At 43.1% G+C, this 139367-nt stretch overlaps 11 protein-coding genes and 1 non-coding gene across 26 annotated transcripts; 5 read left to right on the plus strand and 7 right to left on the minus strand.

Moving 5' to 3' along the window:
- Positions 1–214: 214 nt before the first annotated feature.
- Positions 215–28004, plus strand: LOC114428507 (intersectin-2-like). 3 transcript variants are annotated; one of them, XM_028396968.1, is made up of 39 exons: positions 215–317; positions 5143–5214; positions 9598–9690; positions 9773–9836; positions 10171–10346; positions 10424–10636; positions 11709–11802; positions 13965–14107; positions 14369–14432; positions 15053–15190; positions 15274–15380; positions 15455–15717; positions 15788–15937; positions 16017–16157; positions 16244–16331; positions 16402–16541; positions 18182–18321; positions 18436–18847; positions 19018–19193; positions 19380–19440; positions 20087–20310; positions 20382–20422; positions 20496–20665; positions 20747–20780; positions 20884–21005; positions 21577–21673; positions 22324–22515; positions 22632–22670; positions 24720–24841; positions 24921–25027; positions 25197–25380; positions 25468–25566; positions 25647–25814; positions 25909–26121; positions 26228–26349; positions 26433–26515; positions 27123–27206; positions 27292–27465; positions 27580–28004. In XM_028396968.1, exons 2-39 carry the CDS (start codon positions 5208–5210, stop codon positions 27729–27731), a joined length of 5097 nt encoding a protein of 1698 aa, XP_028252769.1. In that variant the 5' UTR covers positions 215–317; positions 5143–5207; the 3' UTR covers positions 27732–28004. The 3 variants fall into 3 exon arrangements, with proteins under 3 accessions (XP_028252769.1, XP_028252770.1, XP_028252772.1); XM_028396969.1 differs by having other exon boundaries at positions 20499–20665; XM_028396971.1 differs by lacking the exon at positions 22632–22670 and having other exon boundaries at positions 20499–20665.
- Positions 28005–28052: 48 nt separating this feature from the next.
- On the minus strand, positions 28053–29241 carry fam228a (family with sequence similarity 228 member A). Its single transcript, XM_028397924.1, has 7 exons — positions 29184–29241; positions 29017–29094; positions 28750–28944; positions 28592–28666; positions 28445–28511; positions 28257–28349; positions 28053–28192 (listed from the first exon to the last, which is right to left on the minus strand). The coding sequence occupies exons 2-7, from the start codon at positions 29089–29091 to the stop codon at positions 28053–28055; spliced, it is 645 nt and encodes a 214-aa protein (XP_028253725.1). The 5' UTR covers positions 29092–29094; positions 29184–29241.
- A 3311-nt stretch (positions 29242–32552) lies between these two features.
- On the minus strand, positions 32553–38642 carry gnpat2 (glyceronephosphate O-acyltransferase 2). Its single transcript, XM_028396984.1, has 16 exons — positions 38481–38642; positions 37340–37543; positions 37073–37249; positions 36855–36984; positions 36616–36743; positions 36462–36537; positions 36161–36312; positions 35933–36063; positions 35603–35844; positions 34656–34913; positions 34509–34588; positions 34276–34416; positions 33584–33683; positions 33393–33486; positions 33204–33265; positions 32553–33092 (listed from the first exon to the last, which is right to left on the minus strand). Exons 1-16 carry the CDS (start codon positions 38490–38492, stop codon positions 33040–33042), a joined length of 2040 nt encoding a protein of 679 aa, XP_028252785.1. The 5' UTR covers positions 38493–38642; the 3' UTR covers positions 32553–33039.
- Positions 38643–39375: 733 nt separating this feature from the next.
- On the minus strand, positions 39376–52758 carry LOC114428510 (phosphatidate phosphatase LPIN1-like). 2 transcript variants are annotated; one of them, XM_028396982.1, is made up of 20 exons: positions 52617–52758; positions 47222–47425; positions 47037–47132; positions 45493–45782; positions 44609–44719; positions 44400–44523; positions 43985–44318; positions 43639–43732; positions 43357–43541; positions 43184–43277; positions 43016–43085; positions 42198–42290; positions 42059–42120; positions 41751–41886; positions 41498–41646; positions 41242–41328; positions 41013–41165; positions 40824–40938; positions 40625–40728; positions 39376–40539 (listed from the first exon to the last, which is right to left on the minus strand). In XM_028396982.1, the coding sequence occupies exons 1-20, from the start codon at positions 52680–52682 to the stop codon at positions 40365–40367; spliced, it is 2742 nt and encodes a 913-aa protein (XP_028252783.1). In that variant the 5' UTR covers positions 52683–52758; the 3' UTR covers positions 39376–40364. The 2 variants fall into 2 exon arrangements, with proteins under 2 accessions (XP_028252783.1, XP_028252784.1); XM_028396983.1 differs by lacking the exon at positions 52617–52758 and adding an exon at positions 49006–49191.
- On the plus strand, positions 42785–42857 carry trnak-uuu (transfer RNA lysine (anticodon UUU)). The gene has a single exon. It is a non-coding gene; the product is annotated as a tRNA-Lys (tRNA).
- An 840-nt stretch (positions 52759–53598) lies between the features above and the next one.
- Positions 53599–60436, plus strand: gpatch2 (G patch domain containing 2). 2 transcript variants are annotated; one of them, XM_028397887.1, is made up of 10 exons: positions 53599–53806; positions 54557–54800; positions 55217–55764; positions 56015–56079; positions 56159–56356; positions 56764–56884; positions 57187–57226; positions 57322–57386; positions 57548–57636; positions 58534–60436. In XM_028397887.1, the coding sequence occupies exons 1-10, from the start codon at positions 53757–53759 to the stop codon at positions 58701–58703; spliced, it is 1590 nt and encodes a 529-aa protein (XP_028253688.1). In that variant the 5' UTR covers positions 53599–53756; the 3' UTR covers positions 58704–60436. The 2 variants fall into 2 exon arrangements, with proteins under 2 accessions (XP_028253688.1, XP_028253689.1); XM_028397888.1 differs by having other exon boundaries at positions 55217–55761.
- Positions 60437–67931: 7495 nt separating this feature from the next.
- Positions 67932–85326, plus strand: LOC114428956 (estrogen-related receptor gamma-like). 2 transcript variants are annotated; one of them, XM_028397767.1, is made up of 8 exons: positions 67932–68299; positions 72028–72273; positions 72365–72522; positions 73974–74090; positions 78160–78270; positions 79202–79384; positions 83339–83608; positions 83689–85326. In XM_028397767.1, the coding sequence occupies exons 1-8, from the start codon at positions 68244–68246 to the stop codon at positions 83931–83933; spliced, it is 1386 nt and encodes a 461-aa protein (XP_028253568.1). In that variant the 5' UTR covers positions 67932–68243; the 3' UTR covers positions 83934–85326. The 2 variants fall into 2 exon arrangements, with proteins under 2 accessions (XP_028253568.1, XP_028253569.1); XM_028397768.1 differs by having other exon boundaries at positions 79211–79384.
- Positions 85327–90637: 5311 nt separating this feature from the next.
- Positions 90638–102002, minus strand: fez2b (fasciculation and elongation protein zeta 2b). 6 transcript variants are annotated; one of them, XM_028397705.1, is made up of 11 exons: positions 101592–102002; positions 98465–98588; positions 98219–98335; positions 97316–97457; positions 96667–96794; positions 96060–96209; positions 95739–95819; positions 95249–95324; positions 95096–95161; positions 94648–94675; positions 91404–94279 (listed from the first exon to the last, which is right to left on the minus strand). In XM_028397705.1, the coding sequence occupies exons 1-10, from the start codon at positions 101894–101896 to the stop codon at positions 94665–94667; spliced, it is 1200 nt and encodes a 399-aa protein (XP_028253506.1). In that variant the 5' UTR covers positions 101897–102002; the 3' UTR covers positions 91404–94279; positions 94648–94664. The 6 variants fall into 6 exon arrangements, with proteins under 6 accessions (XP_028253502.1, XP_028253503.1, XP_028253507.1 ...); XM_028397701.1 differs by lacking the exons at positions 91404–94279; positions 94648–94675 and adding an exon at positions 90638–91084; XM_028397702.1 differs by lacking the exons at positions 91404–94279; positions 94648–94675 and adding an exon at positions 90640–91084 and having other exon boundaries at positions 98480–98588.
- A 1901-nt stretch (positions 102003–103903) lies between these two features.
- LOC114428337 (WD repeat-containing protein 26) lies at positions 103904–115262 on the minus strand. Of its 2 annotated transcripts, none has more exons than XM_028396661.1 (14): positions 114537–115262; positions 112334–112433; positions 111442–111498; positions 110365–110501; positions 109348–109445; positions 109078–109234; positions 108615–108753; positions 108029–108169; positions 107570–107689; positions 107146–107291; positions 106989–107067; positions 106779–106908; positions 106432–106626; positions 103904–106327 (listed from the first exon to the last, which is right to left on the minus strand). In XM_028396661.1, the coding sequence occupies exons 1-14, from the start codon at positions 114839–114841 to the stop codon at positions 106302–106304; spliced, it is 1830 nt and encodes a 609-aa protein (XP_028252462.1). In that variant the 5' UTR covers positions 114842–115262; the 3' UTR covers positions 103904–106301. The 2 variants fall into 2 exon arrangements, with proteins under 2 accessions (XP_028252462.1, XP_028252461.1); XM_028396660.1 differs by having other exon boundaries at positions 103904–106330.
- An 846-nt stretch (positions 115263–116108) lies between these two features.
- LOC114428336 (adenylate cyclase type 3-like) lies at positions 116109–124100 on the minus strand. 2 transcript variants are annotated; one of them, XM_028396658.1, is made up of 20 exons: positions 123406–124100; positions 122784–122933; positions 121945–122084; positions 121757–121868; positions 121546–121673; positions 121272–121430; positions 121043–121202; positions 120695–120820; positions 120510–120586; positions 120234–120395; positions 120049–120136; positions 119853–119969; positions 119179–119450; positions 118302–118383; positions 118029–118187; positions 117682–117828; positions 117121–117237; positions 116905–117031; positions 116703–116827; positions 116109–116627 (listed from the first exon to the last, which is right to left on the minus strand). In XM_028396658.1, the coding sequence occupies exons 1-20, from the start codon at positions 124078–124080 to the stop codon at positions 116445–116447; spliced, it is 3306 nt and encodes a 1101-aa protein (XP_028252459.1). In that variant the 5' UTR covers positions 124081–124100; the 3' UTR covers positions 116109–116444. The 2 variants fall into 2 exon arrangements, with proteins under 2 accessions (XP_028252459.1, XP_028252460.1); XM_028396659.1 differs by having other exon boundaries at positions 116445–116627; positions 120713–120820; positions 123406–124080.
- Positions 124101–124667: 567 nt separating this feature from the next.
- LOC114428766 (uncharacterized) lies at positions 124668–126955 on the minus strand. Its single transcript, XM_028397444.1, has 2 exons — positions 126921–126955; positions 124668–126228 (listed from the first exon to the last, which is right to left on the minus strand). Exons 1-2 carry the CDS (start codon positions 126946–126948, stop codon positions 124826–124828), a joined length of 1431 nt encoding a protein of 476 aa, XP_028253245.1. The 5' UTR covers positions 126949–126955; the 3' UTR covers positions 124668–124825.
- Positions 126956–128514: 1559 nt separating this feature from the next.
- On the plus strand, positions 128515–132288 carry LOC114428622 (alpha-N-acetylgalactosaminidase-like). Of its 3 annotated transcripts, none has more exons than XM_028397199.1 (9): positions 128515–128666; positions 129133–129289; positions 129365–129505; positions 129732–129943; positions 130022–130116; positions 130196–130357; positions 130502–130699; positions 130780–130920; positions 131621–132288. In XM_028397199.1, exons 2-9 carry the CDS (start codon positions 129135–129137, stop codon positions 131825–131827), a joined length of 1311 nt encoding a protein of 436 aa, XP_028253000.1. In that variant the 5' UTR covers positions 128515–128666; positions 129133–129134; the 3' UTR covers positions 131828–132288. The 3 variants fall into 3 exon arrangements, with proteins under 3 accessions (XP_028253000.1, XP_028253001.1, XP_028253002.1); XM_028397200.1 differs by lacking the exon at positions 128515–128666 and adding an exon at positions 128731–129031; XM_028397201.1 differs by lacking the exon at positions 128515–128666 and adding an exon at positions 128731–129006.
- Positions 132289–139367: the final 7079 nt, after the last annotated feature.

The raw sequence follows: 139367 nt of genomic DNA on the forward strand, positions 1-139367 counted from the left end.
TTGATGATGTTACTAGATGTAAGCAGGTGTGATTTTATTAAAGTATGTTTTCGATTTTCGCTCATCTTTCAAGTTTATACATATGTATTGTATGGGGTGAACTTTTATTAGATCAATATTAAACATACTTTAGGTAGGAGTTTTATTTTTGAAAGATGAAGCCGGAAGTGCTTTGCTTGGAGCCGGACTGTGCAGCTGGAGACGCCCATTTCCAGTCCACACCCGCCCCGGCTGCCGGATCGGTTCCTCCCCTCTTCAAGGAGTCAAGATTGTCCGCCTGGATGTCGATCACCGCCACCGCTATTCCACCGCAACAGGTAAAATGAACTGAAACGTTAATCAGGTTTTAGAAGGCAGAGCTTAAATGTAGCACGATGCTGGACACTGTCGCCGTGAAGCCCATTTTTTCTGTACCCCTGCACTTTCAGGGTAAGTGAAATGTCCCACTTTAATGAATACAGCATTTAAAAGGTGAGGCTGTGTAGCATATCAGCGCCACGGTTTCATGACCTGCAGTGGAGATAGAGATTTTAATGTTTATTTATTTATATTTTATTTTAACCCTGAAATGTGCGGATTTCTGAAAGCTGCCTTGAGTGATCGCCTTTTGTCTGCATTTAGGATGAGGAGCAGTCGGTTATATGGCTGAATAAAAACGGTTCAGATTGTAGGTTCACGGCCCTAATACAATATCTAAAACCATTAAAACAACCAAAAAAAAACTCTTACATTTCAATAGAAATGTATTTTAAGTTTCCAAAATGTAGATTTTCAGCTGTCAGCCACACAACACAATGTGAGTGGCTGACAGAAGCCTCTTGATGGAGCCTGTTCATAAAAATATCAGCAGACTGACACAGATCAACAGGCAGTGACACAATGATTCAGGGAGAAATGTGAAAGTGACAGTGTGTTCACTGACTGTAACAGGCAGAATATTCACACAGTATACTTGTGAAGTCCATAGAGACCTGCTGGGTGTCTGTGGTAACCTCACTATGCACAATGTCTTTGTCTGTATAGTAAATTTAGAACCATATCTATAACTTTATATGATTCCTTGTTTAAAGACTGTCAGGTGTATTTATTGCCCTTGACATGGCCTGATATGGGAAGGTACAAGACAATATTAAGTGCAGTTTTTCATCGTGTATAAGGCACCTTTAGACATTTACTTACGTTCATTCACTGCAGTATAGACTAATTATAGAGATTGCTTAGTGTGTGTGTGTGTGTGTGTGTGTGTGTGTGTTTGTTCTGCTGTTCTCAGTGAAAACAGAAAGAGGAGGTTTTCTCTGCTGAAGTGGCAAAGTCCATTGAAACTGCACATCCTATGACATCTGGCCTTATCCCAGCAGGGACTGTTGCATATTCACCTGCCAACACGCACAGCATTACCTAACACACGCACACACACACATGCACATATACATTGTTGTGTTGAAATGTCTGTTCTCTGTAGTAGCGTGTATACAAAAGCAGTATTGAGGTCAAAAAAGTGCCCAAGGTATAGCATAGGTAAGAGAGAGAGAGAGAGTGTGTGTACACTTTGGTGAATTATTGTGTTGAGCTGACCTGCAAATATATCAGAAAGATACAAATGATTGTTCTGGTGGAAGAAGTGTCCTCAATTTTCACCTGCACAACAACAGAGAAAGGTGTGTTGTATCTGTGCACCTCTGTGCTCAAAACACAAGCCTACACACACACACACACGGGACAAACGCATACACACAGGCTTCTTTCTTCCTCAGTCTCAGCAAAGCTTCCTGGGCTGTGTGTGCTTGAACAGGGTCCCCCTCTGTGTGCGGAGTGTGTGTGTGTTAGACACGCTCATGCACACAGGCCGACGCATTGATATGCATACACATCCAGCCAGTCCAGTGTGGCGCACACAGGTGTCAATCAGCATGCTGCGCAGAGTCAAAGGTTCTTTGATTCATTTTCCTCCACTCATTGCAGTGGGTCAGCAAACTGCTGAACGTGTCTACCCCAATCAAAAGTTTAAAAATGCTCCATGCTGCATATTTTTCTTATACATCAAGAGGGAGAATATCTGGGACACTTTTGCTCAGGAGTAATGAGCAAATGATTCTGTGAGCCTGTGACAGTGCAGCCACTGTTTTTGTAAAGTCTTTCCATGTCCTCTGTTGATCCAGGATACGTTCTGTTTGAACAGTGAATGCTCCAGCCAATAGGAGATAGTAGCTTTATATTTGAAACCACACACACACCTCAGGGTACTGCAGTGTTCATGTGTAAGGAGGATGGAATAGAGTTCACTTAATACCCTCAAACAAAGTGTTTGAATAAGGGAGTGTGAGGTGTACACAAACATGGACATCAACGCCCTCACAGCTTACGGCTATTAAACTTATGTGTACAGTACATACAACACATTTAAGAAATAACTCTCACTGCACGTTCGTTGTACTCTTGTGTCAGCTGAAACTCTGATGAGACCAAATCTACAATGATTTCGCCCAATTTAGCCATTAGGATGTCACATCTGTTTCAGAACGATGACACTAAAGATGCATTATCACAAACTAGGGGACCAGAAGACTTTGATTGGTCAGCATCCTCCTCCCTGGGCTAAAAGTGATGTCTTAATGCTGAGCCCTTAATAGTAGTCAATTAATTAATTAATTTGTTTAAACATTTGTAGGTGTTTTCTAATGGTTGGATGAGGCATGAGAAATCCACTCTGTGAAGCTGTTTTTATGAAGCATGGATATAACAGGTGTGAAGGAGATGCTACTTTTCTTAGAATTACACAATCCTGGCTTTAAATTCTTGAAATTTCATGTTCCCATGACATGACATGGCATTTTCCAGCAACAGTTCCAATTCTATCTAAAGTGTGTTGCAGTGTTTTTTTTTATTTATCTATTCTACATCATTATTTATTGACAATCCTCATTCACTCTCGAAAATTGGAGACGAGAGCTCAAATAAATAACCAATAGCGCCATAAGATTTGTTAGCATTAGCATCTAATTTATGCCAAGAATCTACCAGAGAATTGGGGTGAAAGTCCTCAGCCAGGACTGGAAGGAAAAAGTAGTGATGGCATAGTTCAATTCAGTTCAGTTCAGACATATAAACATGATGCATTCAGGTAGCAGGTAGTAGAGGGTGATTTTGAACTCAGCCCCTGTCTCCTCCTAACGTCAGGCTAATCCGAATGCAGGCAAAGGCATCAGTAATAAATGTAATATATTTAACACATTATGTTAACATAATTCAGCTAGCAGCATTACTAAGCGTGTGTGTGTGTGGGTATTAAAAGCTTACCCGAAAGATCATTTGTAAATTCTTACCATCTTGATTTAGGGGTTTGACTACTTCTGTAAATGAAATCATTTAAATCATGCAATGAATGAAGTGTAGCGGTGTGACTATTTTATGAATGAATACACTGTTAATGTGAAAAGATGTTGTTGCTGTGTAATCGCTTCTTTCCTCAATTAATTTATTATGGTGGCGGATCCTGAATGTCATTATTGTTCGCTTGTGTGGGAGGTGTTTATTAGTCATGCTATGCATGAATTTTCACAATAGTCACCATTGCAAACGATGGAGAGCGCGCAGAGGCTTACGCCACAGTGTGCGGTTCATTGCTCTTAAGTAATTGGCAGTGCAGTGAATGATTTATACTACTACAACAACAGCCGCAGTGTCCCCTCCAGGAATTCATACAAAAAACAGGGAAACAAGTGTTGGAGCAACAGTGTAATAAGAGCAGAAGGAGGGGAAAGGGATGAAAGGGAAACATGCGGAGGGCATATAAGATGGGATGCACGTATGAATGATGGATGAATAAAAAGATGGAGGTGTTGAAATGGGAAAGATTGGAGTGGAGAGTGAAGCGAGGGATAAAGGTGTGAGAGGGAACGGTTCGGTGAAAGCAGGGAGGAGATTGCTTAGACCTGACAGGAATCACAACCAGTGAGGAGAAGCCACGCTTGTTAGCTATAGGCTGGAAGAGAAGAAGAGAGAGAGAGAGAGAGAGAGAGAGAGAGAGATACAGTAGTAGGCCGGAGTAGAGGGAATAATGGAATCTGAAGAACAGAGTTGCTAGAAATTGAGCTTTGGGTTGAAAAAGAAGATTAATGATTCAGGTGGGGAGTATATTGGAAAACGGAAAAATCAAGAAACAACACTACAACGAAGGATTTATACACAGACAACACAGAAGGCAACACAGAACAGCACCTATAGAGGGTTTTTATCCCAGGCTTGGTGTTAAAAATGAATCTCCATACATATTGCGCTCAGAATCATCTGTCCCCTCCTGCGTGTCTGCCAGAAATCCCACAGAGGAATCTCATCAGGTGGGCCATGCTTCATGCTTCATGGCCACAGAGCAGTGTGGATGCAGCCTGCACTCACACATCTTAATTTGTGTGGGTTATTTGTATGATGCAGACACTACACATGTAGGATATCTACAAATAATAATTGTAGCCGTCTTACATATAATACTGTTCTCCTGGGTGATAGTCTGCTGTTTCCATTCATTTACATTGTTTTAATCTACTGCACATGTTGAATCACTGACCTTCTACTATATTCTGTTGTGTATTTGTTCTTTGTCATCACTGTGTGTGCCTTGTAAGATATTTATTTATATTGATATCACAACGTTAATTCCCGATGACATATAAATGGCATTTGAAGTGATGCCACAGAGGAAATAGCAGCAGATTAGCCACAGACTGCTACCTTAAGCCTCCATCTGTGATGTGAGTGCAGGCAAGGATAAATGCTGCCCCTCTCTCTCTCTCTCTCTCTCCCAGACCACCATCATTTCTCCCCCTCTGCTCCATCTCTCATCTGCTTCCTCCTTCGTGTTGGCATTGTCTGTCTTTTCTGCCATCTCCTCCCTCCCTCTGTCATTCTGACCCCCCTCCTCTCTCTCCGATCGTTCTATCATCCCTCGCAGTGTCCGCCGTTCACTAAGCCTTCCTTGTATTGTTAACAAGAAGATGAGATTTTTTTATTTTATTTTTTTATGTCCTTTCCTCCTCGTTCACACACACACACACACATGCTTCCATTTCTTCTAACTTCTAACTCCTGCTTCACACAATCAGACTCTCTCTCTCTCTCTCTCTCTCTCTCTCGCTCTCTCTGCAGATGTCTGAGAGCTAGCCGGCTGAGTGGAGGACTTCCCTCTCTGCCTGTGCACTACACCTGCAGCCATGAATGGTAAGAACACTTTGTTGCTGTCTTCGTTGTGCGTGTGTCGTACCATAAAAGGTAAATGAATGAACAAAAAAAACGGACGAGGAAGAAAGCGTCTTCTGAACATCTCAGAACATCCGTTTCTGTCTGAACTCCCATTCTGTTGTGTGTAAGGTCATGTTAATGAGATATTGATCCCACTTTTAGAGTGACGTGTTTGCTGTCATGTGTCTTATGTGATTGTCTCTGTTGTACTCAGCTTTAAAGCTGATGCGTCTTCTTTGTCTTTGCTCTGAACCAAAGTGCTCAGTAGTGCAAGCGTCTAGCCTCCATCCTTTGATTGTAGAACATCAGAACCCTCAATGGAAACGGCCTCAAAGTAAATGTGTGTGTGTGTGTGCCAAAAAATGCCAAACCACACAACTACACTCTCTTTTGTGTCATCCAGTGGAATGACACTGGGAAAACAGCATTTACTCTGCGGTATGTGTGAAGCAAGCTATTTAGCAGACACTATCATTAACAGTAAATCCACAGTGAGACATTTATTAAGTAATTAGTGTGTGAATATCCAAACAAGGTGGATAACATCCAACAGTCTAACAGAAGAAGAGGAGATGAGTGAGTGTTTCTGCACAGACTTCATTCAGTGCAGCTGTCTTTCCCAGGTGAAGTGTTTGATGTGTAAATACTTGATGAAAGCACTGGTGAGGGTTCCCCCGGAAGGCCGCGGCAGGGCGTTTTGGGACATTGACTTGAGTGTCTCCTAAGAACCGTGCGACACCTAGACAACAGCTCACAGGCTGACAAAGAAGTTGGAAGAGACTCAGTGTGCTGCAGCGCTGTAGATGGTTTGAGGTGATGCTGATGTTGAGGCAGCATCACCTCTGTATTCATATTCATATAAAACACTGAAGTATCTGTGTGAGTTAAGGGTGTTTAGTGTGTACAACATATAAGCTGTCACTGAATTTTTCTCACTATCTGCTGAGTGGTGCACATTTATTTATGCTGCACCAATGTCTGCAACTGGAGAGGTAGAGTATAATGAGGTACTGTTGTGTGATTCTGATCTCGATGGAAGGCAAATACTCGGCTTATGGCTTAAGTCCCATTTGCTCATACAGCCCATCCCTTACCAGAACGAAGCATGAGGTTGATATTTCACTTGTTGAAAATGGAACATGTGCTTATTTCTGAAAGCCCATCAAGACCTTTATATCATACCTCCACTTGCTGAAGTCGAGCTAAGTGAGAAACTGTCAGAGTTTAAGAGATTATGTTATAGTGGTAATAGCCAAAATGTTTTTTTTTCATGCACCCTCAGTGTCTTAGAGCTGTTTTTACAGCTAGCTTCTTTTGGCTGATTCTTTTCCATTAACCTGCATTGGAAGTTTGAGTGGATCCTGTCACACAGTGGTCTTTAACACAAATGAATAGAGATGTACCGCTGCACCCCTGCGATGGACCGGTAACCTATCCAGGGTGTACCCTGCCTCTCACCCAAAGCTTGCTGGGATAGCCCCTCGTGACCCTGCACTGCAGGACGAAGCGGGTTAATAGATGATGTATGGATGGATATTGATATCTGCCCTGATATTGACTAAATTGGCCCAATCTATTCACCTCAACTCTATGCTACACGTAAAAAGTACGTCACACGCAGCATGGCTCACAATAAACACACTGACCAACAATATAGAGCGAGCTAAACAAGTAGCCACCAACTATTCAACTGTTGCTCTACAGACTAATCCATTAGATCCACAGTAGCACCAACGCTGACATTATGTATGAGATAGCAGCCATGATGTGGCCTACCTACATTAGGAACAGAGACATGAAACATGTTCAAGGTTTAAATCTGGGGTAGTGTTGGAAATGATGCCATAAATTGAGGCATATGTGTGTGTGAGACATTTGGCACCTTTATGTCTTTCTCGCTCACATTAAGTGTGAAGCCGTAGATGACCCTCATGGTTCGCGGTGCCCCACTTACTCACAGAGCATTCAGCCTTCACTGATCCACCTGCTGAATCGACTGACAGGCCCATGGATGTGGCCATGCTACCTACATGTCCCAGTGGCGCTGTGCTAAATATCACCTCCCTTTCTCACTTACAATAGCTTCTAAATGAGGCCCGTCAAAGCTAAAGCAGACAGCGTGAAGAGTACTCACATCTCTGTGAGAGATTAATTACTTTCTGCTTTTTTTATGGCAGCATTTTGCTGACAATGCCAAAAGTAGGTCAGGCACTGCGAGCCGCTGACGTTGGCTTTGTCAAGGGGAGGGGAGTATATATACCTACACAGGTGTTGCCTCTGTGCTTTGTGGCAGTTTGTTTAGACACTGAAACCAGCTGAAGGCAATCAGCCAGAGTGTTTGCTGACAAACCAACATTTCTCAGTGAGGCGGCCAGCTGGAACTTTAAGGTTGTATCATCGGGGAAAAAAAATGGAGCTATCCTCCATTTAACTCCTGCTCATTTCGCCTGCACGCCGTGCTTTTACTGAAGCTCGGCAGTCCATTGAATCAGTTCTCAGATTTGTTTGTGAATGATGTGAATCAGTGTGCAGTCGGGTGCATTGTTTGGGTTTGTGACGGGTGGAAGTTCCATCAGGGGCAGGGTGGTATTTCCTGAAGCTGGTACATGTTTGCAAAGGCAAAAACGCACAATTGTAGAAGAATCAGAGTCTGAATCACTGTGAGATGACAATCATTGATGACGGCAATATAAAAAAATCACATTTGTGTGTATGTGTTAGATGATGTGACAAACTGTGTTGTTTACCATGTGACAAGAGTCTGTTTGTAATAATCCAGCAGGGTCCTTTGCAGTCTTTGGAACCATGAGGTGTCCTTTAGTGGACATTTTTATTCAGAGAAAAGACAACTCTGACCTTGTCCTCATTGCAGTTTAGTATAACAGTGGTGAGCGAAGTCTGTGCTCTCAGGAGGCACCAGAATATACATATATGAATTTACATTCAAGACAAGGGACTGATGATTTTTTGTTTTTTTAATTTTAAAAATGTTCTGTTTATTTTTATTATATCCTGAGTTTTACATTTAAATCCTGATACCCCAGAGAAGGAAAGAGAAGAAGGAAAATTGTCAGTAAGGACAAATGCTGCATAAATACATAACAAATAGACTCAAGGATTGTTTTTTGAAGACGTTTCGCCACTCCCCCTGGTGGCTTCTTCAGTTCTGCTACTATTCTGGTTGGGAATCTGAGTCCTGCACATGGCCCAGACACAGTTTCTGGTCATTAACTGACCATTAATCAACTAGATGGATCTTAGTCATCCACCAACAGAGGTCCTGAACACATAAAACTCAGATTCCCAACCAGAACAGCAGCAGAACTGAAGAAGCCACCTGGGGGAGTGGCAAAACATCTTCAAAAAACAATCCTTGAATCCAGTTGCCTCGATTTAAATTCATTCTATGACCTGGATGAATGAGAGCCTCTACAGTACAGTACTTATTTTCACAGTTACACGTATTTGCTGTGTGTATTACATGCACCCCCCCACCCCCGGTTCTTTCAAGACCAAAGCCACATCCTTGTGTTCACCATCATCCCAGCATTGACACGTGTACACGACACAAACTCTACACAAACCTTCCTCTGTCTTTATTGGCAGATCTCTTTACACAATTGTTGTTTTTCGAGGTCGCTGTCCCTGTGGTTGCCGCGGCAACAGACGCTGACATCAGGGAAGCCCGTCTGTTGCTGGTCATGTACAGAGAGAATCTGTTGTCAGAGTCTGTAACGGAGTCTATAATCTGTTAAAGTAACCCATCCTTCAGCTACTCACTAATGTCCATACATCCTTCCTGCATCACTGCTTATCTCCTCATTCCTCCTCATCTGTATCTTACTGCCATACAGGAAGGTCCACGTGTGCACGATGTGCAAGCTCAGATGAAGCTACATTCATGATTAATTGACTCGCTTAATTGATTATCTGCCACGATTATTATGGTCTTTCATCCCTTCTTCTATTAAAACCGAGTTTCCTACCCCCTCGCATAGAGTGTTTTTAATTCATGGCCAACCCAGAACTTACCTTGAGATATGCGAGAGCGGCACCGCGTGAGAAAAGCTGACTGGACAGTTTTATGCATTAATCATTGCAGAGGAAGAGGGAGGATCTCATTTGGGAGCGATGTTATGCACATATTTGAATGGTGAAATGAAAAAAAAGACGGGATTAGTGTTCCCGCTTTGAGGATCTGTTGCTCGCTCTCAGTCTGTGTGTACTATAAATAATAGCGATACATTTGCTTCATTTTCAAACCCCTGGAGCTTAAAACTTTAGCTTTAATGTTGTTTCAGTTTGTTTTATGCTCAGTTTGCATTACCGACAAAATGTCTTGTCGTGTTTCTTTTCGCCCAGGTGGAAGCAGTGTGTGGGCCATCACTCCAGAGGAGAGGGGGAAACATGACAAACAGTTCGACAGCCTGGCCCCCGTCCTCGGCTACGTCTCAGGTAGGATGCTGCCAAAGCAAACAGAAGACTCAGAAAGCTTCAGATTAACATCAGTAACGTCCGTTTCTTTGAACCCCTGCAGGAGAACAAGCGAGGAAATTCTTCCTCCAGTCTGGCCTGCCTGCTTCTGTCCTGGCTGAGATTTGGTAAGAAGCAGCTTTGCTTTATAAAGTCATTTCTAGTTAAAACATGAGCATGTGGGTCAGTAGGTCCACGCTTTGGGGTTTTTCCCCAGAGTTAGTTTGGTACATCGGCCAGCTTTCAACTTCCTGTTGAGCTCTCATTTCCTTCTCCAGCCTGCCACACCTAGTAAACTATTTGTGTAAGAGCGAGGGGGAAAGTGTGTGTGTGTGTGTGTGCATGCTACAATTAGAGCAGTGTGTGTGTATGAAAAATGCTGCTGGAATTCAACCCCACCACAGCCGTGTCCCTTGTGTATCTATTGTCTGAATACAGATTTCCCTCCTTTCCTTTTGATAGGAACCTTGCAGACATGGACAGTGATGGGAAGATGGACAGGCTGGAATTCTCCATTGCTATGAAGCTCATTAAACTTAAGCTTCAGGGTCGAAACCTGCCCTCCTCCTTGCCAGTCATCATGAAGCAGCCTCCTGTCTCCAACTGTGGTTCAAACATCCCCTCAGCCGCGCGATTCGGTACTCAGATTATCTCACCGTTTAACCCCCGAGACGTGTTCTCCGTCTTACCTCGTGTGTTTCCTTCCTCCTCATAGGAATGGGCTCTATGCCAAACCTGTCAGTTGGTCTGTCAGCCATGTCAGCCATGACCATCCTAACACCCATCCCACTAAACCCTCCCGTGCCCACCGTGCAACCCCTGGTGCCCACGCCGATGACTCTGCCCCTCATCACCTCGCTCGGAAACTCCGGGCTTCACAACGGAAACATCAGCCTCCTCACGTCACCACTCACTCCCAACAATGGAGGTTGGTTCCGAAGTAGATCAAAACAGAGAAGAAGAAGCGTTGTGGCCTGGTTGCTCCTACTGGGAGAGATTTAGAGACATTTTACAAAAATAGCTGTGTCTTAAATCATATAATGTTCTTGTGGAGCCATTTTGGAGCTGAACCTTTTGTACTTTTTAAGATGCTGCCTAAAGCCCTGTCCTGAACATTACACATTAGTCCAGGCCAGTGTGCACAGCACTGATAGGAACAGATGAATTAAAAACATCTGACTGCAGAAGGCAGGATGATTTCCTGTAGGTCAGCAGTCTGATCCCGAAGCTGCTTCTCAGATGTTAAATGACCAGATAGTGTCGGCTATGCATTAATTAGCAATTGTAAAGTCACTCTCAGACACAGATGTCTCAATGTTTGTAGCTAAAAATAAAACCTACATTTTGTTTGTCAGTCTCTAACTCCTCCACTAATGGCACAACCTCATTTATTAAATCACTCACTAGATATTGCTGCAACATAATGATGCATTACGTGGCCCAGTCCTTGATGTCTTACTGCTTATATGAAAGGGTTGCACCATATCGCTCTGCTCTCTGAGGTTTTATATTTATCTTGTGGCATGCTCTTGCATTGTTTGTGTCAGACGCAGTACAACAGCGTTTCATCTTAGAGGAGATAAGTCGCCACAAAGAGCTGAAGTCACTGTGCTTTTTATAACATATGTGGTTTTAGTAATGGAGTCCCTCTCTTATCTCGCTCCTGTTGGCCTTTCTCTTTAATCCCACTATGTTCAAGTTGTTCTTTTTTTCTTTGAAGCGCAGGCCTGCAGACGACCGCCACAATCTTTGTTTTCAGCTAGTTGTCAATAACCTTGCTGCTGCTGCTGGAGTGTGTGTGCTGCGACTGTAAAGTGCCAGGAGATAAGATTAGATGTACACACGTTCAAGGGCAGCTGTACTCTGCACCACTACACCATGTCGCCGATTAATTTGTTTAAGAAGGCTGCATGCACACACCACACTCTGTATATATATATATATTAAACTATATATGTGGAAACATTGTTTAACCAGCATGTCTCTGATCCTATTCACAGCACTTCCTCTCTCTGGCTTCTCCTCTCCTATGGCGTACTCTCCATCCACAGGCATGTCAAAGGCCAACTCACTGCTCGACCTTGGCTCAAGCAGGTAAGAGTACTCCACGCATCCTCAGAGCACATGCAGGGTCTGGTTGAGGCGTATATATAAAATAAAAAAAGTTCAAACACAGATGAATATAGGTTCTGCTGTTTATTATGCAGAGATGCGAGTGTAAACACTGGTGTCTGTCAAATGGAGCCAAGCTGTTATCTGTGTGTCTACAAAGAAGCAGGAGAAGGGTCGAGAACCAGACTGCAGGCAAAGATGGAAAAACAGAGATAGCAGAGAGAGCAGGAAGCACGCCTTGAAATCTGATGTTCTCATTAGAGTCAGATTGTTAAGAGTCACAAACATGAGACGGTTATTTTCTTCAATTATTAACCCAATATTATTAGACTTTAATATTTCTGAAATCATCCATGATTGGCTGTGATACACTTAGATTTCTGTCCAATGTTCCGTGGTGTATGAAAGCATCATAGGTCGTATCAGAAGGATGATTACTAACTGACTGATGGTACACATCACTAACTGTGCACGCAGGAATGTCTCCAAAGACACTCAGTCCTTTAATCTGCAAATAGAATCACTTTAAAGTATTTTTTTTGGTTCAAACACCATTTGAAACCTAATTTAGCAATATATCATGGCTTTGAAAAGATCCATCCTAGAGGCTGTCCACCAGTAAAGCTTTTTCCACATTTTTTTGTGCATATACATTAGTATTAAAGGAATCGAGACAATCTAGAGTATTCTCAGAATAACCTCCATGCTCGTGTGTAGAAGAAAACTTTTGCAGGAGACAGACAGGACAGAGGGAATGACAGAGAGACAGAGAGAGAGAGAGAGAGGAGAAGATGCAGCATGTATCATATGTTACAGAGGACAAACATGGCAGGTTACAAATCACTGTTGTTAGACGAGTTAGAAAGGACATGCCGGACTGGTCAGAGGGGCAGACTGCAGGTCGACATTGCAGCACAAGAGGCTGAAAGAGAGAGACTAGAAGGGAGGATTGATGGTGCATAGTAATATAAAATACATTAGTAAAAGCAAGGATTGCAAATTAGACTTTCATGCCCGGTTTCTGTGCGTGTGCGGCAAAAAAAAACTTGCATTCATGTATTATTCATGCATTAACTTTGATAGTCCTAATTTGTTTAAATAAATGTCGATGTGAATGTAGCAGCCAGCGGGGCCGCAGACTGTTCATGTGTTCAGGACTAAAGACTAAATAAACTGTCTAATGTAGAAAAAGTAGATACACTCAGTGTTAAACGCATATTATGTAACCAAGGGGAATTGGAAATGTGAGATAGAGACTGGAGGCGTTTGTCGTTCGACATCTTTGCCCGTCAAACTTTTGTTTGTGTTCTTGCTCTTCATCTCTGCCTGGAGTAGTCACAATAGTGGGAGGTAATGAGGGGTAAAGAAAGACGAAAGCTGGGTTTGGGAGGTTCTGTGCAGTTTCAGTAACAGCCAGATTCCCTTGGGTATCTAATATCCTTCATGCTCGCTCCTTCTGTGTTGTGTGGCTTTTGGAAAAGGATAGGTATTGGATCTTATTTCATTGATTTGAATGAAGCCTCACAAAAAGTCTTGACCTCAGGTGTAGGTGGTAAGGCTAGCGTCAATAAGGGCGTCGGAGTGAATGCAGGTCGGCCCAGAGCGGTGCATCACTTTAAACCCTCCTACTCTGCATCTGTTTCTGTTTCCAACTCCTTATAAATGTTGTAGCACTACTTAAAACACGATAAAAAGCCTGTAGGCACAGGGAGAAACCCACACGCCATCTCTTATTGTCTTCCTGAAACCTTTTCTTTTATTTCAGATGAGCTTTGTAAGCCAGCTGTAACAATGCAGAAAATACATCCTCCTCAAATACACACCATCCACAGTTCATACTTATGCTATTTTTACAGAGGCATTGTTTATAATAAAAACAGAATGGCTGATTAGCATAGCCTGTGAGTGCGTCGCTGTGTTGTTTCAGGGAGTCTACGTGGTCGTTTGCAGCAGCTTCCTCTTCAGCTAATTAAAAGCTGAGAAATAACACCAGGGAGTCTCGGAGCAATTAGTGGTTTTAAGTCGGGGGCTTGAATGCAGGAGTAAAAGGAAAATGCTGACCACAGAATATTGTGTCATTTCCCTTTAGGTACTATCTTGGTATATCAACATGTGCCTTTTTTTTTGTCTCTCTCTTTTCATAGCTCGAATTCTTCCTCCACCACGTCATTGGCCAGTAACTCTCCAAAAATGGGTGCAAGCGACTGGGCTGTCCCACAGGCCTCCAGACTCAAGTACAGGCAGCAGTTCAACACGCTAGACAAGCTCATGAGTGGCTACTTGTCAGGTTGGTTTCTCTCTCACCTACACACACAGGTATACATACACAGACTCCAACCTTAAATAAATACACAGTTCTCAGGACCACTTGCTGCTCATGAGTGCTTGTGTCAAAGTTTGAGGGAGCACACTCTGGATCACTTTCACTTTTTACACTCATGTGATTGCTCTTAACCCCACTTGACAGACACACAAACACACAAACACTTTCACCTCCATGAGAATTCACGCTTCTGTTATTCCTGCTGTCGTTTTTTTAATTCAACAGGACCTCAAGTTAGAAACGCACTGATGGCATCAAACCTGACACAGACACAGCTCGCTACCATCTGGTGAGTAAAAGTGCATCTGTGTGTGTGATCCATCCAATAATCACTCCCATTCATAGAAACTTAAAATCTTGTTTTGTGCCATTTTATTCAAACTTGTCATATAGCAGCCAGCAGGACTTTTAATAAATGCTTTAAAAAAAAAAAAAAAAAGTGTGAATTTGTTGGCATAATTTAAAAAAAAAATCCCTGGGTGCATAAAGCAGAGATGCATGCAATTAAAAATATTGAAAATACTAAATAAACATAATAAAATACAATAAATAAATACATTTGGAGAAATAAAGTAAATAAAAAAGAAATAAGAATTAAATAAAAATATAAAAAAATAAGGAAATATATACACAATTATTATACAAATATAATTTAAAAGCAAAATATTAAAGAAAATTATTATTTAAACTGTATATATAGGTTAATTCTTATATACGCTAAGACTCTAAAGTTTAACATGGAAGTCTATGAGGCTGCGGGGTGAACTGCAGTCTCACGCCTCCACATGGGCTTCATGTCACCGTTCTAGCGGTTGCTGCTCAGACCTGACCAGTTTCTGATCTATAAGATAAAAGTAAACATAAGCAATTAATACTGCTGTAGAATTATGATGTGTAATTTGTTTTTAGGACCCTGGCAGACGTGGACAAGGATGGCCAGCTGCGGGCTGATGAGTTCATTCTGGCCATGCACCTGGTGGACATGGCCAAAACTGGACGCCCTCTACCGCTCACACTGCCTCAAGACCTGATTCCTCCCTCTCTCAGGTAACACACACTTATCAGCACTTTAGAATTGTAAAAAAAAATGATATAATAAAATCACAAACAGCTTTTCTTTCTTGTTTCAGAGGAGGATTTAAGTCCACCGAGCTTGTTAATGGAACCGGGCCCTATTTAACTCCATCTTTAATTGACACAGCAGAGATTGAACCACCACTAAAGAGCAAGAGCAGTGGTATGTTATTCATATAATTGTGACTGTTGTGTGTTTTCTCCTGTCTCATACCTCTGTCCTTCTCCTCTTCATAGTGTCCTTTGAGGACAAGCTGAAGGAGAACTTTGCACGAGGCAGCGCCGAGCTGGAGAAACGACGGCTCGCTCTGGAGGAAGAACAGAAGAAAGAGAGGGAGAGGAGAGAGAGGGAGGAGAGGGAGTCCCAGGAACGGAGAGAGAGGGAAGCCAGGGACATGGAGAACCGAAGGAGGCTGGAGGAGGAGAGGAGGTTGGAGAGGCAGAAGGAGATGGAGAGACAAAGAGAAGAAGAGAGGCTGAGAGAGCTGGAGAGGAAGGAGGTGTGTCAAAGCATCTGTGAAATACAAACTGTCCAGATCAACTTGTGACAATGTTTTTTGGTACTTTTAGGCAGCAAAGCAGGAGATGGAACGTCAGCGCAGGGAGGAGTGGGAGCATGGGAAGAGAGAGGAGCTGGCCCGGAGGAAAGAGGGGGAGCAGGAGGAGATCTCTAGACTCAGGGCGAAAAAGAAAAGTCTGGAGTTGGAGCTAGAGGCTGTGGTGAGGCTATAATCAATACCATTTTACAGTGTCCGTCAATAATGAGGCACCACCTTATATGAATTTCCTGCTCTCACAGGGCAACAAGCACAAACAGATCTCAGACCGCCTCCGCGACGCTCAGAGCAAGCGGAGGATTCAGAAGGCAGAGGTGGACATGGTCAATCAGAGGAGGGATGCACGCATCACTGAGATCAACAGGCTGCAGCTGGAGCTTGAGGTGAGAAGAAATTCTCTTTCTCAGACTTTCTAAATATCAATGTTTACAATATGTTTTCATTCCGTGTGCGTCTTTGTGTGGCGCAGGACTGGCAGAGGAAGCTGTCACAGCTGGTTCCAGAACAGCAAAAGCTGACGGAGAAGCTGCGAAACATCGGCCTCAACAAACTCTCCTGTGGGTGACAGAATATTATCAGCAGAATGATTTTGATTTCGATTGATTGATTGATTTCTTTGATCTGTAGCGGCGACCTTGACCTCTCTAAACGGGAGCGTGACAGAGAAAGGTGTGAACTGCCGGAGACTGAAGGACCAGCTGGACATCCTGGAAAGAGAAACGACAGACAAACTGGCACAGATGGAGCAGTACAACAAGGAGCTAAAGGTTAGTGATGAGGCCAAGATGCAGAGCGGGTATATATATATGTGTGTGTGTGAATGCAACACATCCCAAATAGTCCAGGTCTGGCAGGTCAGGCAATTATAGCAGTCATTTGGAAGGACTCTGTGCTCCGGTGGTGGATGGACACTGCAGTGATGCCAGATGTAGTTCAGGAGAAAATAGTTCCAACATCCCACCGTTCATTTAAATGAACAGCCCTATAGTCTTTCAGCATAGTGTAAACCTTACATTTCTTAACAGTAATATCACTAAATGTAAAAACACTAGAAATAATATGCTTGGCTATGCATGCACAGGAGTTCTTTCCAGCCTTTTTATGCTCAGGTCAAACATGCCGAGGACATTTTCCTGCTACTGAAGCTGCTGGGGGATGTTTTGTTAGACACATAGTGATATGATGGCACCCAAGAACTTCTGTTCATACATTTGAATCCTTGTGATCGTTTAAATGGGTAAATTGTAAATATAAAAAAAAATTCCCATGAACTGTTGTCATTTTTTCAAGTGATCAAAAAAGTCTGAAAGTGTCCTTTGTAACAGGCTGCTAAATGTGGTTATTCCTGCTGTAAAGTTGGTTGTTTTTACATGGAGGGCTGTGGAGGTCGACTCACTTTTGGAGGCAGCCTCGAGTGGCCATTTGGGGAACTGCAGTGTTCAACACCTTATTTGTTTCTAGAAGTTTGTTTTATTTGATAAAAGTAGAGCTTTTATTCATTAGGAACCTTTTTGTCCTTCTGCGGGGGTCATATTAAGTCTAGAATTTCACCCTTCAGGCAAAGACAACCTTGTTACCGAACCGTTTGTGCACACACGCAGACTCAAATGTACACATGTGACAGAAATCCGGATAATTCAATACCTGAGGAATGAAGTCATGCCCTCTCACAATCCATCACCGGGCTAATAGTCGCAGCAACACAAAGCCTGCTTGTTCTCCTTTGCTCTTGTTCTCTGTTATAAACTGCTTTTAAAGCTTTTAACCCCTGTATTTCTCTCCTTCTCTTCCTCTCTGCTAAACCCGGATGTGTTTTTTTCCTTTTGTCTTCTCACCGCCTCCTCCCTCTTTTCTTTTCTCGTCCTTTTCTGAATTAATATTTTATTTCCTCTCATTCGATCTGTCCTTTTATTTTTTTTAACCACCATGCTGTTTTTTTCATAGCTTGGGGATATGGATGACTGTGTCCTGCGAGGCCTTCTGTCTCTGCTGGCCTGCCTCAGCCAGCTCTTCCTTCTCATCAAGGTTAACCTTCTTTCTCTCTGTCTTCACCTCCCATGATGTAATCCTTTTTACACTCCCATCTTTCTTCATTTGTCCCCTTAAGCCTCAATCTTCCGTTCCTTTTTTTTTTTACCCTGTGATGGTTCGATCTGTTTGCTTGCTGTTTTGTCTTTTTGAGTCATTATTAAATGGAGCTTTTTTGTTGTTTTTACTCTGTGGGATTCGTTCTTGCTTGTGTTTTCTGTGTAAACGGATTGCACCCTGAGGGTAAAACACACACACACACATTTTCATGTTACAAAGAGTATCGGTTGATCTTACACATGTTTCTGTGAATGAACATATACATGTGCATCAGTGATGGGGCTGTCAGATGTCTCATGTTTTTGTATGTCTGCATCAGGAGTTGAGGGAGAAGCAGGTGAAGCAGCAGGCTGTCCTGGATGACCTGCACAGAGTCAAGGAGGAGAAACTGAGGGAGCTGCAGAGGCGCAGAGAAGAAGAGAGAGAAAGGAAGAGGAGGGAGGAGGAAGAGGCGGCCAGGTGAATCTGAGGGAGCACGTGACCGCTTGCTGAATGCAGCAGATTATTTCCAGTGATCCATAAAGCAAATGTTCTCTGTGTTTAATAACATTTTCGCTTTTTTTTTACCCACAGACAGGCAAAGCTAGAGCAAGAGAGGAGAGAGCAGGAGCGGAGGGAACAGGAGAGGAGGGAGAGGGAGGAAGAGGAGGCAAGGCAAAGGAGACTCCTGGAGGAGCAGAGGGCCAGGCAGAGGGAGGAAGAGGAGAGAGAGGCACAGGCTCGCCTCCGTGCGGCCCAGGAGAAAGCACAGGAGGAGGAGAGAAGGAGAGAGGAGGAGGAGGGGGAGGAAAAGAGGAAGAGGGAGCTGGAAGAAGAGAGGAAACAGAGAGAGCAGCAGGAGGAGGAGGAGGAGAAGAGGAGGAAAGAAGAGCAGGAACGAGGAGGACAGCAGGCGGCATCCACGCTAACGACGTACAGAGCTCTGTACTCCTTTGTAGCACGCAATGCAGATGAGCTGACGATAGACGCAGACTGTCTGATAGAGGTACAACACACACACACACTATAAATTGATGTGGACATTAGTATAAGGAGCATCTGCATTTATAATCACATGCTAATGTGACGAGTGTCTACATAAATACACTGATTAGTGCCATATGTTAATCCTCATCACCTTGTTATGTGTGATCAAACTGTTTTTCCATGATGCAGGTGGATGAGCACACCGTCGGTGAGCCTGGCTGGTTGTGTGGCAGTTACCGTGGAAACAGGGGCTGGTTTCCTCAGAGTTACGCAGAGAGATGTCCTCCCCTCGCCTCCTCCTCTACTGGGACTGCCCCCTTTTCACCTGGAAAAATGTCCCGTCTGCCTCCACCGCTAAACACAAAGTAGGAGGAACACAATGATGTTCATTTATGATGATTTTTTTTTTTTTTGGCTGTCCTGCACTAAAAATAGACAAGTTTTGTGCTGACTGCAGCTCTGTAGCAGTCACCTTGTGCATTATATATATGTATATATATATTTTTCCATTCTTTCTTCCCTAATGATTTGTCCCTATTTGTTTTACACAGAGAACCAGATGTAACGGAAACAGGGGACAGCGCTCTTCCTGCACAGTCAGATGCTTCACAGGTAAGAAGAGCTTGACAGATGTTAACCTTTAATTTTGATGGATAGACTACTGACCTACTTAGCCCGTTTGGGTGTTAGCTTTTTATTCTGTGGAGCTAAGTGGCACATTATACATCACTGTGTTATATTAATGTTGTTGTGCAGCTCCACAGGCATTTTAAATTATGGTGAAAGGGGCATTAATGTCTCACCCATATTCCCCAGGATATCCATTAACCACTGCATGTGCTGATAGCTAAACCCGTACTTTTATTATGTCAAAAGGTTTTTAGAGCATTTAGTGTAGAGACTGGAGTCTTGAAATGTTCAAGCTGACAGTGTTGTAGTACATTCGGGAAATAAAGTGGCTTTGGCAGGGACAGAACTGGGTCTGGCTGCTGCTGACACTGACACATCCTTAGCAGCAGCATGGCTACATATTTATAGCTTTTCCCTATTGGGAGTCCTCTCTGTGGGTCACAGAGACGTTTACAGATGTCCGTCTCCCATTAGGTAACATTAGTGTTAGTAGGTCTTGTGTTTGTAGGTTAGGCCTTGTGGTCCAAAAGACCCGATGAAGATGTGATATTTTTTAGTCCTTCTATATGTAGATGAGACACCTGGTCCTGGTCCTTTAGTTGAATCTTCTAATCTTTTTCCCCCTCAGTCCTCCGTCGCCCTGCTGGCCCGAGCCGTCACTTCATGGTCGGCCTCTTCAGGCGCTCTCCTCAACCTTTCTCCTGACGACGGCATCACTGCGCTGCTAAGCTTCTCACAGGGCGACATCATCACCGTGCTGCAGCAGAGGGACGACTGGTGGTTGGGGCAGCTCAACGGGACGCAGGGGTGGTTCCCCAAAAGTTACGTCACCTTGGAGACCGGCAACACAGAGTACGTGCATAAGAGCAGACGTGTTACATTTTAGTACAATGTAATTTGACTATGACTTGTCCCCATTATAGTGTGGAGGCGTTTGACACATCTGACTTCGTTCAGCTAGAAGGTGAGTATACTTGATCTTCTACTCGCACACACCCCGTAAGTTGTTCCTGACGTTCTCCTGTTGTACTTCTAAGCAGAGTTTGTGGCCTTGTACACATATGAGAGCCCAGAGATGGGGGACCTGACGTTTGTTGAGGGCGACGTTGTCCTGGTGACGGAAAGAGAAGGGGAATGGTGGCGAGGATGCATCGGGGACCAGACAGGAGTGTTTCCCTCCAACTATGTCCGACCTGTTGAGCCAGAGGTGCGTTTGATTAGCAAAGATTATATCGCTAATTAAATGATTATATTTACCTGTATGAATGTGCTACTACTACTAATTTAGGTTTCAAGACCTGGAGGCCCTGCTAAGAAACCTGGTGCGTACGACCATACAGACACACACCGATCAGAGCCTGCTGCTGTTGTCTCAACATGTATCTGATAGAAATTCTTTGTTGTATATTTATGACTCGTCCACAGAGATTGCCCAAGCTGTCACCGCCACCACAGCTCCCACCGTGCATCAGCTGCGCCTGTCTCCAGGGCAACTCATTGTGGTCCTGGCCAAGAACTCCACCGGCTGGTGGCTCGGGGAACTGCAGGCAAGTCACCAAAGCCTTGGGGCCTCCATGGCAGTCCTTCTGTTTCTCTGTTTTTCCAAGAAAGAGTGATTAAAGAATAACTTTAGCTGAAAAAGGTTTCAGTAAGAATAATTAATTTGGTTCTAAGTTGGGATGTGAAGGACATTTTTTATTCTTATTTATCTGGGGATTCTTTCATTTCTTCTTCTTTAGTTAAATGATGATGTAGATGAGGTGAAGATGAGGTCTGTAAGGTCAGTCATTTCCAGCAGTGTGTAGTGCTGAGGCTGCAGCTCTGAACAAGACAAGTCGAAATGAAAGTACCAACATTTGGTTACTACCACAGCTTTGTCAAACTCTACAACAAACAACTGTACACACTGAAGGGACCATAGCTCTGCTTCACTTTGATGTATGAGGACACTGAACATAAATTTTCATTGAAAACCCATCACAATTCAGCATAAATTGCCTTTTTTTTGCACTGCAGGATACTCTGCTCTGACCGTCACAATCAATTCATCTTGATTTAGAATTCAGAACTGTACCAGCAGCAGATTAATTGACTCTCGCTGCCTGTTTTTCCCTCCAGGCTCGAGGTAAGAAGCGGCAGAGAGGCTGGTTTCATTCCTCTCACGTCAAGCTCCTGGGTCCATCCAGCAGCAAGCCCTCCCCCTCCCCTCTGCCAGGTAATGGTACTCTGAACACAACATCCTATTTATGATCGGTAGGTGTTCAATGTTGGACGTCCAACATGGACGACTTGAAGGAAGCAGTGCTTACAGTGTACATGGTGATATGTTTTTATTAAAATATATTAAAATACAGTAAAGCTGAAAGATGCATGTTTGGTGCAGAAGAACACTATGGCGACACCGAGCCACCACATGTGTTTGCTGTCCTCCATTTCTCATTTCCTGTGCAGCCCGTGCACCATTTATAAAGGCAGATGAAGAGTGATGATGTCAGGCATCAAGTGGCCCTGAGGTCAGGATCAACATGATTCTACCACAGCAAACTGTGAAGATCATTTCTAAACACTCATGTGCTTTAAGATTGAAACAATCAAACAACAAGTCAATAAATGGACGTTTGGTGCTGTTTTCATCCAGTTTCTCTATAAAATGTAAGAAAACATTGATCGATCAATCATGGACAATCAATCAATGATGCAAAGCATCATCCGCTGCAGACTTAGTAGCGTTATGATTTCCCACCTTTAGACGTAAAAACAGTATGCTAAACTAGCACATAGTGTCCATTTACTTTTGGCCGAGCCAAACAAATGTGTGCTAATGTGTCTTTAATATTTGTAATATGTCCTCTCCTGACTCCGCAGTGTGCCAAGTTATCGCCATGTACGACTACACCGCTGCCAATCAGGATGAACTGAGCTTCTCCAAGGGTCAGCTGATCAATATCCTGGACAAGACCAACCCGGACTGGTGGAAAGGAGAAGCCAGCGGGGTCACAGGCCTGCTGCCCACCAATTACGTCAAGATGACAACAGAGTCAGACCCCAGCCAGCAATGTGAGTAAACGTTATGATTGTTTGTTTTTGTTTCCTCAGATGAGGTATTATGTTTTTTTTTTTTGTCAGTAATTTAGACCGCAGACACACAAACCTTTCTCTCATTGGTTCCGCAGTAGATTCCTTATCCACGTCAGAGCATGGAGGCACTGACGGTAAGCTTCAAGTAGTTGGTTCTGTCAATCACTGAGGTGATCACTGGTGAACGTTGCACTTAAAAGGCACGATCCTCCTATTATTCCCTGCAAATTCAAACAAACAACAGGGGATCAGGCCTCTTAAGGTGTCATTAAAGACAAAAAAAACAACATCAACAAATCATTTAGGTGAGACTTCCATCGTCTTATGTTTGATTATTTATTTAAATGCCTGATTATGACAACAAACTGGAACAATCACTGATAAGTTACAGATTAAATTTGCATCCTAATCAGCCTCCCTTCTGTAACTGAAAGCTTCAATGCGGCAGCGTACACCGGGGGAAACGGGGTGGGTCTTGTTCACACGTTGCTGGTCTGAAATTTTAAAAAGGTCTGGTTTTTTATAATGGGACCTGCGTGTTTGAATTAGTATTCACAGCTTGCTGTTCTCCTCACGGCAGCAGAGATCCGTGTTAACACGAGTGAACACAGCGGACCATTAATTACGCACAAACACAGTCAGATTTTAATTCTGCAAAATGCTTACACACACACACCCCAGTGATCACACAAAGGTCGGTGCTTCATTACAGAAACGCGGCGTCAGAAGTTACCATCATTGCTTCAGCTGCTGTGATTAGTAATAACATTTACATTTCTGGAAATGCACTATTAATGCACCTGCATGTAAGAGTCCAGCATTAATATTAAAGCTATATTAACTTCTGCTGTCTCTCCTTCATCTCACTCACCCTCCCCCCTCTCCTCCTCCACCTCCTCCTCTTCCTCTTCATCTGTTTTTTTCTTCCCCTTTTTCTCCTGTAGGACAGTAACACTGGCTTTCCCCTCTCCTCCTTCTCCTCTTCTTCCTCTTCTTCTTCTTCTTCTTCCTCTTCTTCTTCTTCTCCTCTCTCACCCCTGTTGCAACAGGAAGCCCAGCCGCCAGCGAGATCTGCCCTCCTCTGCACTTTCCACCTCACTCGTTTAGGACTTTGGTGCTCTGTGCTCCTCTTGTTTTTGTTTTTTTTTATCATTTTGCCTCTTTAAATTTACTCCTCTGTCTTTTCCTCTGAAGGCATTAATTTCTCACCCTGGTCCCCCTCGCTCTCTTTCCCTCTCCTCTCCTGTGTTTCCCTTGATGTTTCTTTAACTAACTAATTCACCAAGAGAGCGAGGCGGAGGCAGCTAGATATGAGGGTTTCTTCTCTCTGATTTAAAAAAAAAAAAAAAAAGAAGCATGGAAAGTGTAGTTTTACTAAAGATAAAGGGACGTATAGATCATTTGGGTACAAGATATGAAATATAATGTATGTATGCAGCATCAGATTGAAGTCATTTAGTTTTCTAAATTAAGGCTATGAATTAATAAAGAGTATTTTAACAGGGTCACTCATTGTTGCACTAACAACATTGCTAAAAATGGACCAATGCGAAGACTCACTGTTGCTTAAATCACCGCTGACCTCGGTTTGTGCTTGGTAACACGTTGCTTGATTAAAACAGATTGTGATTTATTATCATTATTATGCACCCCTCCATTTATTAATGCTTCCGAGTAATTTAACTCATCCTGTACTAACTGACTGTGATATCACCAGCACACACACACACAAGCAAACACGCAGACATTCAGACAAAACAACAACACCACACTGCTGATCTGCATCCTGCCAAGTTTGAACCTCAAAGACTTGAACTACCAGCTGAGTCTTCCGCTGCTCGTTCGCTCAAGTTCCTTTATCCATCCACACCTATGCAATCATTTGGAGTGAGCACTTCACCGTGAAAGGTGCTTTCACTTTCCTTTTAAATCTCAGCAGCAGCAGCGTCGTTAGCATCGCTTCATGTACTGCAACTACGATGTGCCTCACTATGTGCATAACGTGTAAATAAAACATCATAAAACTGATAATAAAGGGAGATTTTAACACGTTTGCTTGGCTGGATTTTCCTCACACACATACACATACACACATACACACACATGATTAAATGTATGTGTTTGCCGCCATGCACATGCTCGTGCATGCGTGCCTGCATGTGTGTTCGCATGTTCGCTGGCAGGGTGTGCGGACCTGATGACGCTGGACACGATGACCCCTCAGGAGAGGAAGAGGCAGGGTTACATCCATGAGCTCATTCAGACCGAGGAGACCTACGTGGAGGATCTGGAGCTCGTGCTGGAGGTACGGACAGAAATGTTGAGAAAAATATTAGAGGTTTTGAAGTGCGTATGTTTGATATTTTTCCTTGCTTGGCTCTTAGGTGTTCTACAAACCCATGTTCGATTCAGGGCGTCTCACAGAGGCGGAGATGGCAGTCATCTTTGTTAACTGGAGGGAGCTGATAATGTGTAACACCAAACTGCTGAAGTAGGTGCAGATAAAGGATTATTATTAATTATGGATGGAAGTCTGCTCAGCCTCCTGCTCCACTAGAACATAATTAAAAGAATATGCTGTGTAAAACTGCACACTCATCACTACCTACAGGCACACGGAGATGTAACATAATTGTATTGTTGCACCCTCTGTGTCTCAGAGCCTTGCGTGTGCGTAAGAAAACAGGAGGAGATAACATGCCGGTTCAGCTTATAGGAGACCTGCTGGCATCCGAACTTGCACACATGCAGCCGTACATTCGCTTCTGCTCCTGCCAGCTCAACGCTGCTGCCCTGCTGCAGAGCAAAACCCACAGCCAGCCTGACTTTAAAGACTTCCTCAAGGTCCGAGCTGCAGATATGTACACATTGTGGATATATATATATATTTTAAAGAGAAGCCACTGAACATCTGTCTTTCTCTCTGAGCAGAAAATAGCCACTAACTATCGCTGCAAAGGAATGCCACTGTCCAGCTTCCTCCTTAAGCCCATGCAGAGGATCACCCGCTACCCTCTGCTCATAAAGAATGTACGTGCCTCGCTTATATGTCTCATGATCACCCCTTTGTTTTATGATATTCATCATTGTGTGACTCCATGTCTGCTCAGATCTTGGAGCACACACAGGATGGCCATGCAGATCGAGGCCCCCTGCGAGAAGCCCTGGATCGAGCAGAGGAGCTGTGTTCTCAGGTCAACGAGGGCGTCAGGGAGAAGGAGAACTCGGACCGACTTGAATGGATACAGGGCCACGTCCAGTGTGAGGGGCCTATAGAGGTAAAGTCAGGCTGCTTGTTGTTAAATTGTTTTTACAGTAGCAACATCTGGGAGTGTTTTCTTCTCTGTACTTGACTCCTTGTCTTTCCTGCAGCATTTGGTCTTCAACTCTCTGACTAACTGCCTCGGGCCCCGCAAGCTGCTCCACAGCGGCCGACTCTACAAAACCAAAAGCAGCAGAGAGCTGTGGGCTTTCCTCTTCAATGATTTCCTCCTCCTCACACACAGTGCCAAACCCTTCTCCTCCTCAGGATCAGACAAGCTATTCAGCCCCAAAACCAGCATCCAGCTTAAGATGTACAAAACGGTAAGCTGCAAGGCTGCCACTTCTTCTTCTTCTTCTTCTTCAGTGGGCACAGATATGCTGACATTGTTCCTCCTCCTCCTCTCTGAATCGCTCTGTCCTGCTCCAGCCGTTGTTTCTGAATGAGGTTTTGGTGAAAATGCCGCCCGACCCCTCCAGTGACGAGCCCGTCTTCCATGTCTCGCACATCGACCGTGTCTACACACTCAGAACTGAGACCTTGAATGAGAGGTATGCTTGCACACATACAGCCCTCTGTGTGACCACTACATAATCTGATCATGTCTGTGTTTACATGTCTTTTTTTTTTGTAGGACAGCGTGGGTCCAGAAAATTAAAGCGGCATCTGAGCATTTCATAGAGACAGAGAAGAAGAAGAGAGAGAAGGCTTACCAAGGTAAACCAGGATGGACTGTGAATCTGTTAAAACAACATTTATCTATCTATCTATGAGAAGTGCGTCCATCCATCCTCTTCTGGTCATCCGGGGTCGGGTAGCAGGTGCAGAAGCTTAAGCAGGGTACCCCAGACCTCCCTCTCCCAGGTCACCTCCTCTAGCTCCTCCCACCATTTGTCACCTTAGAGATATAATCCCTCCACCACCTTGGCTCTGCCCCGGGGCCTCCTCCTGGACATGCTCAGAACTCCTCACCAGGGAGGTGTCCAGGGGGCATCCAAACAAGATCCCTGACCCACCTGACTGGCTCCTCTCAACACGTAAGAGCAGTGACTCTACACTGAGCTCCTCCTGGATAACACCACCCTGTGGAGGAAGCTCATCACAGTCTGAGGGAAGGAACGTAGAAAATTGAGTGCCTCACCTTTTGGATCACTGTGATTATCCATTAGCTTTTACCCTCACTCGTGAACAACACCCCAAGATACTTGAACTCCTCTACCTGAGGCAGTAACTTGTCCCCAGCCCGAAGAATTTGACACAAAATACAGGGATAGATGGTTGCAGAACAACAAGTAATCACACCTAACCGCTCTGTGTGTTTCAGCACGTTCTCTAAAGACCAGCGGAATCGGCCGACTGCTGGTTACTGTCATTGAAGCCCAGGAACTCAAGGCCTGTAAGCCCAACGGTAAGACCAGGAACCATACAAATAGTTGTTGCATTACTCCATTAAAAAAACAAAAACAAAACAAATCCTCATGTTTCCTCTTCAGGTAAGAGTAATCCCTACTGTGAGCTGACGATGGGGGCTCAGTGCTACACTTCTCGGCCCATCAGTGACACTCTGAGCCCCAAGTGGAACTTCAACTGCCAGTTTTTCATCAAAGATCTCTACCAGGACGTTTTGTGCATCACCGTGTTCGAGAAGGATCAGTTCTCACCTGATGGTCAGTGGATCACACAACACAGAAGATACATTATTAAGCTTTGTCTTCAGGTTGTCTTGCTTAAGGAGAATGAATGGAACACACACACATGGTGTGTGGTTTCTTCCTCTTTAGATTTCCTGGGTCGGACTGAGGTTCCCGTGGCGACCATAAAGAAAGAGATGGAGAGCAAAGGAGCTGCAAACCGTCGCCTGCTGCTGCACGAAGTCCCTACTGGAGAAGTTTGGGTCAAACTCGACCTGCAGCTTTACGAGCCAACCAAATGAGGAAACAACATGCAGCGAAATACTCCCATCAGGCACACACATTTCCACATGCCTGAAGTGCCTGTGTATTCCAGATTATAGTACAGAATAGTCTGGATCTTGGTGCCTTTTCTGCCAGATGTGTTTTTTTAATCACCTTCAACCACAACGTAATTGCAAATATTTGCTTACTCAGCACTTGATTTACAAAAATCACATTTACTGTACACTCCTGTCATGGTTTAACCCTGTGATATGACCTGATCAATCATCAATAAAAATGTACATACAGTAGATATTTTTCTGTGTTCTTACTTTCATGTTTGACAGCTCTGAGGTAGTTCAAAGAGAAAATAAAGAAACCCTGCATGATGAAGGTTTGTTTGGGTGTTGGCAGTTGGCTTTGGCGAGATCCGGTCCCACAGCACCACCATCCATCTGGCAAGGCAGATGCACTGATGCGGCGTGGCGCAGTGTCGAGCCTGGAAGAGACATTTAAGGGCACTGTGTAAAAGCAATCTTCGCTTTTAATGTTTCATTTTATACCTGCTGGACTTCTATCGTTTAGTCTGATCCTCCAGTGTGGCGGATGCCGAGATGAGGGTTGTGGGAGCTTGTCTGCATTTCTTGATGTGTCTACTTATTTGAGAAAGAATGACATTTTAATAGCGTAGCTGATACTTTTGTCTTTTGTCTCCTAAATGAATGATATTTGTCTAAAAGGGTTCAGATACCTGTCACAGAAGCAGGAGATGCTCTTTTTTCGTATAAGTGAAGATCCTGCGAGTCAGCTGACATGAGCTACACACAGAGTAGTAAAAGAATTAGCAGCAGTACACACACACATCTGCATATGTCACAATATATATTTAGAGAATCACCTTGTGTGGCATTTTAAAATTGAGAAGAAAAGGATTGTACTCCCTCAGGTTGTAGGTGTCTAGATATGCACAACCCTGAAGATAAAGAGACATTTCTAGTGATTAAACTGTATCTAGTTGGTGCACAGTTCACAGCAGACTGCAGGCTAGAGCTTCACCTTGCTGTTACAGTGATGGAGGTAGTGGCTGTATAAGCTCTGTCGCCTCCTGGCATCCACTGGTCCGCAGCTGGACGCTCTTTCCTCCACCTGCTTCTGGAGGGGAAACCACACACGCTCAGTCCAGCGCTTGTGGAGCAGCTCCTTCCTCCTCAGCTCCGTCACATCCCGCTGGCTCAGAAAACGATCTAAGTCCTCAAGGAAAACAACAAAGCTTTTAACATTTTAGGTGCTACTATAAAAGTGAAAAATATGGAAGGATCTTACCATCATTAAATCTTTTTCTGTTTTCAATATCGGCTGGATCAGTTCTTGCAGCTGCTGATTTTCAGCCTCCATCATTGCCTTTCACAAAGTTAGAAAATCCACCATCACTTTTGCTGCTTGAAAACTTCTACAAGGGGTCACTGTGAGAGTTCAGTTGCATGCAGTACCTGCACTTGTCTGAAGGAGGGGTGAGAGAGCCGATCCTGTCTGAGGCCTTGCCTTGACCTGGAAGGTGAAGCCTCATTCTTCTTCCCTGATCTCACACTCCTACAGGTCCTCGTCCTAACACTCTGCCGGCTCTTTCTGTTCTCTGCGGCATCTTTCACATCTGCACGACTCTCCTGAAACACAAGTGGTTCCCAGGAACGTGTGCTAAAGGTGTGTGCTGTACAGATCCTCACACAAACAAAAATAAATAAATAAATAAATCACATGGCAGCAGCACAACAGGCGGCGACAGGATCTGTCACTGCCTGGAAATATGAGCAGCTTCTCTCATGATTTTGCAACCCTGCAAAGATGGCTGCCATCTATAGTGCTCATTCAGAACATGATCCAGGTCTGCTCTGTTGTCCTCATTTAAGTGGGGATGACAGTGGCTACCTGTCAGCAACCTGAAACCTCTCTCTCATTCAACTTTACTTCGACCCTGAGATTCAGGCATTGTGTGTTCAGATGTACAGACACAGGAGACAGAGAGGCAGCCGTGCATTCACATTAAGCACTGTTGAAATACCTGAGCCGGCCAGACTCCACACACACCTCAGCCCTCCCTGACATTAACTCATAAATTATTAGTTGGTCTCTTGCAAGTAGTCAACGTAATCAACAGGCACGATTTTGCACATAATTAAAAACTTCATTGAGAGAAAGTTTAAGGTGCAGTCCATCATATTACTGCTCTGATGGAGGCATGTTTGTGAGCATTTACCTCAAACAGGCTGACAGGAAAAGGCGTGTGGACGATGATCACACCACTGTTTGTCTTCATGTGGCTCCTGCCTGCATTATAAAAAGCATTCATTAATTATAGCAGCAAAAACATGACATCACACTTTGTACAGTACAGTAGCTACCAAGGATAGGTCGCCGTAGCAACACTGTTGTGTCTTACCTGTGTTAATTTGAGGTGCAATAAAAATCCTCCCAAAATAAATGAACAAATTTCTTTTTTAATTAACACTCTAAAGTTAAAAAAAAATTCCCTCTGAAACTGACTTCAGCTTGAGTCAAAGAGAGGAAGAAGGAGAAAGAATGGAGGAGGAGGAGGAGGAGGAGGAGGAGGTGTCCTTCTGGAGCCTTTCCGTTGCCATGACACCAGCACACAAGGGAACGCGCCCAGCAAAGGTGTCCTGAGGGGCGTGCACGCTGCGAGAGACAAATGAAAGTTTGTGACGCGGAAATTGAATGTTCCATTAACATGATTACACCAAATGTATAATTAAAAATAATGACATGATTAATTAGACCATTTGATAAATGCTTTTGTTTCTATTATTTAGTTGTTTTTTCTTAATTTGTTAAAAAAAATAATACGTCTTTGGTGGGTTTGATGGTACTTGATATAATGATATCGTGATAATTCAGTTCGATTTTACTAAACAGAAATTAGATAATATTACAAGATATTTGATAAATTCTTTTGGTATTTGCTTCTTTATTTTTTCTGTTGTTTTATTTTTATTCTTACTTAAAGGAAGAAAAAAACAGGTAAAAAAAGGGCAAGAAAAAAAAGAATTCTGACTTTTTTTTGTCTCAGATTTTTTTATAATTTTTTTTCTGTCATGACAATTTTTTTATTATTTCAGTGGCTCTAATTCTAATAAGCAGATTATATTATATATTTTTTTCTTCATTTGCATGTGAATTTTTTAAAGAAAGAAAAAAAAAACCCAGGAGTTCAGGGAGGTCTGTGGAGCAGCATGTCTGAGGAGCTTGTGTTACAGTGGGTTAAAGAGTTGTATGTATGTGCAGGTCTTAATGCGCCTGTTGACACTCTGATACTGTGCAGATACTGTCACACTCCGACACCTGCGGAGCAACTGCTTAATTAGCTGCGTAAAGACAGGGCAGGGCTTGGCCAGATCATACTCTGACTTTTCACTGCTTCCCTTCTTTTCGGTGTCGGGTCCAGGACAGGGGGAGCCTACATGGATTGGTGGACTTCGCTGGCAGCGAGTATTGCCCTGCTTTGGATTTTCTGCTTTATAGACGGTAGGACCCAACTGTTTGGAGGATTTGGGAGCTTTATCAGGAACTTTGTGGCTCCTGTCAGCTAAACCTAATGCACAATACATGGTCTAAGGCTGTTTAACTCTGTCTGTAAGATTACTGCATGTATGTTGTCATATTTACATGAACAATAGTCTCCTGAGTTTCATTGCTACAAATTGATTATGTTGCCTAAAATAGTTTTACGCACGGATGCCAAATTAGACTCTGATGCAACATGTCACACACTAAACCTTTGGGATTGGTTGGCTGCATCTCAAAACCTAAAAATATGCCATTATAAGTCTTCTTATGCCTAAAATATTTACCTTTTTATGGTGATATGATGGTGGAATCAACATTTTATTATGACAAAATATACAATAAATTAAAAGCTGTTTTTTTAGTTTTTATAACTTACTGTATGATTTGTGATGTTGGGCATTTGGTGCTTGGTGGCACGCGTAAAATTACGCAGCGCAGCAGATCGCTTTGCGTGCTCAGGTGACCGGGCGCCGCCCGCCTGGCCGGTGAGCAGACTTTAATCCAGTGGCAGACGCTGTTTGTAATAGTTACTGACATTAGTCACAGTGTTAAATTAGTCTCCAGCTGACCCCGTTACCCTCTTATCTCCAGGCAACGCCGTGCTTGAGCTACGGCTGCTCTTCCATGCTCTGACCAAAGCTGCTTGTCACCTGTATCTGGCCCTTCTCCCGCTGCGCAGAGCCGCCACCCACTTCGCGGATTGCGCGAGATACCTGGTCAACCATGCGCAACAGACCCCTTCACCTCACGGATACCTCCACCAGGGTCAACCCCTGGCTAAGAAAGGCACTCTGCACTTCCTGGAGGGCATGTGCGTGGTGTGCGAGACCGTGCCCAACCTGATGGGCGCAGCGCTCAGTGTGGGCGCCGCCTTCTGCCACATGATGCAGGGGGGCTTTTACATCCTGGCAGCCACGCTGCGCACCATCCAGATCAACCTGTTCTCCCAAATGAACGGCGAGAAGGAGAGATGGGACAAAGAGCGACACAGAGCCAAAGAGAACGAGAAGAAGCTGAATTCCAAAGTGCTGGAATACATCTCAGTTTTTTGTCAAGACCCCGTCAGCGCTTTACGCATCAAGGTGGACGTGCCACCTGTGTATAGATAAATCTTTACGCATGTAAAGCAATATGCTGGCTAATTGGCACATAAGGGGCCTTCTTCTAACTGTGAGGGGTTACAGGTACAGCTGATTGGTTGAACTTTGTCCTCAGGTTTTCACTCTCAGATGAGGGAATCAAAGATATTTAAGAGTGGACAAAAAAATGGTGCATTTTGTTACATTTGTTTTACATTTATTGTAAAGAAGTGAAAATAAACAAACAAATGAAACCTCACATCTTTGATGGGTTATGGTATATTTCATATTTTTTCTAACAATCAAGCATCATAATTCAAGTTAATTTCACTAACTAGAAGTTTAAAGTGCCTCCATGTTCATTCACATTAATAAGTCTAAACAAAATATTAACACCTAATAACACCTAATAAAATTAAGGCTCCACAGATATTTCTGATCCTTATATAAAAAAAACAGCACTACTACCACTGGGTCATCATGTCAGGGCTCTTTAGCTTTATCTTAGCCCTGTCAGATCTGGGAGGGATGAGAGCAAGGACACGATGGTAGCCAACTTTCAAGAGTGGCCAGATTAAGTCTGACTACTGACGGTCATTTGTGCAGGCAGCACAGCAGAGGAAGGCGAAGACGAGGAGAGAACAGGACTTTGAGCTAATACTGATGATAAGACCTGTTCCGACTCAGACTAAAGTCTGGCGTCAGGTGTAGCCTGGAGCATCTGTGGAGGGATTTTTCCACCTAGAAGGAGAGAGGGTAAAAAAAATCCCTCAGGATGCTGTTTGTTGCTGTGGTAACACAAAAAAAATCACAAATAACCTGCCATATCTTCCTTAAAGCACCCCAACTTACATAGGATGTCTCCAGTTCTTCTGACCACTGCTTTGTTCACGTTGTATTCATTCTGCTCCGACCTGTGACGGGACCAGAAAATCCCCAAATCTTAACTCTGGCATCAGAAATACAGACAGCTTCTCAACCACCAAAGAAAATGAGCTTAAATCCAAACAGATATATGCAGGGACTAATCTCATTACTCACGCCCTCGACTTGGTCAGAGCCTCCAGCCGCCGCAGTGCAGACAGAACGTTTTTCTGTGTGTCGGACGACAGCGCTTCATAGGTCTGAAGCTCACCTGTGCAACAAACACACACAAAAGAACGTCGTGAAAGGTTTTTTAGCTGGAGATGATCGTAGAGGTCAGAGGTCAAATCTCACACTTTCTGTTTTACCTGAGAGGATGAGCTTTGTAGCCAGGCTTCGCACAGCAGGTAGGAGCTGCTTCTCCGTGAACACATGGACGCCTTCTTTACAGAGGAACCTGAATATCAGCTAGACACAAAATACACAAATGGGGCTTAGTGAAAGTTCAATCAGGAAGCGTCCTGGTTCACTCACTCCTCCCTCTTCTCCTATGCTCTCTCCTCTTTCTATCGCTCTACTATAGAAGCAGCTCCTTCTCCTATCAGAGACCACGTCCTTGCTCATGCAGCCAATCACATTCTAGCGCAAAATTTAAAACTTGTCCTCTCTGCTGTCAGCGTTCTTTTCAGATCTAACCCTCAGCCCTCCTCCACCCCAGGCACCAGCAGTCAGAAGCCCAGGCCAGGTCTCTTTCGTCAGCTTAACCTCCCTTTCTTCCCCCTTTTCAGATGATGTCACCTCGGGGTCTAAGCGCCAAAACACATTCTATTTTTACTGAACTGTATTTGAACTGTAACTAGGACTGTGGACAAATGTCCTTGTATGCTTATGTCACCACAGAGTGGCCTCTGACTGATGGCTACCAGTAGGTGTGTGTCTTCAGCCTGAATGAATGAATGAATAAATAATCATCTTAATTTCCAACATACTGGATTTAGCCTAGAATGTATCTGCTGTGCTTTGGTTTTAACAATAACATGTATGTTTCATGATGCTAAACCTGATATGAGTCTATGAAGGGTTGCAGGAGCTTCTGCAGGAATTCCAGGACTTCCAGCCCGCCATCTGACACCGTCACTTCCTGCTGACTGATGCGGACCGCTCCACACTTCTTCAGGAGAAAACAAGCCTCCTCAAAGTCCTAATTTGAAGAGAAACAGATAAAATAAGTACAAAACAGCACATAAAATATGGAAAAAAGCATAATCTACAACTAAAAAAAGAGGGTGCTACCTGAGATGAGCTGCCGGGGATGAAGATGAATTCAGTAGAGAAGACATTCTGAAGGAAACTGAAGAAGGTCAAGAGCTCGTCTGTGGACAGAGCAGTTCATGTAATCATACGTTTATATCAGGGGGCAGACAGTGTCAAATCACTCACCTCTCTGTGTGCTCTTCGTGATGAGGATAGCCGTCGCGAGCATGGCTGGACGCACAAAAACGTGCATCGACTGATTCCTGTAGGAGGCCAGCATCAACACGGCCGCCGCTGTCCTCATCACGCCTTCCTCCGGGCCGATTGGATGTTTCCTCACAGGCTTTTCCTCCTGAACCAGGTAGACACGCCCGGCTTTACGCTGAACAATGGAGCGGTGAAGGGTCAACGTGGATGACATCACATCGGAGTCCGGGACGTCTCCTGCAAAAACATAAACCTTCACATTGGGGTCGTTCGGAGTTTCGGTGTCGTTGGGTGCATGTGTGTGTTTATACGCCCACACGTGCCTGCCTGTGTGTACACTGAGGGTAAGTTACTTAAAGTGCATTAATCCACTGAACATCTCCTAAGTGAATCTGAACACTTGTGCCAACTCACATTCATCTAATCTGTCTGATCTACTGCAGACCAGGTCAAAGCAGCCTTCACCTGCTCCATCCTGAGGTGAGACACTGACAGACTGACAAAACACTCGGTTACCTCTCTGAACTAACTCGTCTGGATTCCAGTTCAATATGCAAATGCCCCCTGCTGGTCATTTAAGGGAGCTAAAATTGAGGGCTTACTGTATTATCTGATCTTAGGATAATTCCAATATTTTCATTTCTTCTAAATATCTTTTTTTATTTGATGCCATGTATTGGAATTTAATTTAATTTAATTTAATTTAATTTAATTTAATTTAATTTAATTTAATTTAATTTAATATTGAAATTATATATTTTCAAAAATAAGTATTCCATATAATTATAGTATTATTATTATTATTATTATTATTATTTTGTTTTTAATTTTTTATTAAATTTTCATTAATATGTAACTCAACTACGTAGTCACAATCTTATAACAAGCTCTCAGAAGTGTGTTTTGCAAAAATATTTTGTACCCACCAGGCCAGTTGAGTCGAGCCCCGAAGCCCAGCGCCAGCTTCCTGAGCCAGAGGGTTTTCTCTGTGAGCTGATGCCACAGCAGACCCTCTTCTGTTAAACCTCTGGTTGGAGTCTGGAGCATCACGCAGGCCATCAGAGACCAGGGGCTGATCAGAAAGCCTTCCTCTTGGATCCGTACCATCAAATGAGCCAGCCAGCTTACGCAGGCCTGGGCCTCTGCTGTGGGCTTCTGAGGAAGATCTCTGAGAACAGATAAAAAGGAGCAAATAACTAATTTACTAGATGTTGTTTTAACAAGTTAAAGAGGACTTAAAGACACCTAATCTCTACCTTGGTATGAGGTTGTACTGGCAGCGATTCATTTTGCCTTCACACAGCTGTCGGACTGACAGTGGGCGGCCAAAGCTGACGTGCATGCAGCCGTAGTCTTCCTGCAAAACACTGCTTGCCTTCAGGAGACCCTACAGGAACAGGGTGAGACCAGGAGGAATAAATATCAGCTTTGTTCATACATGACCTCTCTCTACTTTTAATCTAAACCATGTGACCAGCGCTCACCTTGGTGCTTTCTCTGGGCTTGGGGACACCAAGTAACTCGTGTGCAAGCAACGACTCCTCCAGTACTCTGTCATAGCTGATACTGATAGGCACCAGTGTGATGTCAAACACCTCACCTTTAAAGAAGGGCTCGAGCACCATGTGCATCATACCTGCAGACATACCCAGACAGTGCAGAGTGAACATACTCTGTACGCAGACAGTAGACACAAGGGACCATATTTGGAAGACATGGTGGCAGTGAGTTGCCAGCCTGGAGTTGCATGTTCATACATCTTCTGGACCAAACCCTGACACTCACCTAACTTTGGCGTCAAAGACTTCAGCGTGCGACTCCTCAAGCCTTCCACATAAAACTCCACAGGAGCAAATCCTTTCTGTAAAGCAACACATAAACCTGTTGGAAACCATCTTTACTGATGGTCCTGAGGAAGCCCACTTGACCTGTGTCTTACCCTGACAATGGTTCGGACGTATTCTGACAGCACTGCCCAGTACAGCTTGTCGGAACCGATGGCTCTCCGGATAAAGAACGCTCCAGATCGACGAAGGATCTCCCCCACGATCTTCATCCCTGCAAGAGCTTTACAGTGGAGGAGGAGAGCAGAGGAAATAGTCAGTGTCTGCATCTATGCTTGGATGCTACTCTGTGAGTTACACTAACAACAACACTTCAATTCAAATAGATACTTGCGGATTCCTGCAGCAATAACAGGCACTGGGATGTCATAAGTGAAAAGGACATAGGAGATGATCAAGAAGTCCAAATAACTTCTATGATTGGGCATCAGGATGACTGGACTCTCCTGAACAGCCTGTTGAAGCTACAGAGAATGGGAGTGTTTAAGCACGTCTGACAAATGTGACACCACCCATCACTATTTACAGTAGGTTCTAATCCTGATTTCTGACCATGTTGAGTCCCTCCATGTTGACATAGATACTCCTGAAGAGCCTCTTGAACACCTTGGTGAGTGTGTAGCCCATCAGCCTGATAAAGCCCAGCTGCAGGTTTTGAGACATTTCCTCCAAAATCGCACCGGCCTCCTTTCTCACGTTCTCCTCCGATGAACCCGTCTCCATTGCAATCTGAGAAGGAATGTGGAGAATCGATTGATAGCATGATTTTTTTGCGGTTACTATGCTTTTTGTTTTAATTTTAAAGTGAATCAATCGCACCTCTTTGGCCACGTAGCGCAGATACTGGGATTCCAGTACGGCTTTGTTGAGTTCGGCGATGGAGGAGGGCGGAGCTCCTTTGTACGGCTGAGGGTTAAAGGTCCTGAAGGCATGGCCAAGGTCACTGCTGCGCCTCCTCTCCTCTAATATATCAACAAAGTCCTCCTCCTCTGCCGGGCGGCCCACTCTGCCTGAATCCCTGTACTGAAGGTGGGTCGGAAATGTTAGTTTGATGCTTAAGACCTTTGTGTGTTGCTACCAATAAAGCACAGAAAGGGACTAAAATCATCAGCATGCTAAGGTGTTTTCATGAACCACACCAGACTGTAGTGAGTCAAACTCACATCTGGGTGCTGTCCAGGGTCTAACTCATGTGATTCAGACAGGTCTTTAGAAAGTAAAACATAAACTACAACAATGGCTTCTTACAACACACAATACCTGTGTTGTAGCAAACCACATGTAACTTTACAAAACAAATTCATATGATTGACAATAATAAAAAATGTCAATATGTGTTTAAAAAATAAGCATCACAGCTCATAAAATCATTAAAAAACAACAGGAACGCTGTAGAACCTGTACTCCAAAATGTGTGTGTGTGTTACTTTGTGAGCTCAGATTGTGTGCATAGTTTGATATTAAGCTTCCACATTAATGGTCTGGAGGGGGGAACATTCCTGTCCTTAGCACAGGCTTAACCTAACAGCAGTGTGTGCTGTAATGTAGACAGTAAACACACTCTTCACACTTCATTTTTGCATATTTACATTGAAAATATGAACTTTTTTTCCATCTGTTTTTTAAAAAAAAACCCACTGAAGGCAGCTGAACAAACATTAAACATGGAGCTATGTTAATCACCTCCCCTCTTTCTCTTTTGTACTATGACCCTCCAACACTGACCTATTAAGCAACAACTGCTTAGAAACTCTGAACAAGTAGGCCAAAGTTTCAGCAGCTTAAGCTCTGTGTGCAGCACAGCAGCGTCCTCAGCATGAAGACAGCAAATACACAATGTCTTTGTCTCCGTACACACACACTTTGTACACAAAATGTGTTCTAAAGCTTGTAGTTGTTGAAGAATCGGCGGATGCAAACAAACGCGTGTGTCAAAGGCGCAGACCAACAGCTGTCTTACCGTGCCTGTCATTCTGTACAGGAACAACTTCACAAGTCCTCACTCTCTCTCTGACACAAACTCACACACACGCTTTCGTTTTCCGTGGCCGAAGGCTTCCGTCCCTACACACAGTGCGCACTGAGCAGCGCCATGAGACCGCCGGGCCAATGGAGGCGCAGGGTTTAGGAGACTCCTCCTGCGTATTGTAATGCGCAGTCCCGTGCGCTCTGGTAACCCGAGACGGGAGTGCACGACAGCAGCAGAGACACAAATACTGAATGGAACAGGGGCACCTCTACCCCCTCCCCCACTAAACAACAGTCAAAATATTTGTATTTTTTTTAACAAATTTAATTTATAGTCTCAACACATTGGTGCATATTTAAATTAAAAATAATCCTCCACTCCTGTACTGTGGTTTCTTACTCATTGTTCTGTAAAATGATATATTATATAATATATTCCTATATACTGTAATATATGTAATATTGCAATGATTTCCTGACTTGCTCACTGCCTGACCAAACATTCATCATTGTGACTGGAAAAAAACCTTCACCTGGTCCATCCATTCAAGAGGCACACACACACACACACACACACACACTCTGAGGCTATCAGTTTCTTAGACAGTGAGCAGGCAGAATAATCACCATGGCAACTGTTGTTGACAAACAGCGGAGGAAAGTACACATTCCATCACATTGGTGTGATGTATTCCATTTTACTGTTGAAAAAGATGAGGTATACTAATATATAAATAAGAATAAAAGCATCTCTCTATCTGCAGACTTTATCTTTATTTAAGAAATGTCAGTGTTCGTATGTTGTCCGGGTGGATGTGAAGACGGTAAGAGGAGGAGCAGTCATTGCTCTGAAAGGCCTTACAAAAGACAGTAACACACACACACTGTGATAACAAAGTAGTTTTAAATTATTGATTGCATCCATAGGCCAAAAAAACAAAAACAAGATGATTTCAGGCTATGTTGGCTCTTTCATGGAAAGAATAATAGCATTGTGTTAATGAACTAGTTTTATCATGATAGTATTGTTCAGCTTCTCATATGGTCACTGTATGTGACCCCATTTTATCTGCAGTATTAAAGCTACATTTTCACACAGTCTTCAGTCAGTAGCTAATCCCTCACATGGACTGGAGGTTTATTCTGCAAACAAATACATTGAAGCCCACCACAGACATGACTGCAACACTTACACACTGAGGTTTGCATAGAAAAATAAATTCATCTCATAGACACAGGAGGTTATATTGTGCTTTTTTTTCTTTCAGCAAAAGCTGACTTTACTCTGTATTATACCTCTGCTTACTACTAAAGCTACATAGATGCTCCTAATACATGTGAATATAATTAACATCTAATACTGACTTTAAACAGAATCATCAATTACATGCACATATGTTGCTATATAATAGAATAAGTCTGTAGAGCTGCATCTTCAAACGGATTTGAGTGTAAAAGTTCAGAGTATGAAAATAAATGCTGTATTTGGCACATCTCGCTGTCTGTTCAGCGCACACACACCATGAATATAGAGTCTTGAATACAGACTAGATAAATAAAAGGTGTAACTACAGAGATGTCAGCCAAAATTATATCTGTGCTAAGCTGCCTAAATAAATTACTATAATTTCTCATATACATACATTTAGTCACATGACCACGAAGCCATCTTTTCATAAAAGTGCACTTGCGTTAAGACTGTTCACAGCAGGTGCTACACTCTGCTGTGCACTAAAAAAGTGCTCCATCTGCTATAAAAATCTACATAAATATATCACACATACACACACACATAACCACAACTGCTACAGGCACACTGGAGTCAGTCAGTGCCTGTCCTGCCTGCCTGGAGAGAGGCTCAGCAGGCCACAGGTAGTCAGCTGCCAGGGATGGGAGTGTGTGGAGGTGTAGTTCCCTGAGAGTCCACCTGGGGGAGCTGCTGTCGCCAGTAGGTGAAGTGGCTGAAGGTGTCTGAGCAGGGGAAGTCTGAGGAGGAGGCTCGGGCCTTCAGAGGAAAGACGTGGTCAACCACCTCGCCCAGACGTGCGTACCTGAGGAGCAAAGAGGAGGTTATTGTAGAGAGATTGACTGATACCCCTCACCCCTCCAATCATGTAACTATGAAGCAGGACTTACGATGAGATGTTGGTCTTGGCGTGTTCCTGCACCAGCTCACCTTTAGGATTAACTGTAAAAATCCTGTTTAGCGGCACTCCAACTTCTTTATAGGAAAAAACATCCTACAAATATTAAAAAAAGGCGATGAATCACTCACACTTGTGCAACAACCTACAGCATAACTGCCATTGATTCTTCATCGTGTGTGTGTGCATACTGTTGGTCTGTTGCCAAATGCTGCATAGAAAGGTTGTGTGTTGGGGTAGAAGAGGTTCTTAATATCCGTGAGACACTCCACCTTGAACTTCTCTGGCTTCTTCTCAATCACCTCTCTATCAAACATAGGAAAACACAATCAGAAATACAATGGTGAATTCATATAGATGTTTGTGGGTATAAATAATACCTGTGCAGTGCTGAGAAGAGGCTGCTCGGGCTCAGGAGGACGGGGCCCATTGGTAGCATGGTGCCTCTCTCATTGACCCAGTTGAGGTAGCCTCTGGTCATATCAGCCATGCCGATCGCTCGAGCTGAACAATACAGGAACTTGTAGCCATTTCTGAGAGAAAGAAAGACAGAGAGAGGTTTGAAATATGCGAAGATTGTGGGTGATTTGTTGATTGAGTGGTACTTACTGGCTGACTTTGTGGTAGAGGTGAGCAATTCCCTGATGTGTCCAGTCTTTTCCAAGTGTAGGCAGGATATGGCCCAATGTGTCTGACCTGGTAGTTACATTAGAAAATATGGGTTTTTAGATCAAAATTACTCTTACTATTAGCATGTAAAGTGCAAAATTGTGTTTTTTGAAACCAGAGAACATTAAAACTTGAATTTATTGGAATGACGGGCCGCCTGCTCATTGTGTTAGCTGCTTCTGCCTGTCTCACACACCTAGTAATGGTTCCATCTATGTCAGAGATGATGATCTTATCATCCCAGTTCCAGAGGTAGATGGTGCCCTGACAGCGACAGGTTCCCTGGTACTGAGTGGTCACACTGAACACAACATCGTTAGGACCATCCTGCAGCTGTAGCGATAGCTGTGTGTGTGAGAGTGAGAGAGTGAAGCGGAAAGAAAATGAGATACACTGCTTTAGACACTAATAGTGTGAGGGGTTGTTGCATTGCTGTATCCAAAGCTCACCAGCTGCTCTGATGTGAGTCGAAGTGTTTTCTTGTAAGACACGCCTCCTGAAGTGAGTCCAGGCTCTGATTGGATGGTTGAGGAGGTCTGATTGGATGTCCTGAGGTCTTCATCACTAGAGGAAGACTCTTCTTGCCTGCCAATGCACAAGTTAACAAAGCATTAAATGTTGACATTACACTGTACATAAAAAAAAAAAAAACGTTTTCCTCTCACTGGCGACCCCTATGGAGATAATTGAGAACTGCAGGTGTTCAATACTGATTTACATTTATTCATTAATGAGGGAACATGGAAGGATTTCTTACCTGCTAGTAATTTTTCCAACCTGCTCAGCTGAGCCGCAGGCCCCACGTTCAGAGACTGAATCCTGAGAGAAGAGTTTCATACTTAATTTACTAAATAAAAGAAAAGAGCCCTAACACTGCAGAAAATTTCAAAAATTACCGCTTTGGTGCTGTTGCTTCTGCCTCTCCAGGAGAACCACCATCTCCCTCCTTTCTTGGGCATCTTCTCCTTCATAATGTTTTCCACTGCAGCCTATAGCAGAGCACGCACAAGCCAAACAACCACAACACAAAAACACACTTAAAAAACTGAAGCCAAATCAGACTGTAAATCAAGAAACAGTGACACAAAACCAAGAATGTGTCTGCCGCTGTGGAATGGAAACAAAAATAAGGCGGCAAGAGACGGGAGATTGAAAGGGGATGAAGAAGGAGGCCGGTGCAAGAGATAAGGGGTGTAAGATGAGAAAACAGGATAGTGGGTTGGAAGGACTGTTATGTCTGACATACTGAGCTGTAGCCCAAGACACCAGTCAGACAACAGAGAAGGAACTCCAGGGTGGATTGAATATAACTGAGGCATGAGAACTAAGGATGGAGGAGGAGGAGGGAGTAATGAAATAAGAGGAGAGAACACAGAAGAAGACAACATGTTATAGGATGTGTGTGGAGAAGTTAAATCCCCCTCCTTCCATAGCATCACACACTCTGGGACCTTGCTTTGTAAAACTCCACTTCTCCTTTAGAGCCCGGATAGCTCAGTCGGTAGAGCATCAGACTTTTAATCTGAGGGTCCAGGGTTCAAGTCCCTGTTCGGGCGTTAGCCTTTATGCATTTTCCCCATTGTGGGACTAATAAAGGTTTCTTAATCTTAATCTTACAGACACAGGATGCAGTACCACTTTCTGTCAGAAGGGGGGACACTAACACAACAACCCTACAGAGTGCATCTGTGCTGTGTGTGCTATCAGTGTTTACCTTTGGCAGGGGTTTCTGAAAGGCTTGCATAGCCAGCACAAGTGGTGCCGCAGTGCTCCAGTTATAGTACCTGAGGGAGAGACACACATTTATTTTTACAAATGCAGCGAAACACAGTCTGTAAACCCTTTTCTGCAGCATGGATTTCTTTATTCTTGCAGGTCTTACTTTGAGCCAATTTTCACAACTAAATTGGGGTCGTCGATGATGGACGGGTTCTCTGTGAACTGCTGATAGGAGATGATCTTCTCATGAAACATTTCTGTAGAGGCGAAAACACACACACAGCTTACTACACAGTGTATGATGTGTTGTACAGTTGTGTCATGTCGTAAATGTACCTTTAGTGATCTCCCTGTTGTCAGTCAGTCCTCCACACAGAGAGATGGCAATGGATGGCAGGTCAGACATGGGGTCACAGTAGCTGTCCACTCCGCTGTCTCCTCCTGAGCTCATGGACTGAGGCGACAGACTGCTGCTGTGGAGGCCTGGATCAGAGATGCTCCTTACAGTGGCACCACTGTCACTGCAGAAGAGGAGGAGAAAGAGGAGGTATTGTGTCTAACTGTGGACTCCCAGGTTACAGAGCTTTCACAGAAGCAATGATGTGTCTGTCTTTATACCTCTTAGGGAAATAAAGCGCGGCTACTTCAGGCTCAAGCTCTGTGATGTCATCCAGGTATATTCCATCAGAGCCAAGATGGCGGCTCCTTTTGTCTGACAAAGGGGAAACGACTCAGATGAAATCAAATCTTTGCTTTTTACAGGGATAATTATGGAGGCTGCTACAGAGTTTGGCAAAAAAGTGAAGTTTTGGGGCCTCTTAATACAATGCAAGGAATGATATTTGGTCTGTGGTGCACCAAAAAAGTGTCATTTCTTGTGGCTTTAACATCACAAATTAAATGTGTGTCAGCTCTGATGGGGAAAACACATTTTTATAAACTGCCTTTTCAAAACAGTTTTTACCTTTTCTCTTAGATGGAGAGTCTGTTTTGCTTAATTGACGTGTCATCGGCTCCTCCATGTCGGCCATACAAGCTGCGGCGCCTCCCCCTGTTGTAACATGCATCTCTGACATCGCTGTATGTGGCTCCATCCTCATAGGTTCTGACTCCATCCCCTCTGTGGCTGCTGTATCCTCTGTTTCCTCTGGCATTAGCAGCCGCAATGCTGATATCTCAGAGCAGGGTCCACACTGATCCGAAGACATCTCATGACTGATGACACGGAAGTGCGTGCTCTCAGACACAGGGATGGATACAGGACACACCGGGCCGGACTTCTTTTGAAGAAAGGATGGCTTGAAAGTAGAGGAGGAGGAGGACATGAGCACCAGAACTACCAGTGACATTTGATATGTGCATTATGGGCACTTTTGTACCGTGGCAGCCTGTGGTAGCTCTCCCCATGCCCAGTGCATGGCTGGATTCTGATTGTCTAAATCTGAAGGCTTAGTGATGAGTTCAGAGTCACTCTTTGGAGAGGTTGGGCGAGAGTTTCCAGGGCTAAGAGAGGAAGAGGTAATAAAAATACATGATACATCTGCCGTAAAGTATGTAGCTGTGTGCAGATTTTGTGTCAGTTGAGCACCTCTGAATGGGACTCCACTCCCCGTCCGAACGAGTGTACATGCCAGCAGCCTGAGCAAAAGAAGCGCTGGCCGAAGCAACTCCTGCCTCTTCTCTCATGGCATCCCGAGACCTGCAACATGCACAGACAGGCACACCTAAAATAAGTGGTGTGTCTTTTATGTTGTAATGGCCTATGAGTTACCTTTTACCTTTCACCCATTCCCATAACGACTTTCATGACCCACAAAATGACAGATCGTGCCTTAACTTGTTGCTTCACTCTGCCTGCACTCAAGCGCATAGCATGTGTTCTGTCTCTTATTACACTGCCAAGTGGTGACTGATACATTTAGTACGAGTCATAAATGCAAATACAAGGTTTAATGTTTTATAATAATACACACTGTTTACACTACATATACTAGATGAATAACTGCACCACTCGGTTTGTGAATGTAAGCTCCTGGTGTTGTTTTACAGCAGAGTTGAGACAGAATTGAGATGTAATCTATCCAACACATAAACCTGTCAGCTGCAACTGTATTCATTCATATGCAGAGTTCAACGTCGACTACATACAGCTGCGTGTGTTTTACAGGCACGTGTGTAAACAGAGGCACATGGAATAACAGTGCAGACACACAGCGATGTTTTCCATATGGTCTTGAGCTTCTTATCATTGTGTGCATACAACTGCAGCTGGATCCTCTACACATGCTGTTTATTCTTGCCTGTCAGACCCCTGCCAAACTCATTTCGGTGATGTATTGCACTGTTTATCACCACAGCCCTCTCTCTCTCTCTCTGTGTCTCCTCCCTCACAGTCACGTGAATCCTCATCCTCTGTGCTTGCACCACATTTTCCTGCGCTTCTTTTTCCTTCTCTCCGTTGTTTTTCCTCACCTGCTGTTCTCCCTTTCCGTCCCCTCATCTGAGCTGATATCTATGGTGAACATGTCTTCGTCTGCGGAGTAGTCACCACTCTCCTCCCTCCTCACGCTGTCCGCCCGAGCCTTTCTCCTCCTCTTCCTCCTCTTCTTCATCAGCCCGTTGCTGCTCTCTCCGCTGCCCCCCATGGAGCCCAGGGTTTGTATGGGCGGCCCCCCAGAGCTTTTTCCCATCAGGGAGGGGCTCTTCAGAGCGACCCCGTCGGACAAGATGGGAGAGGTGGCCAGGTAGGAGGGAACGACTTCCTGTTAGGAGCAGAATCATAGGGTGGGGTCATTTTGGTGGAGGAAACATGAACCAAAACATCTAAAGTATGATTTTTGAGTAGACACAAAGAACCATTGTCCTGTTGTTTACAGCTTTGGATGTGGGGCTGTAGAACCAGCTCAGATATTTCCAGTTAATAACAAAGCACTGCATCATAAAACATTAATCCTGCCTGAACAATAATCTGTGACTCCACTGTTGGCTTATTGCATGATTTTAGTCACTGCCAAACTGTTCGCAACATTCTCTGCTGAGCAAAACAGCCAATCCATAACAGAATCTGACTTGTGAAGCTAGTTTTTATAGCCCCTTTCTTTCTAGGAAACAAACACACTTTCCAGGAGGGTCCCTTGCTATGGAGGATAAAAGTGTGTGTATGTGAGTTTGTGTGTCTCCAGACATGCACAGAGAAATGGAAGAAAAACTGATGTGTAACCATATGATTTGTGGTCTGGAAATACTGCCTCACATTTTTGCTTCCCAAGAAAATGGGTTCCAAAACACAATTCTCTTCCTCCTCCCTTCCTCGCTCAGAGAATCTGACACCACCCTGGGGAACATAAATCACCCCCTTCTACTGCTGGAGCCAGGCCGCAGCCTCAGTAACTTCATTGCCTTTTTATGTCCGTCTGTTACACACATCTTCATGTGCATACAAAGCATTTTATGACATCACACGTGACTTTAAACCTGCAACTACCAAAACCAGTGAAAACACAGGAATTAAATGAAACCTTCCAAATACAGAGAAAAAAAACGGCTTTCCAAAAGATTTGCTCAAGCGTATTTTTTTTTTGCAGGGAGACTCCTTCGTCCTGGTTTACCCTTGGTCTTAAGGCCACGGTATTTAATATAGGTCAGAGAGTCTGGGTCGGTGAGGACTCCAACTCATTGACTAACAGAAGGAGGCTGTTCAAAAAGCAAAGGAAAACATTCCTGGCTGCGGTGCCAAATCTGCACACAGCATGACCTTGTTCAAACTACTGTGACGGTGTGTAAGGAGGAAGATAAGTTTCGAATAATGCTTCTCGGTTGTAAACATGGGCATGTCCGTGATTCAACTCGTTACGGTGGGGTTGAAGACTAATGTGTTTTTAGTCGAAGCAGTGAGGTCATTTAAAGGACTAAAATCCATTAGCCAGCATTTTACTGCTTTGTCGCCTTTTGCCAGAGACACTCATTCCATTTTGAATAAAGACAGTTTGCACAGTTAGAAAGCTTCCATCCCTTACCTGATCATTTGCCGTTTCTATCACAAAGAATGCCTCTCCATTGTCCCCAAGCTTCATGTGTAAATCCACTGGCTCTCCATTGATTTCCATGTCCACCTAAAGAGAAAAAAAGAGGACAGAAGATGAGGGCAGAGGACAAACTTTCCCTTATACATACAGCAGATGAATTGTTTTTATCTCCTTACCACTTTCTCCCGCGACCGGAGGACACCCATCTTGCCGAAGCGAACGTGAAAAGGCGAGCAATGCAGGGAGCCATTGGGCTGTCTCACTACGATGACATCAATGCAGCCGGAGAGGGTGGCGGGATTCAGGCCTCGGTAGAGTTCTTTGACCTGGACAAACACCTGGCCTGCCAACTGGCCCACGTAGTTCATGGTCTGACGTGTCTGGACGAATAAACAGAAAGAGCAAATAAGAGTTTATGATCATTCTTCAGCCGATCAGTCAAAACAGTGAGAGGTGAGTTCTTCTACAACTCTGATGTGGCACGTTTTCGAGAGACACAAAGGAAACTGTGGTTCCTGTTTATTAGTACTTTTACGATCACTTCTCATACCACTCTGTGACCTACATACTGGAGAATGAACCCTCTAGCACTGTGACCTTCCCTCCCTGTCCTACCCTCCGTCATACGTCTGGAAATCCAATCCACCTGTTTTCCATTCAGCAAGCACCGGACGGCAGAGGTCAAAGGACAGAAAGAGTATAAAGTAGATACAGTATGTACCATAACCATCAGCCAATAACCTGGTGTTTATTGGCTGGGAGCCATGAGGTTTAGAGAGAAATGTGTTGAAGGTAAAGGTGACAGTTACACAACATCATAAAAAATCACTGAATTCATCATCTGTGAATTGCTGGGAAACAGCTACAGACCACTTAGGCAATCATTACTTAATGCCTAAAAATGTCTGCTTCGATCCTTTCAAATCAGTTCAGCCCTTAAAAACCACTGAAATGTGCTCTCATGTTCTGTGAGATTACCCATCCAGCTCCTAAACAGGCTGTTAAAGTATCTACTAAAACAAAACAGATAGCTGTCAGCATCGTAAACATTTGTATTTGTTTTGCATATTATATTTAGCTCAAAGCAAAGTAAAGAAATAAACTAAATCAAGAGCTAAGCTCGTCTTTTACTGACTGAACTCCTTTGTGATGCAAACACAGAACAGCAGCTGACTATCAACAACACAGAGAAAAAGGGGGACCCGACCTTGGCAGCAGTGGGGCCCCTAAATGGTTGCAGCACCAAAAAAAGATAAGGTTGGAACAATGCCAACATACCCCCCTTCCCCTTACCCTCCTCATCCTTTAAGTACATGTGACCAGGAGAAGAGGCCCTCACTAAAGAACAAGGGGCCCTAATTTTAGTAACAGCAGATGAATCTGAGAAGCCGTGTTGACAGAAGTCTCGTCAATGACCTTCACTGTATTAAATTATTAACTGAAGCATCCAGTTACAGTGTCGGCAGGCAGGCGAATCCACTGATCAATTCAAACAGAGGACTTGCTGTGTGTGTGTGTGAGTGTGTGAAAGAAATGCTGCTAGCGGCTTGGTCTAAAAATAGACCGTCTCAGGTCAGAGATGAGACAAAAAGAGGAACAAAGTTTCAAAACAGTGAGATACAGACAGTTAAATCACATGAAAGCAGTCTCAGAATGATCATTTACAAGACTCCTTTACATGAAAATACTGCTGCAAATATACCCTGACAAGTAATGATAACTAATCAAATGAATCATTATAATCATAATACAAAAAAAATACATGACAACATAGGGCCAACTCTGAACAGCCAATCAGCTTTCACATATTTAAATAGCCAAAAAAAGAAACAAATAATTGTAGGTACAGTAAGAAGTTGACTCATGTGAATGTAAAAGGAAAATATTACAGTTATACAATACAATAATACAGAAATACCGAGCAGGTGCATTCAAATCTACGTGAAAATAGTCACGTTACCTTGTAAAGATGAAAATTCTGGCACAACAAGGAGACAAGCGCGTCCTCAGCGGTGAATGACAGCGCCACACGACATTATAACACTTCCTGTGTCTGGATATCTGAGCCTGCGACCCGCTGTCACGGAAAACCGAGTATTTAAGTTAAAGCGATACAACTCATCATGATCATCACCGTCGTCTCCTTCCTCCTCCTCCTCCTCCTCCTCCTCCCAGGACGGACTGCCTGCCTCTCTTTTTCACTCTCGCGCTCGCGCAGCATTCTCATTGGACGATATCATACGCAGTGAAGCGGAAAACAGACCGCTGGCCAATCAGCGTCCAGCTGTTGAGTTGCTAAACGCAGCGCTTTAGCTGCCACAGTGGCAAAAAAAATTACACCTTTCTACGCTGTTGTGTTGCCTCGAATTAGTATTCTGACGAGATTTATTCGCTTTTATTGGCATTAAACAAACAAATAGTTAATATACAAAAACAAAAATAATATGATTTTAAAGCTACATCACGTGTATATAATATGTGAGTAAATAATGCATTTTTGTGTTGCGCAGTCATCACCTCCATTCACTGTAGTGTTTTTTTTTTTTTACGGTAGTGATTTATAGACGGCGGGAAGGATGGATGCTACGTCAGCGTTTAAAGCTTGGTCCGTATGTTTAAAAGTCACCCACTCAGCCTGACGCAGTGAGGTGATCTTTCTAACCAATCACAGCGCCGCACAGGAGCACATGCGATATTAGCTGTTTTAACACGAGACACATTTGTAGTAAGACTGTGTGTGTGTGTGAGTGTGTGTGTGTGTGTGTGTATACGTTGAGAGGATGTGGGTTCTAAACAGAAGTGAAACAAGTTCAGTGTGGGTGTTTTTATAAAGCATTTCTGTTGTACAAACACACACAGTGCACCTTATTCAGAAACATGAGCTTTGTTATTGCACACGCTGTGTCTGGCTCTGTGTGTGTGTGTGTGAAGGATGTGAAAATGCAGCCAAAATCCTGACAGCTACATACGCCTCTTTCCATGCACACTAACCCAAATACTGGAGACTCACGTGCATCTTCTACAACCAGATCGAGCCACTTCAGTGTGTGTGTGTGTGTGTGTGTGCAGGCTGTAATTGCTTTTCCAGATTGTTAAACAGTGTACAGCCATGTTCAAATGACATGTTTATGTTAGTACTCTGTATTTCAATTCAATGTTTTTGTATAAAAACATAACAGCTATAAACTCATCTTTAGATAAACATACTTTTTTCATCATGCCTTTGTTTATTTAGCTAAAATGAGCCCAAATATGGGAAAACATGTGGGCAATACTAACAGCTTGGCAATAATAAGTTGAAGTGATGGTTTCCTGTATGACTTTTCCAGTCTCTCATACTGTCTGAGGGAAGTTGGGTCCATTCTTCTTCATTGCTTCAGTTTATTGAGGTTTATGCAGAGCTCGCCACAGCATTTTAAACTATAGGCTGAGGTCTGGACTATGACTAGGCTGTCATACAGCAGGACAATGATCCAAAGCACAGCAGCAAACCTACAACAGAATGGCTGGAAAAATAAAAAGACAAGCCCAAATCATCAGCTTGTGTGTGTGTCTGTGAGTGAGGTTTTTCTGCTGATATGCTGTGTTTGGTTTTCACCATACATGTCAATGGACATTAAGGCCAAACAACTTGTCTCACAGGACATTGTTCCAGAAGTGTTGTGGTTTGTACAGATGGGGCAACTCTTTCAAACAAGTGCTGTCAAGGACATTAACACTGAGCATGCTCGGTGAGGCCTGTAGGCCCTGAGATATAGCTCTGTTTTTGTATTTCTCTGAGCATTGCACGGTCTGAATTTGCTGGAACGTCCACTCCTGGGAAGACATTTAAAATGGTTTTCTTATAAGTCTTTCCAAATGGATGTGCAGCAACAATTAATTCTCTAACACCATTGTTGTTGTCTTTCCCTCTCAGCATTGTGTTAACACACACACTTGGAGCCTCCAGCGTCTGCTTCTATAGAGGTCAGCACACCTGCTGATAATCTATTCATCAAGGACCGATGATTTTTTTTTGCTAAATAAATAACAGCGCGTTGAGAAAAGTCATATGATGTCGTTCATCTGAGAGTGTATTCCCCTAATACTAAGGCCTACTACAGTTAAAAACTGAGTGATAAAGTGGTGACTACTTAGCACTGTGCTGTGCTGACAGGTTCTGACCGTCACAGTTTGTTTCCTGAGAACTTTGCCTCGTCAAACTGCTGACGCTGAGGTAACCTGACTTTTTATGAATGGATGGATGTGTGGGATGGTTGCTCCCTTTACTGCATAACAGGTTATGTAAATACCAATCATGTGGTTTCCATTTCCATGTCAGGCAACCTCGCTAAAGCTGATGTGATGAGCTGATTGGGGGGGGGGGGGGGGGGGGGGGGTTTCTCCAAAGGTTCTATAAAATGATGTTTATTATTAATATTTTCATTGCAAATATCACATTAAAGCTACAGTTTGCACTCCACCAAAGCTATGGTAGCTATAGCTAGCTAGCATCGTCTGGAGTTCCCAAAAAATATGCACACATATGCATGTGTGTGAAGACATATGAGCCCTGCAGCTGTCCTTTTTTTTTTTTGACGTGTTTCTAAGAACAAGCTGTGCCAGGAAGATCTGAACCCATCCAACACACTGCAGACACAAAAACAGCACAGTTTTCATTTATAACATGTACAGTCAGTCAGTGTGGTGTGACTATAGTGTTGGGCTACAAGGTGACATTTGAAAGTCTCTCAGCAACATTTTATCAGCAGAGCCAAAACAAAACGTTCTGTTGTTTTTCAGGTCACAGAACAGAATCACCAACACTTGCAGCTTTAGTACACAGAGCATGCAATGATTTTTAAATAACTGACTTTGCACATTTTGCCTCAAGTCATCAGATACAACACATAACATACAAGTACTGGTCATTCTGCCATGCTGTGTCGTTTCAGCTGACTAAACAGGGGCATGCACTGTTTTAACAAATGCATTGCATAAGCCTTTGACACACTTGGTCCATGTCAGAGCTGCTGATTGGCTCAGGCTGTTCTGGCCTGAGAGTCATTAGACTTTACAGAAACTTTGACTGGAACTTGGATTTGGGGATTAACAGGATTTAATCACTCTTTTGGCCAAAACTATGCAGATTTATAGTAATAGGTTACAAAAAGTAGGGGGAAAATGGAAATGTTTTTATTAGTTTGCATGAACTATAGCCCAGATTTTCACCCACATAATGTGCCTCCGAGCTGACATCTTGTATGACGAATGTGCTGTTTTTTCTTCCAGATAATCTATATCTAAAATCTAAATGTTAAAACCACAGTGAGGTGGTGAAATGATCGCTTGATTCATCAGGATAATACTCCACCCAGCTCACTCACCTCTTTTTCTTTCCCCTCTTTCCCATGTTTCAGTTGGATCGTCTTACACCGCAGATTATTTAAACTCACCCCGGCTCACCCCGGCACACAATGTCTCTTATCTGCAAGAACTCCTTAAGGGCTTCTTTTTAATTGGAGGGGACGCAGATTTTTTTTTATATACTTTTATAGTTCTTCCACACATGCAGATAAATTATCACTTTACCCAGCTCCAGGTGGTATCACTGGCATCAGCCTCCTCTAGCTCTTCTTCATCCACAGCTGATATCATGATTCCATAATGTGTCTGATCCCAGCAGCAGATTTGTATTAATGTTGAAACTCCGAGTCAAGAACACTCTTAGGCTCTCGTGTCTTCACTCTGCGAGCACGTCAAGTGTCTGACTGCAGAGTGCAAGTGGACAGTGTCTTACTAAATTTACCTGGGCCCCCCCCCTGGTCAGAAACCCGAGACACCCCTGCAGTGGTCATCCTCCACCAGACCCCCTGACTTCTTAGGCATTTGGGGAAGGGGACACCAGCTAGGATTGTTTGTCAGACTGTAAAGAGTGTGTGCACACACTGATCTCACACACACACACACACACACACTGGCAACAAAATGCTTTGGCACGGGGACCCCCCCCCCCCATGCCTCATCCTTGCTAACACACACTGACAGCTTTTTTAATGTGCAAATTTCTTATTAGTTATCAAATGACACCTGTTGTTGGTGTTGACCATGATGGTGCTGTTGCTGACATTCAGAAGAGACCAGCTGTCACTTGGGGTGAAGTCCAAAGTCTCCCCTGGTAGCCAATGGCTCTTCTTCCAGGGAGCACTGTAATTAATCTAACACTATTATCACTAATGTGTTTGAACTGGTGACCTTTAGTGTCTGATTGTCCAGCTGGCATCTGATTTATTAACTTTTGGACAACACTGCCCCCTAGTGTTCATGAACGGTAACGCGTGAAGTCTTAGAATTAAGGGCATGGAGTAACAGTCACTTCTTGCATTTAATCTGATTTATAAACACATAAACATTTTGTACATTTCATGTTTAGAAACAAAATGTTTCATCAACTTAAAAAAAACGTATTTAAAGTTTGGGTTGTTTTAAATTTAAAAAACAATACTTGTTGTTGGCTGTTTTGTTGTTTATTCAGTATTAAATATAAATCTTCGAATTTCCTGCAGCACCTGAAGGCAACGTAGTACCTCTAGCTGTTTCTCGGTGTCCTTCTCTTGTCGCATATTGATCCAAGCTAGCTGATCGTTAGCTTTTGTGTCAGTATGGTGTCTGTGGTGTGTCAGTGTTTGTCCGTTGTTTCTGGCTGAGTGTATCTGGCATTTCGTGGCTTTAATGTTCCGTGCAGCTAATTTAAAAACCATCGGCAAAGCGGGAACTGGCTGGTAGGTGGTCTATGAAATCACTGAGACGTAACATATTGTTCACGTCCACTCCACTCTTGTGAATCAGCCGGCTATTACAGAGCGAAGGCTAGCTATGCTAACAGGCTAGCAGCTAAGCTCTTTTGAATAACAAAGGGTGTGTTTGTTGTTTATGTTTTTCAGAGTCAGTTATTGGAAGTTACTACACATCACTGCTACGATTGTTGTTACTTAGCGGACGTTAACGAGCGTTCAAAATGCCACAGTTTGTCGTAGTGGACTTGGCTAACTAGCAAGAAAATGTTAGCAAGCGATGCTAGTAACTACAATCGCTGTATCGCAGAGAAGCTTTATTGTCAGTTTTCAGGGAAGCTCTTACACTAAATCACAGAGTTTTAGAGTAGAACACCGGAGAATTTAACAGCGTAAGTATTCAGGAACTAACTCAGTTTATTGGCTCCAAGTTTGCTAGATAAAAAATATGCTTAGTATGTGTTATGTGAATTGTCATCTGGCTGCAGTGTCACAGTTAGCTCAATCTTCACGTCAGTTGGCCATCTTAACAGTTATTGTTATGGGGGGGTTATATTCAGGTGTCTTTGCTCAGTGGTGGTTGTTTCACCCATCTGCAGATAGTGCCTACATATGCACAGACTGCTCTGGTACACCATGCTGTGTCCAAATATGTCATGGTTTACATAAACATTAGGTGTACATAGTTGTTTATCATCAACATCAAATAGTAGTATTAACTTTTTACCTTCATCTCAGGCACTTTCGCCGGACGATGGACGAGCTGGTCCATGACCTGGTGTCAGCACTTGAGGAGAGCTCAGAACAAGCTGCACGTGGAGGCTTTGGTGATGGAGGAGACCATGCATTGGCGGTGGGCTGTCTGTTGAAGAGACAGGCTCGGAAGCGGAGGGGTAGAAAACGACGCTCGGACAACCCACATCCACCGTGGGAGACGGGCCACCTCAGTGAGGGCTCAGAGTCCAGTGGGGAAGAACATAAGGTGAGGAGAGGATGAATAGATGGAGAGCTGAAAGGATTTATTGACACAGATTCAAACCATGTGTCACCAAATCTGAAGACAGCCGAGACTGTAATCATCTGGCTCATTGTATTTTTGTGGTGGCTTCACCCTGACAGTTGTAGAAATAGCAACATTTTCTCTGTTTGACAGTTATCACTAGTATTTCCTTTGCTAATAACTATGGAACTCTCACTGTAGATATGCTGATGAAGATTCTCAGCCATCCAGGTCACTGTACATGCTCCTCTCCCCAATTGCGTGCTGTTAGAATTGGTCAGTGTTGTATGAATTCAGGCTTTGCTTTCATCCTAACTGAGATGCTGGAGTTTATTCGAGTTTCTTAATATAGCATCCGCATCACAGCCTGGTATTCATCACTGTGACATTTGTTGCAGGACTATCGTACCAGCACAGGAGGTGTCTCTGCTGCCAACAGCCATGCCCGTGATAACAGCGACTCAGATGAACAACTTGGCCCCAAACGGCGAATCCCCCACACAGCTGACATAGGACGAAGCAAGCGGCCACTTTGGCCAGATGACCTCGCTGCTCTATCAGCAGAGGGAACTCGCAGCCTCAGACGGAGACGTAAGGTCAAACGCATGGCTGTTGATCCACCTGTAGAACCCGAAGCCCCTTCTTCCACCATGCTTGGGCCTCCACCTGTCCCCAAAGCCCGTGTCAGTGGCAGGCCGCATAGACTGGGCGCCAGCGAGGGCAGGGCTGCCATGGAGCTCTGCGGAGGTAGCCTGGTTGGGTCAGGGGGAGGAAAGAACAGAGTGAAGAAGAGGAAACTGGCTGCTCACAGACTAGGAATGGAAGCTGCAGATGAGGGGGTGGTGGTGGAGAGTGAAGACCCCATTTCTTCTCCAATGGAGGGATCCAAGGACAAGATGGAGTTAGAAGAGCAAAAGGGCTCGGATGAGGACATGAGTGACAGGTGGTTAGTGTTTTGATTTTCTTTCTTTTATGCCCTGTGATTCCTGAAGCTGGAACACTTCTGTTTATGCTTTTGTATTGTTTTTAAACGACAAGTGACGGCTTGTGGAGGTTAAGTCTTTATAAAACAGTTGCCTTAAGCTAGGGCGGATGAATATCATATATAAATTACTACGGGAAGGTGGCTGTAATTCTGTTTTTCTTTTTACCATTTTTAATGAAATTTCCGATTTTGTTTTTATTTTAATTTCCAGTGAGACCAGCAGTGTCAGCAACAGCAGTGATGGAGGCCTCTATACTAACGATGAGGGGAGGCAAGGTATGTTCTCTTGTAAGTGCACACAGCAGTATTGAGTGTTCTTGTCAGTGAAGCCACATGTTCTCTGCCTTCCTTCTAGGTGACGATGAACAAAGTGACTGGTTCTATGAGGGCGAGCCAGGGTCCGGTCCAGGTCCTGGTGGTGCATGTGGGATAGCAGGAGTGGTTCCCTGGTGGGAGAGGGAGGCTGGTTCAGAGGAGCTGGACCTAGCTGACCCTGTCTTTAACAGTATTCTTACAGGATCCTTTCCACTTATGAGTCCTGGGGCGCAGAGAGGTAGGATGCCTTCAAAACGATGTTTAACACATGGGTAATTATGTAAATAATATGAACTACAGTAATACAATATGATGTATATAGTTATATTTCCAGCACTGGGCGACCCAATGAAAATGTACAGACACAAGATTTTGCAATGTTGTTGCACTCTCACTCATGACCAGTAGGCGGCACATTCCACACAGACACAAATCAAGGGCAATGCTCAGCAGTGTGGCTGCAAGGTCTTAAATATTTTCCCAAGGGCTTGCAGCACTAAACAGGAAAAGAAGCCTTGTGCTTCTAATTGCATACAGCTCCTCCCTCTCTTGTATCTCTTCAGTTTTTAATGCTTTATTCCTGTGCATCTGCATAACTCACGTCCTGAGTTTAGTCCATGATGAACCTGTGCTGCTGTGTTTCAGGGTTCCAGGCCAGGTTGAGTCGTCTCCATGGACACCAGCAAGCTTCTGATGCAGTAATGCAGGGAAGCTCCAGTCAGGGCTTCAACGAAAGGCTGAGCAGACAAACCCAAGACTCCCATGAGTGTGTTCTTTTCATTTACACTTGGTCTATAGAATATTTTTATTTGTATATAAATGGTTCAGGTGATAAGCTCAGTTTTAATTGTGTAATAAAGGAAACTGGGTGAAATACAAACAGAAAACACCAGAAATATTAAGTCAGATTTGCTTGTTCCACATGCCAGTATTTTCTTATATAAGTACAGTATAAGTACAGTTTATAAGATGGTCTAAAAAACAGTCTTTTGGGTTTTTGTGGCTTATGAAATGATGATGATGATGAATAGCAGTGTGGTTCTAATTACATTGTTCTACCTCCTACAGACCTTGGTTTAGCTCAGGCTCGAGGAGAGAACATGGACAGGTGAGCCAAGCTCTTTATACATTCTTTATTTACTAACTTGCTACAAGATAACACTGTTGTTCTTTATTATAATGATAATTCTGATGCCACTTCAGTTGCACTGGGACTCCCGGGCAGACAGAGGGCATCGGAGGAGCTGTTCAGTCAAAACAGCCAGCAGGTGAGAATGACAGTATCTTTTTACGATCTGCTTAAGTCTCATTGTTGTAACTCCTTTTTTTTACTTCCACAGTGTATTATATCATACACTATAACGACACAAGAAAACTTGTAATGACTTTAATGCGGCCATATTTTTCTGTTGCCCGGCTGCTTTTGCAGACAGACCAGCGGGCACCTCGGCTCTCTTTGCACTGGGGATGTCAAGCGGAGGCGAAAAGCAGCCCCCCTCGGTTCCACTGCACCCTCAGGTATTGGATGCACACCTAACTACACCTAACACGCCATCTGGCACTTTTTTACCAGCTGCCCCTTTTATTGTATTTTTGGCTCTCACTTGCTGATTTGTTCTCCACCCCTCCAAGCCCTACTTCCCTCTCTCCACCCCAGTCAGTTGAGCCTAATGTGTCCAACAGTCTGCTTTCCTCCTTCGCTCTTCCTCTTTTATTGTTATTAAATCCTGCTTTAGCTGCTAACCCCCTTTTCTCCTAAGCTTTTCTGGACAAGAGTCAACTGGCTAAATCATGCTGTCACAGCAGAGATACTGGATTAGCTGTTAGCCAGTTACACTTGTGTGTCACACAACCTCCCTTAAACCAGTCTACCTCTGATCCAGTTGATGCTTTTGAAAGAGGAAAGGTGCAGTCGCTAAGCTTCATGCTGTAGTTGAAACACAGACGAGTATCCTTTTAATTGAAAAAAATAAGAAATTGTGGTCTACAGTAGATGGACAGATGAGCTATTTTCATATTTATTGATGTGTTACACACATGTTCGACACTCAGACTGCAGACACAGTCAGGTCACGATTAGGTCACATTAAAACTAAGTACTTTGCACTACTTACAAATGAGGAGGAGATTATAAAGCTTAATTGGTCAGTTTCTGTGACTGTACTGAACTTCCAGGAAGAGGGAGGACAAAATGACCACTGAATGTACTTTCTGCATTTGTTACTCAGCTGTAAATGTGGCTAAGTCAATTACATGGTTTGTACAGAGTCTATAACAGGCAAGGGGGCACTATGTTAAATCACAGATTGGAACAGAAATTTTGGCACTGCTGCTAGACCTTTAAATGATTTCCATGTAAATTGTCATTATTCTTACTAATTGATTCTTAAAGTAGCTAATAATCTTTTCTTTCAGGAGTGGTTGGAGAAAACGCGCCTCCCATCCCTGATACAAACATGGGGAACCGCATGCTGCAGAGCATGGGTTGGAGCCCAGGCATGGGCCTGGGTCCAGATGGAAGGGGTATCACCGAGCCCGTCCGAGCCTCCCAGAGACCCAAAGGCACCGGTCTAGGTTTCAACTGACTGCCCAGCTTCAGGATTTCTGCACAAAGATGCCCCTGACAACAAGGAGTGACAAAGATAAAATTCTCCTCAGGATTATTTTAAAATAAATAAAGCTGGAAGAAGAGAACGAGTGAAGATGGTCATAGCAGCGTAGCCTATGGTTGACACAGATAAACGTACCCATATTGGGGAATCTGCCGGAAGCTGAGGAAAGATCCTTGTGCACTCCTTGACATGTGAAGCAAAAGACCTTCTTGCAAACACATGTCCTCACGAAACTCCATGTTGGAGAAAATAAATGACATAAGTGACGCCACATCTCATCTGTTACCTCAGATGACCGTATACCAGAGAGCAGAACTTTACAGTGCACCAGTTGTTTTCAGTCAGCCGTATTCGATAGTGACTAAATGGTTTTGTGTGATATTGCACAAGGAGTTGAATCAAAGGTTTAGGAGTAGACCATACCTCAACAGTTATTTTAGTTTTTTTAAAAAATAAATTAGGGTACAATGGTGTTGATATGATTGGGGAGATATGAATGTTTTTCCCCATTCATTATATTGTTCATTTAATGAAAGAAGTTATGTCTTCAGGATGTTTCTTTTAAATCTCAAAAACAAAAGATAAAAAACCAAACCATACTTTTCCGTTCATTTAGTGCCAGTGCCTCTATGCATGCACGTGCAGCTGCCCATGTTAAAAAGAAAACATACAGTTATTCTTATGAAGTCTTGTTTTTAGCCAGTATTATTTAAAGGTTTTTATAACACATCACTACAGACTGCAGCTTTTAGCCAGCTGTGACTCACAGCACGTGTTGAAATAACACATTAGAAGCATTTCAGTGTTTCTTTTTTTGGGGGGTTGGGTTAAAAAAAACAAAAAACGTTAAAGATATTTAAAGGTCCCTCATACTGTACCTGTAGTGTGTGTTTGTCTGATTAGACCTTTTACTCAGGACTGTAGCTGATGTCTAATCAAACAAGAGAGAACACTTGAGCTACCAACAGGGGACACCACACTGAAATTAGTAGCCTGTTTGTGTAATTGTAATGTTGGGGATTGTCATGTCAACAAATGGGGAATATTATTCTACTTTTTGACCTGTTATTTTGATGAAAGATTTTAAATGGAATGCACAATGTTGGATATCTGCCCATATCTGATATTTGCCATATTGTTGGTGCTGGTGACTGTCCCAAGTTGAAGCAATGCAATTTAGCTGCTCAAGTTTTGATATCAGCTCCCAAATCTTTACGGTAACAACATTTTCGATGCACCTGAACAGCAGACATTTAGTCATCCATCGGGGTCAAATTAAAGCTGGTGTTATTGTGCATCCTTTCTTTGAAATAAATTTGCTAATTAATGGGATTAGATGTGGGTTAGAAGGTCCTATTGTAACAACTTAGTGTTTTCTTTTAAATGGCTTAACTTTTTACAGTAAAGCTCCAAAAAAAAAAAATGTTTTTCTTACCCCTGACGGCCAGTTCAGAGACATGTGAGCTGAGCCTTGAGTGACAGAGTAACATGTATTAAACATGTCTGTCAAAAGTAATGTTGTGTTATTGTCTTCTTACCATTCTGGTTCATCGAGCGGTTATAACCAAAGGCTGATTATGTAATGATTCAACCACTGTGGACCAGTCAGGCTGTAAAAATCTCCAAATGCATCAGATTTGATTGGTTATATAGAGTTCAGTGTGTTAGCGGACCTATGCAGTAATAAATTACAATTTAAAAATCAATATATTTTAGTCATTCAACGATGTAGTTGGAGATGTTTATACCTTGTGTGTGCTATTTTCAATGATCCGGCTGTTTGTCTCCATCAGTTTGCTTTCTTGTTTGATTTGTAAAGAAACCGGCTAATACAGCTTTTATTCCATCCACTTGCTGTATTCACTTTATCCTGTAGAGGGGCACGTGGGGCTGCTGTCTTCTGTCCCAGCAGGCATTATTTTAGAGGCGGGGCTACTGTTTGTGCTCACTTTCACATCCATGTGGCTGATTTTAGAGTTACCCTAACAACATGTATATGACTGGGAGGGAGTCAGAAAAAAAAAATGCACACAGGAGCTCATCATAACACTCTTTATATCCAGAGTGAATGAAGCCAGTTTCAGTGTCACAGATGAACTTGTGAGTTTGAACTGCTCATAGGAACATGTCCTCTAACTCTATCAACACATGCATCACGTTCACATGCTGACTCAACATCGCTGAAATATGATGCTCTCTCTGTCTCCCTCCCTCTCTCACTCTCACTCTCCCTCTCTCTCTCTCTCTCTTTTCCCATCTCTTGCAAGCCTGCAATAGAAATCCCTCCTCTGTGTGTCCTCTACCACCTCCCTCTGCATACAAGGGAATGCTGGCTGTGTGTCCTCCAACCCCCTCAACAGTCTGTCCCCCCTCCCCTTCTCTTAGACACACTTTCTGTCTGACACACTCTCAGGACTCCCCTGTGAGCAAGCTAGGCAGGTAGGTAGGTAAACTCAGCACTGGATCAGAGTGAGAGAAGAAAAAGCGAGAGAGAGAGAGAGAGAGAGAGAGGAATATGTGTGTGTGTGTTTATAAATTTGAGCGTGTGTGTGCTGCTGCATCGCTGAGCTACAGAGACCGGAGGCGAGGAGAGCTGGAGCGTTTGTCCTTGAGACTGACTGACTGACTGACTGCAGCTGTAGAGCGGACGACCAGCCAGCCAGCCAGCCAGCCAGCCAGTGGATGAAACTGACAGTAAGTACTGAGCAAAAAAAAGCAATAAGACGAACGAGCAAAAAGAAGTAGATGTAGCTTTCTTTAAAATTGCAGCAAATGCTCTGATGTGTTTTTGTTCCTGTCTGCTTAGAAACAGTCCGGTGTGGTGTGTGTGAATGTGTGTGAGATCAGGTGAAGGTCTACTCTGATCCCAGGTGAACTCATCTCTCAGGTTGGACTTTGTGAGCAGTTCAGCAAATTGTGTCTGCAGCAGCATCCCACTGTTTCTTTGTGTGTGTGTGTGTGTGTTTGCGTGTGTGTGTGTGTGTGCGGTATCAAGAAAGATGTCATAAACATAAAATTAGTGTACATCTCTCCGGCTCCTCTCCGCTCTCCTTGCTTTCTCACCGCCTCTGTTGACAGATCGATAGTTATGCATCTATAATTGGAAGTGATCATTTATGGCCACCCTGGAAAGCGAGTCATTATCATGTGTAATCTTGCAGAAAATTACATTTTGACTGGTGTACCTTGCCAGGGCCAGAAATTGGTGGACTGTTACCGAGCGGGCTAACTGGCTGAGGCGATGACCGGAAGGTGGGGTCACTGCAAAACACCCAAAAAAAAAACCTCAAGGGAATGGAGGGGTGTCATACACACACACACACACCTGGATGCATGTGTAGGATCAGATCATCTGATGATAAAGGACAGAGAGGGGGGGGGGCAAAAAGGATAGCAACACAGTGTGAAGGATGAGGAGGATGAAGGGAGGGAAGATGGTAGTGCTGTCAGCTCTCTGTGGTATCAGACAGTGTCGTGAAATGAGACCGGCTCACCTGTGGAGCTGCTGACAGAATGTGTTGGCCCGGGTCCGACAGGGTGGCAAAACGGATGAGAAGCAGCCAGAAAGTGAATCCATAAAGCTGTGGAAAAATTTTTTTTTCTTTCCAAAGCTCATTTTGTCTCTGTGTATTTTGTGTTGATGTGTTTATTGTAACACATGCTGACACTAAGCCAGAGGGCTAAATTTGCCACCTGTGGAGATAAAAGTAAGTGATATGATGAGATAGGCCGCATGCTGCTTCTGTGTGTGGGTATGTGAAAGCGTTTTTAATAGTTCCTGACATCAGCAGTAGGTGTGTGTGTGTGTGTGTGTGTGTGTGTGTGTATGCTGACTCCTACAGATCAGTGTGTGTTGGACTCGCATGAGTGGCTCATCACCTGAGACAGGTCTGGGAACCAGGTGTGTGTGAGTGTAGAGGAGGAGGGTTTAAAGTCTAACAAAGCATCATAAATCAATAAAGCAACTGATTTTGGCCGATCACAGGTTGTATGAATGTATGCATGTTATCTCAAGATCACAAGTTAATTACTGATATCACAAGATAACAATGAGCTTCTTGTAGCGACTTAAATTTATCTCAGCTTATTCTGATAATGGAGAATGAGAAAATGAGGTGGATCTCACCTGATTTCAGCCTCTAGTTAAGTCGTCATTGGAGAATCCAGAACTATATTTTCTTTTAGGCGTATCTGTGCCATTAGGTCATCGGAATTATTTCATTATGGGCAAAGATGAGAGGTTTGATGTAAGGTTTCGGCTTCAGCCTGTAAATTAAAACTTATTATAAATGCAGATCTCTATTAAAAATCATGGCAATATTAATCTACAACATGCTCTGCTTGCTTTGAAAACCCATGCAGGCAGTAGTGCTGAGCACTGCACCACCATACTGCCTTTATACCTTCTCTGAGATGATTACAGAATACAATGCAGAAAAAGATACTTGAGGTATTACGGAGGTATTTAATTACATAGTATGTCTGGCTGTGTGCAGCACATCTAGCTTCACAGCTGGTGTTGTTGTGGTAAGATGCTAACTTATAAAATAACTACATTATTGCAAAGTTACTAAATAATAACAAATTTTATTACATGTTTTTGCTGCTAAAGCCAAGCAGCAATTAGCATTCACAAAAAAACAGACTCTAATACTGGATTTATTTTCTACAGATTAAGATTAAGAAACCTTTATTAGTCCCACAATGGGGAAATTGCATACAGTATATCAACACTGTATAAAATAAAGGAAATGGGGCTCTAAAATAGAAAAAAAAATCCCTGCCTTGGAAAACTCTACATCATATTTTTATTTTTTTATTTTTTAGCAGTGTAAAACACACAGAGAAACAGAGGAGGATGGGTGTTCAGAGACAAGAAGCTGACCGGGTAATCCAATACTGCTTGTTGAGGGGTTCTTGCTGTGGTAATCCACATTATGCTGTTAGGCCTGGTTACATAATTACCCTAAGAGCTTCCAGATGGGCACCTGCCATAGGACAGTATGGCATCATGATGAGACGGAGCCTATCAGTACCTTTAAATATCATTTTACAGATATGGTCTGCATTCTAATGTCTATCAGGGACATCCGTCCACTTGGGGGCAGTCTAGTCAAGTGGTCGAGGGCTGTAAACCTATAGCCTGCAAATGAAGAGTTTTTCCCCTCTGTGTCAGATATTCATAAAATGATCTTAAATTAGTCCTAATGAAATCCTGCCTGCCTGAAAGCCTTCCTGTGCATATATGTTTCCCAGCAGTGACTCACTTCCTCCCCTGTGGGACCGTAGAATCTCCAGATAAGTGAAAACCATTTGAAGACCATTGACCCACTGAGGATAGCAGCAGCAGCAGCAGCAGGTTCTAGTAGCTCTAAGTGACATTTCTATGGTTACGTTGCTTTAAGCTTCTCCCAGAGGCTTTCTAAGGTTTCTGGCATTGCTATGTGTGTGTGTGTGTGTGTGACCTCTGATCCCTATACAGTGTGCCACAGATCAATAGAATGAAACTGATCCCATTGCAAGAGCTCATCTGTCGGTCAATCCGTCATTTTATGTATCACTTCCCTCCAATCCATCTATTTACAGACATCAAACTAATTCGTTATTTTAATATGATTTTATCCTCTCGTCTCTTTCGTCCCTCTTTTGTGTGTCTGAGGAGGCGCCGTGTCTGGTGTTTGCACACACTGTCAATAGTCTTTCCCACCATCTCAGTAATTGATGGATGACTGTGAGTCAGATATAAACTAAGCAGATTACACTCACTAGATTGGAGGACTGATGCTAATGTATGTGTGTGTGTGTGTGTGTGAAGGGCGGTTGGAGTTTCAGAGTGACCGTCCGGTTTTGGAAGCCGATGCGACAGCTGTCCCCGGAGGCTGAGATTTGGTGGCTGTGAGTTTTAGGAGGAAAGGCACTGAACACACACACACGGTCGTGCCTGTATCACCCACTGTATGTTTCTTCAGAGAATACTGGTTGCATCTGGTGTGTGTGTTTGTGTGTGTGTGGGGTCAATAGCTGGCAGGTGGGTGCTCTGTTACAGGCAGTGTGTCCCTGTGGAGCAACTATTGAACTACTGTCTTCAGCTCAGGCTCGGCAGTGTAAAAACATTTTTGATGTTTAACTGCAGCCGTACGTGTCGGTTTCATTTAGCTTTAAACTTTAAACTCATGTTGTTGTCCTGTCTGTTTGAGCTTTACCTTCTCTGGTTGTGCCAGTTTTTGTTTGTTGATAGGGTTTGATTAAAAAGCTCATTTAAATTGTTGGATTATTATGATGATTAGGAGCGGAAGCTCCAACCGTCGCCATGATGGCAGCTTTGCTGCAAAGGCAGGGATCTTGAGATCAGTGAGTCTGCACCTGCCTGTCACTCAAAGTGGTCACAGCCTTGACTATGCAAAGTTTTAAGGGTTAGTAAAATCAAAATGAATTAGTTACATTAAATAAAAATAATTTACCAACAGGGACCAAAACTACGGAAGAAAACTCTGAACTCCTCTGAAAATTAAATGTTAGAGTTCTGACTTTAATCTTAGATTTCTGACCTTAATCTCATAGTTCTGACTTTAATCTCAAAATTCTGACTTTATTCTTTGAATTCTGACTTTAATCTGAGAGGTTTGACCTTAATCTTAGAATTCTGACCTTAATCTTAGAATTCTGACTTTAATCTTAGAATTCCAACTTTACTCTCAGAGTTCTGACTTTAATCTTAGAGTTCTGATGTTAATCTTAGAATTCTGACTTTAATCTGACAGTTCTGACTTTAATCTCAAAATTTTGACTTTAATCTCAGAATTCTGACCTCAATCTTAGAATTCTGACTTCAATCTTAGAATTCTGACCTTAATCTCAGAATTCTGACTTTTTCCTCAGAATTCTGACTTTAGTCTCAGAATTCTGACTTTTTTCTTAGAATCTCAGAATTCTGAGAATAAAGTCAGAATCATGTCATGACCTTTTTCTTTCAGTGGCCCTAATCCCCTTCTATACATCACTTAAGCTGTAAACGTGTTTGTTTTTGCTGTAAGGGTTGACATTTTAACATGGGGGTCTACGGGGATTGACTCGCTTCTGGAGCCCCTAGAGGCTGCAAGGGAAAGTGCAGTTTCAACACTTGGTTGCGGCTTGTGTGATGCAGTCTGATTGCTTCTGTTCTTGGGAAGATATAGAAATGCTGCTGGAAAATTGTATTGTTGTCCTCTCACTTTCATGTGGGTTATTTGACGCCACTCTGGCTTCACTTAAGTGTGCCCGGCTACTTTTGTAGCACTGGTGCCAAGAAAAATATCAACACCTGATAAAACTATTCTTTCCTTTGCTTGATTACGTACAAAAATAATCAAAGAATGACTGACAAACTAAAAGCCACTGAACAGATAAGAGCCACTTCACTTTAACGTCAGCTCCGAGTTTCCTAAATGGTTTATAGAAGATAATTTCACAATGTAGATATTTTTTTAATGTGACACATTAACTTTTTGATACGATAACACAGCGCCTGGCTTTTTGTATTTTGAGGCTGAGATAAAATAGAAATCTCACCTTCTTTATCTTTGAGGATTTTTGATGTCACCTTTGCACATGTTTGTTTACTCATGTAGTATTGTGTTAATATAGTGTGTGTTTCTGGCTGTTTCATGCTGGGGCGTAATGAGATAAAGCTCCACTCCGTGCAGTCTGCTGTCTGGCCTTTATCTGAGCAGCAGATTAGCGCAGGTGATTTCATTCCTGTGGAGTTTGGTTCAGGCTGGGTTAACTCAGAGCACTAGCACGACATCGGCACGATGAGAAGAGGAAGAGACAGGCGGACGAGACAAAAAAAGAGCAGCCGAACTCCTTTTGACATCTGTGCATTGATGATGCTACAACATAATGAGAAGCTGAAAGCTCAGTGTGGGATTTAAACCACATCTGCTGTAATCTTAGAAGGAACTCACCGTGTTGTATATTAATTCAGATTAAACTGGAACACAGTGCTTACACATGACACAATATGCTGCAGTGTTTAACATCAGTGCATCATTGTGATCATTGGAATTTGTTGTATAAATGTGTGTGTGTGTGTGTGTGTCTACAAAAAACATGGACGTGTGTTGACCCGGAAACTGACACTTCACGTGTGTTTTTGTCTTCTAAGTGGATTAGGATGTGGTTACCTCGGCTTGAGTAACCCTGAGCTTCTTACTGTAACTCACCACGCTGAAGGATCGATCAACTGTTGCTACTATAAATGATAAAGAATCAAGGCTACCATATCAAAAACAAAAAAATGTCATTTTTACAAGCAGTCAGAGCACACATGTCCCCACCTACTACAACAACAACAACAACATGTCTGCACCGCTGAATCAGTACAGCTCCATCCTAACTCCGTTAACCTTTTGATTTGGTTGGCCTTACTCTGCACCTCATTTTGTGTGCACGTGTGCTTTGTGAGTGAAAGGCAAAAAGCATCACATTAGGCACACACCCATAGCTGATTAGCTCAGATAACAGTGCTGTAAGCCTGTTAAGTCTTAACATGCATATGTGTATAAAGCTGCTGCTGGTTTTATTGTGCCAGATTAACAGCTCAGATCGTTGATATCACCAAACAGTCAAAGTATATATTATTTAAACTACCTGTGTGTGTGTGTAGACAAATCCTTTATTTTGTCTTTCTATACAATTTGCCTGTTTACACATAATGATGCTAACACACAAAACAACAACAACAACAAAAAATAATACAGTTAGGCATCTAAGACAATTTACATCAACTAATATAATAATATTGTGGTCACATGTGTTTAAAGGGTCTTCTTTAAGTGGTATTAATTATCATTGTTATGATTTTATTAGATTTTTTTTTATATAAGAAAAAAGCTCATTTTCACATCTAAACCAGGGCATATTTTGAATATTTTACCCAATATGTTTTCTTTTTTTTTTAATTGTTTACAGTATATTCAGCCATAATATATCAAGTATTGTTGCAACAGTAAACCTCGCTGCTTATAGGTGAGAATCTCTGCTCCCATATTAAGCAGCTAAAACCTGTTAAACCTCTCTTGTCTTATCCACCTGCTCCACTGGCTCTCTGGCTCTGATTGGCTCAGAGAGACAGCCAATCAGGTGCCCGGATAAACGTTCTGGGGGAAGGCCATTCAAATGTGTGTGGCTGGGTGTTTGAAGAGGGCCGGCTTTGCTCGGACACTCTTGTCACACATAGCTAGTAGTCACAGCGGTCAGGACTTCAAAGACAGCTGGGGGCTGCTGGGGAGACGTGTGGGTGACAGGAAGACGTAGGGACAATGAGAGGAGCCCAGTAGTGTCACACAGTAGAGGAGAGGGCAGTAGATGATGACAAAAAGTTTGGAGGCAGAATAAAGTGACAAAACAGAGAAATACAGTAATAGATCAGGAGAAGGAGAAGAAGAACAATCAGGAGGAGGAAGAGGAGGAGGAGGAGGAGGCGTCCCTGGACAGAACAGTTTCTCCTCTTCTGAGTATGGTGGCAGAGCGCACATGGATTTAGTCGACCTGTACCTACCAGAGTGTTTCACATACCACTCTGACACAGAGTAAGTACATCTTTAAAAAAAAAGCAAAGCATTGTGGGATATCTGTGCACATTTGTTTAACTCTATAATGATGTAAAGCAGTCAGAGAATCAGCACTTTCTCTGTGCTTTGGGAAGCTTTATAGAAGAGGTTTGCAGGTTTGTTTACATTGTTTACAGTCACCATTGTTCAGCCTGTTTGTGTGTTGATAGTGATTATAAGTGGTCACCACCTCATCCAGTGTAGCGCTGCTAAAGAGTGCTAAAAGTCAAAGTGGTTTGTCTTTCCGCAGCAAATAAAAATGTGGGGGAATGTGTGTAGAGGCAGAAAGAAAAAAAAAATCATCATCCCTGCTGTGCCTCTGTCAGCTGTGGGATAATCAGCCAGTGCAGGGAACCCCAGTGAAACTAAGCAAACAGGCATGTAGACGTACAGGTCGGCTGATTGCTGCTGACACAAAGCGGGCACATAAAGATGATCCCCATGTACGGCACACTATCCATGTTTCCAGAGAATGCAGATCTGAGATCCAGCTTGAGGCACCTCATCTCCAAAGCCTGACTAAGGCTCTTATGGGGTGCCTCTGATCCCTGTTCATCTGTGATCCCCGCTGATCCTGAATTACTACTCTTAAGGTTTAATCTTAAAGATGAAAGTTTAGTTAACACATTTCTTTCCGCATCTTGGTCAGTCTTACTGACCCCGTCTCTCCTCCTGCTCCTCCTCCTCCTCCTCCTCCTCCTCATCTCCTCCTTCATCCGGTGGGTCATTGTCTATATTATGACTCTGCTCATTTGAAAGTAAGTGTTGCCCTCTGTCTTTTCTTTAACACCCCCACACACTCTCACTCACACACACACACACACACACACACAAACACCAGGTTAATGAGCCACAGGGCTGCCCCTTTCTTTTTGTCCCTCTCTCTCTGTCTGCCTCTCTTGTAATTTCCTCTCTTCTTCTTCACTTTTTTTTGTGTCCTCCTCATTTCACGCTGCATTTTCTGCTTTGTTGTCAAGGTGCAATTAGAGTTGTTTTGGATACAGGGACACAAAAGGCATGATAACTTTGAATACACACACACACACTCACACACACACACTCTGATTTATCCCTGCTGTGCCGGGCTGTACGAGCAGCACCGTCTGTCTTTTGATGCTTGTATGTGGAGTTATAGATTAGTAATCTGTCAGGGTGAATATCACATCACATCTGATCACGGCGCTCTAATGTCATTTTATTATGAAAGCAAAACAACAACACTCCACCCCCGCCTCGTCTCTGTGATGCATTATAATGGGAGAGGGTTTGGGAGTATACCCTCTGTACCTGTCAGAGACATGACACAGCATTATGGACACCTGTGATTGATAGCCAATCAGGCAAACTCTGAGTCATTATAAAAGGAAACTTAGATGTATTCAGTTTGATGTCTTTATTGGCTTCAAAGTGGATTGAAGAGGTTGGCGATGAAGAGGAGAGTAGAGTAGAAATGACACATTAGAGCTGAGTGACTTCATCTTAACAATGGATCTAATGACATGAAAATGTCACTTTACATAAAGTGCTTCCATGGTGGTAACCTCAGGGCACACAATCTGAGCTACAGTTCCTCAAGTGGCCACTAGAGGCTGGCTCCAAAAGTAAGTCGATCCCTAAAAATATCTGACATAATACCATCATTAGGTTGGATTACCTGTGAGTTTAGTAGATATGATGACAGCTGTAGACGTACAACCTACTGTCAATTTAACTATAGAGCAAGCTGTACAAAAATAAAAAAACATGTTATGCTGCCTGCTCAGCGTTGGATAGCAGTATTTTCTTGAGAAGTGGAAAACCATATAAACAAAGACTGAGTATTTAAGTAGTTGTTTAATGTCATTTTAATTCCTATTTATGTCCATTTAAAAATGTATTTTATAGAGTTTTTGATTGCAAATGTGTTTTCAATGTGGTCAGAATGCCTGTTTTTATTACACATTTAATTAGAATGCAGCCTTCCTATAAATCCTATTGAAATGAATGGGAATTAACTTTTTTTATCATTTATAACAATGCCTTCATAATGATGCAGTGGAAAAGAAAATAACAAAAGGGGCCCCTGATGATACAGAAATGCCTGATACTCTTCAACTAAAAGGATTTATATGTAATATTATTTTAATTTATAACAGCTTAAGTGACAATAACATGCATTCATTATGTTAAGGCAATTGTTGTTGAATTTATCATTTTCATTTTTATCTTTTATGATGCAAATTTAGCCTTGAAATAAGACATGACAAATGTATAAAATCAAACATTTTCAATTGTGCAGCCACTTTTTTTTTATTATTAAAAAAATATATTATATTGGAAACCTGTTAATTAAAGAAGAAAGCAGGGGAAAACAGCAAGCAGTAAAAACCCAGAAAACTATATTTATCTAATGACTGTAATTACAATGCTAATGTTGAGTCAGTCGGCGTGCTATGACGCCTTCTTGTGCTTCTTCCTGTTGGGAAGTTCACCGACTTCATTCTGATGCTGATGCAGAGCCACGTTTAAGACAGCAGTTTATCTTTCTTATAAAGATGTTTGCTCTCTCTCTCTCTCTCTCTCTCTTTCTCTCTCTCTGTCTCTCTCTCTCTCTCTCTCCCTCTCCCTCTCCGGGTCTTTCTGCTTCGTGCCGGGCGCCTCTGTCTTTGTGGGCTTGTGGAGGGGTCAGCAGCGCGTGGCCATGGTTTACTCAGTGGGTGGTTAAAAGCAGCCAGACTTTTTGCTTACCAAATAACTTGTGTTCAGGAGAGTACTGATTTACATGGCAGGAAACAGACCAGCTCGGGCATCCACCTCAGGAGTGGAGTGGGAGAGATGTGCAGCTGTGAGGATGCAGAGTGTGTGTGTGTGTGTGTTTCTATGCACAGAAACAGTCAGAGTTGTTTTTTTTTTAAATCTGGCCTGGCGACTAACAGTTGCATACAAGTATGTGTTAGGGTGTTTATGAAGACACGTGCTTTAAAATGTGTCTGTAAGTGTGTGTGTGTGTGTTTGCAGGGAGCTTTAGTGTGTTCTGATCACAGGAATCTGAAGTGTATGAAGAGAAGTGGGATATTTTTTTATTTTTACATCCACGCATGAGCGTCTGACGCCACAGTGTGTGTGTGAGTGTGTGTGTGTGAGAGAGAGAGTGAGCAGCTCACATGCCTGCGAGCCTACTGTACACTTAAGCTGGTTTCAGATGGGTTTTTTTTTTTTTTTTTTTTTTTTCTCGGCATGGTGACAGAGAGTCTGTTGTGGTCACATCTTAAACCAATAATAGAGTCATGATACACACTTCAAAGTGAGGGACTCGGTTCAAACATGTATTTTGATGTATTAATGGAAAATGTATTTTAATATATGTTCTTTTATGGATTGTCTTTCATAACTGTTGTTACAACCTTTAACTGTTCGACATTATGTAACTGATAGAGAGGCTAAAAAAACAAGAGAGACAAAGACGAATGTACTGTCTGTGAGCGAACAATGGCGCTACAGATGAATGTTGGATTGGCTATTTTCATAGGTTTGTTTAAGCAATGCCTGTCTTTGAAAACAAAGCAGTGTAATGGACGGCAGTTTTGCATATGTGGGAAATCACAAACGGCTGGTTTAGATAACACTGGTATGGATGGATGGATGGAGGGAAGGAGGGATGGATGGATGGATGGAGGTGGAGATGGAGGGATGGATGATATTTTTCCTGATTGCTCTCTTTTCTCCAGGCATCTGGGCAGGATGTCAGTGAGGGGCTTGGACCCCACCTGTCCCACCTCTATAAAGCGTGAGCCTTCCAGTCCCAGCCCCAGCTCTCATGGCGACATCAGCCCGGCTCAGCCCAGTCCTGGAAGCTCATCCTCGGACACAAACTCCAGCTACGGCCTCTTGACCAAAGGCCATACAAATGGGCTGGACTCTCCAGGTCTCTACGGCCACACAGCGGGGTTGGCTGCTAATGGAGGAGCAAACAGGTTAGGGTCCTCCTGTATCATATTGTATTCTATTACAATCATCATAAGCACACTCATCTTATTTCTGCCTTTCTTTCCTTCCTCCATCCAGGAGGTTTGCAGAAGAAGAAGGCCAAGTGAAGTGTGAGTTCATGCTGGGCTCTGTGGCCAAGCGGCTGTGTCTGGTGTGCGGTGACGTAGCCTCGGGGTACCACTATGGCGTGGCCTCCTGTGAAGCCTGCAAGGCCTTTTTCAAGAGAACCATCCAGGGTAAGAAAGACTCATACATAAAAAGAATCTTTCACAGAAAACCTGCTCAGTTTTATACTATAGATAGTAACAAGAGTTTTATTGTGCGTGATGCCTTCCTGCATCACATAAACCTGTTTAACAGGCAACATGGTGCAGATGCAGTCATAGCCTGAGCGTTTGTTTTGCTGTAAACAAGCCCTGATCAGTTAGCTCATAGCTTCCGCCTCCTGCCTCCGAAACAGCAGAGGGGCTTTAAATAAAGATCTGTTTGCAAACAGCTGATATGCGGTTAAACATCTTGTATATAGTCAACATGTTTGAGTTTAGGTTTTAAAGCTTCAGATAGCACGTGTTTGTGTGTGCACCTTCGCTTCCGACCCTGAAAAAGGAAAAGCCAACAGCGGCATGCAGCGTGTGTGTGTGTGTTTTAAAGGGATTGTATCTCAGGTCAAACAACCTGGCAGGCTGCGTTTTGGTTTAGGCCTCTGGAGGTTTTAGCTACTGTAGTCGGGTTCAAAGGGCAAACTGGAGCGGCTGTCACATCAAACGGGGAGATCTGATGTCTGGCTCATCAGATGCTTCCTGTTTCTGATGAAGGGTGGCAGCTGAGAGCGCCCACGACTGGCCCAACGCCACCAGGCTTAATGTCCAGCTTTGGCTGCCAGTTAGGTGTTAGGAATGTGTGTGTATTTTCTATTCCAAATGGCACACATGAAAACAGTCAGAGAGGTGAAAGTCAACCTCTGCTTGTATTTTGTCCTAGAGACAAGAGACACACATGACTTCAGAGCTCTATAATGCATGTACAATATTTACCAGACTCATACGCTACGTGACTAAAAGTTACTGGACCACATGTGGAGCTGTACGCTGACCGTGTGCTGGTCTGTTTCTGGTTGTAAAGGTGGGAAATCTAGTTAATGAGTGTTCGCATCACTGACTGATTATCCGTGATTAATCAATCAGTGTGTTCTGACACTTTAAAGACAACTCAGCGGACAGTGTCCTGAAAATGTTCCTGCGTCCAGACAAACAGTTTCCATTCATTGTCTCACTGTTGCAGCTTTAGAGCACGCAATTAGGATTTAGGAGGAGATAACTGATATCTTCGTGGTTCTTGGAAGCACTCGTCTGTCCCTCTCCTAATCACTCCTCATCAGACTCTTTACAAATGCTTAAAGGGCAGGACAGAAAAAAGGAGCAACACACACACACACACACACACACGGAGGCTGGGTGTCCACATACTTTTGTTTAAACTGAAAGCTGCTCTGAGCATCAGTGAATCCTGTCCTCATACTTCCTCATGTTACATATAAATGACCAGGCTGCTCATTTTAGATTAAATGTTTGGATTATGTCAGATTAAAATGAGCCTCAGAGAAAAAATCTCAAATGATAACAACAATCACTAATAGCTTTATTGTCTTCAAAGCAATTACTAACACATCTTTCTTGTTCTCCTCCAGGTAACATAGAATACAGCTGCCCTGCGTCCAGTGAATGTGAAATCACCAAGAGAAGAAGGAAATCCTGCCAGGCCTGTCGATTTGTGAAATGTCTGGCGGTCGGCATGTTGAGAGAAGGTCAGCCATTACTACACCGAAAATCACTTTCAGACCCGAGTCAGAAACCTCCATTCCAGTTGCTTTCTGGTATCGATCAGCAGGTAGACTTGGCAGAAGTGTAAATGTCATCCTTTTTTTTTTAGACGGAGAGAGTGAAAGCTAACACGAGCCGTGCTTTCCTGGAAACAATAACCCATACATTCTCTTAATGTCTGACCTGATAAACCTGTGACGGCCTGTAGTGTGTGGTTGTGTAAACTCCAGTGAAACCTAAAACTTCTGACAGTTAAACTTCAAGCCGTTCGAGCCACCAGCTGTGATATGTGCGTGTGTGTGTGTGTAGTAAACACAGGGCTGAACAATGCATAGCAGTGCTTTGAGAGGGGAGGAGAGGGCTGCTAGGTATTCAATTTCTGGAATTGGGCCAGTTTGTGAAAGTGTGTACTGCAGCAGAGATAACAGCGGAAGTTTAACCCCGTTTATACTCATTTACAGTTCAAAGTAGAAGAAATGAAGTGATAAAAATGACGAATTTCTGCGTTTTATTTTATCATATTTGCTCCTTGGTAACCTAAAGGGGCCATATTGCACAGTCCACAGATGGTCCGTGGCTTCGGTCAGGTGCTCCTTTAGCCCGACTGTGTGCCTGCGTGATGACATGTTGTTGTCCAGATTTAGAAGTGACTCAAAAGGGAAAACATTAGCGACCTCCTACTGTACCAGCCACTTGTTGCCCGCTGTGTGTATGGCCAAGAGAAGATTATAAAAAGTGAGTGTGTTTGTGTGTGCGGCTGGTGTCACCAGGGGATAAATACATGTAAAGATGAAGCGTTGCGTTTATTTGTTTGTGTTATCAGGAACTAATAGGATTTATAGAAACACCTATGAAAATATGATGCCAGTTGTAATAAAGTGGAATGATCCTTTAATTCTACCAGCAGCCTCTGCTGTGGATACACAACATTATAGCATCTTTACACGTGTTTGTGTATATGAGTTTGTCCAAACGTGTCAGTCAGCGATCACATTAATGCTCACGCCTCTGTGTGTGTTTTTATGAGCCAGTGTGTGTCTGCTCTTTTTCTAAATTAGCTGTGTTTAATAGGGAAGGGTGGGCATCGGCAGCATCCTCGTCTTGTCTCTTAGCCTCCTCCACCCCCCTCCTCCTCCTTCCCTCTCTCCACCTTCCCTTTCCCTCCTTTCCTCGTAAATTCCTCCAGATGCCTTGTGGGATTCCTGGACCTCCGTGAAATGCGAACTGGCCCTCGTAACTCCTGTCGTTTGCGCCCTCGTAACGCGCTTCATCGTGTCTCGTAATGCCCCTCTTCCCCTCGGTGAGGCCGCAGTAAAGCCTGAGACAGAGAAGCTGTGAGGTTTAATGGGGGGGGGGGGGAGTCAGAGCCATATTAAATATACAGCTAAAAGACATATAGACCCCAGGCAGGATTTGATTAAGCCATGTTTAGGACTCATTTCCACTGCTGCTGCTGCTGCTGCTGCTCCTTAGGGGAATAAAAAAAACATGTATGTTAACAAAATGTGACCAATATTTTGAGGTGTGTTAATGGAGCTCCATCAGAAGTGGACAAAGGAGAAAAATCTCTGCCTCCTTCTGCCAACTTTCCTTCTTTCTTCTAATTTGTTGTGCTCATGGAATGTCACAGTATCTGAGAAGCGTGGGATTATTTGTAGTGAACACACAGAGAGCCTCTGAGGAGGGTAACCTGGATGAGCGGCTGGATTTTAGGAACCTGCAAAGCCTTTAGAAGAAAGAGGAGTGGCAAAAAATAAATCTGAGCACTCTGTGTTTATTGAACTCTGATAGGCAGGAGGAGGAGGAGGAGGAGGTGGAGGTGGTGGTGTGTGTCTCTTTTGTTATCCACCACCAAAGCTATTCTTGGCCTTTTGGTTGTCAGCACATTCCACTGTGAAAAGTTACACTTAGCTCTGATGTGTGTTTGTTTCTACCGTTACATTCAAGTAAAAACAAATATACCGGCATAAATTTTTGTTTTTTTCCGACAAATCAAGCCACAAAAGGCGTTTGATTTAAGCCGGTGTTTGGTGTCCCCGCATCCTCTTATCCAGGCTAATCCAGACTGCCCCCTAATGACATCACTGTAAGGGTCAGGGAGTGTACATTAACAATGTACTTCTCTTTCCTTTAATGTTTGTCAGGACTACTTAGAGTTCTGGACTGGTCTTTGGCCTAAAGGCAGATTTGAAGTCATACGTTGTACCTTGTTGTGAGTTAAATGAAGTTTGCTTGGTTGCCATGGAGGCAGATCAGCCGACATGCAAGAGAGACAAACAATATAGCTCAAGCCTTTGTTATTACTCTTTAGAACTATCATGCAAATGTTCAGAAAGACATTTATTAAAACATATGTGCAAGTTTAAAAGGAGTGAAAAGCTACAGATTTAACCAGTGAGACATTTGAGGAAGCTCATATGCGATATGTTGATATTATTCAATTACTAATGGCAGATGGCCTCTCCTGTGTTTGAATTAATTTATTTAATTGGGTTTCTGATACTTTAAAATTACAATGAGCCTATATTACAATTGTACAATTATTTTTGTCACATCAGGTAAATTGTCACTGTCAATTTACCTGATGTCTCCTATTGGCTGATATTTCATTTTTAAGACAGGTATCTATATAGACACACATATATATACAGTATATAGACACATTCATTCATTTTATTGAAATTTCAAAACCTAAAAAAAATCTGTAAAATGAAATATTTCAAGTACAAATGTAACTTAAAAAATCTGTAGAATTAAGTATGAATTATATGAATGTGATATTTAAATGCGTTCATAAGTAAGACATTAGCTAGTAAAGAAACAACACTTCACGTCACTGAAAGGTAAAGTTCTGTCTTATGTTGCATAAACAACACACACAGCATGAAATTCACAACGCAGAACAGTTGGTGTGTTTACATACGACACCGCCGCTGACAGAAAGAGCTATTGATTTTCAGTCAATATGTCTTAATCATTCACTGTTACTGCACAGTGTTTAATAATACTCTTATAAAAGAACCTGTACTCGCTCACAGTGAAGGTCACACACACACACACACACACACACACACACACTCCTCCGTCTTTATGTCCGTTCATGGAACATTAACTAATAAAGCTGAAATTCTATAAAACTATATTATAAGTTAGAGTAATAGCTTTCATATAAAAATGCTTTACAAACCAATGGTGCAAAAAACGAAGAACCTGCCCATAAACTGATAGAACCGCTCAGCACACTTTTACATGCCTGATTAGGAGGACATTGTGTTGTTTAATGTTCTTAATGTTAATGCATGCTCTCTATAAATATCCATAAGAATAGCACAGGCTGGACGGAGTGTCGCTGTGAGGTGTCAAGTGGACAAATAATACCATCACTGTGTCTGTAACAGAGGCGAGTGCCATTATAGATCTATTCAGGGCCACTATGGCTATTTACACTGTGCAGATCAGGTAACCCAACACCACTACTAAACTAAGGCTTCCTAAGTCACGCTCACACATTTTCTTTGCAGATGCACACGGTGACCGTTAAACTGTGTGTGTGTTTCTCCTCTGAATCCAAACAGCTTCTCCTCACCTAACTGCACACTCTTAAATCCCCATCGTCATGGTGACGAGGTCGCCACAGCGCTTGTTAAGATGAGCAGTTGTCACCGGCTGCTCTGAACTTGTTGGGTGTCATGTTACAGGATGCGTGCTGCACTGCCAGCATTAGATCTGTCCTGTCCAGTCTCCTTGGGACTGTCTCACAATATATGTGTGTGCGGATGATGATTGGGCCACACATCCTGGAGGGGATGGGGTGTTAAAACATGGAGCCATTTTTCTGAATGACAAAAGCAGCGCCTGCACTTTTCACTTCAATCCACTTTCTCTACTGCGATGTGTTTAAATGAAACATTCATTTATTTAGCCACACTATTTGTGTACACATATTATGCGAGTCACCTTGTACCATAAGAACACCCAGGTATTTACAGTATGACTAAACGCATCAAAAGCATCATTAATTTTCCTATTTATTGTTTGTTTGTTTTTATTTAGGTGTGCGTCTGGACCGGGTTCGAGGAGGCAGACAAAAATACAAGAGGAGAATAGATGCTGAGAACAGCCCATACCTGCACCCTCAGAGCACCCTGCCTCAGAAAAAGACATGTAAGTGTGCACACAACGATCGATAACTCATTAAATGGATGACTTATACAGTTCTCATTACATAAAATAGAATTAAAAAATAAAATCTGATACCGAGCTAGTTCGGCAACTTGAGGGTCAAAGGTCATGAAGACAGACTGAGCAAACAGACGGGATAAACCCAGCTAGGAAAATGTAACATGAGGTGGACATTTCCGTTCTTTGGACGGATCTGTCACGTCAATGTCATATGTATATCATTGGAGGTGGGACTGTTGCCATGGTAGCCAAAAATGAAGGCAGCAGCAGCAAAGGTTTTAACCCTTTAAAAGGTTTTTAAAGTGTGTTTCAACCCAAACAACTTTGTTTGCCTAAACCTATCTCCGTTTTCTAATGCTGAACCCCAACCACGAGTGGTTGAAGGTGGAATGGAGGTAACGTTTCATGAAGCATTAAAATTAACTAAAAGCAATGGTGGGGCATGAACCTCGGAATCCAGGTTAGAGCCACCACAGAGCCCCCAATGGGCTTAACCATGTGTCGTTTCTAGCGGTAATCATCGACCGCATATGTTATTTATTTGTGAGGATGTGTTGCTGTTAGCAGGAAATTTGATATTTCAGTTAATCAACCTGCTGCAAAAGTCTGTTGTTGGATAGTTACCATAGTTACCAAGTTACAGAGAGTCCGCTCTGCAGCAAGTTTCTTGGCTACAGTGGTGATGGGTCACATCCGAACAGCCCAACAGCCTCTTTTTGTCATATTACTGTAATGCCAATAACATTAGCCTCTATTCCTCCACCATATAAAACTACAGATCACCACTTAAACCCCAACCTAGTAGTTTTGATGCCTAAATCTAACCACAGAGGGAAAGTAGAAATACAAAGTAAAGGTTTAACACAGAGCATTGACTCCTCTGTCCACACGATGAGATATCTCATATCTGCAGACTCTGCAGGTGCTGTGATCGAGAACAAGGTGGTGTCTCTGCTTCTGGTCGCCGAACCTGAGGGCATCTTCGCCATGCCGGATCCCACGGTACCCGAGAGCGACATCAAGGCTCTGACCACACTGTGTGACCTCGCTGACAGAGAGCTGGTGGTCAACATCGGCTGGGCCAAACACATCCCAGGTATGATTCAGGCTCAGTCGCTCGCTCACACACAGTCCAGCACACATATTAGCTCCATTAAGTCTCTAATCAGATCAGAGCAGGGATTTGTGGTTGGCAAGACACTCACTGGAAGCCCAGAGGAGGGAGGGAATGCTGGCTCGGATGTGTATCAGCCTTCCTGTGTGTGTGTGTGGGTGTGTGTATGCGTGCTCTGTAAATCGTGTGCCATGCCCTTGGCTGACCAAAGTGTGCTCCTAATCAAGCAGATGACCAGTGGCCACCTGGAAGTTTTAATTCATTTCCTGGGCCGCAGCCGTCTCCCTGCACAGCCTGCATTACGGAAATCCTCCTGGAGCACACTTAGCTTCTCCTCTGACACAGGAGGAACAGCAGAAGGGATGTCCGGGATTTTTTTTTATTTATTTATTTACTTTAATTTATTTTTTTTTCCTTCGGATGAAAGGGTGTAAAGCAGAGGAGGGAAGTGCATTCTGACAGCTTAGTGGGATTAAAATGCTGCTATACAGCTATGTTGGCAGCTGTAATCGTCTGCTGCAGCGCGGATCTGCTTTTGATACTTGAGAGTTTTACAAAACTCAAATGATTAAGAAGCACTTTTCACTGTTTTTGTCCAACAACAACAATTTTTGGGCTTTAGTTTATTGGTGTTATTGATTAATCTGCCTGTTATTTTCTGTGTAGTCATGTAGTTGATCAATGAATGAACAAAACGCACATTATTCTCCATTTGTCCAAGATGATTGCTTTATGCAATCGTACAAACAACAAAAAACGGCACATTTTGTTTCAAATGAATATTGATGAATCTCTTCAGTAAGCTGTTGCCGGTGGATGGTATATATAATAGTTATAGTTATGTAATAGAACCCTTTATTGTGCGAGTTTTGTCAGACACCACCTACAGACAGCTAAATCTGTAAAGACTAAAGCCACTCTGAGACTTACTTTTGCCTGATTACCTCCCTGCAGACTGGCCAGCCATAAACATTCACTCAGAGACTGTAACCGGGCTAATGCGATGATGATATGCTGTCTGCCTGGTTCGGAAATATTTGCAGAATTTTACTTTTCGTAGCAAAACCAACAACAGTCATTCATTGGCCTGTTATTAGCTGAAAAGGGTCCATGTTGGACACTTGCCAAGAACCATTGCCTTCTTGGCAGCATGATAGTTGTTGCCTAAACTCCAGGTTAATCCAAATACAGGCAAAGAGTTGGAGCCTTAACATTCCTAAACATGTCAGCTATATAAAGATTCACAATGTGTGAAGTCATAAAAACTGAACTACATACAGGCCAAACCAGACCTACAGAACAGAGGTCTATAAAGATTGACTCATATTTGGAGCCAAACCCTAGAGGCCACAAGTTGAACTGCATTTTTTGACACATCTGCATTGGCTTAATTTCTGAGAAATGCCACAGTGCACCACAGGCCATGTATATATATATATATATATATATATATATATATATATATATATATATATATATACCAGTCTAGCTTTGAATCTCCAGTGGACTGTGAATACATAATACACTCAGATAACAGGGGGCAGCTACGTTAAACCGCTGATAAATGAGTATTTAGAGGCGTCGTTATCTCCCTTGATTCCTCCTCTGTCTGGTCTTCTTATCGCTGCTTCATCAGCCATGTTCTCCACACCCAAAACACCACCAGGGAAACACCTGGGTTTTTTTTGTTGATGTCTTGTCTCTGAAATGCTTACAAAACAAACAAAGCAGGTGTGCATCAGCTTGTACCTCTCTACTATATTTGTCCCAGTGTTTCTTCCTATGCAAACCAGACATGAGGCAAACATTCAAATGTTTCCCTCTTCAGCATTTCCATTGTTCTGTTAGAAACCCTTCTCCTCCTCCTCCTCCTCCTCCTTTTCTTTCTCATCCCCCCTGGCTGATACTGTCTGCCCTCTTTTCTCCCAGTTTTTGGCTCTTTACTGTCAGCGTACAAGACAGATGGAGTCCGACTGATGGGTGTATTTGTAGCCCTTTGCCAGTGGAGGGTTTGCTGGCAGAGCAGAGCAGCGGTGAGAGGGGAGGCTGTACACACAGCAGATCCCCACCTGAGGGAAGAGAAACAGGGAGCTGTGATTTCATCCAAACGTCAAGCTTATTTTACTCAAACTTCTAAAATGTCGCAAAATATGCAGTAATGGAAAGGAAACATTTAAAAAACTGTGCTTAATTACTGCGTAATTAAGTCACTCATGAGAGGAGCACAAATTTATTGCTCTTTTACTCTTCACAACACATAAAGTGACTGAAGAAATTTGCATTTGTTAACCTTTACGTAGTGAAATGTCACTAGAATGCTTCTTTCGATTTAATATAACAACCCCCGACCCTAAGCAGACATGCTTTTTCTCTGGTTTTGCTATGCTAAGCTAGGTAGCTGCTGGTCGTAGAACTTTTAGGCTATTTTTCATCATGTGGTGATGCCATGCTTTTGATTTTAGGGTAAATTTAAAACATAAGTTTGAGCCTAAAAATGTAGGTGATAGAGATTTTAGGAAAAACAAACCAAGGAGGGAATGATACCAAATCAAACCTCTGCAGGGGATGGCTAAAAACGTCAGTGGCTGAGAAGTTTTTGGCATCAGTTTGACCTTTTCAATGTAATGGAAAAAGAAAAGGAGAAAAGACAGAGGCAGACAGACAGAAGGGAGAACAGGGCTGATAAAGGAAAACAAATAAAGATGTAGAAAAAGAAGGAGAAGAAGTCAAACATAATAGATTAAGAAAAGGCAGATGATAACGCAAAGAAAGAAGATAACAGTGTAAACCGCTCTATAAATAAATAAAATAGGTAGATAGAAGAGACTCATGCACAGAAGAAGAATGACTGGCCCTTCCTAGCAGCGTAATGGCCATGTCACATCAGCTCTGCATGAGTGGCAGGACACATGGCCCCCATTGCTGCGAGAACCAGGGTCCTGGGCAAAGTGGCCCGGGCCATCTGAGTTCTTCGCCCAGGGGGAGGTGAGTGTGATGGGGCTACTGTCCTGGCTGCTCCCCCTCCTCCGTGTCTGCTCTTATCAGGCGGATTGACAGTGATGTGCTCTGAAGTCTGAGGGCCAGACTGGCAGATGAGCTGGCTAAAGACCAACTGCCCTCTTTGTTTTTGGCCTTTTTTTTTTTTTTTTGGAGTCAGTGATGCGAGTTGGCTGTTGAATGTGTTGTATGTTTGTGTTTTTGCTAAAAATCTATCCATATACTGCTTGAGATTCCATCACAGAAGCTCCAACACACTCTCTCTCACACAGGTCTCTGGTCCTGATCGATGGGTCGGTGCCAGAATACTGATCCCTATCGACCAATGAAATTGTGCACAAGCAGCGTTTCCAATCAATCAGGGAGCGATAGTGGGGAGATGGGTGTCAGTGAGGCACCCCCCCTTCCCCTTCCCCCTCCCCCGTGATAATTGTAAAGACCGGTGGAACCTGATAACAATCACTGATGGTGTCAAAAATACAAACACCTCCCCCTCCCTCCCTCCCCTCGCTCTGTAAAATCTTCTGTTTAATTACAGTAAACGTGTGTGTGTGTGCGTGTGTGTGTGTGCAGGGTTATGCAGAGGCAGTGAAGGGGTTTAATCACACTCCAGTGTGGTGTAATTGTCAATCAAAGAAGGTGTGTCCTTCAGAGAGTAATTAAATTTACCATCTATTCACTACCTCTGTCCTTCGCTGTGTCCTTTGCTGTGCGGCCCGACATCATTCTGGTACAGAGAAATTCTGCATTATCAATAATATCAGAAGATAAGTCATGCACCTTCTTACCAGCATGAGATATACTATATTTTCGGTATATATGGCTGGGAAAGAAGTGTGGCAGCACAACACACAGTCAGAGAACCCAGGAGCAGGAGAATGGCTGAAGAATGAAAGAAGGTTTTAAAATGGCCTACTCAAAGTCCTCTCTTATTCCCAGGCTTCCCCTCACTCTCTCTGGCTGACCAGATGAGTCTGCTGCAGAGCGGCTGGATGGAGATTCTGATCCTTCGAGTGGTGTTCCGCTCTCTGGCCTTGGAGGACAAGCTGGTGTACGCTGGGGACTACATCATGGATGAAGAGCAGTCCAAGCTGGCCGGGCTGCTGGACCTCAACAACGCCATACTGCAGCTGGTGAAGAAGTACAAAGCCATGGGGCTGGAGAAGGAGGAGTTTGTGGTCCTCAAAGCTATCGCTCTTGCTAATTCGGGTAAGAAATGAAGCTCTGTGTCTGCTGATGTATTACAGCATTCAGTTTCTTGACCGTAATTTCTCCACCTCTCTTTATAGACTCCATGCAAATAGAGGACTCAGAGGCAGTTCAGAGGCTGCAGGACGTTCTTCACGGGGCCCTTCAGGACTACGAGGCCACCCACCACCCAGAGGACCCTCGGCGTGCGGGCAAGATGATCATGACCCTCCCTCTTCTCCGCCAGACGGCTGCCCGGGCTGTGCAGCACTTCTGCAGCATCAAACAGGACGGCCGCGTGCCTATGCACAAACTGTTCCTCGAACTGCTGGAGGCCAAAGCCTGACGGCCATTATCTTCATCCATGACCCATGGGGGGCAGGAAGCGGAGGATGACGGGTAATTGTGTGGGGTTTGACACCGTGTATTTGTCCATTTCAGCTTGCAGTAAAAGTCTTTTCAGCAGCTGGAACATTTTTTTAGAGCCACGCCCCCCCCCACCCCCTCCTGCTTCCAATGAAGGAAACAGTCAGATCGGCATTTTATTCTTTGCTGAAAAACACAAAGAAGAAGAATCGCCTAACAAATGCCAAACATGGACTTTTTTTTTTTGCCCCCACAAAGACCACCTGATACTTGAAGATCCTTGTGGATTATTTTCTTCATCTTGAAGCCTGTAAAATCTGCATCTTAGTGCATTTTATGATTTGGTTTTATTTTATTTTTTTTTTGTAAAGAAAAGGTTAGTCTTGCCAAAGAGTTATGACTCTTGTTATTGAATAATACCAGCAAATGAGAATATGTTGTGGCCTGTAAGACATTCACACTAACCTGCTCTGCATATGTTTATTTATCACATTCGATAAAGGGAAGCGATTAATGGTACCAATGATAACCGGCCTCTTGATTTGAGTTGATTTGAGTTGACATTTTCAGGGAAACGAGTACTTCACGATGCAAAGTGATATTTATATGAAAGTGGCTCTCCTCTTTTTTTTTTCTTTCTTTCACTAATACGGCATTAATGAGCAAGTGCAGTGGATAATAATTTTCTAAAGATTTTTAAATTGTAAGAAAATTTTTTTACTAGCTTCTCTGCTGCAGCACTGATACCGATATATATATAGCATATCATGTATGATTATAAATGGAGTCTGTACTTGAAGATCATAATGTTAACTGTAGAGTTGTGTAGACCCCATAGATATAACTTTTAACTATGTAAAATGGCTGCCATACTGTATAATCTGGATTAGGGAGACGCTTGATGTCTTTTCTATGGTAGACGTTTCTGTGTAGGATGAAATTTGTGCACTACTTTTCCTTTTAGCCATGAAGATTTTTTTTTGGGAGGGGGGACCCGGTGATGACGTTGTGTTAATCTGTTAAAAAAAAAGTGTGTTTTGTGTGACGAATATTTTCTCTTTTTTTCCGCACATGAAGGGATTAAACTCAAAAGTTGTCTCAGTACGTAAAAAATGTAAAAAAAAAAAAAATGTCTTGCTCCTTATTTAACTAAAGTACTGTGACGCAATAATGGGATTTTTTTTGTGATCAGATGTAGCAGCAGCAATATGATGGTGTATAATTTGCTGTATATACATCATGTCTTATGCCAACAGAGATGTTTAATAAGGATACAAATAAGCTTTGTCTTGGATGAGCTGTGCCGTGCTATTTCATTCTCAGGTGGATTTTTTTGGGCAATAAAGATGATCCCCTTAATGCAAAGCTCATAATATCCGAGTGTCGTCTTCCTCAATAAAAGCGAAGAGGGGTTTTGAGACAAATTCATTAAGAGCCTGTAAAGTGGGTGCAGTCTGTTGCTCTGTGTGTGTGTGTGTGCTCTGACAATGGACTGTCATTTCCAAGTAAGGTCCCATTATGGCACATTTAGGCCATCTGAGCCCAGTTGGATGGAGATTTATAATTAACAGCCATAATGTAATGAAGTCTAACAGTGGCCCCAGAGAGTGCTGGTCATCAGCTGCCTGTTGAGGCTGAGAGGAGCGGAGGCATCCGACTCATCGCTCCATCATACTGTGAGGAAAACACACTCATGTGTGAGTTTGTCATATATATATATATATATATATATATATATATATATATATATAATACTACTACTACTATACTCTTCATACATCCTTCATAGTATAGTATTGCATGAAATCATTGAACTTTGCTACCAATAAATATGAAATAAATTGTTAAAAATTTAATATATTCTTTAAAATTGCATCGTGCAAAGCTTGGCTTGGCTTACATAATGTAATTTTTGTATTCTCCATCCTCACTTCTTCACACTTTAGTTTCTGTATGACAAAAGAGTAAAGAGAAAATAGCATTATTTGGTGCAATTCCTTTAAAAACAACAAACCACATAGAGAACACATTTACATTAACAAATTTAATTTAAATTAACCTGACATACCAGATGGTTTGTTACACACAAGTCATACCTGGAAACTTTGCATAGCTTGAAGTCTGGCAAGGAGGAGAGGAGAGGAGAGGAGAGGAGAGGAGAGGAGAGGAGAGGAGAGGAGAGGAGAGGAGAGGAGAGGAGAGGAGAGAGGAGAGGAGATGAGAGGAGATGAAAAGATGGATGAAAAGACAAACTAAAACCCTAGTGAACCCCCTTTCGTCATTTATCTGTAATGATGTGTCAGCAGCAGTCAAATAATCTCCCTTTTTACCTGTGGTTTAAACTCACGGCGGACCGAGGGGCAGATTTTTCACCACATCAGCCGTCAGTAAGTGAGTTAGTGATCTTGAGTGATACAGCCCCGTATGTCCCTCTCCTTAAATGAGTTAGTATGTGTCTAGCGGCCGTGTCGCCCAGACACCTCGGTGATGGATGAGGCCCCGAGGAGATGGGCTGTAAAAAAGGCTGATTCTGGCACTCAAGGGTGAGATCACTTCCTCAATAAAAAAGCATTGTCCCGAATCATCACAGCAAGGTATGAATGCTGATTAGGGTATTAGACAGAGGAGAGCTCCTGTGTAAAAAAAATAAATCAGATGAGCTGAGAGTTAATGTAGGCGACTACAGAGCTGTGATGTCTGAGGCTATAGATTTAAAGACAGTGATGAATAATTGTTTAATTCTTGGAGTTTGAAGGCTTGAAGTTGGCAAATGAAGGCCAAACTTTAGGTTGTCGGTGTCCTTTAAAGAGAAAAATATTCACTCAAAACCACCAAATCATCAAGATTTCTTAATAAATTAAAGTGTGCACTGGTAATTTAAACACTTTAATTGAGGACGTCTAAAGAGTTAAATGGCACAAAGGGTTAACATGGCTATATATTTCAAATTTTTGTCTTCATATGGAGATTTTCTACAAAAATCTTTTTTTTTTAAAAGTGTCTCCCAACAAGCGTTTTAAACTTTAAACAAATGTGCTTTCTATAAATATGCAGATATTTACGTTAACTGGTAGAAAATAGATCTTTGTGTGTCATTCAGTGCCATTACATTAAAGGTTTTATTATGAATCTGCCTCTTACCTCCTGTCTGTCACTCCCACTCATTCATCCACAGACAACTGTACAGTTAGCGGTTAGAGGACGATGCAGAGGAAAGTATGTTTTCACACCTCACAGCCTTCAGCTCCCTGTACTTCTAAAAGGAAAATGTTTTTATTATTATTATTATTGCTGTTTTCGACCTCCGCAGTGCAATATTAACAGAGGTGACTGTAGATATGGGACACTGCAGCTGTACTTGCATAATGAGTTCCTTCACTGCCTCGCAACAACAGACCAGCACCTGCTGCATAGCGCCATCATGTGGCTGAACGGTGTGATGCAAGGGGTGCAATGTTATGTGAGTTTTCACAGTTTGAGGAATGAGGTCACTTTATAAGAAATGTGGAGCGCAGAGTACAACAGAGTTTTTTCTAAAACAAGGTCAAAACAGAAGGGGTCAAACTGATCACATGGCCAAAAGTAAGTGGACAGCAGATTTTGTACACTTGTCTGGACGGTTATCTTGATACTTTATGTACAAACTAGTGGAAAATGTTCATTCAATGATTGTTTTTAAGATTTTTTTTGCAATAACATCACATGTCACAAAAAAGTTCAAATAAATGGTCTTCCCAGTTTGATGGACAGACCGTGTCCACAGACTTTTGTAAGTATTTTACAACACTGCAGTTCAAACTGAATCATTTTTCAGAAAGGATGAAGGCATGAAGTCTTAGTAATTAATGTGATCTTGGTATCTGGATTAATCAGATATAGGAGCAAGTGGCAACACAAAAATGATCGGGCATCAGGAGGTCATCCATAGCTTGCACCTTCTTCCCATTGAGGACCTCTGAATGATGCTGGTCTGGATCCTTTCCTCCTGTCAGGAGCATTTAGCTTTAGATGACACTAGACTAGACCAATGACCACTCCTGTTAAAATGAAGCACTTGTCCCAAGGAACGGAGGAAGTTGGTGGAGGCAGTAAGGCCTGAGCTTTCTGCTCCTCCTGATGGATTAAAACGTCTGTAGAACATCTCATTCAGGACTGTAGACAGCAACAAAAATGTACTGAACACAATTATTGCAACTGCTTGACATGAACATGTGAATGTGGAATTGTATTAACTACTAGAACCCACTGTGTGGTAATGATTACTTTGATACACACACAGTGCACTGAAGGGGATCAGAGGGGTGATATGTTGCTACCATGCCTCTCCAGGTAAACCGAAACCTGACACTGTTACCATGGCACTGCTGAGAAAAAGCAAGGGTTGATGGGAGTTTTAGAGGCGCAGAAGAACACACACACACATGCAGTTAGTTCAGGGCTCCTAGAGCTCTGATGCTTTGTGCATTCCTTGTGCTCTCTAGGAAATGTTAGCCTCAGGGACCTGGACTGTGGGAAGACATTCTTAAAGTCTGCTCAGTGTAACATTGGAAGGTAGCGAGTCAGTAAAAGTATCTATTTGTGTGAAATATTAATGTGGTGACAGGTGTGATCCTAAACACCCGGCAGCTCTTTGCCCTTCTGATCAATGCGTCGCACAGCGAGGGGCTGCCAGCAGCACCCCCGCCACAGGCCGAACCACGGACCTCAGCATTGGTGAGTGGACACACTTCTCTCTCTCAGTGTGCAGCAACAGTGTCTATAATACCTTGGGCATACATGAGATTTGTATTACACTCACTCTACTGGAACATGATGGAAATGTTATATTCATCATGAAAACACTGTATAATCCACCCAGAGCCACAAAGCCATGGACTCCACTGAAATGTAAATGGGTAAAAGTGTAAAAGTAGCAGAGTGTGCAGTGTGTCACTATCCTCTAAGGCTAGAAAGTAGGCCATGTTTGTCTCCAGTTACACTGTTATCTCCTCCACGCCACGCATGTGATCATCTTTCTTTCTCTTACGGTTGATTTGTGACGTACGTCTATGAGATGTAAACCCTGGAAAAGTCTCAGTAAATGAGGAGGACGAGTCTCCTCTTTGTCTGCACAGTCAGATGTGCATCTGTTGTTTGTGTTTCTTTAGCACAGTACTTTCTAGATGAAGATTAAAGATTAAACCAGCAGCTACAACACATTATTCAATGATGTCATTTATGCTGACGACACTCAGTTGTATTTATGTCAGTGATTTTCATTGTTATGCTGATGACAACCAGTTTTATTTACGTGTATCTATGAAGCTATCAGGAATGGATTAATATGTGTAATAAAAGACATTTCCTGGTCAAAATTGAGTTCTTAAGAGTCATACTTGAGTCCAAAGCCATCCAGAGTAACAAAATAACCAGCTTATCTATTTCTGAGGTGTAATAACAAGAAATTCTTTGACCTCTGCAGTATTGCTAAAACAATCCTGTCTTACAGTGATGCTGAGAAACTGATCGACGCTTGCATCACTTCTAGGCTGGACAACTGTAATTCATTAGGATCATGATGTCCAAACAAAAAACTCTCGGAGACGTCTGCAGCTGATCCAAAATGTTGCAGCCAGAGAACAGACAGGAATTAGCAGGAGAGATCATATTGCTCCTGTTCTTGCTTTTCTTCATCGGCTTCCAATAAAACCCAGAATAGACTTCAAAATACTCCTCTTTATGTAAAAGGCACAAAAAGGTAGAGAGCCGCCATAGGACCATAGTGCAGATGCCACCTCTGTGTGTAAGATTCAATTTAAAACCTTCCACCCACGGTTAGTCCTAGGACCTCCAGTTACAGCTATAGATATTTCGTCAGCCATAGCTAGAACAGGCTCGACTAACCTTTAGCCATCATCTTAGCTATGTTGCCATACGCTTACGCTGTTGGGGGACCCCTGTATGATCTACTGAGCAACCCCATTAAAGGGAAGATACTATAAACAAATATACAAATCAAATCTAATTGAAGTAAATTGATGCTGCTTCTCTTTCCAGATTCACCGAGACCCACTCCTCTCGTAGGAGGTGGAGCCGAGGGCGGTGAGCGTGCAGAGGGAGGCCAGGGAAACAGGCATGTCGTGCAGGAACTGTGGTTCATCGTAGTGATGGCGGCCATCGCCCTGCTGCTGCTGGCTATTGTGTTAGGTGTCCTACTTCATAAAGTGAGAGACCTTACAGTTTTATCTTTGTTGCTTATGCAGCACTGTTCTTAAACCTGCACAAACCTTCAAATAAGATTTCTACTCTTCGATGCTTTTACTGTGGAACACTTCAGCTCTTTGTTCTCCTCCCACACCAGGCCCTGAACAAACCCCCGTTCACCAGAGAGAGACCTCCTCTGGTGGCCCTGCCCATGCAGAAGAGGAGCCCCATGGCTGTTTACCCACCAAGCAACTCCATTTTAGTGAGAGCAGTGTCGCCTTAATGTATAATGCATGTTATAAAAAACATAAACTGGGAACTGACCTGCATCTCCTTTTTTAGTTTGACACTGTCCCTGACACCACGGGCTTCTCCACCAGTGTGACACTGAAGGGCTTCACCATGAAGATGGAGGTAAATGCTCTAGATCAACAGCATGTCTTCTGTCGAATATATTTCATCTGTTGTTTTTTTCTTTCTAGGAAGTTCTGGAGGCAAAATGTGAGGCTGACAGTGAGGTCCCTGTGCAGGGCGGAGTGAGCATGCTCAGCGAGAACTCCCTAAGACGTAGCGTCAGCCAGGTGATGGATGGGAAGTCGGTGACGGAAGAAGATGACGTGTGGGACCCGAGCATTTCAGGCCATGACAGTGGGATGGTGAGAGACCCCAAAAACGTATGCTGAACCAATGAAGACAAACTATTGCTGTTATTTCAAAGCTTTGCCCTAAAACACTTTGCTGTGTCTTCTCCTGTGCAGTTCATGGATGATGAAGAGTTCCAGGACACCGTTAAAGGCTTCAGCACTGTGAGGAAGGAGCACACCATGTTCACAGACACCAACCTGTGACCGGGAACCAGGAACTTTTGGATGATTGACACTTCAAACAGCGACGCCGCTGTCTGTGGCTGTCAGGAAGAGGAGGCTATACACGACATCACTGGAGTTACTGAGGAGACAAGGAAAGAGTGAGACTGCTGTCATGGAGGACAAAAGAAACCAAAGATGAAGTCATACATTGGATCCTTTTTTTCTATATTTTTCCTCTCTTGGTAATTTTATATGATGTAACATTGCTTATTTTTACAAATATAATCAATCTCAACTTAAAAAGGTTTTCTCATGTGATACTGTTTTTGTAAGCACTCTGAAGTGAGCTTCCCTTCTGTACACACTACAAATGTCATGGAGATATATGGCATAATGTGCCTTTTTTAGTATCCATGAACAGAAAAAAAACACACACACACATGCACATAGGTCTTCAAAATGTGAGCAAGATGCACTACACTCACATATTTATTTTTTTATTTGAAATGCAACATGGGCACAAAAACACTTGTACCATTACAGTCAATAATATGGTTACAAAACAAACATTTACAGAATAAATTAATGTACTGCAGTACCACATGAGACAGTAAACATAAAACCCCAAACTGAGGGGATTATATTGCATTAAAAACAAAAATGAGTTTGTTAAATGTACAAAGATTTTTCATTTACAAAGGCAGCCTCTTGCTTTTTGTTGCTTGTTGCACGTGTACAAATATAAATCTCTAAATCGTAGTTACACTGATATGTCTGCTGAGAAGACCAGACCAGACCAGACCAGGGCTTCTGGCCTGAGAGGAGCTCCTTCACTCATTTCATTTTAAAACAATAACAACCGCTGTTGTGATATATGGACACAGTCAGTGTCACTGAAGCATTTAATTTACCAGATTATGATAAACTGTGGGATTAATAGTTCACATCAGACTTTAAGCCTTCACTGAAACATGTACTCGTCCCTTTAGTGTAATCTAATTCATCATTATAAATGTGTTAGCAGCAGTAAAGTGCTGCATAACTATTCGAATATAGCACAACAAGCTTCTTCCTGTATAAAACTATAAATGAACCCCTCACACTTCAGCAACGCTTTGTGCAATCCACCCCAACAGACATCATCTTTGTCACCTCTTTTTATTCCTGGAGCCATAATTTACATTTTTAAAAGTTCATTCCTTTCCTCCTCACCTCCTCTGACTGCTGTGCTATCATAATGCGACTGCTACACACACATCCTACAAATATTACAGAGCTAGATTATGTTTCGGCACACCCTAATATAATCAATAACTTCAAATGCTATCTGGGTTTAATTCACTTAGCTACCATGCTGGAGGAAGGTCTGCAAGTCTAGCTTGTGGAAACAAAGACTCAGGAATGTCAGTCCCTTTCTGGAGATTACGTTTTAAACGGCTAACACTGATGATCGTACCTGAGAGCTAACCCTGATCTGTGTGGTGCACCTGTAGCAGCTGGTGATCTGAATGTTAGCGTACCAACGGGCTTAGAGTGCTGGACTGGTAGTGACAGACAGAAAGGGGGCGCTCCAGTGAGTTAGTATTGCACTTTCTGCATGAGTTGCAAGAGATGCTTGCAGATATCCTGAGTTTTAGTTCTAGTATAGATCCTACAATTCCCATGATGCAACACAAGTTTCTGCTCTATAATGATTTAGTTTGCCTTGTTATCAATGACGGATAGCATTGCACAGCTGTATGTGTATGCTCAAATCTGATTAGTGACATAACCAACAATATATAAACAATGCATTTCTCCAGATTTCACTAAAGCTGATGCACAGAGCAGCCATCTTGTATTTTGAGATTGATAGTGGATAGTGAGCTACAATTTGTGAGGAACCTCAAAAGCCACCCACTCACTCCTCACTCACTATATGGGGAGTTTGTTGTAGGGAACTATATAGTGGGCTCATCGTCGCTTGTGCATTATTTTTCATGGTGCATTGTAGGACACATATACACTATATAGGGTGCTTTATAGTGAGTAGGGGTGATTTTTGGACCCAGCCCTAGTGTCAAAGCCAGTGATGTAACCTTGATGACATCAATAGGTGTATTATATCAGCTTTAATAAAGTCCCTCCAAAGCCACAGAAGACGATGCACAAACTAAAATATATGTAAAAATCAGTGGAGCGCCCCTTAAAGGTTAGTTTGAACTCACAATGGGGTGACGTGGGGAAGGTTTTCTTCACCCCAAGTTGAAGTTTAACCAAATCAGAAGTGATGTACATCCACCACAAGACCAGACCACTGAGTAAAGGGCTACCACGAGAATACTCTAACAGATTACAGACAGATACATCCAACAATTTAGGATTCGACTACACATTAATCAACCCTGTCACTATCTAGCTAACAACTGATTATTCTTCTTCTTATTAAAATCTGCATGAAATGGCAACTCATGAGGAATTGATAAAGTTGTTGAGGGGGTCACTATTTGCGGGTTCAGTGTTCATTAGACAGCATTTACAAAATGGATCCTAATCTCACTAAAAACACACCCTTATCCAAAAATATGCTCTATGTGTTTGATCATCCAGCGTTTACTTTCTTAAGTCATGTCATGTTTTCTTCCCTTTTTGTTCAAAAAGTAAAAAGATTCCGAAAACTGTGCAATATGTCTCGTATCATATACAAAATATATCATTTTAACATTCAGCTAACAGCTAATAGAGAGCAAAAAACCGACATGCGACAAGAGAATGTCCTACAATTGTGGATTTCAAAATTAAAGGGGTTTGCTCTTCGATCCTTAGCAAGCAGAGTTTTTACACCTTAAGACGTCATGAGCAATCAACAAATGTCATCATTGCAAAGGTTTCTTTCTGCTTGGCATTACATGGAAGCAAACGCATGACAAAAACTGCACAGTTCAGACTGCATTTCCCTTTACACGGGCCTGCTGACGCTGCCCGCTAAGATAATACAAACACCAAGTTATTTCCCTGACTCTTCATTGTCCAAGAGCTGCTGGCAAATCAGGAAGTGAGGTGTTCAGGGTAACACTGATTACAGACATCCATACACAAGTTGTCATGCAGTCCGGATTTTTTAAAAAATTAAAAAAAAAAATTACAAATTAAAAGATCTATACATGCCTAGGAGTTATATCTAGAGTTAAAATCATCGTCAACAGAGTAAAAAAATTAGCACAAGGAAAAAAAAAATTGGATTTTAACACATTATGTGGATTTTTTCCCCTCAAAATTACCAGAACCCTCTTCTGATGGTCCATCAGATGGCTCTGGAAAGTCTCCATCTTTGACTTTTACGTGGGACAAAGAACTGTGAAGAGAAAAGTGCAGATTGGGTGTTGATAACTTCTGCATCGATGCTCAATGTGGCACAATGAAAGAGCGCTGTACGTACAATGGAAGAGCAGCTAGCTACTACAGAGAGAAATGTGTGGTGAGAGAGAGGAGGAAACGGTAATTACAGGTGAGAAGAAGCAAACAGCTGGTACTACAAGCTAGCAGTGTGTTTCAGGGAGGGGGGGAAAGGTGTAGTGTAGCCACAAAGCACTACACGCAGTACAACAGAGGCTACAGCAGAGAGTGAGTGAGGAAAAGCTGCTGTTGCTGCTGCAGGGTAAAGGTAATGTTACTATGCAGAGAGACAGAGAAAGGTAAATATCCTGGGTTAACCTCACAAACCTCAGTATCCACTGCTCTCATACCAGAGCTACCCAAAGGACAGCGCAGCACAAATGAGAGACAAGGAAGGTACAGGTCAACAGTCGACAGTGAAGGTTGGCAAGAAAAGCATTGTTCACTTTTATTTTTTTTATATATATTACGGTAATGTTCACACTGCTGTTTGCTTTTCTTTACTGCCAGTTTCCCTGAAAACAGAAGTGCATGCCATGCTTCCTCTTTCATGCAACAGAGAGGGAGGAAGTGGAACAGACACGATCAAACATTCAAGATATTTTAGCTTAATTTGACTGCAGTTGAGGACAACATATGGGTAGTCCTCACAGGTCCACCCAAAACGTAAGAACTTAGAACCAAACTGAGTCTAGTTTGGTTCAGATTTCTGGGTCTCTGTGAGACCTCTATCAGAGGGTCAGATGTAACTGAAAGGTCTATGAAAGTGTTTTACCTTTGAGGATGTAGTCTGTTAGGAGGGCTGGTACCTTCTCGCTGTCATCCCTCATGGCATGGAGGACTGGAAGTTAGGAACAATGTGGACATTAAGAAAAAAAACAAAACAAAAGCTCAAACCTGTTTGAGTGTCTTTGTGAGATTCACTCACTCTTTGTGAGGATCTGGAGGTCTTCTACAGGTGGTGAGCCAGCTTTCTTCTCATAAGGGATTACTGTGGTCAGATACTGGAAAAGAAAAAGAAATTACTCTTTGATTCCACAGTCTCGTAATTTCACAATAAAATGAGGAGAACATATGAATACATGGTAATTAATGGGATGTTTGTATGCAACAGATGGTTCGTCTCAACCAAACACACTCTGTCAGTGTTTACTGATGTGAAATAAAAAGTAATTAAGCAACAGAATAATATGAAATTGGACAAAATAACATTATGGAAAGTGATAGATCAATTGGTTGAAAAGAATTTGTTCAATAAATGGACAAAAAAAAAGAAAGAAGTGAAAGGATTATTTAAAAAAAAAACAAAAAACTGAACACCGGTGGTGGTAGCTGTAAAAAAAGGAAGCGAACATGCCAGTGAGAACAAAGAAAAAGCACAGAAATGTATCTCCAGTGCAAAGAAAGAGCAGGGGCACCTGTTTGTCCCCGCCTGTGTTGCCAAAAGTTTGACGGAGGCCATTCTGAATGACAGTGGAGAGTCCCTCCAGAGTGAGGAGCTACAAGGAGTGAGAGGAAGGAGGAAGAAAAGAGAAGATTTCTATATCAAGGGAAAGGAGGAAAAGAGGTAAAAACCCTTTGGTGTTTGTATGAAAGTGAGTCTCCCCATGCAACTCTCCCTTTAATCTGAAAACGTGTGAGGCTGTGCCACTCTTTATTATCATAATCATGCATGCAGGGTGTTTTTTTTTCTTCCTTTGTCTTTATGCCTCCAGCACCATTATCACCATATGACTCACCGTGCCGGGTATATGCGTGCTGGCGGTCCTCTGGCCGTTTGGCCCCGTCGTAGTCGTACTTCGGATTTTCTTCTTCTTCCTCAGCAGCTCGCGGTGCTCCTTCTGTCTGTTCTGCACATCGATCAGCAGCGAGATGAAGCTGTTCTTCACCTGCGTGTGCACACACAGACGAATGTTGCTTTGTAGAATTACGCTACAGTTCAGATATTGATGTTTAGATACACTCAAAGAGACAATGTGGCTGCAGTGTGACACTGAAGCAAATTACACTGTAAAAAAAAAAGAAAGAAGAAGAAAAGCTGGCAGCGATTCACTGACCTCTCACCTCACTCTGCAGAACACTGTGGGCACTGCAGTCTATTCTTATCATACAAGTGATGTGTTAATGATGTGATTTTGCCTGTATGTCACATTACTGCAGCAAGCCTAAAATAGGACAAAGGCAGCTAACACATGCTAAAATGAGTCATTTTAATGCTCTTTTTAAATAAAAAGCTACTCATGCCCCGCTCTGCATGTTCCGCCCACATTTGACATGTCATTTTTGTTCTATTTTAAACCCAAGTGACATTGTTGTGCTGTCTTGTGGTAACGTCAAAGTCTCTACCTCTTTTTCATAGTCTAGTTCATCTCGCAGTGCCAGAGCCTGGATCAGCTCTTCACTGTAGCGTCGAATGGCCGCCTCCACTTCCTCCAGAGTCTCAGTCAGCTCTGACACAGACAGCTGACGCAGCCCTGAGGATGACATGCAGATATGTGAGGAAGGAGATGTGTGAGAGCACAGTTTACTTTATGATCATAAGTTTATTTAGAGAACATCTTAAAAATAATTCTCTCTCTCTCTTTCTCCAGCGTAGAGTAAACATCATGGATACACACTGTGAATGCATCTAATATGTACAAACGCACGACATGTTACAATAATGTGTGCAAATGCTTGACACTAAACTTACAACCTTAAGGCAAGCTGGGTACAAACAAACACCATCATGCATTATTATAAGTTGTGCTCAGATATATGCAGCTGATTATGCAACGTTTTGGGGCGGCACATTTGCCGTCTGTCTGAATGTGTTACGCATTATGTAAGCATGTTATCACGTGTGTGCTGTAGTGGACAGCGCAACATCTTTTTTTTTTTTTTTTTAATATAATTTCATTCAGTCATTTACATAACTGTGAAGTGGCAGCAGATGTCCACAATATCATTGTTTTGTCTCCCCCTTACGTATCTCCGCATTCACTGTGGTACTCACGGTCTTCGTAGCTGGTGTTTGAGCTGGAGCGCTTCAACACATGGAGGTCCTGAGAGAGCATGGACAGGTCGGACTGGGAGGGGCTCTCATCATCGTCTGGGTCTGGAGACTCCTGCATTATTTCCTCGATCTCCTCTATCACCTGAGCGATAGCACAACAAAAACACACACACACACACGCTCAGTTTTACACACAGTGTTTTTATGTATAATATGAAAGGTAGGGTAGGAGATTTTAAAAAACGCAATGAGAGTCAGCCAGATTTCCAAAGTAAACACACGCCCCTTTCTCTCTGAGCTCACCCCGAAGCCACGCCTCCCAATCACATGGACGCGCATTACTTGAAGGCGAGCTGCGGTCTGTGACTTCGGCCATCATGCACGTACCTCTCTGTTGCACGCAGAGCAGGAAGAGAGTGACAACCAGCCAATACTCCGTGCAGGGTCCACCCGGAGGATTGGCTGATGTTTTTAGTGTTTTATAGCTTCCACAGATGATTAATATTCTTCGTTTTAATGCGAAACTACAATCCGATAGCAACCAATTAGTTTGGCAAAGAGAAGTTACACTAATTTAACAAAAAGTGCTCCTACCCTACCTTTAATACCTAGCTGTTGGCAAAGTACTAAAGCTGGAGCACAAAGGCTGAGTTTGAGTCTGACCTTTATTACAGCTAGTGTGTGTGTGTGTGTGTGTGTGTGTGTCAAATAAAGGGAACAATAAAGTAAATATTCGTGAATGTTTTGGTTGTGCTTAGTTCAGTCTGTTTATCAATGGCAACTAATGGCTTCACATAAAAAACCAACCCCAACCAGAACTTATTAGCATTTAGGTGTTTGGCCTCAATAACAGCTGCCAAGTGGCAGCACTGCTGACGCCGTGCATGTGTGTGATTGGTTTACCTGCTCAGCAGTGAAGAGTGGCTCATCATTGATGCAGGACACAATGATTGAGTGCATGTCCATCTGTTCCCTCAGCTCCTCGTCGTCCGACAGATCCAAAGACTGGTTATTCAACTTCTGTCAGAAGAGAGATTGAGAGACGACAAACAGGTGGTTGGCCAGATTGAAGGCAGAGGTCCAAACTGCTTAAATTGGTGTCTTAGCATTTTGTCTCCATTTCTATGTAGACTCTGTATGTGTATTTACGTGTCTCTGAGGTACCTCATGCTCAGCGAGGTTGAGGATAGGCAGGTGTAGGGAGCGAGTATGCGATGTCTTCCAGTCCACGGGCATCACGTTGCCATAGTTATCCGTCAGAGCGTTCCACACCCTGTGAAAGAAAGCACCCAGGACTTATTAGTATTCGGCAACACAGAAGAAAATGTGAGAAGCTCTTTTCGTTTCCTTCTCTTTAAACTGTGACACAGCATTACATGAGTCCTGCTCTTGCACTGCAGCTACTCTCTAATCAGACATGTCATTTCCCCAGAGGGTCAGTGCTGAGAAACGTGATGCTTACACTGTGTGGTTAAGCCTTAAATGTGCAGGTTATTTCTATAAACTTGAGTGCATGGATGTTTTTTAAGTTGGCTGATGATATCAACAGATTTTTAGAGAGTGTCGTCATTATACCAACAGAGTGTTTACAGTGCTCTGCAGCGTGCAAATTGGCAGAGGAGGTATCAGAGCAGAACAGATGGCAGCGTGGATTCTGTTGAACATAACGTTCTGTGAACTTCATCTTTGAAAAACATATTTGTTAACAGATTCAAAGGCTCTGTGCACATGAATTCGGGATTTGCTGACTATTTTGAATTTAGGAAATATTACGGCGAAACCCCTTTCATGTGTTTCTCCGGGCATTTTGCATGTTTATCAAACACTATGACAGAAAATCGAGTCTGTTCAGAATGTTAAACTCCAGCGCACATGCAAGTCACTGTTTGTTCCTCGTGGCTCTGACTGTGCGCGCAGAGAGAGGAAGGATGCTGTGAACCCATGTGTCAGAGCGACTCTGCGTTGTCATGCCCTCACACACACACACAAATGTTTATGTAACATGTGTGTTCCTCCCTGAAGTGCTCATGCACAGCTTGGGGGGCGGGGGGGACTGTTGAGTTGTTCTAAATAGGGCAAAGGCTGGCAGGAAAAACTTTTTCTGCTTCGAGCATTGATGCTGTCTCATGCACGTGACCTCGTGCCAACACCATTAGTTTCAGTTTCAGTGAATTTGCATGTAAAAACAGGCTGGATCAGGCTGCAAACCGGTGCCAATTTGTGTAGAATACCTGCTGGGATGTATTTATGCAGACTTAGATTTAGTAAACAGTTTGCTGTGTCTGCGACCATACACACACACACACACATTTCCTACTTGTCATTCTGTGGTTCAGCTCAGTCACAGTATTACTGGGGAACTTGTTAAGCATCTAGGCACGTCCTGCAAAAGTGCAGTCGTCCAGAAAAGACTCTTAGCGAGCTTGGCGCTGCTCATTGGGCTTCACCAGGCTGTTGGCCAATTAGTCCATTGCCTTATTCCTCTTCTTCCTTTACCCTCACCATCCATAAATGTTTATTTCCAGCATTCATATATTCCCCCTATCCATTAACTGAAGCAGACCTCTCATGTGGAACACAATGTCCAAGTAAAAACTTGATTTTCCACAGCTAACTGGGTTGTGTTCAAGTCCACTCAAGAGTCCTCTCCATAATCAGATCCAAGTGACCAGCTGACATCTGTGATGTAATCTGCAGAATATTATGTTCCATGTTAAAGGGACACTGCCAATTAAGAGACAGGCTTTGTTTGAGTCACTGATTTAACTACAAATTGGACTTTTTTGGACCCTTGCTGTAGACATCATGGCCTGATTTCAGGCTTTTGCGGCTACTTCAGAAGTAAAAAAACAGGGTAATGTAGAAGGAAGAGGCCACCACACCTCATTGGTGACTCATGCACCGTCAGCCTGCAAGCAAAATGTACTTTTTATCTGCTAATTTCTTTTGGGTAAAGTTGGGTAAAGCATTTCAATGTACTGTGTTGCTTTTTCTATACAGCAAATTAACAAAAAGAGAGCAGCCAGTATGTATTACTAATGAAATGACAAATGCAGAATATGACTGTATATAGTTTAGTCTATTATTAGCTCCAAAAAACACAACATAATCTCCTCTGTTTACAGCCGATACATGTTGGGATGAAATGTAATGCTACCACCAGTCACGGTTGTTGTGGCCTGTGTTGTGTAGAAACAGAGCATGCTGTTAAATAGGATAGATATGACCTAGTCATAGTATAAATTGAGAGTCAGTGTTCTGCTATTGGGCTATATACCTATAGTACATAGGTATATGTGGCTACTTTGACACATGTTAATGTGTCAAACACAAATCTATCGTGCAGTTTTATAATAAAATATGCATACTCTTTATTTAGTCTGGTAAACGTGTTCCTTTGGGTGTCTAAAGCGTGCACACATGTGATAACGGTGCCATAATGTTGCATTGTGAGATGCAAAAGGCATCAATAAGAGGGTGATTCATACAGCCCTGTACTTAGAGTGACATTTACACTCACTGTGGGATTGGTGTGACAAGCTGCTCTGTGAAGTAAATGGCATGTTGTCATATGAATGTGTGGTTGTTGACATTTGTGTGTGCCTATGAGACACAACAACAGCCGAGGACCTCCGGCTGAGATAACAAGGGTAAGAACAGATGCTGAGTGCAACCTCTAATGATGGCATGTATGAAAGATGACATGCTGAGCCTGTCAGCAGTAGGAGGAACAACAAAAGTCCCAAAAGACATCTTCAAAAGTCAAAACTGTTACGTTTCATGTGATCAGGGCATTTTATATACAGAGCAAAGGGCATCTGTGCATTCACTTACTAGCAAGCTATATTTCAAGGAGCTAAATAGCCAACACAAACCAATCTATATCTAGCATATAATCAAGACGTGGTAACGTGGCATATCCCTCCCGACCTCTCTCTCTCATACACACACTCACTCACACACACAAACACACACACTGGATAAGAAAGTAGATGTTAACAAACTGCACTACAACGTTGTTATTGTTCCAGTTCGGTGTGTCAGCTTGAGCTAAAGAGTTTACATTTGCCGAATAACTAAGAGAGTGTATTAAACATACCCCCCTGTTGACACACACCGCTTGCTAAACTTTGCACAACACTGATTGCAGCTAGCTAAACTAAGACTCCCACAGTGGGCAGCATCAGTGAGGTTAGCCGGGAGAGGCTAACGTAGCTAGCTAACGAAGAGATTAAAAGTTAGCTTTAAATCAAACATGCGTAAAATGCACACTCACTCGTCATCTTTCAGGTAATTGTCCTCCGTGATAGGTTTAATCGGAGCTATGTTTTCCGTCGTAGTGTTGTAGTTTCGGAAACACACTGTCAGCTTCTCATCAAAGTCATGGACGAGGTCCTCCATCGACTTGAAGCTGCAGATCTCCCCGGAGAAACTGTTGTCCAGGTCGGAGAAATCGTCTAGGCCCGTCGGATCGGCCACGTTAGAGTTAAGCTGGTCCAGCTGCTCCGCTGACTCCGAGGACGGCTTAAATTCATTAAAGTCCTGCCAGTCCTCATCGAAGTGGGCTAACGGCGCCGCCATGACTGCCGCTGAACCTCGGTTGACAGGCTGTTGGATCCCCCTCGATGGTGCTCTGTTTTCGGCTTTGAGGCACGACGAGACGCTGAGAGTTGGAGAGACAGAGAGAGAGAGCGAGGAAGGGAGAGAGAGAGAGAGATGGAGTGGGCGGTGCTACGTGACGTCACCACGCACGCTCCTCCCGTTTCAAATGGAAAACAAACCAAAACATCAGAGTTCCCTATATAAAATGTTACAAGAATATAAACTTGAATAATATTTACTTTATGTGAGGTAAATCTTCATTGTCTCTTATCAATAACATCAAAATGCTTCCATAATTCAGGCCTTTTTTAAAAAATATTTTTTGCCATCAGGTTGCATGAATTTATGAATTATTGAAACCACATATTATATGCAATTATTGTTCTGAGTGATTTGAGGAAGCAAGACTTTGCTGTGGTAAACGTTTTATTGTTGATGTAGTTGACCCATTTTATTTCTAGCTATGACTAAAACACACCACCAGGTGGCACAATAACTCTGATGTTACAGATCTTTGAAAACCCACAGGCCAAAAATGCTAAAACTTACCCCATCTTGCTTTATATAATAAAAGGTCACTCTGCAATGAGTACTTTTTATAAAAAAAAACAAATTCTTATGTTTTTATTATCTCAAAGTTGTTGTCTGTGACAAATAAGGAATAGCCAGTTCTGCTGTCTGCAAAGCAACAACCATGTTAATACAGGCTACATTGTCTTTATATATATATATATATATATATATATAGAGAGAGAGAGAGAGAGCATACTTACCTGCACCCTCTGCATATGCAGCTTTATTCTGAAATGTATGGCCAACAACAAGGCTTTTATTAAAATAACTTGACTTTATTGGCAATTGTACTTTTTATTACTCCTAATGTTGGCATCAAAAATGGCCTCCTCCCAGGTGAATTTGGCCCTAGACATTGCTTTCAAGACATTTAGAAATAAGTCACTGATTACAAAGCAGAATTCTGACAAAATATTCAACCCAACGTGTTTCCACCTTCACACATGCTTTACCAAGCCAGTGACTGAGCGTTTGAACTGGTGCGGGTTTTGTTGCTGAGTATCTGATGGATGTCCAAAACTCCTGTGGGCCTTTTTTTTTGTTTGTTGTTGTTGTTTGTTTTTTTTCAAAACCCTGAATGCTTTATTGAAAATATGCATACATAACACTTTTTTCCTACACAACAATACAAAAACAGTACAATCACTTTTGTAAATAACACATTGAACGCAAACCCACACATCACCCTCTTCCCACCCCCCAGAGCCCAAGGAGCTTAGCGATGCTACAGTTAAGCCCTTAGTCCCCCCCCCCTCCTGGTCCTCACCCACCCACCCACCCCCATCACCTCTGAGAAGTAAGACATAGTTAAATCAGAAACAACTCGCTTGGTAAACTCAAAGACAGAAGAACAGAGTAGACAGCAGGTTGCATACAGACATAGCATTTGCCACCAGCAGGTGAATGATGGTGGAAACTTTTGGGTTCTTAAGTGCGTTGCCTCAAACCTTCTGAAATGATGTGTGTCATGGATGAGGAGTCCATTCTGTAATCCAGGAGTTGAGAGAGATTTCCAATCATGACATACATAACCTACACAAAAAACACCACTGTGCACCATGAGGAATTTGGCTTTGATACGGGTTGAAAAAAAAAGAAGTTGCAACCGCCAATCTACAATGGCACACTGAGAGAGAGATATTGGTAAATTACACAGACATGCGATAAAGTCGGTCTTCACTTGAAGGAAACTCTTTTTAAAGGCGAGGGGTGGATAGTTCAAACCTGATTTGATTGTAGGTAACACTTCCTATGACTCTTCCCACTCCTATCAGCATGGGGTGTTACTGTGCATATTTATTTTGTGATTAGTAGATAAAAACGCAACTGAATACAAGCAAAAACAAAACAAAAACATACATGTAAAAGAAAGATAAGAGGGGTTATAAAGATTACCAAAAAAAATGAGGACTCTCAGATGTCTGGTTATATTTTAATATGGTCATACAGGGATAGAGATCAACCAAAAAAACAAAAAATAAAATGATATAATGCGAACAAAAAATTTAAGTAACAAAAAAGTTCAATAAAAACAGACAGAAAAGCACTGTTTTTAAACATTTTACTGTATATCAGTCTGTAGCAAATAGTCATTACATACCCTGAAAAAAGGGAGGAAGAAAGCTTTGAATGGTGCACTGACCAGTGAGTAACTTGGCTGGAGAGCAAAAAAAAAAAAAGGGGGGGGGGGGTTAATGCTGAATTCTCTCTAAGCTCCAAGAGTGATACCCACTCGAAGTGAGGCTGCTATGCCTTTTTTTAAAATGTGAGGCTTGAGTTTGATCACATCTATAAGTTCAGTCACTGGTTTTTTTTTTGGGGTGCATAGAGGCATAGTGAGGGCTCAATTCCATTAGCGACCTCCTGCTCGGTTTCAAGTCTTTGCCAATGCAACGTTTTGAAGCCATAACAATGGCGAAAGTGGCCACCATAAGGTTCTGAACGTCATGGATTTATGCCATTGCTGTATGTGCAAGAGAGCAGAAAGACCACTCAAAGTGCAGTGGGGGGGAGGAGGCGGAGGGGAGGGGGGGGTGTCATACATACTGAAGGTTTGTGTGCAACTGTATGAACAGGAAGGCAGTTTGTGTGTGTGTGTGTGGGTGTGTGGGTGTTTTTTAGGGTCGCAAAAAACACTCCCCAACTGTGCGCTCATAGCGTGGTTCTGGTTATTGGTGCCTCTTCTCTCTACGGCCGTACTAACTAACCCACCCAATAATTACAATCATTAACTCCTCGTATGAAATGACCCTTTGCTATAAACACATCACTTTACAGTTTTTGAGACATGCTTCACTCAAATTGTTTTCTTTAAATTGAATTTTCCTCACAAATCTGAAGCTAATAAACTCAGTGCCATTTGAATGCCACGTGATAAGGAGAAACTAATTTTCAAAGGTAAAAATTAAAGCCCCAGATTAAAAAAACAAAAACTTTTTCCTTTTACAAAATGGCTCTCAAGTATTCTTTGTTCCACAGATAGAGGTCCCTATGGGGCTTTGGATAACTCAGAATTGGTTTTTAAAATCTTTTTAACAATTTCACTAAGGGATTAAGGATTAAGGAGCGTAAGGGGGAAGGTAGAGGGAGGGTGAGAATCTTCTGCTGGTGTGAACTGAACACACATACAAAAACACGCGCCAATTAAATCTGCACCCAATAATGTCAACTGTCACACTGGGTGCATGCATAATCGCTCTCTCACTCGTACACACGGAGGAGGGGCAGCAGTCAAAACTGTGCAACTTGCACTTGAACTCTGAAAGCATGTTCTTTGTGAGTATGGAAACCCCACCTCACCCCCGCCCCTCACACTTGATATGTGGACCTGTGAATCCCTCTGTCCTCCTCTTAGGCAGATGTAATGGGAGTTGTGCGGTAGCTAGCTCGACAGGAGGACGTTGGTGGGGGCTGTCAGTTGGAAACATTACAGCAAATGTCCTTGTTAGAAGTGAAGGAATAAAAAGGTTCTTTTTTCCTAATGTTGAGAAACAAAGTGGAATCTTTACGCAAAAGTTTTCCACGGCCACTACTCGAGCTAAGATTCACCTCTTTAAATGAGAATAAACACTATGACTATCATAAAAAATAATCCCAACATTTAGCATAGCCTGTGTGTGTTCTTTTGTCAGCTGGTCGGTCAATTATTTTTAGGGTGAATTTTCAGACGTTTTGTCCAAAACTAATGCATGAGAAGAATATAACAAGAAGAAGGTGGGGGGAGAAAACATACATACAGAAGAGTTGCTATATCCCCCCCTATGCACCATCTTCCCTCAACAACACCCCACCCATGTCCATGGAGACATTATACAGGTTAACGTGAGAGACAAACAGGCAGACAGATGTAGTCCAGAGGGTAGTCGGCTGGTCTGCAGTGTCTGTCTGGAGGCATCACAGGGACTTGATTTTTTTTTCTCCAGGCTAAAGGTGGGGGGGTGGCTTTCCATGAAAACCTTTGAGGACCTAGCATGGCAGGTTACCATGCAGCAAATGGAGGAAGGAGGAAGTAGGGTCGGTTGGAAGAGGAGAACAGCCATTACCAGCTCACCAGTGGAGTATCCCGCTGTGCACTGACTGGGTTTCCAGGCCTCTGGGTCGGGATCAGATTGTAGATGAGGACCTGAATTTTGTCCGTCATCAACTCCACCATTTTAAATTTTCATCTTCTGTATCGGTGGCTTCTGTTGGTTATTCTTCACTTGCTTTATGTTGGTGTTGGGTTTTATTTGCCCGTCTGAATTTTTAGTTGTACGGTGGGATTCTTGAATTGTTGTTGAAAAAACGATGACACTTGCCCCGTAAGTTACCATCAACTGTCCATGTTACTGCAGTTTTCTGCTGAGAGAAAAAAAAATATAATGAGAAATAAGGAAGCAAATTCCAACTTACATCATAGGAACCTAATAAATAAAAAGGCATGCGCTGACAATGACATTTACCGTTGAGTCCGTCAGTCTCTTGTGAGTCAAGAAAGGGCGCAGGACCCCAGACACGCACTGTGCCATCGTCAGAGGCCGAAGCCATGAGGCCAGGGATGGCCGGGTTCCAGCTCACACAGTTAACGGTGCGCGTGTGGCCTGTGAGCTCGGCAATGGGAAGTTCACCCCGCCGATGCCAGATGTACACTTTGTGGTCTGCGAGACGGATAAAGAAGGCGACAAGATTTAGAATGGGAGAGGACATGCACTAGCAGACCAGGAACTCTGATCGCTTTGATGAGAACAACAAGCCTACAACAAGCTGTCTTAGCCAGAAAGGGCTGTCTTGAACAGCATTCTGACAGTACCTTCACTGCCACTGGCGATGAAGTCTTCGTTATGTCCTCCAAAACAGGAGTGGATGGTGTAGAAGCCCTGGGTCACACCTTGGTACTTCCTCACCAGCACCCGGTCCTGTAGGTCCCACAGGTGCACTCCCTACAAAAGGTTGTAGAAGAATAGCTCTGAGCTCTGGAGCACCTTGACTTTGCCAATGGCTGGGCTGGTCAAAGGCTTACCTGAGTTGCTACATTTAACAAAGCTAATCTTCCGTTCTTTGAAACTGTAAAAGACATAATAGGGTGGTCCTCCTGAACTCTGTGAATGACATGTAAACAAGACAACTTGTTAGGCACTGTGTTGTGTGAAAGAGCAACATGATGCAGTGGAACATACATGTTTCTGTCCGTAAGGTCCTCGAAGTTGTACCCCCGTATACGTTGGTGGGTGTCTGAGGCCAGAACTGTCCTGCCATCACTCAGGCACCACAGGCACTGCACTCTCACACCCTCCCAGGAGTCTAACAAGTTACCATCCAGGTCCTGACGACACAGACAGCAGAGCATGTCATTTCTCATTCTTGGCAAGATAGCAACCTTAATTAACAGGAGAACCTGTTGGATGCTGTTTTCAGCTACACAGGTGACTTGCATATTCACAAAGCAAGCACAGATACGGATCAAAATGTGATGTAACTCACACAGGATATTTCGCCCTGTGTTAATACAAAAGCTATTCATAACATTTCAAAGGGGAAAGGACAAAAGAAGCAAACAAAAGTCAAAAGTAGGAGGGGAGGGAACGTAACTGATCCACTTACACACTGATAAAACTGTCCCCGTTGTCCTCCTGTAACAAAGCGTTTGCCGTCAGGGTTCCACGCCACACTGGTCAGACTGTCTTCATGGGACTGGGACATTTTGGTCCGCAGCTCCCCCGTCTGGTCAAACAGCAGATTGACAGAGACCGGAAAAACAGACGGGGAGCAAAAGATGGGGGAAGGGACACAGCAAGAAGAAACATTAAGTAAGAGTGGGGGAGGGATGAGTAATAGGACCAGAAAGAGGAGGGGATGTGTGAAGAGGAGAGGTCACTGAGTACACACTGCACAATACAATGTATTGATGGGAGGATACGGGCATGTTGTTTTGCACCTGTTTACTGAATTTATCAGACATCCGATGCCCTTGACATTGCAGATGTTTCACGATCATGTTCAAAATGAAATTTTGTGACAACAAAAATAAACACCGTCAGAATCTTTGTGCGTCAGTGTTACCTGAACATTCCACAGCCACAGCTCAGAGCAGTCGTCAGGTCCACAGGCAATCAGGTAGGTGTCGTCGGGACTCCAGGCCAAGTAGGAGACGCCATACGCATGACCCTCCAGCGTTCGCTGCAGCTTCAGCTGGTGGCTCTCCTACAGGAAATGTCAAACAAATGCAAATGAGTAGCAAAGAAAGCAATAACAAAACATTCAAAATCATTCCAGGCAATTTTAAAGGTATACCAAAGTCCAGTCTGTGTGTGACAAATGAAATTTCATTCTATGTCTGCAGGGCACTGAATTCAAAGAGCCTTTAAAAACGTTCTTATGTCTGTGCCAAAATAAAGGAACCTGGAGGAAAATACAGTTCTATAAATGGATGCTGTCTGTAGCCGGACTCATATTTTGTGGGCATAAGATAAACATAACAGACTTTCCGTTTTACATAAAAAAACAGACACCAGTGCTAGTTTCCACTTACAGAAAAAGACAACTAACCAACTACCAAACTGCAAAGAGTCCGCTTCTGTGGGGTAATCTTAGCTAAGGAATAAAAAGTAGTGTGTGTGTGTTTATTAAAGCATTTTTTTCCACTCACCGGGTCCACTTGCCAAATTATGACGGTAGTGTCTTTGGAGCCAGTGGCAAGTTTGGTGCCATCGTTGGAGAATTTGCAAAACCACACCTCATTACAATGCTCTGTCAGAATCTGTTGGGTGTAGCAGGGGAACTGCTTCCTGTAAAGGATTATGTCTTCCATGGTAAATCATTCAACAATAATGTCTATGTTTCAATGTGAAGCAGCAAAAGGAGAGGAAAGGAGATCAAGTAGTGGAAATATAAAAAGGGAGTGAGAAGCTGAGGAAGAGAGATACACAGAGAGGGTAAATGATTTCAGACATCCATTGAAGAAGACAACATTAAGAAAAACAAAAGATGAGCCTTCGATATGTGCTCCTCAACATTTTAGGCAGACAATAACAGGCCAAATAATACATAAGTATGAGATGCTGCAGTGTGATCGTTTAGTCCAGGCAGTGTGTTAGCTGTGCGGTACCAACCTGCTGCAGACATGATCAAGAAGAAGTGAGACCGAGTCCAGGTTACTGTCCAGCTTGGTGTTATGATAAAGGCAGCGGTCCCTCTGCAGCTCCACCGCTTGCCGCAGCAAGGTCTGCAGTCGCCGTGGAGGCAGCATCACAGACGGTGGTAGGTATGCTGCAAGTAAGGAAGAAAAAAAGTTCACAACTGCATGTGAAATAGGAATGTACTGGTGCTTTAGCCAGACAAAAGTGCCAGCTGTAGAGGGTCAGTTCATGGAAATGTCTTACTCTGTAATTTATCCAGCAGCCGGCAGCGTGAGGTCGTACCCTTGCCCTCCCATTCTGCCTTGGCCCTTAGATCCTCAGCATGGCTACACATCAGGTACCTAAAAGAACACGCAAACACACAGTTTCAGAAAAATAACATAAGTGGAAATCAATACATAGATAGTGACCAAGAGGAAAGCAGGAGCACTTAAAGATCGGTAAAATGGGGACTAACAGTTAGATATGCAGTTTAATTTTAAACCAAACAAAATGGACTACAACTATTTAAAGTGGTAATTCTGAGAATGCAGCGTAAGCAGGTTTTGTTTGAGAAATGGGTTCACTAAAATGCAATGCACAGAGTCAAGGATACATTTTGGATACAGCTGATTGATTTACCCAAGACAAGCAACAGATCAATAAATTACTCCAGTTGTTAAAACAGGGCTTGTAGGTAGTGTTAAGTGAACAGCTGCCACAAACAAATTAAGTGGTGCATGAGAAGAAGTGCCTTAAATGTATTGGGACTGTACAGGAGACACCATTATGTCAACTGAGAATAAGAATAGCAACCAACTGAAAAGATAACATCGTCGAGAATAGTGACCGACATCATTCACAAAACTCTCCCTTCCTACACTGGCAGCGTCCAATATACAAGGTAAATGCACATCTCTGCCAAAGGGACACACTATTATTCCATTTGTTGAAACATTTTAGCTTTTTTTTATTATTTCATTTGATAATATTTTCTTGCCATTACTTTGATATATGTCAAATAACCAGCCACCATTATAAATTGTGTGAATGTTATATTTTTAGTTAGTTCACAGCAAATGCTATTTATTCTTGGCCACAAGTAAATCACTAAGCAGCATTTATTAAGTCAAATGTCATGTTTAGAGCTGGTTATCTGCTGGTGTTGGGTGATTACAGAGCTGTCAAAGACCAACATGCGCTGTTTGTAGGTGTGTGTTTGTGTAGGCAGGGTGAACATTCTGGCGACTACTATGAAGCAAATGCAGTATTATACAGTACCCGCTGAGTACGTGGATGCGATCTGTGTTGTACTTGAGTGGCGTCAGCTCTCCCCGGAGCACCTGCAAAGCCTCCAACACTTTGCCATCCTCCAGATACTCTAGGTACTTCTGCTGCAGCAGCAGGAACTTCATTCGCTGAGTATATAGAGGAAGGACAGTACAGAGAAGGTTTTTATAAGAACGACTAAAGGAAGAAAAGAATCATAAATAAGATTAAACTACAGGAAGATTAAACTACAGGTCTGGAATTGACAACTTTATCGTAGAAATACATTTATGAGTGCAGAGGAAATGCGTTAATTATCACTTTCATAACATATACTGCCAAGTGTTTACCATTGTGAGAGGTTTAAAGTGACAGTTGTGGCATTACATAGCCTAACTTAAATCAGATATGCAGTGCAGCACTGACAGCTGGTGCCAACACAGTTATACCTACTACCATTATTTTAAGACAACATCCACCCACATCTGTCTACAAAGAGAGCACAGAAATGCAGACATCTCTGCAGGTCTTTCCCAGCCTGACCCTGTGATATAAGTAACCCCTCTCCTGCTGTGAAAGTCATACTGACAATGATGGCGCTTCTTGAATAAAAAAACCTGAAATGGCTACCCTGACGGCAACAATGGATGAAAATCAACAGCTACATCAAATTTTCCAATAATCCAGTCTGGTAATAGCAGTTAGACAGACTTATGCCACAGAGCAGCAGGCGCTTAACTTGAATGAGACAGCGGGGAGCATTTTTGGAGCCCATCTTTTCTGCTTATTAGCAAGCTAGGTAGAGGAAATTAGCCTGAGCGGAGTCTTATTTCCAAAATAATGTAATTCATTAAAATTGCCAAAGTATTGCAGAACTAGTTGTTTACCTTTGTAATAACATAAAACAATACAAGAATATGTTGGAACTGGGCTGCCGCTGCCTTTTCAGGTGTGTGTTATCCAGAACATTTTTAGCTTCCAATGCTCCACAACAGGAACCTGCAATGTGCCATTCTGGAACCCCCACTGTGCATGCTAACTGACAGACCATCATTCAGCTCAGTTCAGGTTTGGGCAAAGGGAGCTTACCACAATAGCATTGGGAGAATGCATCAGTGCCCTCAGCTCATTGAGATCATTCTCAGCCTGGACCAAAACAAAGGGAGAGTGATAGAGGGGAGAGACAGAGAGAGAGAAATGGTTAGCTCAGCAGTTTCCACGCATAAGGATAAAAAGATATAACTATATGCGGCCATCCAGTCTGTTCTGATCATATTTAGAAAACCTTTTCTTTCCAATAAGGGTACATATCAGTCGATTTAACTCTGTCTGTTTTAAAGGTCTGGACCCTGGTAAATCAGTTGGCTCAAGCATGGTGTGACTTTTCCAGCCTGCTGTTACTTAGAGTTACTTACAGTTTTATAAGCCTCAGCTCTAAGATTATGGAACGAAAGCTATTATGGAGCAAGGATTGGGTAATACAGAAACGAGCATAAAAACTTGGCAATTTAAACCTACTGTAAAAGGCCCAATAATGTGGACCTCACAACACCCTGCTGCAAAATGATTTGATATATCTATGACAATGAAAGAATGCTACTTAATCATCACAATTATCTTTACCTCAGCCATCTCTATTAATAGCTATCCAAAGATGATATCATGTTCTGCTAAATAACCAACTCCAAAATCGGCAGCAGGGGAAATTTGTTTTGACTACTTGGAACTTGCTAGAAATGTGTATTCATCTGATACAAGAAATAAAAATATGAACTCTGTTACTGTGGCCCATGCTTTCATTTGTTACTTTCATTAATAATAAATATGATATGCAGAGATATACCCTATGTATCCTGGTTTCTGTGCCAAACATGCACTCTATTTTAAAGTAACAATATTGACAACAGATTGTAAGGACAGTCACATATTGCCTGTTTATAAATGCTTCACATTATATAACCATTGCAACACCAAGACCAACCTTGTCCCACTCTCCCTCCATGACATGATTGCGGAACTTGGTAGCTGAGGGATGTTCGAGTCTGCAGCCTGACTCCTGCATCAGCAGGTCCACTGTCTGACTGCAGAGACACACAGGGAGAGACAGAGAGGAAGAGAGGCAGACAAAGTTATGCCGACAGACTACAGACACAAGAATATGAAAAGAAAGAAAGCAGGCCAAAACTTCAAGCACAGAATCAATCCCAAATGTGGCGTTTCAGCCACCAATATACATCAAAGCATATAGGTACAAGCTCAGGATGATGTTGAAAAGTTAACACATTCCTGTGCAGGACATTAATGTTCTAGTCTAATCATTTAGGACATGTAAGACAGTGCCAGAGTTTAGGGACGGCGAAGAGGTGACTGTGTGAGCTGTAAGATTAATTTTAGCTCAGTGCTGACAATAGAGGAGAAGGTAATTTCATTGCCAACAATATCTGGAGGAAGCTGGCACTGAGCAGTTGTGCCACCAGGGCATTATGTTGTGGACAGTGGGTGGGTTAGTGACATGAATCGAGCTACCACTGCAGTTGACATCACCCTCCCGGCCTGCCAACCATGAACCATAACCATCTGTCCAAACGCCATCTCTCTACTGAACACACTCCACCACCACCACCACAATAAAATGTGTCTGCTGAGATGAGTGCAAGATAATGAGGATGGGTCAGGGATGGGGATGTGGGGGGTGGCTGACACCTTCAGCATGATGACATCATTCTCAGGTATCAATGGAGTGGCGCAGCAGCAGCAGCTCTGTGTTAGAGCCTCTCATCCGGCTGGCTGCTTCACTGATTTCTCTTGCATTTCCCCTGCTGAAATGTAGGGGCTCTGTTTTGTTCCAGGCAATGCCCCCCACCCTCCACCCCCACCTCCATCTCCCCCTCCAACCCACCTTTACAGTAGATGCAATAATGTTGTCCTTTTTATGCATTTCAATAGCTATAGATACACTTTCTCAGGTGGTTACCAAAGAGCAACAGATTTCTATCTGTCCGACTGAAGATGAGTGCACATACATTTCCTTTAAAAACCCCACAATGCTATAATTAGATTCACAGCCTTTCTATCTAAAACAGCTGGTAGGGAGCGCATTCCACAGCCGCCATGAAACCATCCGATTTTACACAATTCAGGAACAAATGTCGCCCACGTTATTGACCGACTACTATCTTTAAATAAATAAAACAACATGCCCAAATACAGGCATCTCACTGTTTGTGGCTGACCGCTGATACAATGCTGTGACAGTGACAGTGGTAGAAACATGTAAATAATATTCTGTGATTAGTTACAATATAAATATATATATATACAGCTGCGGAATATCTGATGACTTAAACAGTTGCTAAAAATGACAGCACAAGAAGTGCAAAGAGTGCACACGGAATACTAAAATAAAACGGGACACGTTTCATAACCACACTCGTCATTTCAATACGTTCCTACATAACGATCCTTCAAAAGGTTTTTTTTAAAAGATTACCCAAAGCGACAACCAACGATGATTTTACCACACATTATTAATCTAACATTTTCTCCGCAATTGTTTGGCGCAATAGTCCCTTTAAAAATGCACACCTAAAAACTCGACAATCCTGCTTGCGTACTCAAACAATCAACAAAACAAATGAAGTTACATCAGTTGTCATGGTATCGATTTTATATATCACTGCAAAGCACAACAAGTCGGCAGATCTTCTTCAGGTCTGTGAATAAACGCTACAAACGACAGATGATGTAATGCCTTTTTTTAATTCAGTGCGAAATCCATAACGTTAATTAACACATCATGGCGTCACTGGCAGATTAAAGTCTGCTTCATTTCATGACAGGCTAGTGAAACAGGCAAAACATTGCATTGTTTTTTTATGTCTGTGTGAATGTTTTAATGTCGGGACACAACACCTCAGCGCAGGCTAGTGCTGCTAGCTATCAAGCTAACTGTTATTGTGCAAGATGGACCCCTTCTTTCTACCAACTGCCGAGCTCACAGGCTAACTAACTGCCCCATCCCCCCATGTTTGTGTCTGTCAAAGCGCACTAACAGCGATTTTACCAGCTGCTGTTTTACATTTTCACACAAAACATCGCTAATATAGACCACACTTCATAAGTTCAGCGCTAACGTCAAATACATTTGCAAGTTTTTCCTCAACTGACACACTGATTAAACTTACTTTAGCCCTAGTCCGTGGAGATGTTGCCCTATTAATCGTATGACATCTTCATCCGCCTGCGATAGTCGTTTCTTCTTTTTCAGCGAGCCGACCTCCGAGCTCGAAGCCGTGGAGGCAGCTGTAGTCCCCGAACAAGGCCCGATTGAAGACCCATTACTGGTACCGACACTATTACCGTTGTCTGTGCTGGAGAGAAGCCCGTTGGAGTGAGTTCCAACGGCCGAGGATGACTCCCCGTTTTGTGCGTTGTTCAGGCAGGAGATCTCTGAGGATTCTTGTCCCTGCCCTGCCCCGTTTGCTTGCATGCTGCTGCTGAGGTTGTTGACAACACTTCGGTTAAAGAGAATGGCAGAGGTCGCTTGAGAATGTGTAGCAAGTCCTAAGACAACTCCGGAGAGGCCTGTTACTACTGCTGAAGCCCCGGACTCTCCTGCTCCCTCCGCCGCCGAGGCTCGGTGCTTCTTCCGCGGGGGCGGCGACGCTCCGCCGGTGTCCGAGTCGGAGGAGGAGGAAGCGGAGGCCAGAGTTTCCTCACCGAGAGCGGCCGTGGTTAGAAGCCGGCGGAGCTCCGGGTGGGAAATGGAGGTTACGCTTCCAGACTTGAGGCCTCGTCGTCGGGCTCAGAGCCTACTGTCAGTGTGGAAGCTCTGTCAGTTAGCCCGTTTTGTTGTTGTTTCTCTCAAAACAGCTGCAGCTCTAATGGAGTCCTGACGCCCTGACGTAACCGGAAATTCCTACACTACCAGGCTTCCGGGTAGAATTATAATCCATGGGTGGTGCATAAGGACCTAGTTAGCATAATAATCATCAGACAACAATAACGCTTCACATTAAAATTCATTTGAACGTCTCTACACACTTGACTTTTAATAAATCCGGATTACTAAATTAGTGAACCTCATGTTGACATTCCACAAGTGTCAAGCTTTTAGACAGTCAAATCTGCCCCCCCCCCCAAATAAATAAATAAATAAAATATAAATAAATAATAATAATTAAAAAAAACACAGTAACCTGGTTACTTAACGATAAAACTTGAAGGTTGATCAAGATTTTTAGCCATGTTGTTAACACATGAGTAAATGGATTTAATCACTGAATGAATGAGGGTTCCATTGTATTCATTAACAGATCACTAATCAGTGCAAATTATCTGCCAGTATAAATGGAAATTACATGACCTTTCCCATGTTAACATATCAAGACTAAGCATAAAGTATGGTTCGGACAGACAGATCACCTGGCAGTGCATAGTGCAAACATGTTTTATTAACACAATAAATACATTGTGATTAGCCTACATACATTTACAGACCAGAGTAGAGTAATTTATGTATGTTTCAAGCTTGTACTTGAACTTACAGTCAGGTGAAACAATGTTATATGGGACAAGCAAAGGGTTCTTTTTTGTCTCACTGTATACTTTAACCACACCTTTAGGAACAGTAACTGTTTAAATTATTTACTCAACACAAATATGAGTAAAAAACGGAATATTATGTGTATGTGCAAATGCGCTGACTGTTACAAATGCAGGCTTTTAGAGTACCGGTACATTGCATATTGGTCCATTTCTTCTTGGTGGAATTGTTAAACGTGTGTTTAGGGTTATTTTCCTCTAAAGCCTTTCTACAGGTTATTCTTATTTTTACATTAAGCTCTATGAATCAAGTCCAAAGGGATCTTTCATGCAGGAGCTCTGAGATATTTCTGAAGTATATACAAGTGTACAAAATAAGTTAATGTTCTTAAACTGCACTTCTGCATGATAGCCTTATATTTGGTTGTGTTGATCTACTTCCATATGCTTTACATACTGCTACAGGCCTAATAAAGGCCCTGATAAATAAACTGTATATGAGTCAAATTGAGCAAAATGTGTGTATGTTAATAACTAAATGAAAATTGTCACGAAGAGTCTCCAACTTGGTGTGGAAGGGTAGTTGTCACTGGGCCGCCGTTGCTGGTTGGTTTGTCTTTGCCTTTCATGAAAAATGTTAGCAGCTCGCCTTTTCCTTTGACAAATATGGGCCCTCTTCGTATAAAGCGGAACCCGTACTCCTTCAGGATGTCGTAACAGTCCTCCACCACCTGAGAGGGAACAGAGACATAGTGGTAAAAGTGAGCAGAAGTCAGAAATGTTGTGTGTGTGTGTTGCTGCTCTACCTGGATGTTTCCCATTACTCCAGTTGACTCCATTCTGCTGGCCACATTGACTGTGTTGCCCCAGATGTCATAGTGAGGCTTACGAGCGCCGATCACTCCAGCCAGAACTCCTCCTTTATTAAGACCTGAGCGATAGACAAAGAAACATGAATGCATGTGCAAACAGACAGACAGGCACACACCCACAGACACACACACTGACCGATTCGGAGCATGAAGTTGTTGAAGGACTGCTTGTTGAGGTTGTTGAGCGTGACTTTCATAGCCAAAGCAAAGTCTGCTAGGTCAGAGAGGTGCTGCCAGCGCTCTACCAGTGACTGGTCCTCTAGCTGTGGAAAACCAGCGTGTAACTTCTACACATTTACAGTACTGTCAATTAATATGTTGTAACAAGTGAGATACTGTTTTAAAACCCTACCTTTCGATTGCTGTATCCATTAGTGTTGCTCTCTGGTGTGAGTCCCGAGGCAGCCATGTATGTGCTTCCTATTGTCTTGATCTTAGTGATAAACCTGAACTCCTCCCTGTCTAATAACTGTTAAAGAAAGTTGACACTGATTAGTCTTTATTTAAAGGTAGGGTAGGAGATTTCATTCTGATGCACGTTTTGTTAAATTAGTGTAACTTTTCTTTACAATCCGATAGCAACCGATTAGTTCGGCAGTTTCGCATTAAAACGAAGAATATGAATCATCTGTGGAAGCTATAAAACGCTAAAAACATCAGCCAATCCTCCGGGTGGACCCTGCGCGGAGTATTGGCTGGTTGTCACTCTCTTCCTGCTCTGCGCGCACCAGAGAGGTACGTGCATGATGGCCGAAGTCACAGACTGGTTGGGAGGCGTGGCTTTGGGGTGAGCTCCGAGAGAAAGGGTCGTGTGTTTACTTTCAAAATCTGGCTGACTCTCACTGAGTTTTCAAAATCTCCTACCCTACCTTTAATATTTACAACCAACAATGCAAACGCTGCTAAAACTCACACTATCGAAGTCTGAGATGATCTCATTGAGAATCCTGAGACACTCCAGGCCTCCATTGTTGATGCCTTCTTCAGTGTAGAAATCAGAAAAGTTTGGGATGGAAGCAAACATCACACCGATTTCCTCATAGGACTGGCTGTACAGCTCCTAAAAATACACAACAATTCTTGTTTCTTATGGTTTTATGCTGCAAATTAATTTTCAATGCACAGATTACTAATGTGTCATTATGCACAACACCACAAGATGGCCCTGGTGACCTGCATTGTAAGATTGGTTCTAAGCGTCATCACAATGTTTGGTACACCATCTCCTCCATTCCTAACATTCCTCACTCACTCATGTACCTCGTCTCTCTTCTTAGAGCCCAGGAAGTGTTTAGCCACATGCTCCGGCAGCATGTTGGTGACCAGCGCTTCGTTCCACCGCCTCATCTCAAACACTTTCTCCTTCTGGTCGTGCACACCGACTTTCCACAGAAACATCTTCCTAGACTGACGCTCCAACTGCACACACACACACACACACACACATATTAGATTGAATGAAAGTCATTTAAGAAAAAAAGGTACTGACATTCAAGGCTGTGATCAGTTAAGTGTGACACAATAGAGACTCACATGGCGAGCGAAGAAGTAAAAGCCAATCATCATGACAATAATCATCATGGTCATGAGGTACTTGGAGGGAACTATGGATGTTCTGGAAACAAAGAGAGAGAGCACTAAAGATCTGACAGCACATCTACCAGGCCTTCATGCATTCGCTAGAACAGTCTGAAGGGTTTTAACCTGAGGATGGTGAATGTTAAGGGACAGTGCTTCTTCTTACAGCATAGTGAATAAGTGGACTGCTGAGTTTAAACATGGCAAAGAGCTCATCAAATCACAGAACACAGGAGCCAAAATGACCAAGCTTCCTGGGTCTTTAGGCTTAATGAGAAGTGGAATCTACATTACATGTCAAAATATGATCTGATATTTTGGAGTCAGGTGCTACGACATTTTTACAGCAATTTGTCACCAGTTTGTTGAGGATCTTACAAACAGCAGATTCTACACAATGCAAAACACCCAGAACCACCTCCGTTTATTGTGATGCAACTACATGGAAAACAGCTCAAGCTCGCCCATTATGCTGATTTCTTGAGCCAGTTAGGGGTGGACTATAAAGAGGACTTAGTGTTGGCAAGGACATAAGTGGAGTGCTCTACCACTAGAACAACATTTCAGCCCACAACTCCACAGTGGTGAGGGCTGCCACCCAGGAATGTGGATTTGAGCTCATCAACATCCATCTGTTCGACTTTCTTGGAACCCTTTCAAATACGGGATGAAGATGAAGCTCTTAGGTCACAATTTAGACAATAAAAATGATGTCCTTGCTGCTGAGAGCCACATTGAGGAGGTTCAAGACACCAGCTACTGAGAATATACAACTGATGGACTAAGAGTGTAAATGTAGGAGAGATCTATGCCATTTTAACAATTTCCTTACCTGTAGGAGGCGAACTGTATGTAGTCATACAGATCATAAATGTCCCGCCAGCTGTAGATATTGACGGCCCCAGTTGCTGTGACAACCAAGATCATGAGGCCCAGTTTGATGAGGTGGCTGACCTGCACCAACATGGCGGTCGCAATGAGAGCCATCACAGCCATGAAGCTGTAGTGCTTTGGATTCTCCGCGCAACCTCGGTCACCCAGTGACTCCAACATGGGGCCAGAGGTGCTGTTGAAGATCCGAAGGGATGGTGGAACACAACTTAACTGCAACATCAGAAAATAAAGCCATAAGAGGAGTAAAAATGGTTACAAGAGCAGACACCAGACTAGTAAATTATCCTTTGTTGTTTTCATTTTTGTCAACCTGTGACTGTTGCCTAGATATCACAGCCATGATGGTGAAATGAATGGTTATTTTAGACCTCAAAGGCAGCAGTGTGTGTAGCATTCTGCTCCTGTGGGGCTCTGACAAATGAGCTAGCAGGCAGCAAGACAGTCAACTAATGGACTCCAGTGGGAATGGGTAGTCAGACACATAAAAGGCAGTGATAGTTTGATGAGGACAAAGTGGAAACACTCTAATGGAAAGATGAACACACACCCACACACACACAGGAAATTAAGTGTATGTTTTTTCGCTAACATGGTTTATTTTTACGGTCATACCATGTCAGCGATCACAGCCATGGTTAGAACAAATATGGCTGCCATGGCCCATGTGTTTCTTGCCCAGCGAGTGCGATCAATCCACATGGAGAAGGACACCAACTTCTTGGAGAACATCTGTGACAAGCAAACAATCACTGAACATACAATCTATGTATATTATGTAACCATTCATCACAAGCACAAATAGTCTCACCCTGGGGAAGATGGCAGCCAGGGAGCACACTGTGAGGATCAGCAACAATACCTGTCCTACTGCAAAAGTCACATAGTTCACAACCAACCTGGAACAAGAGCATGCTTATTCAACAAGGGGCCTTATTATGATGTGACCATCAGGTGTCACATTAATGACAAAAAGTATGCTATAGGACAACTCACAGTGGATCTATAAACACCTCCATTGCTGTGATGAAAAACAGCACTATAATGCAGCAGCAGAAAGCTGCTCCGCTTCGCTTCTCCTTCTCTGAGGAGTAATGCTCCTCTAACTTTCCATCCACAAAACGCAGAGAAATGGGGTTGATCTGGTTATCCTTCATTCTGTTATAGAAGTGAGACATAACAGTAAAAGGAGAGAACTATTTGGAGCATGGGGACAAAAGAAAGATATGCTTGGCATGTGAAACAGACTGCTCTGCTCCTCTTTCCTCTTACATTTGCTGACTCTCTCTTTCCAGCAACTCCTGCTGCAGTCGTGTGTTGATCACTTGTTCCTCAACTGCCTTATTCCTCTGAACAGCAACAGATAAGAATAAGTGCACTTGGAAGATATTTATATTCATGACAACTTGTGTGTGTACTCGGTGATCTGTGTCTGCGTCAGACAGCTTATACTGTACTTTTTTATCATACTCTACCTCCTGTCTGGACTCAGTGGGTGTGGACTGGTGTGGAACTGTGTTCCCATTGGTCGCTGTAGTGTTGATCAGCTGGTTTGAGCTTCTGCTGGTCAATGCGGGAGGTGCCTGAGAGAGCAAGAGGCAGAGAAACTTCTGTTAATGTGAAAAAAAAAAAAAATTTTCATTTGATTCATCTGCTATGCAAAGGTTTGCACGTTAGGTAAATTGGCAACATAGGGTTTGTCACATGGAAGTATCTGAGAAGTAACTTTGGACTGCTAACCTATCCACCTCTAGGAGAGCACAACAGGGGAAACTAATGGATGAAGAAAGGTACAAACCACTCACATTTCCATTGAGAACTTTGGGCTTGTCTTTAGCTACTAGAACCAACCAAGTCTCGATGCCTTTCTCGAGCAGGTACTCGCACCTCTCTCCACCATTCCCCTCCTCCAGATCAAATTCTCCATGCAGACTGTCCTTGGTGGTCTGAGAGATATGGACTCTCCTGTGTAGTAAACACATGACTCTTATGACTGATCTATGAAACAAGTAAGTGTGAGCAGTGTTTTCCTACCCAGGAATGCCTCCAGATTCCATTTTATTGGCCAAAGTGACATCTGTGGACCAAACATCAAACTGCCAGCGTTTCTGGCCAAGTACTCCTCCGAGGACGGTGCCGGTGTGAACTCCCACACGCATGTCCACCTCTGTTTGGGTCTTTTCTCGCACATACCTGGACCAGAAGGATGGAAAGCAGTCCTCCACATGCACTGATTGAATGTTTTTCTTTTCATGCACATAAAATACCTTCTCCTCGCCCTAGCATGTAAGTTAAAACCACAACTTACGAAATTGCCTCCACCATGGCCAGGCCCATCATTATGGAACAGGCAGCATGATCTTCTCTAAAGTCAGGAAGACCACAGATGCAATAGTAACAGTCTCCGAGAATCTTAATTCTCAGTTGATGATGTTCCTGTAAAATGGAGCCAGATGTGTTGACTTAAAATGCAAAGCAAAAATATTGTACTGAAGTAAAGCATGTGAGGAAAAACGTACTGCTGCCAGTTTGTCGAAGCGAGCAAACAGTTCATTTAGCAGCTTTACGAGCTCCTGGGCACTGCAGGCTGAGGACAGCTGGGTGAAGCCTACAATATCTGCAAACAGGATACTGTAACAAAAGTGCAGGTGTTACCACATGCATACATATAGCAACAATGACAATAAAAAAAATCAGTGATCCTGACCTGACGTTTTCATGCCGGTACATGTACATGGTGTTGAACTGCTGTTGCTGCTGCACTTCCTTCTGATTGGCCTGGTTTTTCATGCCTTGTAGCATCTCATCGGCGATGTGTTTGGGCAGGATGGACAGTAATAACTCCTCCTACATGGAGACACAGTAACAAGAAGGTGTGAACCCTGCCATAGGGAATCAGCTGTTCCTGGTACCTGACCAAAGTTGTCCTAGTGGGCTTGTTCTACATCGTCTGTTGAAAAGGCGCTGTGGGAACTCGATGCTTCCTTCTGTCTCTGTGCATGCATCCTTGACTTTCCGCCATCTTTCCCACCCCTCTTTAAACAACTCTCAAGAGGCGGCTGTCTTTGTTTTGCAAGTGTGACTGCAGTTAAAAACAAAGGTATCAAACAAATAGCGTGGGGACCTGTTGCAGTTTATTCACAGCTTTATCAATGCAAGCAGCTTTTTGTTTATCACACATGATCTGTAATAGTAAATACCAGTGAATTCATACTGAAAAACAGCAGAGTAGATCAAAATAGCAAGCCTAAAATGAAAAACGGCAGCATGATGTGAGGTTAAAATAGAAGAAAATCAATAAAGGAGTAATGTTATTAATGTATGTGATGGTTGTCAAAGAGCTAAGGTGACAGAAGGTTACTGTGTTAGGTCCCAGACGGTGGCTCTCCTGCTGAAAACAACTCTCTCTAATCAACCTATTAGCACTGAGCTGAGCAAAACACACAGTAATTAGGCAGCACAGGGTGTTCGAATGTGTGTGTGTGTTAGCACAAAATGAGAAAACGCATGATCTCATTAAGGAAACAATGTGTAACAAAGTCGTACCTGCTGGGTACTTTGCTCCTCAAGTGTCAGCTTGACCTCCAGCGACTGACGAGCTTCCAGAAATGCTGTCCTGTATTTTCTGTCTGCCATGTAGTACGACATGACGCCCACCATGACCGCACACAGGTACAGCATCACATTGGCAAATAGCTGAATGGCATTCAGAAGAAAGGGTGTGTGCCAGGTTACAGGGGAAAACTTTCAGATTTAATGAAAAAAAGGTCACTTTTAACTCAATTAGATGGATTCAAAGAAATGATATGGTGTGTTATGGGCAGAATGAAATTCTAAAAATAGGAAGATGTAAAAATGACTGCTCTCTACTTACAGTAAACAAAGAGAATAAGTGATTTGTTGCATTTTGATTTTGTGTTATGTTATGTATATGCACAGAACTGTCCTTTCACAATAAAAGCTTGTTGTTGTTATGATTTCATTGTGCTCGCTGGCTTATTATCAAACTTGGCTGACTGGTAAATGCACCTTTAAGACCTTTCGGAAGCATTGTTTACTCAAAACCCATTGGTACTAGTACAAGGTATGCAATATAGGTATGCAGGTATACAATATGATGAGAATATTGAGATCTTGGGGCAACCAAGGGAGATGGGGCCATATTTACCTGTCTCACCAGCATGGGCCCCTGCAGGTTATTCCCAAACCTTTGAGCCACAGTGACCCCCAGGACCAGAGTGTGTATCCCACAGGAGAGGGCAGAGAGCAGTATGAGGGGCACCAGGTTCACCGGTAGAGTCAGAAAGCTGGAGAACGTGAAGAAAGCCTGCCAGCCCACAGAGTTACTCGCGTGGGAGAACTGTTCGTAGTTCAGTCCCATGTAGCATAAGACGTGCACGGTGACCATCAGCCACAGGATGTACGGCACTGCCAAACGTGACACAGGTGATGCCGGGAGCTTCTTCAAATAGCACAACACGTAAAGCGCAATATCCGCAGCCAAACCCACCGCCGCGACCACCACCATTGCCACCTTGTCCTGCGTGTACACTACTGCACACATAATGATGATGAAGCTGTTGAAGAGAGCGGCAAATATCACCAACACCAGCAGATTTTCTTGTCTCTGCCGGCGGGAGTAGTTCTGGTAAAGTCTTTCCAAAGACTCGGGCGTAAAGGCGAGGCGCACAGCGCGCGGAGCGCAGCTGCAGCAGCTGGACTGGAGCACGGTCACTTCACGTCTCCGACCCGTGTCGTGCTCACCGGGAACCTGCACAGAATACTCCACAGAGTACTCTGCAGACTGATCCGTGTCTGTTGTGGGTATCCGGTTCAGAGACATGCTTAATTAAGGTTTGAGTAATACTGTATTAGAACACTATCGATGAAGTCCACGGAGAAGTTTATCACATCACTGATGATAATCACATCATCAAGGTTTTAATAGTGCAAAAAAATCCTTCCAAAGAGGAAAAAAAACATGACACGGCTGAAGATAATTCCATTCCTGCATGACCAGCTGTCACTTCCAACTTTTTGTATCCACCATGTACAGTCTCTTACCTTTCATTCTTTCCAGCGCCATAAACTTCTTACATATTCTCAGAGCCAATCCTCTCCAGGCTGCAGCTTAAGTCCTGATCTCTGCGATGATTCACATGTAAATATCCATTTATATGCAAGAAAACTCCACATAAACAAGGACAACATATGTTGTTATCATAATCTGTATTACTTTCAGTCATGTTGGTGTATAGTAAACAGAATCAAGGCTCTTCTGATATCATTCTCTGCTTCTTCCCCCTCCCACTGCCCCCTCCTTGTTCCTAAACAGCAGATCCTCTGTTACTGTTGCTAAGATGAAACCATGTCTTGGGAAATGTGGCAATGATGCCGTGAAGAGCTGACAAAAAAGGGCAAAAAAGGGGGAACAGTAAAGCAAACAACTGGCTGCTTCTTTATTTTACAACATTTTAAAACATGCAGGGTTGTATTTTCTTTGAACAGAATTTGTTTTAAACCTCACTGTGTTTTGGTTCACTTTGACACATTAACGACCTGCGAACTGATACAAACTCCATCGTCTTTCAGTCTCTGTGTGTGTTTGTTGCCGGTGCTGATTTTCCTATCATCCCACTCAGAACACTTCCTAAGGCCAACAATATGGCCACTACAACTCCCACAGTCCCAAGAGTCCCCAGAGCTGCTGTGCCTAACGTCGCTGCCCCGAGAGCCCCGGCTCCAATAGGTGCTGCTGCTGCGGAGACAGTCTCCATGCCAATTCCTTTAATTAGTTCTGTTCCTGTAAGGAGGCCCCTTTGCAGATTCACCTGAGTGTGAAAAGGGCTCTTTGGTGCACCTAGAATAAATGCTCCAACAGCAACAAGGATGACTGTCATAAGTCCTGACGTTGTCACCAGAGCTGCTTTCAGTGCGACACCTTTCATGGCCACAACAGCACTGACAGCAACTGAACCCAATACTGCTAGAGTTGTGTTTCTAGACCCGAAGGCCTGTTTTGCCGCAACGCTTGCAGCTCCGAGTGCCACCCCTGCAGCCGTAGCTGCCCCTAATGTCCCCCCTGTGCTGCTTCTCACCCCCAGAGAGGAGCTCCACTGCAGAATGGTTCTCAAAGCCACAGATGATATCACAGCTGCTCCCAGAGCTACATTTCCAGCTACCTTTCCAGCCACCTCTGGCCCCAGCCCGACCATGGCCACCGTTCCTAGGCCAGCTCCAAGCAGCGCTGCTGACAGAAACACCACCCACAGGACTGACTGTAGCATCAAAATCACCTCTGCTTCCGAGCCTTCTCCTGCCTCACCGGCTCCTAAACCCACAAAAAATCCCATAATTCCCACAAAAACGGAGTAAAAAAAGATCCTCTCCAACAATTTGCACTCAGTTTTAGGTTTGGGTCTTCGTGCCAAACTGTCTGTCAGAGTCTTTCGAAGGGCATAGAGGACAGAAATGGTCAGTACCATGCAGAACAATCCAATCATGGCACCCATCCTTCCGTACACAACACTGAGGTACAGAGTGGTGAAGATGATTAACAGAGCTGTGGTCAGGTCATTAATATTAGAGTAGGAGTAGACAATAATGACCAGAACGCCTTGAGCTCCGATGTAGATCCACGTTGGAAGGGTCCCAGCTAAGACTCCAGTGGTGACAGCACCCACCACAACAGAGGCTCCAGCTGTGACGCCTGTTAACCACAGCACCCTCACTCCTGCTTTAGTCAACGCCTTCATCAGCATGGCAGCAAGGAGGAAACCACTTCCAAGAGATAAAAGTGCTGAAGTGAACACCAGGCATGCTGTCACCACAGCAACACCCGTAGAACCAGCCCGTCCTGCAGACTGAGTGGCGGCCTTCAGCAGGAGGCCGTCTTCAGTCAGAGTGGGCTCAGCTGCAAATAACACAGCTTCTCCGAAGGCAAAACCTGCAGCTGCACCTCCCAGGATCATCTTCACCATTCCAAAGACACCTGAAGACACAAGCATTTCGGTCAGAAGAAAAATATATCCATAAAGGCCAAATTTCTTTTTTTTTCATGTGATACACTTTGTTCCCACAAGCACATAACAATGATGTATAGACCTAAAGCATGACATTTCATACGTTTGCATGAAGAGAAACACCTCTCCGAAGCAGCCAATTTATGCTCTATATACATGTATTAGCAGCCCTACAGTGAACTGGCTACAAGCTGCAATTAATTGTACAGTAATGCAGTCTAAAGGTTATCACTTTTTAATTTTTTGAAAGAGAGGCAGACTTTTTAATAATATTATTCACAGATCATGCTGTGACGTGTTACTGTCCCTTTAAGAAGAAAGTGAAAATGCACGGACTGAAACTTAAAACCAGGAAGTCTTGTTTTAACTACTGAAGAACAACAAACATTTCAACAGGCCGTCTCATCGTTATAAACCCTCTGACATTACAGCTCGTACTATGCAGAAAATGTTATTTAATATGCCCTGTATGCACTCTGGTTAAGTTTTTAAGTTATGATCATAGCAGCTCTGGGTCCTGTGTGCAGCTTTCAAATGGTGCGTTTACGTCCCTCATACGGCAGCAGCTCTTTGAATGAGCGATAATGTTTCTCATTTTTAGCTTGTCGTGTGCCTATTTTTAATTAATTTAATTTAACTTGTAATCTTAGAGACATCTTACCCCGGCTTGTGTCTGCCATGTCTGCCATGTCTGTACGCTGCGTAAACGGCGTAGACTGTACGTAAAGATGGATGACGTAGATCCTCCCATTCTGAACTCAAACCACGAGGTGGCGCCAGTGCCCCGACAGTTGCAGGCTAAATAATCCATCCACTTATATTTAGGGTTCATCAATAAATTACCAATTGGTTTACAATACAGGGACATATTAATTTATTTTTCAACAGTATTTTAGGATTATTTTGTATTTTTAATTGACTTTTAACATCAACATCCTTATTATTGATCTTACTGAGTTTATACAGTGATGGCAGTTCTTACTGACTTTGACCTCCAGTGTCCAGCCATTACTCGCAGCCACAGCACCAACTTAAGACACAGGGTGAGTCCAAACAGGGCCTAGTGCCCTCAGCTACAGAAGGAAACAGTATAAAGGAAGCCATCTTCAGAACTCTCTTAAATAGGCTTTTGTCTTGCACAACATTAATAACATGCCTAAATATATGACAATACTCCTCCTCTGACACACCAGATAGCAGGAAACACATCACTATTTTATGTTTATGTATATTTTTAGAAATATTTTAGTTTTTTTTCTCACTGAGACTGACCACAGCTCTTTGTACTACAGATTCAAGGACCAACCACTAGGTGAGTAGACCCGGGGCCCCAGGACAGCCCTGCACCCCGCAGAAGCCCGAGTTAAGTCTAGTCCAGTCGCTTCTGCCATGGACAGTGGTACACAAAATAGCTATCACAGTAGTGATAAAGGCAGCTTGTGAAGTTAGAGAACAGAAGGAGGAGAGAGAGAAAGAACAAAAGGAAAGAGAAGACACATATGTCTGTGGATGCTGTCATTCATCCAGGCCATAGTCATGTCCAAGATTTATAATCCAGGCTAGGATTGTTTTTTGAAGACATTGGGGAATCTGTGTTTTTATGTGCTCAGGACCTCTGTGGGTGGATCTTGCAGGAACTTACATGACTATGATCCCACTTGTTGGTTAATGGTCAGTTAATGACCAGAAACTGTGCCCGGGCCCTGTGCAGGACTAGTTAACAGCCCATTGTTAGCGGATTCCTCAGCAATCCTCCTCTGTTTAGAGAGGGTTTTTCCAATTTCACATAGATGGTTTCTTTGACTCCTCTTTGAACCTGTTTTTGTCTCAGGGTGGAGCTGGCTTTAAACCCATGCAGCTCCACCCTGAGACAAAAACAGGTTCATCCCGAAGACAAAACTCCCACGTGCAGTGATTCAGCAAGAAAAGGTTTGTCAGCAGGATAGAAATCGATTGGTCTTCAGGATTTCTATCAAAAATCCGGATTAAGCTTGACATTGAAGTGCACATTGGCAAGAATATCAATCTGAATAATGATAAATAAACAGAACATAAAAGTATGGCGCAGTAATAGTGTGAAGAATCCACAGCGCCCGGTAGAAATATTTTATAAGATTAAATGTCGAGTTTTGGGATTCAATTAGAGGAAGAGAGCTTTTGTCGGCGGTCAGCCCCGGTGTGTTTGTCTGTTCTCGCTGCTTCCGGTTGTGTAGTCAGCTGACAGCTACGTGTCACGTGACTGACTGTTACTTCCTGTAAGATCACATGGGAGACATTTTTCCTCGCTCTCATTACGAGAGCAGTTTATCTTTATTTTAAGGGTTGTAGGCGGCGTGAAGACCGAAGTACAGACCTGAGGAGGCTGCTACATCTTTCAGCCTCACATCACCGACAACCGGCGGCCTCAGTGAGTTTATATTTTATTTACCGTTTTTGTTTCTGGATGTATGATAAGCAAACAAATGGCTGTGAAGCTTTTTGTAAATGTACTTCTAGACTGAAGTCTGTTTATGCACGTTTGTGGTCTAATATTATGTTTTTAACTCTAGAATATACTCTGCTGCTCAAGTCTACTGTCATTATATCTATAGTTTTGTAATAACAATGTCCTTTTGCACATGGTGTGGTGTAGATGGGGTTTTTTGAATCAGTCAGCTGACATTTCAAGATGATAGGACAGCAGAAGTCACCTGGCAGGTTGTGGATGAGCTCATCCCAGTTACACCCATCAACGTGACTCTCAGGAGGTTACAAGGGCCCGTAAACTATCTTGTAATCATTCAAAATCTCACAGGCTGGAAGTGTGGAGGTCGTGTTAGCTGTATATTACTTTTTTATTTTGCCTGTTGAAGCTGTAACGTTGTACTCTGCAGGAATGCGTTTGGCGGTGCTTGTTTTTGCATCCGTCCTCTCTGTCACCACCTTGGCGCTCGACAATGGACTGATGAGAACCCCTCCAATGGGCTGGTTGGCATGGGAACGATACAGATGTGATATCGACTGTGAGCATGATCCCAAAAATTGCATCAGGTCAGACCATATTACATGGATATTGCAAACAATATATAAGAGCAAATATGTGAGACAACTCTGTTCCTCCTGCAGTGAGAATCTGTTCATCGACATGGCGGACAGACTCTCAGAGGATGGCTGGAGGGAACTTGGCTACGTCTATGTGAACATAGATGATTGCTGGTCCTCCATGGAAAGAGACAAACAGGGACGGCTGCAGGCGGACCCCAAGAGGTACAGGGAATAACACACACACACTGTTCCTCTGTGCATACACTAAGCCTACAGGTCAATAAAAAACTGCTGAGGAAGGTGTGACAGTCATATGACTAACCCCATTCACTTTCATGCAGTGTCAGCACAGGTGTTAAAAAGACAATGATCTTTCCTTGGAAGATAGTTGAACCTATCCAGTCACCTCTGTGGAATACTGAAACTGAATGTGAATGTGGGGTTTCAGGTTTCCTGGAGGAATCCAGAAGCTGGCACGCTACATGCATGACCGAGGTCTGAAGCTGGGCATTTACGGAGACATGGGCACTCACACCTGTGGGGGCTACCCCGGAACCCCGCTGGACAAGATTGATATAGATGCCCAGACGTTCGCTGAGTGGGAGGTGGACATGTTTAAATATGACGGCTGTTACTCGAATGCCACGGAGCAGGAGATGGGTAGGAACTCGAGAACTTTAAGCATCTAGGTTTCACTGAGGTGTTGTTGATTTGATTCCTTGTTTCTGTCTCGGCCAGGTTACCCACTTATGTCAAAGGCTTTAAATGCTACAGGCCGTCCCATTGGCTACTCCTGCAGCTGGCCTGCCTACCAGGGCGGCCTGCCACCCAAGGTGCGATCAGCATGTCTCAGATTTTTACCATACATTTGATTTTTACCTGACTGGTTAACGTGTTTTATATCGTTATTAGGTAAATTACACTCAACTGGGTGAGATTTGCAACCTGTGGCGCAACTATGGCGACATCCAGGACTCCTGGGATAGTGTGCTGAACATTGTGGACTGGTTCTTTGAAAACCAGGAAGTTCTGATACCTGCAGCAGGACCTGGAAGGTGGAACGATCCTGACATGGTTTGTTTAACTATCTTAACATTTACATATTTACTATCTCAATGCACTGTGCTGTCTGTTACTAAAGCATCACAGGTGGATACTTATAAAATCATACGACACATAAAATTCCACAGTTTCATTTCCCTGTTTTGACCTTCACAGCTGATTATTGGTGACTTTGGTCTCAGTATGGAGCAGTCTCGTGCTCAGATGGCTCTGTGGGCGATTATGGCGGCTCCTCTCTTCATGTCCAATGACCTGCGCACCATCAGCAGTGGCGCCCGGAACATCTTACAGAACAAAATGGCCATCAGCATCAACCAGGACGTCCTGGGCATCCAAGGAAGACGCATCGTGAAGGTGAACCGGCTTCTTCGAGACAAAAATAATAATGAGAAGAATTGTCTTCACACTTTCTCACTCTTGTTTCTTTCTTTCAGGAGAAAAGTGGCATTGAGGTGTTTTGGCGCCCTCTGTCGAACAACGCAAGTGCGTTGGTGTTCTTCAGTCGCCGTACTGACATGCCGTACCGCTACCAGACCTCCCTCAGCAAACTCAACTACACCACAGGCAGCTACAAGGTATGTTTTCTAGAGACAGGTAGGGAATGCTGGACTTTTTGTGGCACAAATCTTTTTAGATTAGCTGTCATTTCTAACACAACATGCATCCAAACAATATTGATGCATTTACAAATGATCCACAGCATGTGCCAGATACGTCTTAAACACTGAAGACATATCTTTCAAATATAGCAAACCTGCCTTTATCACTTTGGTGTGCAAACTGCAAAGTTCATTTTTTATCTAAGTTGTACCCGCGTTTCCATGGTGACAGTGCTGTGTTTGACACATCTGTCCACCAAGTTATGTTTTTCTTTGCAGGTGCATTCTTAGCATTAACCAGTTTTCTTGTGTCTGCATTAAAACTCACAACAAAGGCACCAATTGTGAATTTGCTGGTAAACCGAAACAGTGGCCATCTTTTAAAAAAGAGATATGAGAGGTGTACGGTCCATTGGTGTCCACATGTATACAACCAAATCTACAAGAAATGTACCTTTTGAGAACAGAACAACATGTGGGTCTGCACGGACTATTGGAGCTTGTAAACACTGATGTACTGCGCATCAATGGAATAAGGATTCCGGATTATAACCTCAGCCCTCCAACAGTCGCAAAAAAGTTACAATTAAATGAATTATTAGAGGGCTTTAAAGTGCTTTACTGCCTTTTTTAAAAGCTGGATAATCACTTTTGTGTTTTATCTACCTTTTCTTAGATCTTTGATGTCTTCACTGACAAGACCACTGTGCTGAAAGACTCCACTAACTTCGTGGTGTCGGTCAACCCCACAGGTGCGGTCATGTGGTATGTGTCGGCACCGGGCAAACTAAACATCCGCCAGTTCTATAATGGTGGCAAACTGCGGGGATCAGCCTATGATGATGATGATGAGGGAAATGCCATTCCCCACATCTTCCTCTGATCGAACTCTTACCATCATATAATTAGTTACTGGTTCAGTCTGTGTGTCGGTTTTAATGAAACGTACGTTATGTGGTGCTGAACGTATTCGTCTTCAGCGCGGCTAACTTTTTAAGTGCCTGTTCCAGGTAATTACATTACCTTAATCTCAGGGGGGGGGGGTCAGCCATTTTCACCTCAACATTTACCTACCATTCACCTTCACATATCAATGAGTGACTGATTGATGATTTCAGCCAGCAAAACTTCTAGAACTATGACACCACATTCTCCACGTTTTTGTTTACATTAATTTTTAAAGAAGGTTTTGGTTGAATTGAAGTGAACTGTGAACCACCGTGTTCTGAATTTTTACTATTACATTTAAATCGTGTTTTATAAATGTCACAGTCTGTCAGACCTGGACATTGCACTGCATTATAGGAAAATTATTTAGAATATATGAAGAGTTTTTATAAGGAACGATTGTGCAAATTGTGTTTTTTTTTGTGTCTTCACTGAAGTAAATAATAATTTTCACTTTTCAATGAAGGTAACGTTTGTGTTTCGTTTTAATTCCACAGCAGAACTCGTAGAACACCGTGATTTAAAAGTGTTAGTGCGCCATAAAGTGTCCTTAACCCAAAAACCTGGCAACAAAGAACAATCCTGTTGAGTCTACATTAAAGAAAGCTGAGGTGCATGGGGTTCATACAAACATATGAAGGACTGTGGTGCATTTGCAGCAGCAGTGTGCTGCTGTTTTTTGCTTTACGCATCAGTTCATTAGAATTTGAGTGAGACCGTGTTTTCCTGAAAGAAGAACATCCTCTTTTCATTTCTATCTTTCACTTCTCACTTCTTAGTCGCCTGAAGTGACTTCCAAGACCACTCTACTCACAGTTCTGTTTTTATTAGAATATTTGCTGTGTTATACATAAATACATCCTTATTTATTAGTGTTTATTTATAAAATTTTAGTTTCAGTGTAATTTCATGGAGGTTAGCTTTGCAACAATTTGTTTTTCTGTGGTAACATCAACATCAAAACCTTATAGCTTCATACTAGCACCTACAATAACTCATTCATCAACAAGCATTTTGTCGTATTTATATTGAGCCAGTAGAGGGCAGCACTGCTCTTTAGTCTGTGTGGATGACAACATGGGCCCTCCAGTCCCATGCATTGCCAAAAAATGCACCTGCTTCAGAGCACAAGGACAATCATGCCATTCGGCCTGGCCTTTTATCTCTGTGTTATGTTGTATTCTCCACTGACATCATCTTCTCCCACTTTTACACTTGTACTACAATGTATAATTTCTTTTAATTCTGTATTTTGTCCTTGATTCCTCTCCTGACTGTGTTTATTATTCATTGTCTCCTCATCTCCATTCCTCCTCCTCTTCCTCCTCTTCCTCCTCCTCCCCCCTCTTGTCTCTTTTTCCTCAGTCTTGCCATATCACCTCTGACCTTGGCCTTAAAGTCCAGTGTTTGCCCTCGAGTCTTAAGATAATGAGGCAGTCACATGAGCATTGGTGTGGTGCTACTTTATGTGCAAAAAAAAAAAAAGTTAACTTGTTCTGAGTGACACACACACACACATACACACCCACTTGTTCCCTCTAGGTCATTTCAGGCCGGATTGGCTGCGTGTACGTCTGTGTTGGTGCGTGCGTGCTGGAAAGCGGCTCTTTGCTTTCTTTTCTTCTCCATTCAATCGTCTCAGTTATCCACTGCCCGGACGAATGGGACACATCTCTCACTGTCCCAGGTCGCTGGCATTTGGGGACATGACGTGGGAGAAAAGTGAGGGAGTTACGATAGAGAGAATGAGAGAACAGTGCAAGAAGGATTTGGGCGAAAGAGAAAGGGGAAGCGAGGGGGGGGGGGGGGGACTCTCAGACATCTATTTGAAGGTGCAAATGAGCAAAGGGGGGGGCCGGTGGATGTGAGAGATGAGAGAGAGTGCGAGAGCGAGTAAGGGAGGGGGGAGTGAGATGAGGAAAGCGTTCCTGCCGATGCTCACGTAGGCCCGCAGCTGCAGTGAGGCGCAGTTGCCACTCTCGTCTTTGTGCCGCCACAACACAAACACCCCTGATTCAGTTCTGTGCCCCCCCCCTCCTCCCAACCTCCCCAACCTCCTTCAAACCATCCCACTCGTTTTTGTCACGCTGTTGGTCACACTCACTGCCTCGCGCTTCTAAAGTCCAACACAGATGAGGGGGTATGTGACAACTCGTGCCTGCACTGGGATGGATAGGATGCAGACAGGTCCTTGCATATAGGTCAGAGCATATGTGGGGTCTCAATGGAAGATAAACCCCTGCAGTGATGCTACAGAGAAAGAAAAGTGACTGGGCTGTGCCTCTTTTGTGTCTACATTCCTCTCTCTTTGTGTGTGAGTGTGTGTATGGATTGTTGCAGTATTTAAACAAAATGCAGCCTGTGTGTGCAGCGTGTTACATACACAGACACACACACACACTCGAACACGGTGTTGCTGCCAGTCTGCTTGGCGTGGTTGCTCAGCGATGACATCACTTATTCTATAACGTGATCTGCCACAACATTAAAACCACTGACTGAGCAGAGTGACGTACCTCATTACGATGTGTAGGATACACTAGGTGGCATGTGGACAGTTGGCTGTTGGAGATGATGTGTTTAAAGCAGGAAAGTGTAAATATCCATGACAAATTGCATGCGAGGAGACTTGTGTGGTCCGATCCTACAGTGGAACTGCTGTTCAGCTCATTGCAGTCTGTTGTGTGTCTGAATGTATGGTGCTTAGCCCTGGGCAGAATTTGACCTAAAAAAAAACTGCTTCTGATGATGATGATTAATCAGGTTGTCTTTTATATCATGTAGGCAGCTGGGATGGTGTACTTTGTTTACCTGAAGCAGGATCCTCTGGGTAGTGTCCTGCCAGGAAGCGATTTGGACTTTGACACTCCCAAACATCCATGATTAGTTGTAAGACTGTGGCAGGTCTGTTATCTGGTAGCTCGCTGATCCTGCATTTGAACTAAAATACTCCTCTAAACAGCACGCTGTGTCATGGACGACCAAGAATGCTGCCAACGTAAGAGGTGTCAACATGCACGACCGCTTCAAAGCTCCATTACGAGGCTGTTGCACATATAGCACAGAGCGTCACATTAACACTGAATCATCACTCAGCGGGTAACTGCATTTAAAAGCTTGATATCTGGAAATATGCTAATTGTTGTTGGCTTTCTCACTTGTCAGGTAATAATCCATGATGATTTCTCCCTTAAGAATTACAGTTTAATTAACAAGTCAAAGATTAAGGTCCTATTTTGGTTCTCAAGTGTCCAACTACCAGTCAGACCATGTGAGTGACATGCTATTTTATAGCTTTCACCAGCTGTTCCATTAGTGTAGGAGAGACCATTAACATGGACCATAATGCTTCCCCCTCTTACCCATTAGTCAGTTTATAGTTGCATGGAGCTTTGATTCATCATATCCTGTCAGTGGAGATTTCCTCCAGTCCAGACTGGACACCCACATTTTATTTTAAGTAAACACGGAAAGTCTGCTTGGTATTACTTAACAGGGACTTCTCTGTTGCAGCCCTGCTTCTGCGTCTTAGCGCGGCTTTGACGTCTTTTCCCTCCTACTTTTACCTAGTCATGCATTAAGCAGTGACTGGACACCTCCTCCTCCTCTCACTACATTGGCTTACGTTACTCTTCTCCTTTTGTTGGACTCTTTGACCCATAAAGCACAGGACAGTGTGCTGGCTGCAGACTCACTGTTTGTTCTATCCTCTCCTTTAAAGTGAAAGTACTGAGGCATTAAATTGATATGGGTTCGGACTCCCGATGCCCAGTGCAGGTTGTCCTGTCCTGTTCTGCCCTTATGGGCTGTTACAGCGGCAGAGGGACATCCTGCTGCCTGTATAGAGATGCTGTTATTTCAGCTGCAGCGAGAATGTGTGCATAATGTGTGATTGTAGTCTCTTCAGCGCAGTAGTATGTGCATAATGGCACGATTACAACTTTAAACCTTTGAGATTATTCATCCATGTGGTCAAATCTGTGTCACACATCCTGTCTCACATCTCTAAAACTCACTAAACTTTACCCCTGTAGTCATAATTTTTATGAATGAATGAATGTCTGAATTTGTCCACCAGTGGCTGCTGTTGACTCAGTTAAACAGACGCGCCTGGTAACAGTTTCCACGACGCTGCTGTGTACGAGGCAGGCTGCACGTTGCCGAGGCGTTGGGTTCGCAGGGCAACCGGCCAAAGTGTCAGCTGCTTTTCTTACTGGCAGCTTGTGTGGGTCAAAGTCATAGACTACAGCCAATACCCCTCTCTCTCTCTCTCTCTCTCTCTCTCGCTCACATACACACACAGTCATGATCTCATTCTTTCCCTTTAACTCTATATCTCCCCTTCTTCATTTCACATTCACACACTGAACCTCTCATTTCCGACCCCCCTTCTCTGCATTCTCTCTGCCCTGCTGTGCAGACAAATCATCTGTGTCCTGAATCACACTACTGTGACCACTTGTCCTTTTCCTTACAGACATACTGTACACCTTTGAGGGAGTATTGTGTGTGTGTGTGCGCGTGTGCGTGGTCATTCCATTCCCTCGCTGTAGTCCCCTGTCTGAGGTTTCCACATCTGATCCTGGGCAACAGAACAGAAAACTATCTTCAGTTTCTTTAGCTGGAGCAGAGGCGCAGCCAACACAGCAGTAGATTCGGCCCAAATTGGCTACAGGGAGAATGGTTGGAAAGGACTGGGGAGGAGCAGGTGTTCTTTGGCAAATGGGTCTTGTGGGTGTGCATGCATCAAGGGTCACATTTTAAGAAGCTTGTCAGATGTCCAGCAGATATTTGATAAGCGTTTACACAGCAGTATTTTGTTAGGTAACATGATGTCATTTGAGGTGTTAGTGTTCACGATGAATCTATTTGCGTCTTAAAGCACAGCATGATGCTGTGAAAACATCCACACGATTAGTTTGCAAAAAAAGGAGCAGTGTGAGGTCAATAAAAATAGAAATGTGATCGGTCAACAATGCTTCCCATAACCTTCAGTCTGCTCTGACTGTGAACATCCCCGAGCATGATTTTCAGTGCTATTTTTGCTAGTATCTGTCAGCATTGAGATTCTTTGGCTCATTGGCCTCGTGATTGTCATCTCTTCTTCTTTCAACTTTGTCAGGGGGGGGGTCCTTTAAAAACCACTTTTGCATGCCACTCTGTCAATCTGTCACTTGTTCATACAGTAGCACTGTGATTAAATGTGCACGTCTAAGTTAAGGTGTGACTCTGGGGTCGGAGGAAAGTCATAGCTTGTCACTGATCATTTAATTTGCACCAGTGCTTCCCCCATTGGCTTCACATATCTTCATTTCATCGGTGTGAAACGCTAAACCACAATGGCCGTAGATTAGCCATGCTAACACAGGCTAACATTTTGTACAGGCAATGAAGGCTGAGAGTCATATATTGCACAATATCATCAGCAGAGGTGAGTAAATGTGTGAATTTATATGTATCTAGATGATATATTGATCATGTGTTTATACACAAATATTTCGTTAACATTAGCAAACATATTCCAGAGTCTCAGAACATCTCCTCCGGCACCACCTGGAGGACATTTGTGTCCTCCAGGTGGTGCTGGAGGACACAAATGTCCTCCAGTGGAGGTGTTAGCATCTTAACAGTCCACTGGATAGCCTATTTATGATAGGACTGTTGTGTCTTCTGTGTGAAAGGCACAGAGGCAGTTAAAGAGTTAATGAAACACTGACTGTAGTTAGCATCATCAAAAGATGGATTATACCTCTTTAAAACAACAGCTGCTGTTTGTGTTCACACTGTCAATGAAACTGGATTATAATATCATCATCATAACATTATGTAATACATTTCCCAACATGCATAGCGCCATCCTGTCCAAGCAGAGACAGTGACATCACCAGGTGGGTTGGTGTCACCATCTCTGCGTCGGTGTTTCATTTCCACTTTAAAGTGGCTGCAGAGCGATGCTAGGCGATGCTAAGTCACATGTCTGCCTTAGCACCTCATGTTAGCGCGCTAATGTTAACAAATCAGTCAAGATGTTTTGGCCCTCATGTCATTAATCTGTATTGACAGTCTATGATGTTGAATGAATGGGCCATAGAAGCAGCTCCACATTATTTTAGAGCTGCTCATGTGGCTCATTCATTCATAAAACGTGCATTTTTATAGCAAAGACTCACATATTGTTTTAAAAGTTAATGTTTCATATGGACTAAAATAAACTTACACAATGTTTTACAGTCAAGTCACTGTTTAATGAACTCTGGGAAATCAATCAAATTTCAACCACTGCACATTTTGTAAATCTATATGGATTAGATGAATGACTGACTTTGCTAATACATGCTATTGAACAAATATCTTGGGCATGTCCTGACCGATACTGTCTGTCCCTCTTATTGACTCAGTCAGCAGCTGCAAAGACTTTTAATTCCGTGTCATTTGGCTCGCTGCTTGCTTTAAAAGATCACGCAGCACATGTGGGACTGACCTTCAGCCCACCTCCCCCCCGCCGCATGCTGCGTATATCTCAGCAGTCATGGTGCGTCTAAACATTAACTCAGGGGACTGTGCAGTTTAGTCTAATGGAGCTGAAGTGAATGTGTGCGTGCGGTGTGTACTTACGTGTCTATATGAGTATGTCGTCTTACTCACCTGTTGCGCAACAGAGGCCTAAAAAGGGAGATGTTATTGGATATTTAATATATTTTGGATGCTAGCGATAGCAAAAGTAAAATTCCATCTGCATGTGTTATTGATTAATCTTGGCAGAAAGACTTGAGAGTCATAATCTGTTATTTGCAGAGACGGTGAGTCAGGGTGCAGAAAAAGCACCTGCTGTACATCTACAGCCTGGACAGAGTGCACCTGCACTTGTACAGAGGAAGCCCACCTGTGCTGTGGATACAGTCGCACTCTGACCCCGCGCTGCCACCTGCGGTAGAGGGCCTTTTCTTTTCCCCACCAATCAGCATGGTTCACAGTGTTGGAGCTGACATGTGAGCAGCTGTTCTTTCAGTCCATTATGAGCACAGTTGAGGCTTTGTGTGCAGCAAATAAAAGGCCTACTTGTCAAAACTGTGACGTAAAAAGTCCCCTACTTTGTGTCACAGTGTCAAGGGAGATTTTTGGGTCAGGTCATAGTCATGTGTGAATGCTGTCACGTATGCTGGATCTGCTGTAAATGACTCATGGTAGCACATGCCAGGCAGGTACACGAGCAAATTTGCTTTATCTTGATCCACTTGACTGCCGCTATAGCCTGAAAACCTGATGAATAATTTGCAAGCTTGTAACATGTTATCAAGGCTGTTGCACTCTGGTACACAGATCAGTTATTTCCTCACCTTGCTTGCAGCTTAGCACAGCACAATGTGAGGAATACAATGAACATTAAAAAAACCAAAGATGTAGCTTCACACTTCACCTTATTTACCGTATATCCACCATTATCATGGCCAGTGCCATTAGTGTGGTCTCCAAGG

The sequence above is a fragment of the Parambassis ranga genome, chromosome 24, assembly GCF_900634625.1.
Source record: "Parambassis ranga chromosome 24, fParRan2.1, whole genome shotgun sequence".
Classification (NCBI taxonomy): domain Eukaryota; kingdom Metazoa; phylum Chordata; class Actinopteri; family Ambassidae; genus Parambassis; species Parambassis ranga.

Excerpts from the sequence above, each read along its gene's own strand:
- LOC114428507 (XM_028396968.1), top strand. Across the intron at positions 21,006-21,576 it reads GGTGGCTCGGGGAACTGCAG|GCTCGAGGTAAGAAGCGGCA; the intron begins GCAAGTCACCAA and ends TTTTCCCTCCAG. Across the intron at positions 22,516-22,631 it reads GTCAGACCCCAGCCAGCAAT|TAGATTCCTTATCCACGTCA; the intron begins GTGAGTAAACGT and ends TTGGTTCCGCAG.
- fam228a (XM_028397924.1), bottom strand. The coding sequence starts at position 29,091 with ATGATGGAGGCTGAAAATCAGCAGCTGCAAGAACTGATCCAGCCGATA. Across the intron at positions 28,945-29,016 it reads CAGAAAAAGATTTAATGATG|GACTTAGATCGTTTTCTGAG; the intron begins GTAAGATCCTTC and ends GTTTTCCTTGAG. Across the intron at positions 28,350-28,444 it reads ATCTCCTGCTTCTGTGACAG|TAGACACATCAAGAAATGCA; the intron begins GTATCTGAACCC and ends TTCTCAAATAAG.
- gnpat2 (XM_028396984.1), bottom strand. Across the intron at positions 36,985-37,072 it reads ACATGGAGGGACTCAACATG|CTTCAACAGGCTGTTCAGGA; the intron begins GTCAGAAATCAG and ends CATTCTCTGTAG. Across the intron at positions 33,266-33,392 it reads GCTCTGACCAAGTCGAGGGC|GTCGGAGCAGAATGAATACA; the intron begins GTGAGTAATGAG and ends GTCCCGTCACAG.
- LOC114428510 (XM_028396982.1), bottom strand. The coding sequence starts at position 52,682 with ATGATATCAGCTGTGGATGAAGAAGAGCTAGAGGAGGCTGATGCCAGT. Across the intron at positions 43,278-43,356 it reads CAACAGGGAGATCACTAAAG|AAATGTTTCATGAGAAGATC; the intron begins GTACATTTACGA and ends TCGCCTCTACAG. Across the intron at positions 41,887-42,058 it reads GTTGGAAAAATTACTAGCAG|GCAAGAAGAGTCTTCCTCTA; the intron begins GTAAGAAATCCT and ends GTGCATTGGCAG.
- gpatch2 (XM_028397887.1), top strand. The coding sequence starts at position 53,757 with ATGTTCCGTGCAGCTAATTTAAAAACCATCGGCAAAGCGGGAACTGGC. Across the intron at positions 54,801-55,216 it reads CCAGTGGGGAAGAACATAAG|GACTATCGTACCAGCACAGG; the intron begins GTGAGGAGAGGA and ends CATTTGTTGCAG. Across the intron at positions 57,387-57,547 it reads TCAGTCAAAACAGCCAGCAG|ACAGACCAGCGGGCACCTCG; the intron begins GTGAGAATGACA and ends CTGCTTTTGCAG.
- LOC114428956 (XM_028397767.1), top strand. The coding sequence starts at position 68,244 with ATGGATTTAGTCGACCTGTACCTACCAGAGTGTTTCACATACCACTCT. Across the intron at positions 78,271-79,201 it reads CCTGCCTCAGAAAAAGACAT|ACTCTGCAGGTGCTGTGATC; the intron begins GTAAGTGTGCAC and ends TCATATCTGCAG. Across the intron at positions 79,385-83,338 it reads CTGGGCCAAACACATCCCAG|GCTTCCCCTCACTCTCTCTG; the intron begins GTATGATTCAGG and ends TCTTATTCCCAG.
- fez2b (XM_028397701.1), bottom strand. The coding sequence starts at position 101,896 with ATGGCGGCGCCGTTAGCCCACTTCGATGAGGACTGGCAGGACTTTAAT. Across the intron at positions 98,336-98,464 it reads ATGAGGTACCTCAGAGACAC|AAGTTGAATAACCAGTCTTT; the intron begins GTAAATACACAT and ends CTCTTCTGACAG. Across the intron at positions 96,795-97,315 it reads AAACACCAGCTACGAAGACC|GGCTGCGTCAGCTGTCTGTG; the intron begins GTGAGTACCACA and ends TGTCATCCTCAG.
- LOC114428337 (XM_028396660.1), bottom strand. The coding sequence starts at position 114,841 with ATGCAAGCAAACGGGGCAGGGCAGGGACAAGAATCCTCAGAGATCTCC. Across the intron at positions 109,235-109,347 it reads GCTGCTGGATAAATTACAGA|CATACCTACCACCGTCTGTG; the intron begins GTAAGACATTTC and ends CCTTACTTGCAG. Across the intron at positions 108,754-109,077 it reads CTTGATCATGTCTGCAGCAG|GAAGCAGTTCCCCTGCTACA; the intron begins GTTGGTACCGCA and ends AATCCTTTACAG.
- LOC114428336 (XM_028396658.1), bottom strand. The coding sequence starts at position 124,080 with ATGTCTCTGAACCGGATACCCACAACAGACACGGATCAGTCTGCAGAG. Across the intron at positions 122,934-123,405 it reads GGCCCATGCTGGTGAGACAG|CTATTTGCCAATGTGATGCT; the intron begins GTAAATATGGCC and ends AATGCCATTCAG. Across the intron at positions 117,238-117,681 it reads TCATCTCAGACTTCGATAGT|TTATTAGACAGGGAGGAGTT; the intron begins GTGAGTTTTAGC and ends TTTCTTTAACAG.
- LOC114428766 (XM_028397444.1), bottom strand. The coding sequence starts at position 126,948 with ATGGCAGACATGGCAGACACAAGCCGGG. Across the intron at positions 126,229-126,920 it reads CATGGCAGACACAAGCCGGG|GTGTCTTTGGAATGGTGAAG; the intron begins GTAAGATGTCTC and ends TTGTGTCTTCAG.
- LOC114428622 (XM_028397199.1), top strand. The coding sequence starts at position 129,135 with ATGCGTTTGGCGGTGCTTGTTTTTGCATCCGTCCTCTCTGTCACCACC. Across the intron at positions 129,290-129,364 it reads GATCCCAAAAATTGCATCAG|TGAGAATCTGTTCATCGACA; the intron begins GTCAGACCATAT and ends TTCCTCCTGCAG. Across the intron at positions 129,506-129,731 it reads CTGCAGGCGGACCCCAAGAG|GTTTCCTGGAGGAATCCAGA; the intron begins GTACAGGGAATA and ends GTGGGGTTTCAG.